General features: G+C 49.8%; 1 protein-coding gene across 4 annotated transcripts; it reads right to left on the reverse strand.

The window, feature by feature from the left end:
- Positions 1-462: 462 nt before the first annotated feature.
- ECE1 (endothelin converting enzyme 1) lies at positions 463-93,798 on the reverse strand. 4 transcript variants are annotated; one of them, XM_090268737.1, is made up of 19 exons: positions 93,689-93,798; positions 48,221-48,307; positions 40,132-40,273; positions 34,655-34,867; positions 25,484-25,605; positions 24,167-24,313; positions 23,103-23,168; positions 21,821-22,012; positions 15,509-15,651; positions 14,203-14,317; positions 11,813-11,923; positions 10,458-10,556; positions 9,933-10,010; positions 8,315-8,418; positions 5,562-5,672; positions 4,826-4,893; positions 3,928-4,118; positions 1,756-1,851; positions 463-1,044 (listed from the first exon to the last, which is right to left on the reverse strand). In XM_090268737.1, exons 1-19 carry the CDS (start codon positions 93,689-93,691, stop codon positions 868-870), a joined length of 2,265 nt encoding a protein of 754 aa, XP_090124863.1. In that variant the 5' UTR covers positions 93,692-93,798; the 3' UTR covers positions 463-867. The 4 variants fall into 4 exon arrangements, with proteins under 4 accessions (XP_090124863.1, XP_090124864.1, XP_090124862.1 ...); XM_090268738.1 differs by lacking the exon at positions 93,689-93,798 and adding an exon at positions 73,165-73,257; XM_090268736.1 differs by lacking the exon at positions 93,689-93,798 and having other exon boundaries at positions 48,221-48,349.
- Between the last annotated feature and the right edge of the window lie 36,828 nt (positions 93,799-130,626).

Below are 130,626 nucleotides of genomic sequence, written 5' to 3' on the forward strand. Positions count from 1 at the left end.
CCCTGACTTGGCTTCATGCTGCTACAGCCATCAGTCCCCTTCTGTGACATTGGGGATCAGACCTTCCTTGCTGGGGCTCCCACTGCTGGACTCTGGGGACAGAGGCAGGGATGCTAAGAGGGGTGGTGCCAAAGAGCTGCGTCTCCCCGAGCGGGCCCTTCCTCTGCCTGGCCTCCGCGCCTTTCCCCTCTGCACCAGGTGAAGGAGGCCAACATGGTACATTCCAAGGGCTGAGGCAGGTCTCTATTTGGGGACCCGGTCAATGGCCCGGGGATCCTGCCTCAGCTCAACCTTACAGCGAGTAAGGAAGAGAGGGGGTGAATCAGTGGGGCTTCCCTTGTCCACAGGTTATTTAGAAAAACAGAATATAATAAATATACCAATCCTTTCCTTAAAAGAAAAAGTGTTTTAAATGCATTAGTTCCCTGAAGATTTCCAGTGTATTTCACAATGTTTAAAAAATAGTTTCCCCAAAAATATATTTGTAAAGCATTTGACACAGTGGTATTTGTGGTATATCTGGCGCTGGATGTGGGCGTGGGGCTGTGTCCACGACCCTTGTCGGCGTGGGGCTCAGGCCTGGTGAGCAACCAGCCTGACTCCCAAATGCCCTTTAGAGTTGACACACGTGAGCCTGGGGTGACAGGGCCTTCACAGGGGACCGAATCTCGGGTTATGCTGAGAACCCGCATCACAGGCTCAGTTCGGGCTGAAAACCCTCCAGTGCGGGGTAGGGGACCTGGGCGGCCAAGGGGGCTAGGTGATGCCCTGGGCACTGGATGGAGGGGGCAGCCTGGTTGGCTCCACCCTGAGGGCTCATCCTCAGGCCCACCCCCTCCTCCGATTTGGCTCTTGGTGTCTCGCCCCTCACCAGACTTCGCACTTGTGATGTGGGTTCATGGGTGAGCCAGGCGGGCAGTGGAAGTGTTCCGAGAACTCCTTCGAGTTGGAGACGGAGCCGATGACCCGGAAGCGGGAGGGGCTGTGGGGATCGGTGATGAGACCTTCGTGGGTGCTCTCGGGAGTGCGGACAGAGCACCAGACCTTTGTGAGGGCAACAAAGGAGAGGCCAGGTCACCACGGGGTCCTGAGGTGGCCAGACTGGCCCCATGCACAACAGCAGAGGAATGAGCCCCCCACATGGTTCTAAGACCCCTGGGGATCAGGGTCAGGAGGGCCTGCCATGTGAGTCAGAAAGAAACAGTGGGTTGGTGTGTCCCCCTTCCCAGCATCCTCTACTGCGGTTGTCTTCAACTGTGTTCCTGCAGCCAGAGCAGTGTCTGTCTGTCCTGCGCATTTGTGTTAGATTTCATCTGAGCCAAGGAGTCTGCCCTCAAACCACTTTGAAAACCTCAGATTGAGTCCACGTCACTCAGTTCCTGGGCAGAACAACTGTCTAATGGCCTGGCAGCTCTGAGCACCAACAGAAGGCTATTTGCTGAATGCCAACTGAAGGAACAACCCGGAGCATACTGAGTTTAAGAAATTTCTAGAATCCCAGGACCACAAGGATCCTTAGTGCTCACCTTGTTCTCTCCTCTACTCAATGCAGGATCCTTTTAACAATATGCTTGGCCCCTCCACAAATCTCTCCAATGATTGGAAGCTCGCCCTCCTACAGGGTAGCTGCCCCTGGACAGTCCAATGAGCTAGGAGGTTCTCAACTGAAAGGAACTTGCCTTTGGCCTTTCAGAGCTCCTGAAACAGCAAGATGGCAGAATATGCCCAAGTTTGGCTTCTTCCTAATGAACTCACCTGTGCAAACCCCAGGAAGAAGAGCTGGTTATTGGTGAGACCCAGGGTAGGCAACGTCTCCTCAGCCCCGTTCTTCTTCACCCAGTTCTGGTAGGCCTGGGGGAGGGAAAACAGAGCTCAGGGTTCCCGTGACATGAGAGCAAGCAGGGTGGCAATGGAGGAGTTAGCGTGGGAGATCTCGGGATGTTCTACCCTGTGGAGGTGGTTTCTGGGACCTGGGCATCAGGTCAGATGGCCCAGCTCAGCCTAGAGGAGCCGTCTTCTTTACTGGCACTCATTCCAAAGGCAAGCGCATTCAACCTTACAGCTTTATGCTGACGGCTCTCGAATGCGTACTTTGTATATTCCAGTGCCCAGCTGGACCTCCAAGATGCATCTCCAACTTAACATGACATAGACAGGTTTTACACATACATACACACCCCTCCAAGATGCATCTCCAACTTAACACAGCACAGATAGGTTTTGTACATGCACGCACATACACACACACACACACACACACACACACACACACCTTCCCCATCACAGCAAATGGCACCTAGGTACAGAGGCCCAAACCCCAGAACTCCTCTGATTCTTCTCGTTCAATCAAAGCAAACACGCCAAATCTGACCAATTCTCACACTTCCCATTGCTCCATCCCATTTCCTGCCCGGACAACCTCACCACAGCTTTCTAACTAGTCTCCTTGACTCCTACGGGTCCAATTCCAATCCCCTCCTGAAACAGCACCTTAGGTCATTCTTACAAAGCAGGGGTTGGCAGACTTTTTCTGTGAAGGGCCAGAGAGTAAGTATTTTCAGCTTTGGAGGCTAAGTGGTCTCTGTTGCCACCACTCCATCCTGCCACTGTAGTGTGACAGGAGTGACAGACAACATAAAATCAGATGGGCCTGGCTGCATCCCCCCAATGTTTATTTACGAAAACCGGTTAACGGTTGGCTTTGGCTGTCAGGCTGTAGGTTTGCTGACCCATCTTAAAGGATAAATTGGACCATGTCGTTCCTGTACTTAAAAACCCTGCAACCAGAATAACCCTTGCTCCAGGCCTAGCCACTCCTCCAACATCACCTCCCCAACTGGGCCCTGTTCTCCCTCCACTCTGCCCATCCTTCTTCCTGTCCTTGAACTTGCCAGGTTGTGTGTCCATCTCGTGGCCCCTGCACTTAACTCTTCTTTCCCAGCTTTCACTCCCTCTTCCTCATCATTTAGCTCTCAATTCAAATGTCAGTCCCTGCAGAGGGCTTCCCCCGACCACCCTCCCCAACTATCCTTGATGATGGTGCCCTACCTGCAATGATCTCATTTGTTTCGGTATATGTGGCCTTTCTGTCCCCTCCCAGCCCCAGTAAAATTGTGGCTTTAGGAGAGCGGAACCCATCTGTCCTGCCACAGAAACTCCAGTGTCCAAAACAGAGCATGGTAGGCGGGTTTGCAATACGCGTTCACTGACTAGTGAATGTCACACAAGTTACGCATGTTTCAGGGCTCAGTGTCCTTGCCTGCAAATGCAGGTTGTGAGACCCAACTGAGAAAAGGCCAGGGACTGGGCACAGAGCCCGGCACACGGTAAGGCCTGAACAAATGGCGCTTAGTATTTCTGCTCTTACCATCACGGTGAGGAGGAAGCTCTGTGTCATCCTCTGATAAGACACCTAATCCTTTTCTCTCATGGCCTCTTATCTCTCTCACCCCACACCGCTACCACTGCTGAGTGCCACTCTGGATCAGGCCCTGGGCCGCTGCTGTCACATGTCATACCCAGTCATGCAGGGAGTAGGAACTCAGCCAAGCACGTTGAGGCTCAAGGAGGGCCGGGGGACTTACTCCAGAGCCAGGATTCCCCCCGGAACTGGCTCCACGACTGTGTCCCTGCCCTCCCCTTCCGGGCCCTTCACACCGGCACAGGGAAGAACCGGCCAGACTTCCGGCGGGTCCAGCCCCAGTCCTGTCCTGTGTCCCTCTGGCAGGCTGCGCTCAAGAGTAGAAAGCCCTCTGTGTGACACGCTCTGTGCTAGGTGCCTTCAGAGGCACCCTCTCAATTAGTCCTCCCTACACCCATTTCACAGATGAGCAAACTGCAGCTCTCAGAGTGGCTGCAGCTTGCCCCAGCTTGTCTGGCATGGCCCAGACCCGGGTTCGGACTGTGCGTGGGGAGCGGGACTCTCACCCGATAGGCGGCCTTGAGGCCCCCGTTATCGGCGATGTTCTCCCCGAGGGTGTGCCGACCATTGACTGGCTCCCCGTTCACGCTGTAGTTGCCGTACTGCTCCACCATGCACTCGGTCTGCCGCTTGAAAGCCTCCACAGATGAGTTCTTCCACCAGGGCCGGAGGTTCCCATCCTTGTCATACTCCCGTCCTGCAGGGACAGAGGGAAGCGGGAGGTCAAGGGGAAGAGGAGGCAGCCTGGGTCCTGTCGCTGCTGACTGCACCTCTCCTCCCAGGGAGCAATGGATGCGTCCGTCTGCACCCATCCGCCCCCCAGCACTCAGAGCGCTCAAGAGCTGGATGAATTATCCCATTTGGGGGGCAGTGGGGGGATGGAGAAGCGTGATTCAGGCAACGGACAGGCATGTCCAAAGTTCCCATGGATTCATTGTCAAGGCTGCTAAGGGCCTCTGACCTTGAGCCCAAGAGGGGTTAATGGAGCCGGCAGCGCTAGGGTCACGGCCTCTGAAGTCTTGCCTCCTCCTCCTTGGCCTAGGGATCCCCAGGCAAGAGACAAGGGGGAGGGTTGTGAGTGTTAGCTGGTGAGGAGAGGCATGACCTCAACTCCTTGACTGTTCAGACCAGAGACGTCTCCGGGGTGCACCCGACACAGTCCCCACCATCACCATACGAGGCTGGGATCATCATGCCCCTGTCATAGACAAGGAAACAAGAGGCTTGGAGAAATGGTGGGCCTTGCTAAAGTCCACAGAGTTGGAAGGAGGCAGAGCTAGGATTTGAACCCAGATCCTCCTTTCTCAAGGCTAAGACTCTTAGAAGTGAAAGAAGCAAAAGCAGAATCAGTGGGGCCAGGAAGCTGATGGGCCCCCTCTGAAGAGAACCCCAAGGAACCCCTACCTTGGTCATCAAAAGCATGAGTCAGCTCATGCCCCACGACGACACCAATGCCACCAAAGTTTAAGGCCCTGGAGGGGAGAACAGGAAGGTGAGAGCGAGGCCACGAGGGGAAGGATCACTGCTTCCCAGGCCTGCACACACAGCAGAGTGCTCTGCGGGGACATGGCCGCAGCATGAGCCTGGAGCCGGTCAGAAGCTGGGCGCGTGGGCTGGGTCAGCCTGCGCCCACTGGATGCCAAGCGCTGCGCTAGATGCAGGACTGACTGTCCCCTTTGGTCACCTCAGAAGTTCAGCATGAGTACCCAACCCTACAAATGGCTCAAACCAAGGCTTGGGATGGCGCATTCACTTTGCCCAAGGGCCACCGGTCAGTAAAGCGAGGCCCGTGTGGGCTTCCTTTCTGAGACAATGCCCTCACCCTTCCCAGCTCCCAGCTGTGACTGTTCAAAAACACCGTTAGAGGCACATTCCCCTGTATCGGGCTCCTCCATGACATTCCCCCACGTTCCCACTGTGCAGGGGCTTCCGGAAGCAGGAGGCCCTGGAGGGAAGCAGAGCGAGTGAGGATGTTCTCTCTCTGGAATGCCTCTGAATGTCCCCAGCTGCCTGGGTCAGGGGGACAAAGGGCGCTCAGCGAGATTGGCCTGGTCGTGTGGTCAGCCTTGGGCAACAGGGCTGGGAATGGGGGTCCGCTGAGGAGGGGGGAGATGGGGCAGGAGTACCAGGAGCATCATACTTGGGTGAAGAGCGGGTGTAGAATGGGGCCTGCAGGATTCCGGCCGGAAACACAATCTCGTTCTTCGTGGGCGAGTAGTAAGCGTTCACCATGGGGGGGGTCATGCTCCACCTGCAAGCAACACGCACGTGAAAGGACAGGACAGCCTGGGGGAGGGTGAGTGGGGACAGCCCGCCGGGAGAATATCAAGAGCCTTAAAAATGTGGATTTCCCTTGACCCAGCGCAAGCGCACGCACAAGTACAGGAACAGCCATAGCAACACCGTTTCTGAGAGCGGAAAACACCTAAATGTCTATAATTAAGGGCTCAGTTAAGTCTGACATCACACCGCACAACAGGACGCCGAGGCTCTGACAGAGAGCAGGAGGGACCGTTATAGAGCGAAAAGCCACCATCAATCTCAGCTCAAAGTGTGATCTGCGGATTTCTGGGAGGGACGGGGTTCAGTTCCCTTTCAGGGGTATGTGACGCCAGTCTGTTTTCAAAATGACAGTAAGATGTTGTCCTTTCCACTGTGTTGACATTTACGCGGATGGTATGAACGTGACAGTGGACAGAACTGCTGCATCATTAGCGAGTCACGGCGCCAACTGTTCTGGTGGCCACTCTGCTCTTCACTAGAGAAAAAAGTCATTTTCACTGAAGAACATCCCTGAGGATGTAGCATAATTATTAATTTCATTAAAGCTAGACTCTGCGGCCAGACGGGAAGTCCACATCAGCCTGTCTGGATTTTGTCCAGGAACACCGTTTGTACTTGAGGACGGCTGACAGATTGTGACACTTCAGACATGTGTATTTGGCAGACATTTTCTTGAAAGTGAATAAAATGAACTCATCCCCTCAAGGAAAAGAATTGACCCCATTTGTTGCCAATGATAAAAATTCAAGGTTTCAAAAAAAAAACCAAAACATTAGATATTTCAAGCAAAAACTAAAATTCTGAAAAACTTGCATCAGTCACCACAAACGTCAGCTTCCCAATATTTAAAGACTTTGCTCAGGAGGTCAGGTTATATTAAGAGATGTGGATTTGGGGGGATATTAGATAATGAAAGTGCCACTATTTGGACGATATATAAAGCTCAGCAAACCCCTGTTCTCCAAAGGGCCAATGGGATGTTAAAACTCACGCGAGAGCATAACAGTGTGAAAAGTTCACTGATACGTTTCTGACTCCACAGTGCAATTAGCCTTTAAGAAAGTACCACTTGTTGAATTTTGGTATTAATGTCAATTAAAAATGTGCACTGGTATCAGAAAAAAAATATTAAAATATCTCCCGTCTTCCGACTACATATCTGTGTGAGACTAGAATTTCTTTACATACTTCAAAACAACACACTGCAACAGACTGACCGTAACACAGAATGACACTGTGTGAACAGACTGCATGTAATAAAGACGCAGCTAGGAGAATCCAGCTGTCTCCAATTAAGCCAGACGCTAAAGAAATTTGCAATAAGTAAAACAATACCTCTTTTTTCCTCACTAAACTTATAAAATAGTTCTTTTTCGTAAGATGTGCATATAAGTTGATACAGCCTTCATAAAAAAGCCCTCTGGGCCCAATAATTTTTAAAGAGCGTAGAAGGGACCTGGGTGTTACATAGTATTGAAACATTTGGCCCCCCGATGAGTGTTTTCGTGTGGAGGGGGAAGGACCCGCGAGGAGTGGCGCAACATAGGAAGGACATTCTCTCTAGGAGCCTAGACAGTCACTCTGTCTCCTGCAGGTGAGCCCCGCAGAGATGAATGAAGGGGTGCCTAATCCCAGGAAAGGATATTGAGAACTTGAAAACATATTCTTATTAAAATAATCACAAATACATTAATGGGTAGAAAATAACACTTAAATTTTAAAAAATTAACCTAATTAAAAAATCAGATAAATTTAGAACCTTGTGGCAATACTTGTGCCATATTCTGGAAATAAAAGATTGCTTTCTTGTGCAATTTAGGGGTACCCTGGTTATAGAAAGGAAACGTAGAGGAAAGAGATGTTCAAACCCCTGTTGTCCACGAGGGGGCACCAGACGCAAGGAGAAGTTGCTTTCTCCTTCTGGTTAAGATTTATTCTGCAAGATATTTTAGGCACCGAGGGAGCTTAGTCTGAGAACTAGTACTAGGCTGACTACATCTGAGTTTTCTGAGAAGACAATTAAAACAACAACAACAGATACCAAGTCTCACTCCAGATTATTTTGATTTAAGAAGATCTGGGGACAAGTCAGAAAGCTGACTTTTTAAACAAATTCCCCAGAGACTCCTGCTGTGCAGTGAGGTTTGGGACCCCCAGCTGTCATGGGCAGAATATTCCTCGGGCCTCTGTGGGGGGAGCTGCCCTGAGAACCCACTGCTCCTGCCAGTGAGGAATTAGAGGGAGCCAGCCTTAGCCGGGGGCCTGCTCTGTGCAACATGCCCCAGAGGCCTTCACACTTGACTGTCACGGCAGCTCCGAGCGCTGGAGCTGGGGCGTGATGCTAGGGCTGCTCCGCTCCAGAGGCCAGCTCCTCTGCCCACAGCCTGGCGCTGGGGCGCACAGACTTGGGCAATCCCAGCTCCTGCCTGGGCAACGCTTCCTTGATCCTGGGCTTCTTCCTCTGAAAAGTGGGATGACCACAGCACCCACACTTCAGAGGGTTCTCAGGACAGTTATATGCGATACAGGGTACATGCGCCACAGAGGGGAGTTCAGCCTAGAGCACCCCTGGTGCCAGAGCCAGCACCTTCCCAGGGGGCCCAGACTCACTGGTCTCTGTTGGGAGCTTTCCTGAGCTGGTCGGCGGTGACCCTCCATGAGAAGTTGAAAAAGCGCATGGCGTTCTCGAAGTAGAGGTCCGGGACTGCCGTGTACTGGACAAGAGAGTGAAGTCACAGGATCAGAGCTCGCCTGGGCAGGGAGGCACCTCAGATCTTTGAATGGAAACCCCTTCTTCTGAAGCCGAGGAAAGTGAGGGCCCACGAGGTTACAGGACTGGTCTGCAGGGCAGAGGCTGGAATGGGGGGACTCGGGGCTGCATGCTCGGGCTCTTCCCTCAGCCCTCTTCCTGCAGGGACTGACACCTTCTCCCCTCTCCCCATCAAGGACACAGAGAGCTTCCCCCAGGGCTTCCGACACCCAGCAGCGTCCCAGGCCCTGCAGCAGCAGCGCCTGGGCCTCTGGCAGGAAGGCTCTCCAGCACTGCCAGCAGAACTTGCTGCGGTGATGGACACATTCTGCGTTTGTGTTGTTCGGAATGGCAGATGCTGGCCCCGTGGGCTACTGAGCATTTCAAATGTGGCTAGTATGCTTGTGAACTTAATTTAGTTTTAATTAATCAGTCATTTATGGCCAGAAGCTACCACACTGGACAGCACAGATGCCGTCAATCAGGCCAGTCTCTCTGAAACACCAGGGGATGGGCATTATTACGCATCTCCCTCCCCCCTCGGCCCAGCCTTCCAGCTCTTTCCAGGTGCGAGGTTCTCCCTCAGGTCCCCTCCTGAGCTTCCTGACTTTACTACATGGGCTCCAGTAAAACGCTGGGCCCTTGCAGATAGGGCTCTGGTCCTGCGGGCTGTTTCCAGGAACCCCTGGTCTTCTGCCATGACACCCTGGAGCACCTTAAATTATTCTCAAGGAAAAAGGCTTCAGAATGAAGTCAAAGGGATTTTAATATTCTTAGGTCTCAAATACAACTGAGATAAGAGGTTATTCTAATTGCAACACTGCCTGAATTTATGAATTTCAATCACAAAAAAGATACAGAAATTTACCTTCAGGACAGAAGCACAATCCATTTAAAGGAGGGTCTTGTCAAATGTTCTAACTACCAGGGATACGTCAACTACTCCTGTTGCCTAAATGAAGTTTCAACGTGCATCTGAGATTTATGTTTTGTTTTTCCTGTTAGCACTTCAAGGGCCAAATCTGGGGTGCAGGCTTCTCTGGGAAGGTGGGGAGGCGGTAACTCTGGGGCTGGGAAGGAACAGGCGGTATGAGGGGCTCCATGCTCTCCTTTGCCCACTGATGTTTTAGGGGCGCCAATGCTCTCTGCACTTTCTCAGGTCTGTTCCCCCTGCCACTGTTTCCCACTCATTAAATGCAGCTGACCATTTCCAGCGGGGCATGCGGCGTTGTTCTGGGACTGACTGCTGGTGGCTGCAGGGAGGCGGGGGCCTCTGGCTGGCCCAGGAGACGAAGGAGAGGAGAGCAGTCTCCTTGTGCCTGATCCACCCCCAGGGCCCACACCACGCCCCCTCAAGATGTCCTAACAAGCACGGTGCCTCCAGTGTCCCATTGGGGCCCAGCCTGCCCCTGCCCTTCCCCCAGTGGGGAGCCCCAGGGCTACTTGGGAAAGCAAGGGGGCAGGGTGGGAACCACTCACGTCGTTGAAAACTTTGTCGAGCTCCTTGGGGTCCATGATAAAGTTGGGGTAGCCTATCATGTTGTAGATGGCGTCTGCCTGGACAGGGAAGACAGAGGACCGTGAGTGCCCAGCCATGCTCTGGGGGCGCCGGGTTCAGGGCCTGGGCCTAGCTCCTCGCACCCCAGGGCTTTCTTTTATCTTTCTGGAAAGATTCCCCTCCTGTCTAAGTTCTACTTATCCCTTGTGTATCCCTTAAATGTCACTTCCCAAGGGAAGCCTTCTCTGGTTACCACCCCACCAGACCATGCCAGGTCCTTCGCTCCATTAGACACGCCTCCCTTGCACACTCAGCCTGGTTCATTGTCATACACTCACTAATGCAACTCTGTGCTCAAGGCGGGCCCTCCACCCTGCCGGCTGCCCGCCCCTGAAGGCAGGACAGCATCTGGATCTGGTCTCTCCCGCTCCCACCCTCCTCTACCCGGGGCTGCTGCCCCACACAGAAGCCTCAGCCGTGCCCCGCAAGCACCCGGCGAGCCTCACCTTTTCCTTGGCTGACTTCCGTGTGTCTTCGTCCATCCACTTCAGGGTGCTCAGGCTCTCCTCAAACGCCTTCTTGATCTCCAGGATTATCTCGCTGGCCTGAGGAGACAGAAGCCGAACCTGAAGGTTGGGGCAGTGGATGGCTACCCTATGCAGGAGGAAGTCTCCAGGCCAAAGACTAAACTTAGGCCTTGCCTCAAAGCCTCAGGCTCCTAGGTGCTGGGCTAGGAAGGGGGGGGTGTGCAGCCATGCTCCCCAATCTTGCTCCTCAGAACACTAATGTCCCATAAGATAAGACTAGACTTCCAAAAACACGGTTTGGTGGCCAAACCCAGTTAGGGCAAGCTTTGAGAAGGCTGGTGAAGTCACTTTGCTGCAGGGCTTCCCAGAGCCTTTAAGGTGAACAATGCAGTACAATTCTTTCTGGAGAGGGCCAGAATACATAGCCTTTCCCAGATGTATTGGACCACAGATTCCTTTTTGATGGAATGGGCTTTAAAATCTAGAGAATGCGTGTTCTAAGGAGCAGTTTCAGAAATGCTCCGCTCAGGCTGGAGAGGAATGGCCATCCTCAAAGGCAATGTCACAGGCAGACCTGGCAGCTGAAGATTCTAGAAGGTGGAGTTTCACAGAAGAAAGAGCAGAGGGACTAATGGCAGACAGAGCTGGACGCGGCTTCTTCATCAGTCCCTCACAGGCAAGTAATGTAACTGGTTTGGGTCTCTGCTTACTAACCTTTGACTGCAGATGATACCTACGTATTCAATGTCAGTAACAAAAATTATAGCAACAATAATATGGCTACCTTTTATCGAACCCTTATTTTGTGCAGGTGTTCGTATGTGTAGTATCTTATTAACCTCCCCCATGTGGACACCCCCACCCCTGTGTTTCAGGTGAGGTGAGGATATTGTCCCCCGGCACCCAGCCAGGAACTGGTAAATCCAGGATCTGATCTGGTGCCTGGCTGTCTTCACATGCTTAGCCATGATGTTCCTCTACCTGTCCAGAACAAACTTGCCACCCATGTTGTAAGAAAAATGTCATACTCCAGGCCAGAACTGCTCTGGCAACATTATCTCACTGGGACCTTCATACCCCTGGAAGCGGAGATGGCTGGACTGACCTGAGGATTAAATGAGATAATACAGCTAAAAGGCCTGGCACTCAATAAGAGTAACAATCATGAGTAACCCACGTTACTCAAGGCTTTGGAAAACGAGACCTTGGAGTTAAGGCTGGAGCCCTGGGCTGGAGCAGGGAAGGTTCAGAGAGACCAGAGTGTGAACTCTCAAGTTCACAAGGAGCCATCACTGGTGGGATGTCACAGCCTGTGTGCAAGGGGAGGTACTTACTATGTTTTTGCTGTCCTCGGCGAAGGTCTCTTTGACAAACATGGGGCCCAGGGCGAAGCCCAAGTTGTTTTCTGTGTCACTCACGCAAAACTTCCAGCGAGGAAGACAGGTCTGAAAACATAAGTGGGGGCGTTACTGAATCCCCAGCCTCCTTCCTTACCCCTGTTTGTCTGGGAGGTAGCACCAGATGGGGCCCCTGCTTCCTGCCAGAACTTCAGGGAGACCTTTTCTGACCCAATGGAAGTTATTTTAGACCCTGGACTAAGAGGCTACAGAACACCCCTCATCAGGACCAACTACTATTTGCTGAATGTGGCCCCGTGCACAGCACTTCACGGATGGTTTCCTGTCAAGCCATCAAAACAGCCTGGGGGCCCTTGACAGACGAGGAACAGAAACTCAGCACAGAGAAGTCTCTAGTCTCGATCCCACGCCCCGTGCTCCCACCTGTACCTCGTCCTCCCTCCTGGAGGAGGCTGAGAATCCTGGTGACAAAGAACCTTGGGAAGTTACCTTGTCAATCCCTGAGCAACATAAGAACCTTCCCAGGAGGCCAGGATCCCAGCCCCATTTAAAGCTTCCTAGAGAAAAACAGTCACAGTGACACTGCAAGACTTTGAAGTGTCCCTTCATCCTCAGTCTCACCAAGTGTCCCTTCATCCTCAGTCTCACCCTCAAGCTCACTAGCCTGCAGGACACCTCTGTGCTAGCTGAGACATGCACCCCTGGGGCCGCAGCCTAACAGAGCTAGGCTTGGCCCTGAAGAACAGCGGGGCTAGTTTCAGCCCCACCAGCTCCCCCTGCCCAGCGCCCTCTGTGGGCAGTCTGTGCAACTGCAAGTGGGGGCCCTGCTCCCATAATCCCTTGTGCTGCAGAGGAAACTGAGTCCTCTGATCCCTGAACAGGTGGTAAAAGCCACCCAGGCTCAGCGCAGCCTGCTTAATAGCCCTCAGCTGAAAACAACCCAAAATCCCATCAACAGGCAGATGGATAAACAAAATGTGGTATTTTTATACAACAGCACACTACTTGGCAACAAAAAGGAATGAACTGATATATACAATGTGGATGCGTTTCACAGACAGGCTGAGCAGAAGAGGGTAGACACAAAAGGGCAACTAGCGTACGACTCTGTCTACACGCATCTACACCAACCTGGGAGCGTGGGGGAGGGGGCTATTGGGGAAGGGGCACAGAGAACTTTCTGCTCAGAGGATGCTGAATAAATAGGGTTACACAGGTGATTTCATTTGTCAAAATTCACTGGACTGTGTACTTAATGTATACATTTTATTGTATGTAAATTATACCTTAGTTAAAAAAAATTCCTTCCTCCCTGGCTGGTGTGGCTCAGTGGACTGAGCCCCAGCCTGTGAACTGAAAGGTCACCAGTTCAATTGCCAGTCAGGGCACATGTCTGCGTTGCAGGCCAGGTTCCCCAGTTCGGGGCGTGTAAGAGGCAACCGATCACACATAGGTACTTCTTTCGCTCTCTTTCTCCCTCCCTTCCCCTCTCTCTGAAAATAATTAAACTCTTTAAAAAAGGAGATTAAAAAAATTTATTCCAGGAAAGAAGAAAGAAAAGCACGCTATCCTTCTCTGAGTTTAGTCACTGAAGCTCTCTTACACTTTCCCACCCAGGTATCCACCTGGACACCCTCCCTCTTCTCCGACCCCACACAGCTTCTCCAGGGCTGAAGCCTCCAGGTGGACACAGGCTGCACCTGGATCTGGCTGAGGATGACCACACAGGAGGTCAGGACTGGGGGGCTTCGTGCGGGGAGGGGAAAGGAGGGCCCCGGAGCCCTGGGACCTCTGAAAGAATGTGGGGGCATTTAAAGGTGGATGGAGAGCACATGGTCTGGGGCCTAGGAGGGTAGTAACATCAGTGAACACCTGTGTCATAGTTACCACGAGCCAGGTGCTCCTCCAAGAGTTTTGTGTTTATGGGGAAGAAGCAGTATTGGGGTCCCCTGTGTAAAAGGGGGATGATGATGGTGTCCACCTCCCAGGGGATGTGAAGGCCACATGAGTTATATAAGGAAAGTGTTTATCATCATCACCATTGAGAACGAGTTGCATGGGACAGAACTACCTTTTGTTGTAAATTAGCTAAATTGCTGAGATTCTTCTTTATTCTTTAAGAGCTGGTGTAACCACCTCCTCCTGGAAGCTTCTGTTTACCCCAGCTGGCTCAGGTCCCCTCCTGTGTGCTCAGGGACACTTGGGCAGACCCCTTCAGTGGCCCTCTTTATTCTCTGCCCATTGTCTACCTCCCTCACGAGTTCCATGGCCCTGGAAGGCACTATGGTCATGCCGGCCCCCAGCCCAAGGTCTCATACACAGTAGGTACTCAGTATACGTATGGGAGTCCACAGTAACAGGCTCACCTTCTTGGTCCCATACATGACTTCCATAAACTTCTCATCAGCATCCTGAAAGCGCTGATCAAGGAAGGTACTTGTCTTCCGCACCAGGTTCCAGATCATGTAGTTGTTCAACAGGCTGGGGCAAGGGGAGACAAGACATGCTCAGAAGTGCCCTGGGCTGGAAGCATCACAGCACTTCCCCCGCTGACCTCTAGGAGGCGCTCAGACCCAGCGCTCTGATCCCAGGTGCTCTTGCCACACCTGTCTCAGTTTGTCTGGTACTGTTCTCTAAGCACATGGACTGTCAGTCACCTCTTAAAGGGCAGAGCCTGGGTCTTCTGTTGAAAAGCCCTCAGTGCCTAATGCAATGATGTGTACACCACAAGTGCTCAGTAAATGCTTGTTGCTAGCATCAAACTGGAATCAACAGAAGGGACGAGTAATAATCATACATGTCCTCAATGGAATACTATGTAGCCATGAAAATGAGGTTTGCAGAGGGTTTGGGATGGCCTACGAAAAATGCTTATAATAAAGGGTCGCTGGTTCAATTCCTGGACAGGGCACATGCCGGGACTGTTGGAGGCATGTGAGGAACAACTGATCGGTTTCTCTCGTACATCAACATTTCTCTCCCTCTCTTTCTCCCTCCCTTTCCCCATTTCTAAAAAAATAATAAATAAAATCTTTTTTTAAAAAGTCAAGAGAAAGGCAGACTATACATCTAGTCACTATGATGGCAGGGGTGGAGACCATTATTAGAAATCCATCTCTCTCTCTCTCACACACACAGACGCTTTCTCCACGTACGAAAGAGAAAACACACACACATCCCATAAGATCAACAGTAGTGTTTTGGGTCATTATAATTCTTTCTGTAGTTTTAAAAATTTTCTACAAAAAATCTTTAAAACTTAAAAAACCCTCATAAACATTAACTATAAATATTAGCCAACATTTACTGAGTCCCATTCCATGTCAAGGCGCCACAGTAAAACACTTCACAGGGATTATTTCACTGAAGTCTCACAACAACCCTATACAGTAGGTGCTATCTGTATCCCTATTATACGGATGCAGAAAAGGAACCTGAGAAGGGGTAAGAAACGCGCTCAGAGGCTACAAAGCTGGTCGGTGGAGGAGCTGGGAATTGAATCCACGCTCATAACCAGGGTGCCCTGCTGCCTCTCATAAAAGGCAGCCGAGCACCCGTTTTCCTGAGTCAGTCTGTCACCGCTCATCCATCCCGCCTGAGAAGCAAGCAGCAGTGTGTGACCCCCCCAGGCTGCCTGCGAGAGGCCCGTCCCGGGCCGCTGGGTGCCCTTACCATTTGTCAGTGTTGTTGATGAGGGTGGAGACCTGGCTGAGGTACTCCTTGTCGTAGACAACGATAGGCTCAGATTCATTGATCTCCACGGGGTAGAAGATGGCGTTGAGGAAGGGCAGCCAGTTGATGGCTGGGGCCAAGGTCTGGAAGAGGAGAGAACAGCGTGACTCAGAGCCCAGGTCTCCAGGCAGTCTTCTGGAGAAGTTCCCATTGTGCCTTCCATCCCCGGACAAAGCGAAGGGCTGGGAGCTGTCCGACAACGCGCTGCGCAGAGGTCAAACACAGGCTGGCTGACTTTCATCAGAGGTGCTGTCCACGGAATTCTTTTTCAAAAAATATAGTCACGTGACATTTTATTTACTGACCTCTCTGAAACATGTCAAAATTCATATGGCTAATGTAACTTTCCATAGTAAAAAGTCGCCCAACATGACAAATTCCTAACCAAAAAAATATTTTAATGTAGGAAATCAATATGTGAACATTACATTAGGTGGTAAAATTCAGGTTACAAATAGAAGATAAATATCAAATAATATCATATTCCTGGTTTAATGAAAAACATACCAGTGAGAGAGTCATGCTTAACATCTTGGTTAAGTATACAGAGAGAAGAGCAGGGGTATCAAAGAGGTATGTACATAGGACTCTAAAGAGCCCAAACTTGAACTTGAAATGCAACTATGAGGGGACAGAGGTGACACAACAGCAGCAGTGAATAGCTACGTTGATCAAGCCCCTCTCATGCCAGGTGCCACTGCTAACAGCTCACACATCTTGTTACAGAAACAGGGGTGTTCCAAAACACCCCAGTTTGAGGCTGGGGGATGGGGAGAAGGAAGCAGCTTTTAGAATGTCTCCACATGCCTGAGGCTGGTGGCTAGTGCCTTTTTTTATGCAAAATGGCTTTAATGCATCCAAAGCCTCAGGTAGATGGGAGGGGTCTTGGACCAGGGGATGGTAAGGAAAAGGCACAGAGAGCCTATGTGGGGTTCTGTGAATGGTCAGAACTGTTTGCAACACCCACTGCGTCAGAGGACGTAGTCAGGGATTTAAAAATAAGCGGCAGACATTTTAGCCAGGCTCACTGTGTGGATTTGACTAAGGCTGGGGCTGACTGTGCGGATTACAAAAGGACTAACTATGCAGTTTAGAAGAAGGCTGAGAATCCACGAGGTTCTGGATTAAAAGCTGGTGGACCCCATAACACAGACGAGGTCCCCCCAATCAGGATTGAATGATTGGCAGCTACTGGTAAAGCTGAACTGTGTTTGGAAAGTAGGGAAAGGGTTTCTCTGACTTTTCTAAAACTAGCCTGGTTTGGTAGTGGGGGAGGCAAGGATATGTGTTTATGGGTGTTTTAAAGAACATAAGACTTAACAACAGAAATCCGCAAATAACTAAATCTATATAACTGTTAAATAAATAATTCTTTTTCTTTTCACCAAACTCTGGTATTGAGAGTTATAATTTTGGCGGCGGGCAATCAGGCCCCTAACTAAAGAGCCCGTGGGTTTGTTTTCAATTGGAGCAGCCCAGGGGTTCTGTAACAATCTCTCAACTGGTCCTCATGACAATCCCCAGAGGTAGGTAAATTACTCACAGTTTATTGATGAAGAAACTGAGCCTCAGACAGGCCTTAATGGATAAGTGTGTAGAACCTGGAGCCAAACTGCCTGGGTTCATACTCTAGCTCTCTTACACACAAGCTGTGTAACCCTGAGAAAGATGATGAACCCCTCTGTGCCTTGAGATCTGGAAAGTGGGGTTCACCATCATAACAGAACACACCTCCTAGGGTTAGTGTGAGGACTAAATGAGGTAATACTGTCTGTTCGACTCAGCGGGCACTTCTGTAACACTGCTTAGTTTCTATCTGATGGGCCGTCGCCACAACTGCGAATTCAAGAAATGTGTCAAGTGTTTTGGTCCGTAAGTGATTTTTCTCAGGCATGGCATCTGGAACAGCAAATGTAGAACGATAACCCTCAGCAAGAAAGGAAAAGCTCTTAGCTCAGCTGATGCCTCCCCAGGAAGCCCGTCAGCTCCGTTTTAAGATAATTTAAAATGGGCACCTGCCCAGGGGCTCCGTCTCCGCAGAGGCACAGCCAGCTTTGCGTCCAGCGCAGAGCTTTTGGCAGGCTGCACTTGCTCTTGGCCGGCCCTGCGGGCAGCCCCACGGCTCAGGGCTCCGATGCGTCTGCAGGGTCTCTGTCCACAGCCAGCATTTCCACTTCCCAGCAGGCAGCCTCCAGCCACGCTGTGCGATCTCTCAAGGTTCCAATGATGGTTTTGTGAGTGTTTTGATTACAAAGTTTCACAACTTTTTTTAATTGTGGTAAAAACGCACATCTTAACTTCACCATCTTAACCCTTTTTATGTATACAGTTCAGTGGCATTAAGTACATTCAGATCCTTACGCAACAATCACCCCATCCATTCACAGATTTCATCTTGCAAAACTGAAACTCTGTGCCTATTAAACAATAACTTCTCCCGCTCCTCCCCCAGCCCCTGGAAACCAGCGCTCTAGGTTCTGTCTCTGAATCTGACCACTCCCACGACCTCACGGAAGTGGAACCCTACAGCATTGTCCTTCTGTGACTGGCTTACTTCACCTAGTGTAATGCCCTCGAGCAAACTTGCACAACTTTTAAATGGTCTGCTCTATACCTATTTTTCCCGTTTGTCTTGTTATTTTTAGTTATTTTTTGTCCTTGTTAACTTGTTATTTTACAGACTGCGAAGTTTTTTGGGACCACACGTGTCGTTTTACAGCAAAAGTGCCTGTCCGTGTGAGTCACCTAGGATGGCAGCTGGCACTCAGCAAGCACTCAGTCAGTAACAGCTACTGTAATCACTGCTCCAGGTCTGCCCACAGTGGGCCTGGGCTTGTCCAATTCCAAGTCCTGCTCTCTGTTCCCTTGAAAAAGGGCACAGGGCAATATGAAGGAAGGCGAGAGACACCCTCTAAACGGCCTGCAACATCAGTCTGCAACATCAGTTGACTCCAACCTGTTGGTAAACACCTATGATATCTCAGTGACAGAGGCAGCCATAAAAAGCCTCCACTTAACAAACACTAAATTTGCAGATGAGCTAAAGTGACTTTCCTGAGGTCACACGGTTAACCAGCGACCGTGCAGCTCTGAAACCCAGGTGTACTGCCATGTCTGGTTTTAACAGCTGCTGTGGAACAAGGACCTCAGAGGACAGAGGAGGGCAGCTCCCACAGGTGAGGGCAGACAACCGGGGGGGTTGGTCTGCATTCCCATCGGGACCTACGGCAGATTTCCAAGCGTGGGGAGGAGCTGCACCCAGCGGGTTCCTGCAGTTGCCAGCCTGCCCCACAGTGAGAGGAGCTGGGAAGAGGCCTGCACTGGACTGAGAAGACCCAGTCTTTCTCTAAAATGGGGCCAACGATCCCCACCTCCCACTCCAGCGCTGGCAGCTCCGGGCCTCTCAGCACAGCTTGCTCAACAAACCCGAGCTTCCTCTCTTCCTGGCGGGAGGCCCCTGGAGCGGGCAACCGCTGGGGCTTCCCCTTAACATTTCTGTGGCTGCAAAACTTGGATGTGTTTAAGTGAGATGGTCCAATAGGGCTCAACACTCAGAGCCACCTGTCTACCTGACCTGCTGGCAAAGACCCCTGGAAAACTGGCCAGCTTTATAAAATGTCCCTGTTTAAATCGTTAACAAGAGCTGCATAAGCTATAGGTGACTGGAACTCTGATCAGGACACAGATATCAGGAGGAGATAAATCTCTATATACTTAACAGAAGCCTGTTCCTTAGGGACAGCAGGTGTTCTGTGCAAGTGAATTCCCACAATTCTGAGGCAGGGTGTGCTGAATACCAGGATTTTCACATTTTCAATCTCTATTCCTTTAGCGATTGCCAAACTTAAACATGTGTGCCTAAGTCCGTCTCCAACCGGATGGCTGTTTTAACCAACTAGGACATTCCACTGTGACTCAAGTCCTTTGGGGCTCATGGATGAGCTCTGTTTTCCATACCCACAGCCAAAGAGGCCTGTGGGTCACCAACCAACCAGCTCAAGTAGGCTTGCAAAGTGGGACAGAAAAGAAGGACACTACCAGCCTTGATCTCAGCTGGAGAACTGAAAAGGGATGGGGCTCATTCCCAAACACCTTTTGGTGTGGAAGGTCCTAGAAAGGAATGGCAGGGTCCTCGGACCACCAGAGAAACGAGAGAAGGGTGTCTGGTTCAGTGCTCTGAATTCAGACTTTGCTGGGGGCTAGTCTGGAACCACCGCACTCTGGCGGGGCCAGCCTAGAACCCCACTCTGAAGGTTGGAGTCCCACCAGGAAAATGGGGAGAAATCCAATTTCCAGGTACCAGGGAACAAGACATTCTCTGCCAAAGGGTGGAACAAAATCAAATTAGCTTAGTGCTGGAGACGTGGGCTGGGCTCACCAGCAATACAGGAATAATTCTAACAATAATTACTAAACTCTATTTGGATGGCTCAGAGCGTTTTACAAAAGGAAATCTCCTCCTTTGCTTCCTCACATCCTCTCGCAACCCTGTGGGCAGGCCAGGCAGGGAGTCGTACCCAGGAGACAGGCTTTTGGGGTCCCAAATGTCTTTAAATGTTAGACATCATTATCATATGCATACATATGCCCATTTCTTCTGAGAGACACTCAACAGTTTTCAACCTGCTCTCCAAGGACTCTGTGACTCAGTGTTGTGAGGGCAGGGGCTGTCCCTCATTTGTCTCTGTGTCCTGGTACACAGCAGGGGCGAATGAAGGAGCAGAGCCCCATTCTACAAGGAAGGACACCGAGGCTCGAAGGAGCTGTGTGTGACTTGCTGGGCCAGAGCAGTCTCTTGACTCCTCCCAGGGCTCAGACCACCCCCAGGCTGTGGCCTCTGCTGAAGTCCTCCCCACCCTGGGAGCGAGGCAGCTGGGAGGGAGGAAAGGGTTTTCCTTCTCTGCTTGGAAGAACGAAACAAAAGCAAGGGTGACAGGCTGGGGCTGCTGCGCCCAGACAACTCCTCCTTCTCCGCCCCTCCCAGGGCAGACTGCTGGCCTTAAGGCCACTGTGGGGGACTGAGGAACTGCCGGGCCTCTCTGGAGCTGAGAACAGGGCAGCTGCAGCAAACCAAATTATGCTGCACAAACAGCATCTCCCTCGGCCTGGCCCCAGCACGGAAAAACAGTGCCAGATGGTGCCCAGCACAGGCTGCTGACCTTCCTGACAACCCCACTCAGTGCTGCTCACCCTGATGCCAGCGTCTCGGGACCGAAAGGGCAGTAGGCACCCAGAAGGAGGCCAGGCTCTGCGTGGGCTATACCTCCACCTGGGACACCCAGTCTGGCTGGCTACTCCTCTCCCACCCACCAGACTCACCTTCCCTGACTTCCAGAAAGCAGAAGAAATGAGCCAAACTCTAATGCATGGGCAGGACTTGGCTGTTCAGAGGGCAGGGAGGAGACATTTTAGTGGCATCCCAACACAAGTGGCCTTGACATCCTCCCTAGGGGGAGAAAAGCCCAGCCAAGTGTTCCTGGCCGACGGTAGGGAACAGGAAGATTGGCTGAGGCCACTCTGCTGGCTTCTCTGTGACCCAGGGGGCTGGAATACGGCTGGGCACCAACACCCCATGAAATGGAAAGAAGGAACTTGGCAGGCCAACTCATGTCCTGCAATCCCAAGCAGCCACCAGGGGGCAGCCTTTTGCAGAGGCTGAGTTATGGAGGGGACTCTGCTTCTCAGATGGGGTTACACAGGAAAAAAAGCCTCACAGCTCTGATCCCATCCTGGTTCCACCTCTAGGAGGTCACCAGGGTCATGGTCAGGAGCAGAGCTTCAGTAAGCCAAGCCTGAGTCCAATGCCCAGCTCCCTGGCCACTTGGGAGCCCATGGCCTTGAACATGTCCCTTAACCTTCTGGCTTAAAAAAGCGTGAAGTGAGGACAGAACCAACCCCTCCCATTGTTTGCTGTGTACCCCAGGCTTGATGAACTTGGTGCTGGCGAGCCTGGCAGTGCCCAGTCAATGTGAGTGATCATCATGACCACAGAGGCTCCCCAGGCAGGTGCCATTACAGAAAAGCAGCCTGGAGCAGACAAGAGACTAGCTTTGGGGTCACCAGCTGTGTGGCCTTCAGCAGGCAACCCACCTCTCTGAGCCTCAGTCAATAGTTACTTCTGTGAACTGGCTTCAACAACCAGCCCTGCTTTATAGGGTTGTTCCGAGGATCTGATGAAGTGGGTGTAAAACCCCAATCCCAGCGCTCCCCGTGCTGAAGCCCTGTCGCTGTCCCAGCCGGAGCTCAAGTTACCTGTAGCTCTGCTGCTGTCACTTTGTGGTAGATGAGCTCCTCGTCCCGGCGCTTCTCCTGGGGGATAGTGATGTTGGCTAGTGCCGTCTCGAAGTCCAGGATCTGCTGCATCTGGGGCCGAACGGCGGCCTCGTCCCCTCCGCCCAGCAGCTTCCCCAGCTGCACCATGTAGTTCAGGTATCCCGTCAGCACCTGCGGGACCCAGCACCCCCCACCTGTCAGTGGCTGCTCCCCATTGCCCATGGGACAAGGGAGGCAGGGCGGGGCAGGGCCAGCTGCAGCCCAGCGCAGGGAGGGAGAGGCTGGGTGCTTTACCCAGGAACCCACTGGACACCAGCTTCTAGAATGACGTAGGCAGTGCACCAATTCACTGTCTCCCCTTGGCCCTCAGGGCAAAGGCCACAGGCCCCCAAGAGGGTTGGTCCCTGTTATCCCAGTCCATAAGCCTTCCTGCATGCTCATCCCATGAGAGCCACAAAGGGGCCATCTTTCAGTTCCTAGAACTCACTTTTACTGAACTGTCCTCCTCCGGGCCCCCAGATCTGAATCAGGTCCCCAGGTTATTTTCTCATTTCGTCTTTCACTTACCACAATTTGTCACCATGCCTCTAATTGGTGGTTAGTTTATTAACCTCTGTCTCCCCTACTAGGCCCTAAGCCCCATGGGGCAGGGACCAGGCTGCCTTGTTCACCGTTATCTCCCCAGCATCAGGCACTTAGCAGGCACCTGCTGATTACAAGTGGGTGACGATGAATGGACAGATGACGAACCTCAGGTGAGGTCTCCCGGGAACATCAGGGGATGCAGTGAGGAGATGGAAAGGCGTGGGTTTTAGAGTTAGCAGATCTGGACATGAATCTCAGTCTCGCCATTTACCTGCTAAGTGACCTTGAACAAGTCACTTATCACCTCTGAGCCTTATTCCCTCCTCTGTAATAGGCAAGGTAAAAATAATACCCATGCAACAGATGAGGCGAGTGAAGTTCACAGGAGACGTTTAGTATTTGCAGGGTGACTAGAGGTGACATGTACAAAAGGCCCAGCACCCACAAATGGCAACGGCTGTCTCACTGCATCTCTCTAGAATGGGGACAAATGACATCTGGGCCCTGCCAGGGACTGTGTGTCACTTATCAGGTAAGTGACACCTCAGTGTTCCTCTAGCTTCAAAGACCTACGCAGGTGAGGACACTCAGGGGACACGAGAAGGGGGCAAAAACCAACCATGGAGAGCAGTGGACCGGAGGGGGGTGGCCACTCTCTTTGAAGAAGCCCACTCACCTTCTCGTTTTCGGTTTTGTTCAGGTAATAATCCCTGGAGGGCAAACCCAGGCCAGACTGGTCCACCTGGCGAGAAAGGCAGGAGTGAGAGGGAATCTCCCATTGCACACGCATGCTGCACGGCCTCCACCACCCTGGGATCCCAGCAGGGGCACGAGCTGGTAGCTGAGGCCCCCCTGCGACGTTCTCATACATGTGGGGCTGTATTCCTGCCCACACGTGCGGTCAACCGCAGGGCCCCTGGGCCCCTCTGAAGGGCTAGACAGGGCCACCATCCTCTCTCAAGACCCCCGAGGCCCAGCAGAGAACCTCTATTCATAAGACACTTTCCAGAAAGGTGCAGTGGTTAAGAGCCTCTCACAAGCTGTGTAACCTTGGCTCAGTTACTGAACCTGACCAATCCTCAGGTTCTTCCCCTGGAAAATAGGGAGAAAATACCTGACCCTTGGTGCTGGAAAAGGGATTCAAGGAGAGAGTGCTTGATGAACACGGGGCAGGTAAGGGGGATCAGTTCCCGATAGGTCCTATCAGGGCCTTACGGCCAAATTCTGCCACACTTAGAGTAGGTATTATTATAGTTCATTTGATTGATAAGAAAATTGCAGCTCAGAGAGGTTGAGGCACTTGCCCAAGGTCACACAGTGAGTGTGAGTGGCAGAGAGGGGTGGAAACTCAGCCTTCACATCCCCAGCCTGGGAAAGGCTCTGGCAGGTAGAGATAGTCTCAAAGCCATTCCAAGCACAGCTACAAAGACTGGAGGTTGGGGTGGGGGGACCAAAACTTGGCTCCAGCTGTGCATAGGAGTTGACCTCTCTCCTGGAGCCCACAGTGACCAATCAGAACCCTAAAGACTTACTGATGCTGCAGCAACCCCACCTATCCCAGCAGGCAGTTTGCCCTTTCAAATCTTCTTGCCTGTTAAGATCTCCCCAGGCTCAGAGAGCAACAGCCTGTCTGCTGGCCAGGGCAAGTCCCCTCCTCACCTGCCCCAAATCAGCGCTTGCTAAAGGCAGAACAGGTCATGAGGTCCTGACCCTTCTTCCTGGGATTCCAGGTCGGCTCACCTGGATCACATTGCTGTTGGAGTTCTTGGAATCAGCGCTGACATAAACAGAGAAGAAGGGGGAGGTGCGGTAGTGGGAGGTGACCGCCTGAAGGATGTCCTGGAAATTGTCCTTGTCCCAGGGCCCTGTGATGTTCCAGCCTCCGAGCTGTGTGGAGGGAGAGAAGACAAGGAGGTCATGAGGTGGCAGGGAGACAGGGAGCATAAGCTGCTTCTGTGGCTGACATGCCTGCGACCCTGGAGGGGCCATCTGACCTCACTGAGCCTCTAGAGCAAATGAAAGGGATAGTCTTCCTTAAGAGTTTCTGACCCGCGAGCCAGAGATGCTGGACGGAGCAAAGATGTATCCTAGGCAACTGAGCCATGAATCCATATGGCAGCTGCTCCCTGAGAGGCTGGGGACGGGAATGGGAAAAAGACTTTTCTGGTTCACTATATTTTTGTATACTAAGTCACGTGGATGTTATTGCTATTGAAGCACAAATTCAATTGTGCCTAAAGCTCTATATTTTTTAAAAGGCAGATAATCTATGGTCTACTTTAGTTTTTCTGAGAGCTGGGTTTTTAAGAATCTCCTTGGTGTTCCCTGGTTGGGCACAAGCTGGCACATGGGGGCCTGTGCCAGAGGGAAGGGACTGTACAGTTCCCGGTGCCCACAGCTCCCCACCCTGCCGAAATCCCCCTGCCAGCCAAACTAGGGGGTGGGGCCTGGAGGGAGCACAGGGCAGCTAGAAAACATCCACAGCCACCCTATGTGTATGCCAGGCAGCCTGGCCAGCCCTGGGCGGCCCCCTGGGAGTCCATCCAAGGCGCCCAGGAAGAAAGACTCTTTCTCCTGCTCAGGAGGACAGGGAGGCCCCGGGTCCGTGGGAGGGCTCTGCTTCTGGTCCAAGCCTTTCTGTTGGCCTTCTGGAACACACCCCTTCTCACACACAAACACTCCCTGAGGACAAGGAAGCAGCAAGATAAACATCTTCTCTGTAGATACAGCCCCTGTCGCGCACACAGATGCACAGAGACCCACATGTGTGTAACAGGCGTCCACCCATAACAGATGCTGACACACGGCCCCATAAATACAGGACATCCCACCCACAGAGAGATGAGCACGCGTGCGCACACACGCTCACACACGTGCGCGCACACACGCACACACACACACACACACACACACACTCACACTCACACTGCCCGGGCCCACGTCAGCAGACAGGCTTTACTACCATCCAGCTGGGCGACGTGGCCGGCCCCGGCGGGAGCTCAGAGCTGGGACGGAAGCCAGAGGGGCAGGCCGGTGGCGCGGGCCGGAGGAGCTCACCGTCTCGATCAGCTCCATCAGCGGCTTGGCCTTGAGCGCCTCGATCCTGGTCTCGTTCATACACGCACGGTAGTATACCTGGGCCTTCTTTTCGGCTTCACTCACACTGGCAGTGGAGTTTTCTGGAATGACAAGGGATGGCAGTTTGCGACATGCCCCCATGTGCCCACGGGAGGCCCAGGGTGGTCCTTTCAGGGCCTCGGTTGTCAGGCGTTGACAGAGCCTTTGCCTGTCAGGACAGCGGCGGGGAACTCAGAGCAGGTACGTGACCGCCCCTGGGCAAAGCCTGGTAAACTGCAGGTGCGCCCTGCTCTGAGCTGAGGGCAATGACAGGAGTATATACCGTGTTTCTCCCTCTCTGGTGGTTGGGTTTGCAGGGCTTGCAGGTGTGTCCCTGGGTTGGCAGCATGGGCCGCCCAGCAAGAGGACAGTCTGCTTTCCCTGCCGGCCAACACAGGGCCCAAACACCCCTCCTGGTGCCAGGACAAAGGCCTGTCTTGATTTTCAGATTCCAGATGGCCTTTCTTGTGATAGAGAGTAGAGCTGCGTGGAAGCCTTAAAGGCCTCATTCATTATAAATTTACTTTCAGCTTCTTCCTCAGAGGAGTCGGGCATTTTCATCAGACTTACGGCTGACTCAGGGGCCTCCTGCCATTTCCTTTCCCAAGCCTGCCAGCAGCATCTCAGTCCCTTACATGGGGACACCTGGGAGACTGTCCCTTTCTCCCTGTCCGTAGGGCCCTGGTCCAGATGCCACCTGTAAAGGTCATGTTCCTGTATGTGGGAAAGCACAGGGCAGGCAGGGTCCTACCTGCTGCACTCAGTGAAGGCGAGACCACTCCCTGCTGCTCAGGTCACGAAGGACCTACTATGTGCCTGGGCTCCCGTGCCTGAGTTTTGTCTTAGAGCTCCACTCCACACCCACTAGGGTTCCTGGTCCTCTCAGTTCCCTCTGTCCAGCCTGCTCCTTCCCTGGGGAACTCCTCACTGCTCTGGTCACTTTTCCTCATTTCGTGTTTGTGCTTCCTGGGCCCTGAAACTCCTCCCTTTGCTTCCTTAAAGACCACCCCCCACAAACCCTACCTCCTCCAGGAAGACTCTTCTGGCAGAACGTTACCCATTCATCTACTGAACAGACACTAGATGCTTACTCTGTGCAAGCTTTGGGGGTGCAAAGGACAACATCTCTGTCCTCACAGGGTTTCCTTTTCAGCATGAAGACACAGTAAACACATCAAAAAAAAAAAAAAAAGCCACTCTGGTTCTTCTGCACAGGACACTGTCCAACCTTTACCTTCAAGGCCTCTCTTAGGGACCATCTTTCCTAAGAGGTTCATTCATCAACGCTCTCAACACTGTGCGCCTCCTGGGTGCCGGGCATGGGCTTGGTGCCAGGCTTTACAGAATGAATAAAACCCACTCCCTACCCCCAAGGGGCTCAAGGCTGAACAGCGAACACCTACGTGCCAAGAAATGACTATAAGACACCAAAGTGCCTTGATTAATGCAAATCATTTTGGAACCCAGGAAAAAGCCACACCCTTGGGTGGGGTGGGGCTGGGGGACCCCCCAGAGAATATCCTGTTTCACCAGGTAGAAATGAGGGGAAAAAGGCACTGGGTTTGGGGAAAGTTAGAGAGTGTGAGGAAAAGCAAGGAAGCATAAAAGAACACTGGGTTTGGAGGAGAAAATCCATTTGGCGTGGACCGTTGATACAGAAGGTATAGGCCACTTCCTGTCTAGTCTAATCAGCGTTTCCAGCCCTTGTCCTGAGAGCTTCCTGCCCCTGGTTCTTACCCTAAAGGGCATGGCTGTTTTCACTGTTGGACAGCATCAGCCCTGCCTTGCTCAAGTTGGGGTGACAGTTCTGAAGGGGGTGGGGTACTCTGAAGGGCAACGTGGTGACAGAGGTTCAGGGACTGCAGTTTTGAGGAGCTGGAGACCACAGGCTGCCCCTGCCGAGCCCTGGCAACACCTGCATGTCCCCCGTGCCCCACTGGAGCAGAAGAGCCTCCTGGAGGGGAGGGCAGGGACCTCCCTGCTCCTCAGACTCAGAAAGCAGCCCATCAGGAAAAGCAATGGCGTGTTCCCCTCCCCCTCCCAGGGGCTGCGTTTCTATGACAACACCTCCCAGCAGCTAGGCTCCTAGAAGGGAAAGCTCCAATCCTCACTGTTTGCCAGAGCCCCGAAGCAGTGAAGCGTCTGACTGGCTGGCCACATCTGGCTCTGGTCGTGACCCTGAAATGCCAGGGCCTGCGGTGGGGGAGGTACACTGTGGGCGCCCTGGCCCATGAGAGGCTCTGGCACCTCCCTCCCCCAGGGCCTCAAGGCCACCAAGATAAGAGGCCCAAAGAAAGGCTCCGGGAACAGGCGGTCTGTGCTCATTACAGCAAGTTCCAGGTGGACCCCCTTCCCCAACACCTGTCCACAACCCCGAATGATGCCTGAATGATCACTGGCAGGAACGGGAAAGCATCCAGCCTCACCCTCTCCTTCTCTGAGAGGCTGCTCCAGACGAGCTCAATCTCCCTCCCTCCGAGCTCCACACCCTGGGTGCCACGTCCACACATCTCCCCACAAATGTTATCAAGTCCTGTGGTCTGGTGGCTCTGGGATGAGTGTGGCGGTGCCGTGAGCAACATGGACACCAGTCTGCCTGCATAAGAGCCACCCCACGAGGGTCTCCAAGGCCTCGGATTACACAGCGGGGCCAATGCGATGAGAACGCATCAGAGGCCTCCAGGGAGGCTGCTGGGGAGGCCGGGATCCCTGCCTGAGCGCTCAGGGTGAGCTCAGGGTGGAGCGGACGTGGAGGCTGTGCCTGGGCGGCCTCACCCACTAGTCCGGGTGCTGGGTGGGCCCACGGCAGCCCTCAGCAGTGTTGGCTGACAGCAGGGCCCAGTGTGCCTCCTAAGGAAGGACACCGCATCTGGGGGCCGCGCGGGTGACGAGGCTGGTGCCAGCTGCACACCTGCACGGGGAGGCAATGAGGCGGGTGGGGGCAGGAAGGGACAGGAGCGAGGTCCCACCAGGAGTTAGTGTTCCTACCACTTGCATTCGCAGGCTGACGCTGGCCAGGGCAGGAGCCCCAGAGAAGGGAAGGCCCCTCCACTGCTCCCTACACCTCCCTCCGGCTCATGGAGCCCACCAACGGCAGCCCTTTCTCCCACCTCCTCACAGGGCATCTACCACCTGGCAGGCCCCGCGGGACAAGAGCTGAAGCGAGGTGGCCAGCTGGGAGGCTTCTGTAACAGACCGTGTGAGCGGTGAGGGGGCCTGGGACGCGTGGCAGCAGAGAAGGGGCGAGAAACCGTAGGCGCAGGAGAGAAAGGAGTCGAGTTTCCTTGTCCTGAGAGAGGCTGCTGCTGAGCTGTGACGGCTGCGAGTGGGGGCAGGGCTGGCAGTGGAATAAGCTGTTCGGGTTTAGACAGTTTAAGTCGGAGGAATCTACCAGGCAGCCAAGGGGACCCCTGGGTGGGAGTTTATAGAGCTGTGTCTTGAGCTACTTGGGATCTGAATAGACACTGTTGTATACAAATTCCTTAAAATTGCCTACGAGGCCCCAGATCACTCATTCTCAACAGGAGCAATGTTGCCCCCAAGGGGGAGAGAATTTGTTGTTGGGGGACAGAAGCAACTTACTCTTTCTGTGTGTACATACAGTACACAGTAGCTATACAGTATATTTTGATATTAAAATTTTAGGAGGGGGCAATAGTAATAAAAAAAAGGTTGAGAAACTCTGTCCAGACGACCTGGTCCCGGCCACCTGCCCCCTGCCCCCTGCCCCTCCCCCTTTCACTCCCACACTCCCACCTCTGGGCCACTGTGCTCCGTGTTCCTTCTGCCTGCTACACTCGTCCCCTCACACCCACGCGGTCTGTTCTCTCACTAAATTCAAGTTTCTGCTCAAACGTCCCCTCCTCAGAAAGCCCATCCCTTCTTGGCCTCCTCCTCCTCCTCTCTCAGGCCCTGCCTGCATCCTCCTTGATTTTTTTCAAAGCCCAAACGCTTCACAACCAAATTATTTATTTATTCATTTATTTGTTTATTGTCTGTCTGCCTTGCTGGAATGTAATTTCACAGGAAAAAACTCTTGTTCCTTATGCAATGCCCAGCCTGGGACATAGCTAATGTAAAATATATGACAGCTGAATGAATGAATGAATGAATGAATGGAGTGTTCTGGGAGCACCCCAGAGAAAGGTTATCAATCATTTCAGCCTGAGGAAGGAGGCTTGGATTCAAAGTGAAATCAGCCACAGGCAGTTTTCGCTTCAGGAAAAGCTTAGTTTCCTTTAAGACACCCTTGCCTGGGTTTGCTTCCCAGAAGAAGGAATCAACGGGGCACCTCCCAGGACTGAGTCGGGGCCATGTTCTAGACATGGTGGCATTGCCAGGGCCCCAGTGGTATAGAAAGAATGGGGCAGCCCAGGGCCAGGCAATTGGGCTCACAACTGCCTGGGTACTTCCTTCTAGGGACCCCTGAGTTCCAGGAACTTCCTCAGTCACTTCCCTAAAGGACCAGAGAGGAAAGACAGCACACCATTTAATTGGCCCGCTTCTTCCTCCGTGAGTTTATATTGGAACAGCCCCTCCCAACAAATGCCTAGGAAGCCAGGTGGCTGCAGAAACAGGGGTTCCTGGGAATTCTGGCCAGGAGGATGGGGGCTCCAACTCCACACCAGGGCAGGACCAGTGTTTGTCTTAGATAAAACCACAGACTCAGTTCAGACAGTCCCAGCCCTCAGGAGCCCCATCCTGTGAGGGGATGTGGGGGAGCTGATAACGGAGGCTCCTTTTGCTGCAGCAGAATCAAAAGAATAATAATACCATCACCATTTCCTGGTGCCTACTTGAGGCCAGGCCCGTGCTGAGCTCTTTATCAACACACCGACACGCTGAGGTTCATATTATCACTTCATTTCAAGAAACTTGCCCAGGGAAGCAGAGCTTAGGTGCAGCACGTGGGAATTTGAACCTGAGCGTTCTGCAGCCCCTCTGAGAAACCGAAGGGCTTCCTCTGTGTGTGGGCGTGGCTGTGTGCATGCATCTCGTAACAATTTCCACCAGTGAGTGTTAGTATCATGCCCAATTTACAGGCATGAGATTGGGTAACTTGTCTAAGGTCACACAACTGAGTGGCTGAGGCTGCTGGGAACAGCCCAAGCTCCCCCTGCTTTCCCTTCCTTGCCTGCAGAAGAAGCCCTGAAGCAACCCAGCCGCTTCTGAGGAGCCCTGGACACCCATTCCCATCCTCGGATCAGCTCATTAATCAGTCTGATTAACCATTCCCCAAAGATGAGAGAGGAGCCCCCCGCTGCAGACACAATCCTGAAGAGAAAGCATTGCCTTGCACAGGAAGATGAAATATTAAGACAGGAAATATTGGAAAAACAAGTCAAAATCAAAATGCAAGACATGTCACAAATTGCCAAGTCACAGACATGGACAAATTTAATGCCACTGGAATGACTCTGTATGTTTCTCAGGGAGATTGGTGTCAAGGGTAGAAGAAAGGGAGGCCACTTCTCCTTTTTCTTTATGGAATCTCTATTGCTCAAATTGTTACAACAAGCAGGCATTAATTTTTTGGCGTGTATTAATCTTACAATACAAGATAAAGTAAATATGACAGGTACACAAAATGTAATTGTAACTCAAGCCTGGAGAGGCCCCTTGGTAGCATAAAGGAGCAAACAAATTAGAGAAAAATCTTGCAGAGACTGAAAAAGGGTGGGGTGACTACTCTGGACCGCAGAACAGTCTGTGCTCAAACCACAAGCTGGAAAGCCTAGGGCTAGGCCCAGCCTAAGAGGTGATCCTTCCCCTGATAAAGTCAGGCCATACTCCTGTCTCCTATGAGGACAGCTCAAGCTGGCAGCTTGGGTAGGTGGCAGTGTCTCTTGGATGAGGCATCTGTATCTCATGCAGATAAGGTCACTGCCCTCCAGCCAGTAGGCTACAAGGACCTGCCACAGTGGCTCTTGGCCTGGTTCAGCCCACCTGCTACAGATTTGCCTGGATTTCCCCTGAGTGGGTTAGGGTGAGTTCACTGTTCAGAGAAAGGAGAGGTCTGCCCAAGGTCATAGGCAAGCTGATCATAAGAGCTGCTTTGCATAGCCAGCTGACACAGTCCTTCCAGTACACTGAATAATGTCCCCTCTCCTCCTTCCACCTAGGGAGGCTCACCCCATGCCAGCTTGCACAGCCTGGGCACCCCCCACCTGTTCTAATCCCTATCCGCTTCAGTTCCCGGCTGGCTGACCCCTTTGTCTTCGGGCCGAAAGCATCTTGGCCTTAAGCCCAAGAATGCACTGGCCCACGGTCCAGAAGTTTTCTATCACCTGCTCACCTGCCTCCTGCCTTTTCAGGGGTTTCCAGCTATCAAGGCCCACAGGTGAGAGGCCATTTCCAGACTAGTTCCCAGGAACGAACCTGGAGGAAGGCAAAACCAGGATATATCTTCTGGGGAAGGACTTGGTCGGTAGGCCATGGGGGTGGCCCCAACTACTGTGTGTATCAGGCCTGGGCCAGGTCTTACCCAGCCTGGAGAGTCTGGTCCATTTGTCTGAGGCCACACAGGTGATGTGCTAGCGTGCCAGGGCTGCCTCACTTCAAAACCCTGCAGTGCGGCCTCCTGATGCCACCAGACCCTGGCCTTGGCCCTGGGACAGGGGCTTGGACACATGGTTCTAGCTATTCTGTGCCCAGCTCAGGGTTGCTCCCCACCCACATCTTAACTTTCAGGGACAGAGTGGATGTAAGGCCAAGGCCTGAGACTGGAGGCCATGCCGCATAGGCCCTGCCGCTTAGGGGGTGGACTCGGCCATGGCACAGACCCAAGATCCTCCTGACAGGAACCAGGCCAGAACCATCAGGATCAGGATCAGAACCCATAGGCACCACACACAAGGGCCAGTTCTGGGCCTTAACTGGGAAGTTAAAGGGCCTGCTATCAACCTTTCTTTCGCCTCTCTGGGCTAACTGCTCCTCAGGGCTGGAACCCCTCTCCGTTCTGACTGGCAGTGTATCCTTGGCAAAGATACCTAACTTCTATGAGACTCAATTTCTTCATCTATAAGATGGGAACCACAGTGCCTAAGCCCCAGGATCGCTGTGAGGACAAAGGAGGTGCTGGGTATAAAGAGCCTCGGACCATGCCCAGCACATAACAGACACCGAACAAATGTCAGTCTCTTTCTCTCTGTCCTTGGACCCTCACTGCTCCAAGCTTCCTGCAGGCTTTCTCCAAGTAGCCGTCCCTTGTACTTGGAGAAGGTGGTGTGGACAGGGGAAAGGACACATGACCAGAATTCAGGCAAGTCCTAGCTCTGCCACCTGCTAACCTACCTCGAGGACCTGTTTCCTCCTCTATCAAGCACTTCCTAGCTTCTACCCTACAGGATCAAATGGGATGATATCTACCAAAAACGAAAAACAAAAAACAAAGCCTCTGTGAACTATACAGTCCTGTGTAAAAGTCAAGGGTGCATAACAGTAACACCAACATAAATAGAGCCACCACACTATGCTAGGCCAATTTAAACAAAGCAATTTACATGTATTTTCCCGTTTAATTTTCATGACCTAAAGGAGGCATAGTTCCCATTGTACTGATGACAGAAGAAGCCCAGAGAGGTTATGCAATTGACCCAAGATCACACAGTAAGTGGAAGAACCAGAATTTGAACCCAGAGGCACTAGCCCATCTTTTTATCTTACCTGGACTATTCCCTCTTTGGTTGGTAATGCCTGCCCAGCTCCCGGCTGCATCTTTAGGTGCTGGGGAAGGGTCATCCCTGAGTTCTAGTCTGGCTACCACAGTCAAATTTGCCTTTTAAGCCTCTAGTTCTGATGTGAAAGTCTATGTCACCTTTCAAAGGAACTTGGGAAGCATAAAGCAGGTGGAGGCTTTGCTGTCCCTGACATACAGAGGGGCAAACACCTCCATCCACTACCCTGTTCTCATCCTCAGGAAGACAAGCAGGAGGCTGTGCTAGCAGGGGGCTGTCAGTGGGTCCTGCCCAGGAGTTGCTGGGAGCCAAGAAGAAATGGTGGGTGGGTTTCACCCAGCAGAAGCGTTGCTTCCTGGGGAAAGGAAAAGACTCCTTTCATCTAAAAGACATAGTTGCCTGAAGTTCGTAACTATCAAATTAGAATCTTTTCCTTTCTTTTAGAAAACTGTCCTACAGGAAGGTTCCTGTCCCTTTGCAAGAATTTGTCCCCTAAAAGGCATTTTCTTTTATTTTACCTACTTTTGAGTATCTTGAGGGTTTAAAAAAAATTTATTTTTTAATTTAGTAAGTATTTGTCATATCTAAGTTCTCTCACTGATAGATTAATTGACTGGCTTTTCATGATCTAACCTCTCCCACCATTGAGGGTCCCAGGATGGGGCCAGCAAGAGAGAGAGGTGGCAAAGATCTCGGCTGCTTAGGGGTCAAGTCAGGACTTCTCCACATGACAGCATGGACTGTCGTGATTTCACGTGGACGAGGACCCCAATGGGCAGATATTAATTCAATAAACATTATCTAGGGATACAGCTGCAAACAAGACAGACATGGGATGCTAATCTAAGCATAAAACCACGAACACCAAGGTAACTAAAGGTGCCGAAGGCCTCCCAAGGGTAAAAGAGAAGAACTTTGGTTAGAAGCTTATCATGCAAGCCCAGTAATCAGGAGGTCAAGGAAGATTGCTGCCTATGGCTAGCAACTCTCAGATAAGCAGTCCTTACAACTTTTATCTGCTCACAATGGTAAAATCTGATCTTGTGTGCTCAGCCTCGATTCCTTGGCTCACAACTTGCAAAAATCACAGTCCACACTAGTCAACAGCTAAGTCGCAGCTTGAAGCCACAAAAGCAAGGACCACAACTGACAGTGTTTGTGCATCTATTATGCACTCCCTAGCTCTCCGAATACTCCAGTTTGGGTATTAGTAGCCCTGTTTTACAGATGAAGAAACTGAGGCTCAGAGAGAAGTAACTTACTCAGGATCACACAAGTGACGGGACAGGCATTCTAACCCGGTGTCGCCGACTCCAAAGCCTGTGGTCTTCCCATTTGGCCAAGCTCCTCCTTTGACTGGCCTGGCCGGGGAGGCCCTGTCGACCGCTCTCCTCTGCAACCCATTCATTGGGCCCCCTTGCCTGGTGCTACTTACCAAGGAGGTGTTTGATGATGGCTTGGTTGTGTTCCCAGAGATTGCTGAACGTCCCCCAGCGCGAGTGGCCATCAGGGACGGGGTTGGCTTTGATCCAGCCCCCACAGGCGTAGGTGAAGAAGTCCTGGCAGGGGTCCACCGTAGGGTCCATGGAACTCAGGATGGAGCTGGTCACTGAGACACAGGCCTGGCTGAGGCACACCGAGGGGGTTCCTGGCAGGGGAAAAGGACAAGAGTCTAGTGAAGGGCAGGGCAGGGCAGGGAGGAAGCTGCAGGACTCCAGCACGGGTGGCCTGGGGACCTGGGGTACCATGCCCCACCCTGGCGATGACCGAACAGATCTGAAGCTGGATGGCCACAAGACGCCTCCAGAGAAATGACCTCAGTCGATTTACTGTCTTATAAATCTTCTGTTTAGATGCCTAAAATCTTTCTATGGCTTAAAAGTACCTGGAAACAAGGTGTTTCTCTTAATTAGTCCTTCCCTCTACACCTATTCATTGACTTTTTACTATTCCCTGGTGCTCAACAGATTCATTCACTCATTCATGCATTTATTTGTTCACCAGGTTCTTTACTGAGCGCAGTGTGTGTGTGGCGAGAGGTATAAAAGGTGAACCCTTTCTTTCAAGAGCTAATCATTCAGTTGGGTTATACGCACCTTATAAAGTAAAAGTCAAAAGACAACAGCAGGAGAAACTTCTATCCCTCATTCTACAAACAAACTGAATATGTTTAGCATGTGCCAAATGGCTGCACATGTTACAGCTTAGGAAGAAGAGAGACTTTTAGGAATGGAAGGAAAGTATGAAAAAACATCCCCACTGAACACAAGGCAGGAGAGCGAGCTCATCGAATCCTCAAAAAACCCGAAAATGACATAACCCTAAGAGATCATTTTGCTTACGGCCATTTTTATACAGAGGAAGCTGAAGCAACAGAGAAGCGAAGCCCCCTGCTCAGCGGCCAACGGGATCGGAACCCCACCGTCTGTCAGCTCTGTCTGCTCTGGGCCTGGAAGGGAGCTCTCCTGGTGAGGACTGCCCCACACCCCCCAACACACACACACACACACACACACACACTGCCAGGAGGCAGGGCAGCCCCTCCTGTCGGGTGTGCACTAAGGAGGGACAGTACTTGGTGCAGGTGGGCAGTGGGCAGGGCTGCAAATCCTACAAGTGCCCCCAAAGCACAATGAGCAGAGAAATTAGCTTCCTCTGAGCTGATTCTCACAAATGTGGGCAGAGCTGTGAGGGCTGCCTGAAGGCAAGAGGTAAGAGGAGTGGATGGACCCCCGCCTCAAGGCTGTTGGGTGGGCTCTAGCAAAGGAACCAAACTGTGGGCAGCCTCAGCCGTGGCCCAGCTCCGGGTAGCAAGATGAACCTGACTCTGCAGGAGATCCAGGCCCGGGACTGAGACCAGGCCCAGCGGAATCGTCTGTTGACACAGCTGAGCCAACGACAAGAGGGACAGTTTACGGAACACAGCGCTGCACCAGGTACTGCACACACATTCCATTTGTGATCTCGCTGAGGCCTCAGTACAAGCCTCACGGCTAGGCATGTGCCCCATCTGAAGATAAGGAAACTGAGGCTCTGAGAGAGGGAGGGCGCAAGGTCAGCAGCTACATGGCAGAGCCGATTCTGGACCCAGCTCCATCCTGCTGCATCGGCTCCACAACCAGCGGGGGTTTTCCGCTTTCCCTCACTGCCTCTGCCCATTCCACGAGGGGCTGCTGAGTTCACCACCGCCCCGCTGCCCGGTACAGGCAGGAGTGAGGCAGGGCAGGCATTGTGAGCTTTCAGACGTGGGTTCAAATCCCAGCTTTCTCCTTCTGGCTCTGGGCCTCGCACAAGTGACCTCCTATCTCTGAACCTCGGTTTCACCATCTAGAAATAAGGAACAGCAGGACCAGTTTCATGGCAATGATGAAATGACCAGGCGCAGGGACTCAAGTCCCTCAGGTCTTAGGGTCCACGGCTGCCAGGCCAATCTTTAGAGAGCAGAAGGGAACGTACCGGCTGACTGTGCCAGTGCTCACCTCACTCAGAAATGGAATACCGCCGGGGCGGGGTGGCCTGCAGGCTATTAACATCTGATGACAAATGCCAAGTCCAGCAGGTTGAGCAAGGGCTCGGAGGAGCTGCGCCACAGCACAAAAATCAGGGTGACTTTATCTTGAGGTAATTACTTGTTTTGAGACGGCTCTACAACAATGAAAAATCACTGAACTATTAGGCATGAAAACAGAGGCAGGACATCAGATCATCTGAGCAGAGCTGCAGGCCCCACTCCCCACAAGGGGAAATGCCAGGACCTTTATGGGAGGTGGGGATGGGGAAGGAGAACTTCTGTGTAGTTTGAAAAGCCTATTCACTATTATGCTATAACTCCTTATTCGGAAAAGGAAAAGAATACCTATTGTTTTTGTACAACAAACTACAGGAAGTAAAACCCAACAAAAGCTTGGCTGCCGGAAATGCCCACAAGACAGAGCATAAGAGTGTGATCCTCAGAGAGGGAAAGTTATCAGAATGTGTGTGTGTGTGTGAGAGCATGAGAGAGTGTGAGATCAAGAATTAGTCTGAGTTCTTCACTAAGCACCTACTCTGCTAGGCACAGGGCAAGGTCCCTAGCTGGTACTTAAGCAATAATCTTTGATTATTTAACTATTTGATGGATTGTACTTCCTTTATCTACTATTCTTGGCCCAGCGGATGCTTAATGCATATTTGATTAATTGATTGTTTGCAGGCCCCCCTCATTTAATGTCAAGGTCAATACTCAGGCTCCATCTCCTTGGAGAAACCTTCCCTCACCCTCATCCCTCTCTGGGCTCCTTGGCCGCCTGGCACTAAGATTGAGTACAGACTAAGCTGTGTCTTGGCTGTCTCCCTGTCTACGACCCCCACTAGAGTGTAAGCTTGAGGGTAGGGCCAGCACTTGACTTGCTTTTATATTTCCTTTGCCCAGCATTGTAACTTGGTGCCTAATAGCTAACATGCGTCTGTTGAATGAACAAAAGAATGAATGAATGAGTGAATGAAAGAGCTTTGTCTAGCACTTGGTCACCACTTGTGGAGAAAGAAAATATTTCTTCCCTTTAGAACATGCATGGTCACTCAAGAAAGCAGGAGCAAGTCCCAGATCTAGGTCACAGACACTTGTCTGGACAGTACCTGGGCTTGACACTCACTAAGACATTTCAGGATATTTTCTGGAAAAGTTATTGCTTGTTTTGCTGCTGCTGTTTGTAAAGCACCTGCAAGTTTCTAGAAAGGAGGGTACAGCAGGAAGGTGAATAAATATGTGTTTAAGTGCCCAGACATAACTTAGAGGTGAGTCTTTCAGAATCCACAGAGAATTTGGTTTGTCTGGCCTTATGTTTGCTTAGATGTGGCCAGTGCCAGCACCTGCTGCTGGGTAATGCGGTTCCTGTCAATATCCGGGGTGGTCTCTGCTTTCCCAGGCCCAGGCAGCTGATGAAAACACAAGGGTTGGCTCAGGGGTCACCTTATCCTGGCCCCACTCCACCCAGAGTTCCTCTCACCCAGGTGCAGGCTGGGAAAACCTATGTCCCTGAGAAGCCTGGGACAGAGGCAGAAGCAGGATTCTTTCCTTTGGGCCCCTTCGTGGCCCAACCACTACTAGGAGCCTCCCCTTGGGGGGTCCCTTCTGGTTTCTGGTGGAGAAACATCTTGGGAACTCCTGGGGCAATCTCAGGGCGACACTGGCTGCTGGAGTCTCACCTTCTCCCCAGGCACAGGGCTGGGAGCTGGGAGGATGAGGCTGGACAGGGTCCACACTGCCCAGCAGGGTGTTCTTAACAGAAGCTGATTTAGGCAAGACCTTGCCTCGTAGGCAAGACGGTGACTACAGGACAAGAGTGACTGGTAGAGAAAGGCCGTTCCCAGCTTTGTCCTCCTCCTTGTCCCTTTGTCCATTCGATCACTTATTTATTCAATTTGCAAACTATCTGCACACCTATGGCATTCAGGCATTATGCTAATAAGTACCTATGGTTAAGAGCCTGGAAATCATTAATCAAATATGCACTAAGCACCTGCTGAGCCAGATTCGTTGGTAAAGGATCTACAAACCATGGAGGTACCTGACACAGGGTAAGCACTCATTAAATGTCTGTGAAATGAATGAATGAGTGAATGAATGAACAAACGAACAGATGCTTGATACAGGAAGAATGTAAGGATGACTCAGGTGAAGTCCTGCCCCATCTCCAGGTCTGCAAACTTTTCCCCATCCCAGCCTCGCATGGCTACCCAGGTGGGCCAGCAACTTCACAGTGGAGGTGGCTCAGTGAAGCCTGGGGTTGATGTTCCCAGATCCTGCACAGGTTCACATTCTCTTGGACAGAATGAGTAACCAGGTACTAGGTAACAGAGTCCGTGGGGTTGGACCCTCAGAGGCTGTTTAACCAGGTGGACAACCTGCCATCGGAAAGCTAGATGCTGGGCACAGGGGATGAGAGACCCTGAAATCGCTGGACTCCCCACTCTCTTTATTCCCTTGGATCCACCCTTTCCGGTTCCATAATGCCTACAGAACATTAGGTCTGCGTGAGGCACTCGGCTAGATACTCTCGGCCGACACAGAGAGCCAGCCTCGGGCCCCCAACAGCAGGATCGGAGAGGCCCGAGCACATCACTACACAAGGTAGGACAGAGAGATGCGATTACAGAGATACACAAAAGTGAGCTGCATCACAGAGGACAGCTCTTCTGAAAGACCTAGCACACACTGGGGTGCACCCTGGTTACAAAGCGGGGTGTAGCTGGGCTCCGGGGCCCAAAGGCCTGTGGCTGAATTCCAGCTTCCCAACCCCTCCCCAGTAACCTCGAGCAAGTCACTCAGTCTCACTGTCTCAGTTTCCTCATATGTAAAATGGGGCCAAAAGTAACCTCAGCTCATAGGGTTGCTGTAGGAGGAAATGAGATTACATTCGTAAAGGGGGGCGGTATTTGGTCCACGGAAAGCGTTAAATAAACGGAAGCCATTACGGCTGTTTTGTTGGAACCAAGGATGCCAGCCTGTATGTGTCACCAGCCCACACAACCCAACAACAATAGCACTCACAGCTAAGGTTAGAGGAGTCCTGTTGGCACCAGGTAAGTGCCATACATTATCTGTAATCCTTAGAGCCAACCCCAAACTGGGCATCATTTCTGCATCGAAAGTAGAGAGGACCGAGGCTCTGGAAGATTAGGCAACTTGTCCAAGCTCATACAGGTGATAAGCTGCTGGGCCAGGACTTCGGCTCATGTCCTTCTGACTCTACAACCTTCACAGCACCCATACCACCCACCTGCCAGGTCTCAGGCTACCTCAGCAACCCACGTCTGCCAGGCTAAGCTCTCTCTGTGGCCTTGGAGGCCCGTCCAACTTGAGCAGGGAAGCCCTCTCACACAAGTGGACAGAGCTGAGTCAAGCCCACAATGAAACTCAGAGGCACCTACTTGTCCGGTACTGGACGCCCAGCACTGCCACACAGGCCACCAGTCCTGCTGCCAGAAGTGCCACCAGCACCACCAGCCGCTTCTCCACCTGGGTCAGCGTGGCCCAGCACCTCTGCCCACTCCGGGGGCCATGGAAGTTCACCTGCAGGGAAGGAGGAAGGAGGGGTGGGGAGGATGTGAGCCCAGGGCCCCCCTTCCCCAGGAGGAGAGGGCTCTGCGGCAGGCCCAAGCCGCGGGGAGACATCAGGGCGGCCCCCCTGCCTCAGGGGTGGTCTGGTTCCCACAGACTGGATCCTAATCCAGGAAAGGAACCGCCACCCTGCTCAGCAGCTCAGATTTGCTCCTAAACTTCAGAGTCAAGTAGCTCAACCCAGCTGGGCTTGTATTTTTTTGCGTCACCCGATATGGGTAGAGGGAGAAAAAAAAACAGCTTTTCCCTGTTTTTCCAGTAAGGAGTTCAAAAAAAAAGAACAGGATGTTTGGACTGCAGGCATCCAGTGAGTGTCCAGCGGGGCTCTCCTCAAAGCCCTGCAGCAATAGGCTGGGAGGACGCACCACAAGGGCGCCACCACCGCAGCTCACACTTCCCAGAAGCGTGGATGTCAGTTCACTGAACGCCTACAACCCCACGAGGGCTATTAGCTCTCTTTTCACAAATGAGGACAAGATAGCTCAGAGAGGGAAGACCCTGCCTCTCGTCATGTAGCTGAATGGGCCGAGCTGGGAACTGATCCCCAAGTCTGTTGATTCCGGGGCTGCCAGTGGGTCTGAGATTTGAGTCTTGAGGAGATATCAGGGGAGATGCAACGGAGAAACAGCTCCACACAGGCAGGTCCTCAAAGGGAGGAAAAATGGCCCCAGCCCCCCAGTCTGGACAAACAGGAAGGGAGGCACAATGAGAGGAAGGGGGGGGGCGTGGCAGGTCCCTGGGGGCTGAGGAGGGATGTGCCAGCCAATAGCACTGGAAGCCCTCAGCCTGGGTCAGCTCGGCCCCCCTCTGTTCCAAGAGGTACTTCTTACGAAAACTGGGACCACAGGACAGGAGGGGCCTCCTGAAGGCGGGGCTATGTTCAGCAACATTATGGCTGTGCTGAGCACCAACTCAGGCCCATGTTGGACACACTTGAGTGGAAGACAGACTCCCTTGTTTTCAGGGGCTCACAGCCCAGCAGAGAGGTACATAAAGACACAGACTGAGGTGGGCAGGGGTTCAGTCAGGGAAGGCTTCCTGATGGAAGGGGACACCTGGGCTGGTGTCTTGAAAAATAAGTAGGTGCTGGCCAGGTGAATGGGGAAGGGAAGGGGTGGGGGAGGAAAAGGAGCTACCAGGGGCGATGAGGAGACCCAGACTCTGACCTGCAAGTGCCCCATCAACAGCTGAGGGGGTGGCTGTCCCTGGGAGCCAGATCACCAAAGAACCTCACACTGGCCCTTGGGGATCTAAGGCCGGTCACCTTGGGAAAGGAAGGGCACTAAGTGGCCTTGTGGTCATCATTGGGTATTTTCTGGCCAGGAAATAACAAGGAATTATTGAGCCAGAGAAAGGGGAACACAAGAAATTCTTGTGGAAAGAAAACTGGGTTCTAAAACCAAGAAAGGGAACTTAGGGCCTAGTCATATTTTCTGAGGAAATCCAAGAGGCTCAGAAACTGAAGCAGCTGTGTCAGGCGGGGGAGGGGTGCCACTTTCTAAAATCCCTTAAGGACATTTTTTTTTTTAATCGTGAGAAACAAAGATTCTGCCTGTGCTACTGTCATTAAGTTAACACTCTGGGCTGGGAGGGCCTGGTACAGAGACAGAGAGGCTGGGATGATGCTAACACATTCACAGCACTGAAAGGTTTTATAAAGTGCCTCTTCCAAGGTCTCAGTTTTCCTTGTATTCAGAGGGGTCCCAAAGGATATGAAGCAGGTGCTGACACTTATTCTGTCTTCCTGCTGTCCTGGCCCTGGACTTGTGTTATGTTCTGCCTCTCTAGGCCTCTCCATGTCTCCTGATCATGGCTTAGCTCTGGGGAAGGCGGTGAGCGACAGAGGCAGGGAGCCCTCTGCCTAGTGCTGGCTTTCAGAAGCCCGGGAGCACAGCCTTCGGCTGGGGGTAGCCGGAAACCTCCATTTATGTGGACAGAGCAATACTGTGCTCTAGGTCGGGGATTAGAGGAGGTGCAAGAAGAGAAGAAATCAAAGGAAGGGAGACGATGAAAGGAACAGAGGGAAGGAGGAAAGAAAAAAAAGAGTAACAATGGCAGCTAATATCTGAGTGCTTTCTGCGCGCCTGGGTGGTGCTATTGTATCTTTACAACATCCCTAAGAGTCCAGTAATGGCATTAGGTGCAGAAGAAACACAGGAAGTGGCGGGGGCGGAGGAGAGAGGACAGTGAGCAAGGCCATCTCCCTCCAGAACCCGAAGCCTCAGCCCAACGACTGTGCTGTCCCCGAGGAGCGAAGTCCAGCAGAGCCTCACTGTTGGATGGCGAGCAAACAGATGGTGTTCTCTGTAAAATGTAATTAGAATTAAGTTGGAATTAAATTAGAAATTCATAGTTCCAGGCGGAAATGGCAAAGAGAATTTGAAAACAGGGTTTTTAATCTTTGTAACGGTCTCCGCCTGACTCTACTGCCCGGCTGAGAGTCTCTTGGTTTCTAGACAAGGCCCAAGTCCATCTCTGAGGGTAGAAGGATTCCAGAGGCCGCCCCCCTGTGCAGGGGAAGTCACCTGGTGGCCCTGTGCTGATCAAGAGACAGACTCTCCAGAGGAGGATGTCCAGTTGCCTGCTGTACTGGGCAGGGCTGGGGCTGTAATTCCGAGCTGCTGACGAGTCCCTTCTCCTCACGGAGCCCCCCACCGTCCTGCCCGGCCTCCTTCAGAGGATCCAGAAAGATAGGTCACAGCCAGGGAAGGATGCAAAGGGTTTCTTGCGTTCCTTTTGGAAACGAGGGCACGTTGATCACCAGGATTAATGGCAGGCAGCCCACTCCACCTGGGGTATGGGACCATCCGCCAAGGAGCAGCGCCCACGCTTCAAAGATGGGGCTGAGAATTACTGTAAACGTGCAGCTCACTGGTGGGCTTAATGTCCCATTTATTGTTGGGTGAGGTAAAGAATGAGACAGAAAGAAAAGGATGCCCTTGAAAGAGAGGTGGAGAGGGAGACAGAAGGAGACAGGGCCAGAGAAACAGAATGAGAGCCAGACACCGTGCAGCTGTGCAGCCGCAGCGTTCCCAGGGTTCCCACGGTGAGGGAACAAAGCCCCGATGAGGGATAAATATTCGGTTACAGAAGTGAGTGCTTGGCTCACCTAGGCTTACGGCAAGAACGAGTTCTGCAGGCAGGAAGGGCCACTGCTGCGTGGGGCCCAGGAGACACGCCAGCAGCAGAGGGACTGGGGAGGGGGCAAAGCCTGGTTTTCAGACAAAGCAGGGGGATGGGGGGTGGAAGGCAGTGGCTCAATGACCCTGAGGTTCTCCAGCGACCTGGGCTTCATGGGGCGGTAAACAGGCATTAGTCTGGCCAAGGGTTTGGCAGGGAGCCCACCCCCTGCAGCTCAAGAGCCTGGCCACCCCACAAGGGATAGAAGGGCAGCCAGGCTGCGTGCCTCAGAGCCAGCCCTTCAGAGCAGACAGACCATGACAGCTTGGTCCTGGGTGGCACTCTGCTTCTGGGAGAGTGTTAGGTTGGGGAAGTTCCCATATGGTGGTCTCTAGCTGAGGCGCCTGGGGCCAGTGCAGAGCAAAACTGTAAGTCCTCTGGTCCTCCTCATCTCTCTTTTCTGAGCCTATCTGCCCCCATGTTCGCATGCCTGACTCCGATCTCTGCTTAAAGGAGTTCCTTTAGGTACTTGCATCTTAACAGGAATCAAAGTCTAGTATTTGGAAGAAGCACTTTCCAGTTCTCGTTCCGAATGGCACCAGAGAAAGGGCACAAATCTGGGAAGTCAATGGTCACCCGCGACTTTATCAAGACCCCATGTGTGTCACTGGGCAGCCTCTGAGACTTAATCTATCTTTAAAATGAGGAAGCTGGATGAGATCCCAGGCCTGATGATCTCCGATACTAAGCACAACTCTAAGGCCAAGAGAGGCTCTAACAGGTGGATGGAGCTGAAAGGACCCCCTGGTAAGCAGAGAAATCTTCTCAAAGTATTGAGTGGGACTGTCCCTGAAATCACCCTGAAAGCCCTGTGCATAGTAGGAAAAGAGAGAGAGAGAGAGCACCCAACACTAAGAATTAAATATAAAATATAACTATAAAAAAAGCTTTTATTTTTCTTGACAAAATAGATTTGTAGAGGTAACTGGTTGAGTTTCTAGGGTTTTGGTAAACAGTCATGGCTGTCTGCTCCCCAGTTTAGGCTGCGGGGGTAACTTGAGCTTTTTCCTTTCAAGCCACTGAAATGGTGTGTGCTGGGGTGTAGGGCAGTCAGGCAACCAGTCTGAGCGGAGCAGGAGAGAAGTTATTATATTTAGGGCATCACTGAGCTATCACGCCTGGTGAATTTCGATGATGATCCTGATAACAATCAAATCCATTTTCTGTGCACTCGACAAAAGGCTTTCACTTACGTGGTTTCATTTCAATCTTGCAACAGCTCTGAGAGGTGGGTTAATAGTATTAGCACCATTTTGCACTAAAAAAAAAAGCTGAGTGAGTTGATTTCAGGTCTCAGGGCCCATGAGAGGCAAAGCTAGGGTTCTGAGTTAGAGTTCTCTGGCTTTAAATTCTGCACTCAGTCCACAGTGACTAATTTTGGTGGATTGCAATGAACTTGTGCCTAAAATACAAAGAAAAACCCTTTCAGGTGAGGTATAGGTAGAACTTGGCTCCAGCTAAATTCAATGCTTGGTTAGCATATTCAGTAATAAACATGGCAAGTCTGGTTCAAAGACAAGCGTTTTCATTTGCTAGCATCGGTATCAATAACTCTGGAGTTCCTAGAACCAATGGGCTTCAAAATCTTGAAAAATCAAGTAGCTCATTTTATAGCTACCCATCCAGAGGGGGAGATTTGGGAAGCCTGGGGCCATTTTTAAAAGCCTAAAATTGAGGGAGCTGTGTTTCTAGCAACCAACTCATAGGAAATTATCCAAAAGGCTAAAAGATAAGTCAACCATAGTGTTCCAGTTATTGGGTCTATTGTCCAAAATAGCTTATTTACTAAATATATTTTTATATATTGGTTCCTGGAGGTATGGTTTCTAACAGCAGCATGTTTTGGAGGTTTTTAACAACAGAGAAAAATGCGTATGTATGCATTAAGTGAGAAAATCAGAGTGCAACATCATGTCCTTAGAGGCAGCTCCACTATGTTTAAAAATACATACATGCAAATGTGAAAAAGTAGAAGTGGTTATCTGCGAGCAGTGGGATTATTGTTTCTTAAAAAAATTTTTTTATAGTGGACTCTTTTCTTCCCCTTACAAATGAGCATGTAAAGTATGTACATTGGGAAAAAAAAAAACCCGATTGCTTAAAACATAAAATTAACAGAAAACTCTGTTTCACATATAGAAGTGGATGGGTTCTCAACTCTTAGAACAAGCATTGGAATAGTTCACAGTTGCTTTGGGGAAGCTGTGGAGCAGCGGTTCTCAACCTGTGGGTCGTGACCCCTTTGGGGGTCAAACGACCCTTTCACAGGGGTCGCCTAAGACCATTGGAAAACACATATATAATTACATATTGTTTTTGTGATTAATCACTATGCTTTAATTATGTTCAATTTGTAACAATAAAAATACATCCTGCATATCAGATATTTACATTACGATTCATAATAGCAGCAAAATTACAGTTATGAAGTAGCAACAAAAATAATTTTATGGTTGGGGGTCACCACAACATGAGGAACTGTATGTATTAAAGGGTCGCGGAATTAGGAAGGTTGAGCCACTGCTGTGGAGGCTTTTAAGGCAAGCCAGACTGGGTACCCACAGAAATGCCCCAAATCCTGAAGCAACCTTTTTGGCTTTTCCTGTATAAAAAGTAGGCAATATATACAGTTTGGTGTAAGGGTATCAACACTGCGCTCCAACTGACATGACAGCTCTGTGTCTACAGGCATCTTCCTGATCTTTCTGAGATTCAGCATTACCATCTGTAACATGGCTACGGGGTCCTTACCTCATCAGTCATAAAAACAATCATAGCAGACCCTGTACAATGCTTTACATCCACTTTCTCTAACTCCCATTTTACAAACGAGGGAATTGTAGCCCTGGCCGGCATGGCTCAGTTGGTTGGTTGTTGTCTTATGAACCAAAAGGTTGCCAGTTCAATTCCCAGTCAGGACACATACCTAGGTTGCAGGGTTGGGGTGCTTATGAGAGGCACGGATGTTTCTCTCTCTACCTTCCCCTCTGTCTAAAATCAATAAGCATGTCCTCAGATGAGGATAAAAAAAGCTTTAAAATTTTTTTTTTTATGAGGGAATTGTGGTTTAATGGGATTAAGCAGCTTGCCCAAGATCTTGAGTGGAATCAGAATTCAAAACTGGGGCCACGGCTTCAGTGACTGAGCTGCCTTCACTTGGTCAGGCAGCCTCAGACAGATGAATGTACTCTGTGACCTGAAAAAGGCTATATACCCATGTGGGCTGCCGGTATGATGGTAACAACATGGAACATTATTTTGTTGTGAATTCCAAATGCTTTTGTGCTGATATATTTAGAAACTGCTGTGGAAGATGAGACTAAAAAGATTGCTGATTAGACTCTGTTTTGATTTGTGAAGGGAGAGGTGCCTGCCACAGAAATCTCATTTCCTGCTGGATTTAGCCTTTTATGAAGTGTCTGCAGGGAGGAGGCTCTAGACAGATTGGGTTTGGTTTCTCACTCCTGGGTTTTGAGCTCTGTGCCCCGAGGTAAGCTGTCTTCCCTTTCAGAGTCTCATTTCCTCACCTGTAACGGGAACAGTAACCCCTACGGCTCATGGGGTAGTCCTGAAGATGAAATAGGATAATGTAGGTAAGGGTGCCACATCCCACTTGGGATCATGAGTTTGGATCTCTCTGGACCTACTGAAGTAGCTCAGAGGGAGGACTCAATCCATGCTATTTTCCTTTATTAGTTAGTGTTCTTACTCCAGCTTCAAAGAGCTGTTCCTGAGTAGGGTTGGATCTGGCTGCCTGAGTGTCCATATACTCTAAGCTTGCCCTCCAGATGGGCTGTGGTTTGGTGCCAATTCCCTGGGAGGCCCCAAGATATCCCTCAATGTCTCCCTTGGTCAGCCGGGCAGAAGTCCTCCTGGGCTGAGGCTCCTCTCTCTACACTGGTTTCTCAGGACCCTGATCACAGTGCCCTCCTGGGTGCTCTTGATGTTTCCAGCTCGCTGCCAGCTACCTGCCTGGGTAAAAACTCCATTAGGGTCGAGGTCCTGGTCAGGACTGCCCGATTCAGCCCCACGAGGAGAGAAGGGTGAAAAGCGGTCTCGCTCACTGATGTGCCACGAGGCGGGAGGCGGTGGGTGTACTGGAGTCTCCCAGGGGCAGACCCTGGGAAGGGGGGGATTGGCCTGAAAAGTGGCAGGGAAAAGGGGCAGAGGATGGCTCCCCCGCCCCCTGCCCCGGGAAACTCAGGATTTGGGTGGAAAGAGGACGAATAGGGTAATGCCCACAGACGGGGTGACCAACTGCACAGTGTGCGGGGTGGGGGTGGGGGGGCGCAGGGCTTTTAGCTAAGACAGTTTAGACTCTGCCAGTAATGGGCGGTGTGACCCAGGGCAAGTCCCGCAGCGCTCGGTAGCGCCTCTTCTGTGCAAAGGGAGCTGGGCCAGTTCAGCTCTGCAGGGGCAGGGAAGGTGAGTGCTTCAGCTCTGCCCCCTGGGGGCTGTAGCCCTATGACTAGGTGGGCGGGAGCACTTGGGGACAGGCAGAGCTGGTGAGGGGAGGCTGGTGGGGAAGCTCAGCGCCCCAGAGGCACTTTTGTCCCAGAAAGGTTTCTCCCCAATGAGCCCAGTGCTACCCATAGCTTCGGGCTGCACAGCCCCCTCAGTGGCTGGAAGGATGGGGGTGGAGGTGGGGGGCAGCACCAGCGCGCATGCCCAGCCTCTCCCCACCCCCATGGGGCTCTCGCAGAGGGCCAGGGCTCTTACCTGCAGGCCGTTTGGGTACCCATCGCCCTCGGAGAGCGAGTCCACCAGGTCCTCTTCATCCAGCGTGGCTCTCTTGTAGGTCGACATCTGCAAGGCCAAGTGCAGCACAGACTCCCTCAGCGCTTCCATGGCTCTCACACCCAAATGAGGAGAATGGGGAAGCAGCGGGTGCCGCTGCTAACACCACCACCACCACCAACCAACCACCACAGCCACCCCGCCACAGCCTGCGCGCCCCGCCCCAGCTGGACACCGAGACCTGCCCACCGACCAGCCCAACATGGGGGAGGGGGTCCCCCCCAACCCCCGCACTTGGGCAGTGCTGCCCTCAGCCCCAGTGCCGACAGTGCTGCGGCCACTGGGTGCAGTGGCCACACGCCCGGCATGCGCCGCCTTAAGCCAGGGTCCCCACCGTCGCTACCGCGCTGCGCCTGGCTGGTCTGGGAGGACCGGCTGCGAGCCGGGGCGGCATTGCGCCACCTTCGCAGGCGGGGCCTAATCAGCGCACCGCTCCGGTTCCCGCCCAGGCCCGACCAGGAGACCCCCAAGGCCCCAGCGTCCGGTCCCGGGGGAAAGTGCCTTTCCCAGAGGTCAGGGCCCTGCCAGTCCCCAGCAGGCAGGAAGGAGCCCCGCAGGAACCTCTCCTTCTAAAAACCTTAAGACCCCTTCATAATCCCCAGTGGCAGATACCAAGAGTCAAGTGTAGGGAAGGTGCCGGGTTTGGTCCACAACAGTTGAGAGGGTCCTCCCGCCACTTGCCCTTAGGGGCAGCAGGGGTGGCCTCCCCCAACTAAGCTGCAAAGATTAGAGGGAAAGAAGGTAGAATAAAAAAGGCAGGTATTTCTTCTCTCACTTCCCCCTTCCTCTGTTTTAGAAAATTCCAGAGAACTCCCCTGACCCAGAATGAAAACTCCGCGTGTGTACGTTTGGGTGGCTGGAGGGGAATCCAGTGCTTGCCTCCAAGCTCAAAGGTGGGGCCCTCCGCCCAAACAGTGAGAGTCCTGGCTTCGGCTTCAGCTTCAGCTTCAGGCCCAGTCAAAGACCAGGAAGGTTACCCTTCCCTCTCAGGAGTCCAGAGCCTCAGGCAGGTGTTTCCTGCCCAGGCCCTGGTGCCTCTCAGGGGCCCTGTGATCTAGGCTGGAAAAGGGGGCTCTCTCAGAGGTGGGGTGCTCAGGTAAAGACTCTGGATACCCAGCATTCTCCCTTGCACCCGAGACCCTAACTCAACAGTTTCCCAAAGGACCCTCCACTTCTAGTGAGACCTGGAATCCCCTACGGTTTATACATTTTTTTTTCCAGCTTTCTAGAAGTACTTCCATTCATTTCGTATTTGATTCTCACAACACACATATGTGTGAAGTAACAGGCTCAGGTGAGGTGACTTTCCAGGGTCACAGTCACAGGGACAGCTCTGGGCTTCAAGACCTCTCAGCAGCCAGAGTGAGTCTTTAAAAAGGAAATTCTAATCCTGTCACTTCCTTGCTTACAACTCTGCAGGGACAGTCCCTTTCCCAGTTCCCCATGGCCCCTGCCCACCCAGATCCTCCCCTTGTGCTGCCCCCCACCACCTCACTCTCCTGGACCCTAACTGCATGGCGCTCACTCTGTTCCACGCAGATTCTCCGAGTTTCTCTCCCCCTCCACCCAGACCCTTAGTGCACGATTCCCTCTACCTGGAACATTCTTCCCTCATCTTCTCCCCTGGTCAGCTCCTGCTTCAGGTCACAACTTTAACGTCACTTCCTCAAATGTCCCGACTGCCTTAGGTAGCCCCTCAAATTCTGCATTACAGCACCCCATTATTTCCCTTTATAGTATTTATGGCAGTCTGCTACTATTATTATTTTTGGTGTTCACATTTATCACCCTCCCCCGCCCCAGAATTGTGAGCTTTAGGAGGGCTGGGGCCTGTCTGGCCCAGAGTTCCCATCACCTGGCATGCCATGGGTGTTCGACAGACAGTTAAAGGGAGCGGTGGAACAAGTGGAAGGGAAGGGACAGGTTCTCGGGGGCCGTGCCTTTAAATCCTTGTGCATCTAACTTTGCAGTGCCCGAGGACAAAGGAAATTCGTCTAAGGGGCACAGGCCCTGGGGGAAGCAGAGTACCGTGGCAAGAATTCTAATTCTGAAGTCTTCTGCCTCACTCCCACTGGAGGAAGGAGTCCCCATGACCCGCCTGAGAGAGATGGGGCTCCCAGGCTTCTCCACTTTATGCTAGGTTACAGCTGAGCTTTTTCTGACACTAGGACACTTGGTTGCACTAAGCGACAGGTGTCAATGACCCATGGAAAAGACCCATGAGAAAGAAGTCCAGTTCACCAAGCATCTCCCCGCCCTGGCCCAGCAGGTATGATTTCCTGGACACCTAGGGCCATGAGGCATCTGTCAGTCCTTTCCTACCCACCTTCTCAGTTAAGCCCCTCACCCTTCCCTCTGAAGCAGGTATTACGGGCCCCTTTCCCGGAGCCGAAAACTGAGGCTCAGGGCAGTAACTTGCCCAGGCACAGTGAAGCAAGGGCTCCTCTCCCACTTCATCTCATTTCAAAGGTCACTCCTCTGGGGAGCTCTCCTGACCACCCTCCACTGACCCCGGGCAGCAGCGTATGGTCCCCCTGCTCTGTGTTCCTCTACATGGCCCCCACCCCATGCTTCCTTCAGGGACGCACACAGTACTTTAGACAGGAGAACCCTAAAGGCAGGGATTGAATCTGGCCAGGCTGAAGCCTGTCCAGGGGGCTGAGGCCAGGCCGCCCCTGCCCTCCATCCCCCTGCAGCCTGTCTGCAGATGGGTGAGGAAGAGAGCTCACATACCTGTCTGCAGACGAGGAGGGAAGCTCACATACCTCCCAAGCAGAAATCCGCAGAGATGGAGAGCTGTTTATTTTTCCACACACAAAGGATGAGGGGCCCTTCCTGAAACACCTGCCTGGGGCCCTGAAGTGAAACCGAACCCCCCTGAGGCGTGGGAATGGCTTAGCTGGCTCCGTTCAGTGGGAGACCTGTAGGCCCAGCTAGGTGAGTGACATTCCAACAACAATGGCAGCCCTATCTTTGTACCCACGCAGAGCCAGGGCGGGGCCTTCCATTCAATGTCTTGGATCCCCACACCCACCTAGAGCCTCAGCCTCAGCAGGTATCGCTTCCAGTTTACGAAGAAGTGGAGGGGGTGTAGTGGGGGACCCAACATCTACTCTGTGCTGCTTGACAAAATCTCTCCTGACCCCACGACACCTTGTAAAGTGGGAATCAGCACCTCCACTTCACAGATGGGAAGACTGAGGATTAGGGAGAAGGCACGACTTGTCCCCTTCACCACCCCCCACCTGAGTCACCTGGCTAGACAGCATACACCTGTGCCGTCAGAGAACCCAAGCCACACAGAGTAAATGGCAGAGCTGGGCCTAGTACCTGGGTCCCGACTTCTGGTCCCGTGAAGGGGGAGCAGCTTCTTCAGGTGGGGACCTCGTGGAGTCTGGGGGCACTAAGCTGGCAGGGCGCCCAGCGCCTGATCTCCCTAATTGGCTCATTAGTGGCTGTGGGTGCCACGCCTGGCTGCAGGCTTCAGGGAAAAGGGAAGAGACTCTTGCTTTGTGGAGAGCCTCTGCCTGGATCTGCTCATTCCTGTCCCACCCCACCCCACAGAGCCAAGGAGGACAGTCTGGGCCTGGTGTTCATGAGAAGGGCTTGGTGGGGACCAAGTAAGAGGAACCACAGCTCACGCCCCAGCTGCACAGAGGAGGTGACAAAAGTCATGTGAGGGGGTGACGGTGCCAGTTTTGGGGACCCCACCCTGTGGAAATCAAAGGCCTGGGGTGAACACAATTGAGAAATATAAGTGCTCACGTAGCTCTGACGACAAAGGCTTGATGGCTCTTGTGGTTGGCTTGCCCCAGGCAGAGGATCTTCAAAAAATGTTGGAGCAAGGCAGAGGCAGGAAAGAGCAGCTCCTGAGTGAAACTCACAGGCCTGGGACTCCTTGGCCACACCCTCCAATCTGTTTTCACCGTGTATTTCTAAGCCTCAGCTGCTTAGGGATATAGCCTTTTGTGGCCAAGGGCCCTGTCAATTCCTGCCTCTCTAGTGCCAGTAATTAGCTGAGATTTGTTAAATCCTTATATGACATCTAATACACACTCATGTCATATGTTAGTTAAATACTTGGATTTAACAAACACAATAATATAGTACGTAAAAGCTCTAGATCCGAACCGCAGTTCAGATCCCCACTCTGCCACCTCCCAGCTGTGTGACTTTGGGCAAACGGCTCAGCCTCTGCCTCAGTTGTCTGATCTGTAAAACAGGGATGATAATAACAGTACCTCTGTCATAGGACTGTTGTGATACTTAAATGAGTTAATATAGATAAAGTGCTTAGAACGGTACTGGGCACACAGCAAGAGACCACTAAATGTTAGCAGCTTTCATTTGTATAATTGTTTCTTATAAAACACAGGCTCAAAAACTTTCAGTTGATCCTCACCCGCTAAAAGACAATATCCAAACTCCTTAGCTTGGTATTCAAGGACTTCCCCATCTGGCTCAAACCTACCTCTCTAGGCTGACCCTCCACATACCCCTCAGGTGTGGGGCCATCATGCTGACCCCAGACCTATCTCTGTAGGTGTTGAGTGTTCAACAGGAGTTCATGAAGCCCATGATGCTTGTCAAGCCATGTGCTGCCAGCTGCAGGGGTTGCCCTGCATAGGACCCATCCTCACCCTCAAGGGACCTGCACCTGATATCTCTTTTCCCAAGACTGTGAGCCTTCTACCCCATCTCCAGCATACCTCCTCCTCCATGAAGCCCTCCTCTCCTCCCCAGTCTGAAGGAATTATGCCCTGCCTGCTGGCGGGACCATGGCATAGCACCTGCATTATTCAGGCTTTCATCTAGGCATCTTTATTCCTGGGATGGAGAGGACCCCAGAGAATGGGCAACAATGATCTTATCCTCCATCCCTGGTGCCCAGCATAGAACCTGGTACATAGGTTAACTTGTTACTTTGTATCCCAGGTTTTCACTGGGGTACAGACATCTGTGACTTCCACAAAGAAGCAGAATTTAGTTGCTTCATGGCAATCAAGTAAGATTCAAATAGGACAACTGTCGCCAAGGGGCAAGATAGTAAAAATATGGCTGTCACTCCTGAAGATGATACCACATGACATCTATTACTACCATTACATTATCCATTACATTGCTCAGTGTCTTTTATGTATGTAATACTCATGTGATTAATTTCTTTTTAAATTTACCACAAAGTTCCTGAAAAAGTGAACTGCTTCTTTGCTTTCTGATAATAGGAGTCATAGGAATCAGCCTGTATCCCTTTTGTCCTTGGCTGCCAGGAAGCTCATAGCCAAATCAGAAACTCACCTGTGGTTATTTTACTGGTCTTTATGTTTAGCTTTGTCTTTGTTCACATTTTCCACTGTATTTTCTCTGATCCTATTTTTCATTTCTCCTGCATATCATTTTATTGAATGTGTTTTAGTCACCACTCATCATGAATAAAGTGAATTAGAAACAACCTGTTTCAGGAAAAGCCCTTTCCTGCATGTGTGGGCAGCTTCAAGGTATTTATTCAACACTGGGAGACTGAGGCAGTAAAGACAGAGCCAGGCTCAACCCTAGGTTCCCTGGCTCATGTGACCATGCCATTTCCCTTTTCAGGCCTCAGTTTCCTCATCTGTAGAAAGGGCTTGTTGTGAAGACTAAACGAGCTGAAACATGAACTTCCTCGAATATAATATCCCATCCCCAAGTGAACTGGTACCTGATGGACATGCTGCAGCACCCACCTCACCCCTGCTTTTCTTTATTTTCCTTTATTGCTTTTCCATTTGCTTCTGCCCTTGTCCATATTTTCTGATCTTGGCCTTAGTTCAGCTACTTTGGCATTAATCTAGCCCTGTTGCTGTACTCAGGGCAAAAATAACAGCCTTCCCAGGTAATCAGAGTGAACATCAACAGCGATACGTCCAATATGATTTGCCAATAGCATGAACGCACTCATGATATGACATGATGCAAATGGTACTTTACCTCTCTGGCCCTCCTCCTAGAAACACATTATCCCAGTCTAACCACGAGAAAAACATCAGACAAATCCCAACTGAGAAACAGTCTACAAAATACCTGCCTAGTCCTCCTCAAAACCGCGAAGGTCATCAAAAACAGGGCCAGTCTGAGACACTGTCGTGCCAAGAGGAGCTTAAGGAGACATGGTGACTAAACATAATGGGGCGCCCTGAACGGGATCCTAGAACATAATGAGGAAATTAGGTAAAAACTAAATAAATCTGAATAAAGTATAGACATCAGTTCATGATAATGTATCAATATCAATTCATTAATTGTGAGAAATGTACCATATCATACAGGGTGGGGCAAAATTAAGTTTACAGTGATGTATATGTGACACACAGTTTATCCTTGTATTATTATTTATTACTTCCATACAAATAACTGTAAACTTACTTTTGCGCTCAGAGAAGGAAAACTCTGACTCCAAAAAACCTCCGCTGCCTTGCGGCATACCTCTTCAGGGGAAAGGCTAAGGGAGTAAACCCCGACAGAAAATCCGGAGCCGGAGTCCCTAAGGCGGTTTGACGTTGTAGTCAACACCGGCAACTCCTGCGGCGCACCTGAAGCCAAGCTGTATTGACTCCGTCTTTCCCTTGGACCCTTCAGCTGCGAAGAGAGGGGGGGTCTGCTGCATGGGCAACAGCAGACCCTCCATATCACCCTGCCCAGGCTCTGTAGCTTCAGCTTCACTGGAGAGGACACTCCAGCGTCATCGCAAGATGTCGATTCAACACGGGAGGAGACAGATACCGTGTCACTCCCGAGTCGGACTGCACAGCCATTCTCGGCGGTGCAGATAGACTCTTAAGAAGCTACACCATCGTCTCTCGAGACGGACGGCTGCCGACGACGACTTTTGCGCTACACTGTATAAGATGTTAGTAACAGGGCACGTGGGGTGGGGGGTGTAAGGGAACTCTCTACTATCTTTCCAATAACGCTATAAACCTAACACTGTTCTAAAATAAAATATTCATTAAACAAAAACCTGACCCTGGCTGGTGTGGCTCAGTGGATTGAACACCGGCCTGCAAACGAAAGGGTCGCCAGTTCGATTCCCAGTGCAGGGCACGTGCCTGGGTTGCGCACCAGGTCCCTGGCTGGGGGCATGTGAGAGGGAACCACATATTGATGTTTCTCTCCCTCTCTTTCTCCCTCCCTTCCCCTGTCTCTAAAAATAAATAAATAAAATCTTAAAAAACAAAACAAAACAAAAAAACCTGGCTGCCCCCTGAGACAGAAAGAGGCGTTGACCCCAACAGAAGCCCAGCACTGCCCATTTTTCAAGGCTCTTTTATACCATTTTACCTTACTTGTGTTTCACGATCACCCTGTGGAATAAGCTCCAGGGTCCCCATTTTACAGATGCGGAGACCGAGGTCAGAGAAAGGAGGACGCATGCCAGTTAGCGGCAGAGTGGGGCTCCACCCAGCTCTTCCTGCCCCTCTCAGGGCCCTTCCTCTTTCCCTAGTGCCAGCTTGAAGCCTGGCTCTCTAGACCAACCTCCTCTGGAGACAACAGGCTGCCCCATTAGAAATGTGGGAAACTGGGAGGGCTATGACTCGGGGTTGGGGAGGGAGACTGCTCTGTGCCACCAAGGGGTCAGCTGGAGCTGGAGGCCTGAGCATGAAAAGGGGGGTGGGGTGGGCAGGAGTTATGGGGAAAGCAGGTCTAAAGGTGAGATCCAGGCAGATACTGGAAGGCCAAGGGCACAGCATACGTGGGAGGTCAAGGCAGCAGCCTGGCCAGCAAAGGAGTCAATTACTCTGGTCTGGACCAGAACTCCAGGCTGGGCTCCCCTTAGTGTGCGGGCAGTGGGAGGCTTGCCCACACACGCAGGCCGCTGGAAAACACTCACCCACTTGGCCAGGTATTGACTCACCTGCCAGGGGGCCCTGGAAGGCGAAAAGCCTTACTTAATGCTGCCAACTGACAGCCGCAGGGCCTTCTGAGGCCATCCCACACCAAGCCCCCAACCTGGCCAGCAACTCTTCCTTACTCCCTGACACAGGCTACTCACCAGCCTGATGACCGTGCAGCCTCAGGCACGGCTCCCACTATGCCTCTCTCTACCCCACCCGCTTCACAGCCTCCATTGGACACCTCTGCCCCTCTGTCCAGGCCCACTTGACTTTGCCCCCTTCCCCTGGAAACCTTCCCTGATTAGCCCCATGACTGCCCCCCACCTTGATCTCCACATATCATTGCCCCAGTCTCTCATCTCTGGGCTGGCTACGAGCAGACCCTTCTAAACTAATTGATATGATCCAGTCACTCTCCTTCACACGCTCCCTGGAACTGGCAGAAGAAAGCGTAAGCCTTGGCTTGGCTCCCATCCCCCTCCTTCCACACACCAGGATCTGACCCCTGGCTCCTCTCCAGCCTCTCTCTCACCACTTCTCCCTCACATGTTTGAACCTCAGTAAGATATGAGTGTGCTTCCTGCAACCAGGCCTCTGCATATCTACCGCCCTCTGCCTGTGAGGCCTCTCTCTTCTTGTCCTTCCCCTGGTTAATTCTTCAGCTCAGATGCATCTTCCTCCAGGCAGCCTTCTCAGACTTCACTGGGGCCCTTCCTCCTTGCTCCCCCGCAGCACTCTGCATGGCCCTCTAGCATCTCATCCCAACAGACCACGGTCAAGGGCAGCTGTGTGACCTGGACAAAGTCATTCCACTTCCATTCCGTGTTTTGATTCTCTCGTCTAACAACTGAAGATGATAATGGTACCTACTCCTTAGGGTCTTTATGCAGATTAAACAAGACACGTAAAATCCTCAGCCTGGCGCCTCACAGAGAAGCAACACTAAGTAAATGTTCGCAACTTGGTGGCGGATTCAGAAAGGGTCGGCTCTGCAAGTCCTACTGAGAACGGTGGAAGACGAAAGGGAAGGAGAAACTAGGAAGACCTGTGCCATGCCGGGCGCTGGGCCTGGCACTTGTTGGGACTTATCATTGCCTTGGCTCTTCCCCGTTGCACACTGGAAAACAATTGTAACTCAGGGAGGGTTAGTAACTTGTTCAATGTCACCTATCGGGTAAATAACAAAGTCTGATGGGAACCCAGGTGTATCTGTCCCCAAAGCTTGTGGTTTTGCCATTACCACAAATAAGATGGCAGCCCCAACCTGCTCCATCCTGACGATTTCAGGCATTGCCTCCCAACTGGGTTAAAGGGACTGAGCGGCCCACTCTGATCTCTGAGCACCGAGTTCAAGACACACCAGGAACCTGCAGCTGGCCCTAAGCTGCGCATGACAACAAGGCTGGGTGAGTTCCAGGCTGAAGACACTAAGTGTGCCAAACAATTTGCTGATCTAATCACATAAAACTCAGGACAAAGTTAATCTGTCTCACTTAATGATATTTATGATGATGATGATGATGACAGAGCTGCCCAGTAATTAGGCTCAACCAGGAAGCAGCTCATAGAAATGGTAGTAATTAGTATTTGTGTTAGGGGCAGGTGAAGGCTGGAAGGAGGGAGGAGGAAGCAGGTAGGGGAGTTAGGGGACTCCCTGGATCCAGAAACTGAGGGTGGCCAGGGCCCTCAGTTTTTGTCAGGCCCTGTGCCAATCAACTCATGTGTACCATTCCGCTTAACCTTCATAACTGTGATGTGGGCCCTACGGTCCCTTTTCTAAAGTGAAGAAGCAGGCTCAGAGAGGTCCATTCACTTGTCCAAGGTCACACAGCCTGTGCAGAACAAAGCCAAGGTTCACATAGGCTTGCCCATCTTCCCCTCCAGCCCAGGTGATGTTCTGGACAGGAGGAGGTAATCAGGGCTTGTGCTGGAAGGCAGGAGACCTACACTCTGGTCCCAGTTCTGACACTGCGTCACCGTAGGCCTCAGCAAGTGGCTTTGTGGCTGTCAGACTGGGAGTGGCTAGAGTGCAGACTTGGGAGCCAGGCTCCCTGTATTCTAATCTTGGGGCAAACTGCTTCACCATCTGAACCTTAGTGTCCTCATCTGTAAAATGGCGACGATAAGTGCTGCCCTCATAGGGCTATGAGGGTTAAATAAGGTAAAAAAAACTTAAAACAATGCCTGAATAGCATTATCATTTATGGGGAAAATATGGACTTTAGAGTCGGTTTTCCCATCTGTAAAATGGGAAGTTGCTGGATTTGACAGTGGTTCGTAAACATAAACATTTTTAATCCCACAGAGCCCTTTATTTGAAAAAAGGTAACATGGCAAACCAAAAACAAGAGAGCAGTGAGACTGCCACTTCCGTGTTCAGTGACCCCCGGATCCTGAACCTGGCTTCCTCAGGGGTCCCATGGGGCGGAGTTTGAAAATCACTCATGTCCAGTCCTCTCAGAACTGATTACTGGCTCTAAGGCTCTGAGACCGAAGGTGCGGTGGACGCAGGAACTGGGTGCCTGAACTGGCTGGCTCTGCTAACCCAGCGGAGGCAGGCACGTGGAGGCAGGGGACAGACTGGGCCGTGCCCATGCTGGGGTTCACGGGGCCTGCTGGGGGCCACCATTCAAGCCATATAATGATCTCCCCAAGAGGCAGCTGACAAAGCAGAAGGAAGACCAATGGACTTGGAGTCAGGCAAGGACCCACATTCCATCCGTGGGTGGCTCATGTCACCTCTCTGTCACCTCTCCCGGCCCCATTGCCTTAGCTGTAAGAGGGAAATGAGAACACCTTTCTCATCTGGAGACCTCAGGACAAAACTGAGACACACGCATGTACAGGCTTTGCAACTGTGAAAGACTGCCCCACATTAATATCCTCACTTACTTCCAGTAGATTATTTTCCCTCTCTAAGAGCTCAGAGTTTAGGGCCAGACTTTGGAGGTTCAAGTCTTCATTCCACCACGTATAAGTGCCCAGGGTTCAGCTATCAACCCTGTTTCCTCCTGTGTAGAGGGACGCCATAAAGGGGTCGGCAGAGTGTCTGGGACAGAGTAAGTACTCACAAGTGTTTGCTGCTTTGGGATTTGGGGGAGCAATAACTAAAGGCAAGCTTGCTCCCTAGTGCCTTTGTCCAGTACAGACATAGCTGAAGAGGGGTGAGTGTTCCCCTATGACCCTCTAAAGCATGCAGGTTCCAACGTAGGATCTGGGACCTTTTGGATTCTGTGCTGAAGTGTGGCTCAAGCTTTCCTGGGTTAGACTGGGGATGTGTGCATCTGTCCTCTGTCCTTAAAAGCCCAGTTCAACTCAATAGCTGTTCCTGGAGGTTCTGCGATTCCTGCCTACTTCACCGTAACCCTGCATGTAGGTAGCACTGTCCCCAGTTGCCAGATGAGGAAACTGAGCTTCAGAGAGCTGATGTGATGACCCCAAGGCCAGGGTGTCCCTTCACAATGCACAGGGTCTGGAGCCAGGCCTGGAGGGCTTCTCTGGTGTGGAGGCTGACGGAAGGTCTGTGAAGGCCTTGGAGTACCAGGTTGGTGTTCTAAAGTGGTAGGTCTTGCTCAGGAAACTGGCATGAGGTCTTACTCAGGAAACAACCTTGAACCAGGGGAACCAGCAGCCTGCGTGGCTGAGTCCCCCAAAGCCTAGCCCCATGCTACCTCCTACGGGAGATCCCCCTTGACCTGCCCTGTCACCTCATCCCTTCCCTGGCCCACGGTCCACAGCCCTCTGCTGTGCACCAGAACACTGCATACACCATTTATTTAATCCTGCTGGCAACTTGCCGGTGGTGATCTCACCCTCTCTGAGCCGGGGCTTCGGTAACATGGGTGATGATAAGGGTAATAATAAGGGTACATATCACAAAAGTGGGTCTGCAGATCAAGTTGGAAGAAAAACTACAATGGCAAACGTTTATTTAGCTCTCCCTTCCTACCAGACCCTGGCTAGGAGACACAGGTAAGATCAGGGCCTAAGGGGAGGGTCCGGCCTCTCTCCCTGCCAGGCTCTGGGACACTTCCCTGCCAGTGACCCAGACCCTTTTCCCCACGACTCCTGGTCCTGGGAAATGTAGCCAAATGGCGCAGAATGAGCACTGCAGTGGGAGCCCGGAGTCCAGGTTTGGGTCCTGGCTGTGCCCTCTCTGGGACTGTTTCCTTTCGTGCCCCTACCCCCACAGCGGGAGGGGAGGATGGAAATGCCGTTTTGTTTTGCCAGGTGATCCTTATCTTCTCCTTCCCAAGCTTTCCCAAGTGATAGGCTTGTCTGAACCAAACACCATGGGGTGGGGTGGGGATGCCCCAGCCATCGGCTCCCCTGGCAGTGGCCTCCTGGCCCGGCCCTGCGCCCTGCTGGCTGATTCTTCCCCTCTCCCCTGCCACCCTCCTGGGCCTAGGCCCCCCTCCCTGGCAGGTTCCTGCTTCTTCTGCCCCCACTTGCCCAGGGCTCCCTGACACCTTCATCAAGCATCAGCCAGGCTTCCACCCTCTCAACCCCACCCCTGGCTGCGCCCCAACAGCCAAGGTGCCCGGACATGAAAATTCCCGTGCCAGGGCAGTCCCAGCAGGTAGGGTTCTCGTTGCCTGCGCGGGTTGGTAGCACCCTTGGTAGCTGGCAAATCTGCACCCCAATAGCCTAACCGTCCCTGGCAGCCTCACTCCCTCTCCTCATGGGGAGTATGGGTAGTGGTTAGGGGCACGGACTCTGGAACCCGACAGTCAGGGGCCAAATCCCAGCCAAGTACTCCCTCTATAACCTTGGGCAAGCCACTTAATCCCTCCCTATGGCTCGGTTTACTCATCTGTAAAATGGATTATTAGTAAGTTGTTAGGAGGATTAGATGACTTAATAACACTGTGCACTTAGACTAGGACCTGGAACAAAGGGACTACCAACAAACATCAGCCTCTATGGACATTCCGATTAGCCCAAGGCGGAGTTCAGGGCAGCTCAAGCCTGGCTCACAGATGTGACGGATCTGGCTGGCGATGCTGTCAAAGGTGTTGAAATGCCAACACTTAGAAGATTTTACATGAAAATCCGTATTTTCAGCTTTTCTTAAAAAAAAAAAAAAAAAAAAAAAAAGACTTGGCAATGTTGGGCCCACATTCTCAAGTGGCAACAGCCAGCTGGAGCTGAGGAGTGTATGTCCCCAGGGTACCACAGCCCCGCCCCCCACTCCAACTCCTTCTTGTGTCCTCCTCACTGTGGCCCAGGGTCAGCTGCCAGTTTTCATCACACGGGTGCGCCCTTGTCTCAGTGGGAAAATGATTTATGTGAGGCTTAAACACAGGCAACACTAATGTGTGGTGACAGCCTTCAGAACAGCAATTGCCTCAGAGGACGGGACTTCCTGGAAAGGGGCCTGAGGGAACTTTCTGGGGGAATGGAAATGTTCTGGAAATGTCCTCTAACTTTTGTTCTTTTTTTTAAGATTTTATTTATTTTTAGAGAGAGGGCAAGAGAGGGAGAGAGAGAGGGCAAGAGAGGGAGAAAAAGAGGGAGAGAAACACCAATGGGTGGTTGCCTCTCTCACCTCCACCTGGGGATCTGGCCCGCAACCCAGGCATGTGCCCTGACTGGGAATCAAACTGGCAACCCTTCAGTTTACAGGCCAGCACTCAATCCATTGAGTCACACCAGCCAGAGCCGGAAATGCCCTGTACACGGGTGTCTATGTTTGTCCAAACTCATCGAGCTGTTTGCTCCTGGCCTGTGCATCTTATTCTATGTAAGATACACCTCAATGAGAAAAAAAAAAAGTGAAAAATAGGTCAGGAGGGTCTCATGTTTCAAGGTAAAAAGTGGCTGACTCTTTTTGTGGGTGGGAAGAAAACGTCCTTGAGTTTCATATACTGACAACTGTGAACAAAGACACAACCTCAGGGGCCGCTGGGAGATCACCCTGTTCCCCTGCTCACGTTTGAGAGTGAGACCTACAGCCTAAGGTCACGAATGGCTGATCTTCGAAGAACTATACAGATCCATGAAGCCCAACACAGTGGCCACGAGCCACATGTGGCTATTCAAATAAAAATTAATTAAAATAAAATAAAAACCAAAGTCCTCGTTTCAGGTGCTCCATCGCCATTCCTGGTTAATGGAACACAGAGAACACGTGCATTATCACAGAACGTTCTGCTGGCCAGACTGCTGCACGTGCTGGCTACGAAGCCGGGCTAACTTCTAGGTCTGCTGCCCAGCAGGACCCGTGGTCACTGCTGTGCAGCGCCTGACACAGAGCACTCACCATGAGCCGAATAAATGAATGGAGGGTAGAAGCAGCAAACAGGAAAGCCTGGGCCTGAATCCCAACTCCGGCCCCCGCCAACCTGGGGCGTCCAGCCAGTCTCCCCTGAGCTTAGTTTCTCCCTCCCTTTCAGGACGGGCACATAAGCTGATGTCCTCAGGAGTGCTCAGGGTCCCAGGGGCCAAGGAAAGGCCAGCAGGAGGACCGATGTGCCAGGAGTCCTACCTGAACTCTAGAACACGGGGGAGGTGGGAGGAGCAGTTGGGGGACATTCTATTTGTGAGAGTAGTCTTTGAAAATAGGGGGCCGGGTTGGGCGGCAGTTAAGATAAAGCAGGCTGGGCTCAATGCTGCGGGTCCAGGAGGGAGGGCTGCTGAGCACAGGGAAAAACCTACGTTAGCCCCCATGCCTGGCTGCTGGAATTTGAGCTGGGCTACAGCATCAGACACCCACAGACACTGCTGTGGTCAGAGTGGCTGGGACAGGAAGCTACCTCAATCCCCAAAGAGACCCTCCCCCATCCTTCAGGGCAGCCCAGAATGGGACCCACCATGGGGCTGCTGGGAGCCCAGAGGGCTGGCTGGGTCCTGAGAAAGGGGCTGGTCCAGGTTTCTCGTCCAGCATCCATCCTCCGTACCCAGCCATAGGGTGCCTCTTAGAAGCCAGGAATGGCATTGCTCATCTGTCTGTTCATTCATTCAAAAAAACTTATGAGGCACCTACTGTGTGCTAGGAAATGAGTTCCATGCCTGATATACATCGCTGAACAAGAGAAAGTACTTGCTCTCAGGAGCTTGAATTTTAACAGAGGAGACAGACAGTAAAGGATGCTGCTAAGAGTTATAATAATAACAGTTTACATTTATTGAGTGCGTACTGTGTGCTGAGCACTGTACTAAGTGCTTTTTAATGCATTTCTCATTTAAGTCTTACAAAAATAATAACATGTATTATTACTGACCCTATTTTATAGGTGAGGAAACTGAGGCACAGAGAGGTTATGGCCAAGATCATTCAGCTCTGTGTGGTAGAGTTTGGGATGTGAACTCGGCCAAGTTCACTCTGGAGTCCCTAACGCTAACTGGGTACCCAGACTGCCTCACTGCAGGGGGATTTGCGTTATAGGAAAGTACAGCAGGGCGGGGTGATGGAGATCATCTGGGGAGGAGCCCAGGAAGGTCTCTGTGAGCAGGTGACACGTAAACTGAAACCAGAATGACTAGGTGTCCGCAGGACAAGGGCACTACAGGCAGAGGGAACGGCAAGAGCAAAGCCCCGGTGGGGGGTCTATACTTAGTGTTCAAGGAGAAGGAAGAAGCACAGCATAGCTGGAGGGGAGTGGGACAAGGGGACCCCCACCTCATTCCATTCTAAGGATGAATGGACACCCAGAGACAGGAAGTCCCAGCCAGGACAGAAGTCGGGCCTCTGGACTGTCCGCCCAGGGCTCCTTCCAAAGCTTGGCAAGCTTGTGCCAAATGCTAAGGGCTCGGCGGTGAGGACTGTCAGTTCGGGCTTAGGATGACTGAGGCAGCTGGTGGTGCCTCGTCTCCCTGCACCCAGATCCCCCTCCTCGGTCCAGCGTGTCAGCTCCCCGACTGTGCGCTGCTCAGAACTCCCGTCTCTGTTTCCCCAGCCAGGGCCGAGCCGCATATTGGCCGCCCTGATCACTCCCAATGCAGCTCCCTCCCCTGAATTCATTTCGTTGGTAAATCGGAGGGGTCAGAGTGAGGACTCCCTTGTCATGGATGGGAAGATAGATTTTTGGAGAGACACAGGTGCCTCAGCTGCTTAGTAATCATGAATGAGTCATGTCACCTTCTTGAGCCTCAGTTTCCCCCTCTGTATAATGAGGACAGTGGTGGCTTCCTGGACGGTTGTTAGTTGTGTCAAATGAAGACACTATGGGAAGGGGCAAGCTCAGGGGCTGGCACAAAGTGTTTCATAAAAGGCAGCTCTCAAACACCCTCATTGTAGTCACAGATGTGAGGGTATCAGGGGCATGTGGGCACCGGGAGACCTTTCCTTGCACCGCAGGGCCGTTCTGATCACTGTCCTGCCAGGTCTGGGGCTCTTTGTCCACTGAGGAGAACAGCCAAGGGCTGGGAATAGGAGCTCTGCCTCGCCCTTCAGAGGCCACACCTGCTGCCATGGCTGTGCCCACACAGGGGGCTAAGACTCCTGGGCACTGGGCCCCACACAGGAACGGGAAGGGACAGATAAGCTTGTGGAAAGCAGCCGGGCAGGCCCAGGGAAGAGGCCCCGGCCCGCACGGAACCCGAGTTCCCTCTTGAGCATCCTTAAGGGGGAGATCTGGGGCAGGACAGAAGAGAAGAAGAGACTGCTTCAGTGTTCTCCTAGCGACCCAATGGGTCACATCCCTTCTGGATCCCCCCAGAGGGTGCAGATGGGTCACCTCTAGAAACATGCCTGCCCCACTGCTGCAAAACCCAGCCCCTCCCACCCTCGTGGGAACTGTCGCCTGGAGCACGCTTCCACCTGCCCACCTCCGGGCCTTTGCTTAGGCTGTTTCCTCCACATGGAGAACCTTGCCACCCGCTCTGTTCTTCAAGGGCCAATCTGTTGAGGCTCAGCCTAAGCAGTGTTTCTCTTGCCCCCAACTGAAGTACAGCAGTCCCTCCCTATATCGCGGTTCACTTACCACGGCCTCACTGTATTGCAGGATTTTAAAAAATATTATATTTAATTAGTTATCGCGGATTTTTCGCTATAAGGTTAATAAGGGACTGGGAACGGTTTATAAGTGTGTGGGAAGGGTTGATAAAGCCTTAAAATATATATAAATACTAAAATAAATGTAAGGTTCCTACTTTGCGGATTTTCACCTATCGTGTGGGGGTCTAGAACGTAATACCCGCGATAAGTGAGGGAATACTGTAGCTCCTTCTTCAGAGTTTTAGTTTCACAAGCATTTTTTAAAGTTCATCACACCGACTGGCTTCCTCTCTCCCACACCCATCCAGGGCTTGGACTCAATCAAAAGCTTCAGTCCCCAGCAGAGGCCACTTGTGTAGGACACCTGGGGGCTACTGGGTTCTTCCCCTGGAGGAACGAAGAAGTACTCTCTTGCTGGGGGAAAAATCCCTTCTGTTGAACTGGGGGTAAGAAGAGGAAAGATGTCTTGTGGGAAGGGCCACGAGACCTGAGGGAGCCCTGGAGTGTGTTCCAGAAATCCCTCAAATCAGGGATGAGGTCAAAGAGGCAGGGGTGAGGCTGTCCAGAGTCTGGGACTTACACCTAGGAAACCTGGCTGTGTGACCTTGTAGGCAAGTAACTTACTCTTGCTGATCCTCATACTCCTCACCTGTAAACCAGGGCTGATAGTCCCTGTGTCTGCAAATAGAAGAGAAGGGCCCTTGGCACCCGGGAGGTGCTTGAGCCTGGAGCAAGCGGGAGCCACAGACTGATGCTCACACCCGCAGCTCAGAACACCTCTCTGCCTCTGGCCTCCCTTTGCCAGGAGCGGTTTAAAACTCCCCTGCACCTGGCTAGAAGCCAGAGCTTCTTAAAGTTACTTACCTCCCACTGAGGGCTGGGCTGGACCAAGCCAGAGCCCATCATTCACTGTTCCTGGAGATTATCACAGCTCGCAGGAACAGCAGGGCACCTGGCAAGAAGCTGGCCTTAGCTCCCTCCTAGCCTAGCTCAGCCTGGAACCAGGCCAGGAGAGCACCCCACTTCCTCAGAGAGAATCCATAGCACTCTCCCTCCCCACCCTGCGCCATCACCCAGGCCACACTGCGGTTCTGGGGCCACATCCTAGGCACGGGCACTGCAGACTCATCCCCAGTGGGCCACGCGACATGGAGTTCTGTGGAAAGAACTCTGGGCTGGAGTCAGGAGACAGTTACCCCCACCCTGTGGTCAAGAAAATAGACCACTAACGTAAATGTAACACTGGGAAATAAATCTCTAGAACCAGACTTCTTAGGTTCAAATCCTGGCTCTGTCATTTATTGGCTATGTGACCCTGAGCAAGTTACTTAACCTCTCTTTGCCTTTATTTTCTCACCTGTAATGTGGTGCCTACCTCACTGAGCTGGATGGAATTAGTCCTTTGTAAAGTGTCCACAACAGTGCCCGGTGCACAGTGAGTGCTGGATTGGTTGGATAAATGGATGGATGGATGGATGGATGGATGGATGGATCAATATACACCTAAGCTCTGCTCTGGGGCACATAAGACCCTTCAAGAGCTTTCTGACACCCCCACCTGCCATCACTCTGATTGGCCAGGCCTGGTTCATGTGCCCCGTGAAAAGGCGGAGCAAGAGCCTGTGATTGGCACCCAACTAAATACCACAAGGAGTGGGGGAGGGGTTGTGCCCAAAGGATGGGACTGCCGTCAGCAGGAAGGGAAAGGCAATTTGGCAAACGGGACCTGTGTCCATGCCAACACCCTGACACCCAGCGCTGCAAGTTTCCTTCCTCTGCGCTCCCATGGCACTCCGCACACCCCTCCACCAGAGCCCACTAGGCACGTGGCTGTCCTGACCACTCGTCCAAAAAGTCCTAAAGATTCAAGGCCCTGGTCGGCTTGGCCCTCAGCACTCAGCTCTGTGCCCTGTTTGTAAACTGCTTTCAATAAATGAGGAAAATGAGGCTCAGGAAGTAGAAGGATGTCACTCGAGGGGCCAACCAGGATGAGAATCTTAGTCTAGGCTCTTCTGAGCCCACCCTGCAGCCTCCTCCCCCTCCCCACAATCACCAAAATCATCCTGTCAAGTCTTTGTCACGGAGACTGTAACCCATCCCTCAGGAAGCCGGAGATGGGCCGCCAGACCAGTGCCCCGTGGGGAGGGAGCTCTGGCTTTGCACTCAATTGGACACATGTTCAAAACCAGCTTCTTCCGAAGACACGTGTGATGATCTTGGGCAACCAGGATGACTGTGACGATTAAAGGAGAAAACATGGGCAAAGCGTGTGTGGGGCACCAGTGGGGCTTGAGGAATGGCAACTACTGTCTTCAGAGCTGGGTTCCCTGGCACACTCAGGGCAACAACAGGCTCTGGCTGGCTGCCCACACTGCAGGGACTGGAGGGCCACAACCCTATCGCCTCCCTTCGCCCAGCGTGCAGGAATGTTCACAACATCCACTCACCCACTATAAGCCCAGCAGGCCCCATCCCACATGCAGCATTGCCAGCTGACATGGCACCTTCTCAGCACCAGCATCCCTGACAGGTAGGAGCGTGATGGACCTGGGACCAGCAACCTGGGTTCAAATCCCGGCTCCACCCTCTACTCCCTGTCTGACTTGGCAAGTGACATGACCAGCCCTGTGCCTCGATTTCTCAGCAAGACAGACATAATAATAGTGCCATTCTCACGGGTGGCTATAAGAATTCACTGAGATAAAATATGTAAAGCATTTCCAACACTGGCACTGCTGTTTATTTGACTTGCTTGTGCATGTAAAACGAGTACCATCACTGTCTCCCACTTTGAGGAGCGGGGCAGTGACTTACTCAGGTTCCAGTGCCTGGGAACGACAGAGCCAGGACTGGATGCCAGGCCTGTCTGACTCTGAACTCTCTGCTGTTTCACTCTGCCTCTCTGCCCCCATTATTCCCTCCGGGACTCAGAAATCCTTTCTCATCCCCACCTGCCACATCTCCTAGATCTCATGGGAGGGCAACTCCCCATATCCAGCCCAGCCAATCAGGGTGACCCTTGGCCAAACCAGATGCCACAGAGCTGCGTTGCCTCAGTGACCAGGAATGTTCCCCTAACAAAGCCCAACCCAGGCTCAGCTTCCCATCTGGTCCCCATTACCCCTCCTCACCACACATGTCAGGCTTGTCTGGGGACCTGGGGGCAGCCTGGGGAAGAAATGCCTCCCCCGGGGAAGAAATGCCTGGCAGGGAGAGGGAAGAAGAGACCGAGGCCTGCGGCAGTGGGGAGCGATGGCTATACTGGCTCAAGAGGGAACAAGCTGTCGATCTACAGTCTTGGCCCAGAGAGGTCCCCAGGCGCAGAGCAGAGACAAAGGGGGTTGGAAAACCAGGGACAGGGGAACATGACAAAAAAGGGAGTGGAGGGGTGACTAAAGGGAGGAAGAGTGCCAGGCTCAGATTTCCTGGGAACAAGCCACTCCCATCTTTGGGAAGAGCAAGGGTTTTGGAGCAGAGACCTGGGCTTGAATCCCTATAATCCACTGCTGTGTGACGCTGGGCAAGTTGCCTCACCTCTCTGAACGTGCTTCCTTGTCTATCAAATGGGGACATGCAAACCTACTTCATATGGCTGTGGTGAGAATTAAGGAGGTAGTCCAAGGAAAGGCACACAGCAATTCAACTTCCTCCTCCTCTAAGAGAGTACAGGCTGTGACACTGGATGCTGAAGTGATGGCACTGGAATGTCCTGGCTCATGGAGAGACAACATGAACAGCTGAAACAACCCTGGGGTTCAACCTGAGCAACAGCATGGCCTGGGTCATGGAGGTGGTGGCACTGATGGCATTGATTGTGCACTAGAGACAAAAACTATCACTTGAGCAATGGCTTCATTCCAGGCCCTGTGCTTAACCGCTTTCTAATTTAACCACCACAGCAACCCCATGTGAGAGATGTGGAAGCAGAGGCACAGAGAAGTTAAGTAACCAAGCCAAGGTCACACAGCTGGTGAGGATACAATTCAAACCCAGGTCAGCCCAACTCTAAGGCAGTTTTGGGCATGGATGCCTGACTAGGCCAGGCAGGTGTTCTTGCCTGGGACACTCACGCGGCATTCTCAACCCCCTTCCTGGGCCCCTGAACTCCTGGCTCTGTAGCCTCCAGCCTGAGCTCCTCCTCCCCATCTCTGGGGTTTGGCTCCTACTCGGCCCAGCTCAGGAGCCAACTTGCAATTGCACAATTAACAATTAGGAACAACTTCTCTTCCAAGGGCAAGAAGAGCACAAGACTTGGTGACAAGGACACAGCAGGACTTGTGCCAGAATTCATGAGGTCTGTCCCCAGTCCCCTGCCAGGGTGGAGGGAGGATCTTTCCTGACACAGCCCAACCCAGCCAGCAAATCAAGGAGCAGGCAGCCCCTCTGCCTCTGGTCTTCCTTTCTCATTTAAATCCTACCCACCCCCTCACCTTCCCACCAGGAAGACTTCCTGGCTGCCCCAGCCCACAGCTTTCACATGTTCCTTTGACCCCCAACAACCACTGAGTCTTGATTCTTTGTCTATTTAGTCAGCGCCATCTTCACAAGATCATATTTCTTTCAAACTGTAAGCAACTTGCATTTACTTAAAAATCTTTCCTTTTTTTGCAAGCAACACTATGATATCCCTCTCAACACAAAGCCAAGTACAGGACACATAGAAGTTGCTTGATCCACACTCTACTTCTTGGCTTGGAGAACTCCCATTCACCCTTCAGAACCCAGATCAGATGTCATCTCCATGAAGTCCTCCATGTCCCATGCTGCCCCACCTGTATGAATCTCTACTAGAATTTCCTTCCCCCTGCTCTGTAATTAATAACTACTAGCCAGGCACTGTGCTGAGATTGGTACTGAGATTGTTACACTCAATTTTAAATCTATCAGTAATTCTGCAAGAGAGAGTCGATATCCCCGTTTAACAGATGGGGATTGTAAGGCTCAGAGAGGTTCAGATACTTACCTAAAGTTACACCTAATAAGTGGCAAGCCTGGGATTTGAACCCAGGTCTGTTCATACCCCAAGCAAATGATTCTTCAATTGGGTCAGGCTGTCTCCCCCATAATGGGTCACTCCCACTGACTGCATCTGAATCCTGAGCCTAGCATGGTCCCAAGCCTTGTGGTTCCCTTACAGATCAGCCCCAGAAGTGTGGTGTCAATCATCCCCAATCCCACGGTGGCATTCCAGGCCAAAGGTAACCAACTAGCTGGCCCAACCTGTCTACCAGCGTCCAGGACAACTTCAAAAGCCCTAAGCACTCTTTTCAAGGCAACTCCCCTTTTCCCCATATTCCAGGCCTCTGTGAATCTGCTTTCTCTGTCAACACAGGCAACTTCAGAGAGGCCTGGGCTCAGGAAGGAGCACAGGCTCTGGAGTCAGATGACTTGGGTTCTGACTGTTGGGACTTGGGAACATGACTTAGGCTCTCTGAAGCTTTAGTTGGCTTAGATGTGAAATGGCAAGAACCCTCCTCACAAAGGACTGATTAAGATCTTGAATGTCAAGTGTCTTCCACAGTGCCCAACACATATCTACTCGTTCAGCCTGCAGATATTTGCTATGCACCTGCTATGTGCCCAACATGTTTTTGCTGCTGTTCATAGTAGCAAAGCAAATAGAATAACATTTCTGTCCTTAAGAGGTTTTTTAACTCTGAGCAGGAACCTCTAAAATTGTTGATCAATCCCTTCCTTCAGCAGTCTTATGAGACAGTAGGCTTATCTGATTCCACTCCTTAACATAAATAACACATATATACCTTGGAAACTCCCCTGTAATCACCAGGAGACATAGACAAGGGAGCCCACAGCACTGTTTAAATAATGAACGAGAAACAACCTAAATGGCTCTCCCTAGCAGTGTGGATAAACCACAGTTAGATCCATGGGGTGGAATACTACACGGCACTGAAAATGAACTGGCTTCAACTCAAGACAGGAAATGAAGAGAGAAAAGCAAGCTGCAGAGCCTCCTACCAATCACTTAAAGTTTTAAAACTCCTAAGCAATACTGTGTACCATTTGGGAAGGCAGAAATACCTAATAAAAGTAGCAAGGCAGGCACTTAAGAAAGTAGATTTTTCTGGAAGAGGGGGAAGTCGGGAATGGGATCAGGAAGGGACATGTGTGGGAAATTCATCTGCATTTGGAATGTGTTATTTTTTGAGCTGGGTGGTTGGTTCACCAGTGTTTGTTTTTACTGAACTCTATGCTTTTTATATGTCTGAAATATTCTGCCACACACCAAAAAAGGTGTGGGCTTTGGAGGCAGACAGATTTGGATTTAAAACCAGACTCGTGCTTTGCCGCTGTGTGAGCTCCGTTTTCTCCTCCGTGAAGTGGAGGCCATAATACTCACCACTAGCTCCCAGGACTCTTCTGAGAATCAAAACAAAGGGCCTGGAGCACAGGGAAGGGGGACTGGCACACACGGGGATGCACACAGTGGGGATGCACACATTGGGGGGTTTGGCGCACAGCAGCCACTATAGTTCTTGTTGCTGTTGGGGGAATCTCCCAAAAAGAACAGCTGGAGGAGAAAGGCCAGTCCAGAGGCCTCAGGTTAAGAGTTTTCCTCATTCCAAGGCCAGGCTGGCCTTCAGTGAAACTAGTGACGCATCTGGGGCTCTGGGGGTTGGCAAATCTTGGTCCCTTGACCAGGACACACAAAGTCATGGGCCTGGGCTGGCCAGACTCCCTCCACTGCCCCCACCCTTCTCAGACTTCCTATTCCTGGCCTTCTGGGGACCTTACCCTGCCATGAGCTGGTGGAAAAGTGGGGCTCCCGCCCTGTCCAATTCTCCTCGCCTCTCCTGAGACCCTGCTCCTCATTCTAAAGGTGGAGTCTTAGCCACCTTGTACCCAAATAAATCTGCTGGAGTGGCTTTAACAGGTCCAAGGCTTCAGCAGGTATGGCTGAGGGCGTGGATCCCAGGCATCTGGCTTCTGGTTCAAATCCAGGCTCAGGGTATGACCCCAACAGTCTCGTCTGTGAAGTGGGGATTACAGAGGCTGCCGCCACCTCCCTCTCAAAGGGGTGGTGAAGAAAACCTGTAGACAACAGGATCTACACCTCAGCAAGGCAGGCACCCATTCCAGGTGCCCTGGCACTGACTGCTGTTAAAACGATTTCTCCCAGCTTTGGCACAACCCAAGTGGCAGTTCTGTTGGACTCCAAGATGACCCAGGGTGAGAAGAAATGTGTGGGGACAAAGCAGGGTAAGACCTGTGGCCGAAGGTGGCAGGAAGTGGGAGCAAGGGGGCCCTGCATGGGCTCTGAGCCACCCAAACCCAATGAGATCTCCCTGTTGGCATAGGCACGGAAATTTATCAGCGTTCCTGCGGGCCCAAGGGCACTGCTGGGGCCCAGCTTGGAGAGGGCAGCAGCCAGGAGTCGGGCTGGCTGTGACATCTGATTTCACATCATGACGCATCTGGGGAACATCCCTGTACTTTCCTAACCCTGCCCAACCCCCATTACAAAGATCAGCCTGGACGAGGGTTATCTCTGGAGACCAAGGCCCCAGTTCTGCCTCGGCCACCCACACTGTGAGTCCTTTGGGCAGACGACTCCCCTCTCTGGGCTTCAGTTTCTCCACCTGTAAAATGGGTGGGACGGCATCTAAGGTTTTATCAATCTGTGAGATCCACTGCACCAGCTGCACAACTGGAGCCGGCCAGTCTCCCTTCCCAGCAGGAGAAAGAGGCCAACGCCCTAAGCAGGGTCAAACTGGCCCTCCTCACCCAGCCCGGCCAGTCCCCCAAAGTGCTATGCTAAAAAGTAAAACAGGGAGGGCCCTGGCCAAGTAGCTCAGTTGGTTAAGAGTGTCATCTGATACACCAAGGCTGAGTTCAACCCCTGGTCAGGGCACATACAAGAATCAACCAATGAACACATAAATAAGTGGAACAGCAAATCAATGTTACTCCCCCCACCCCCCGCCTTCTCCATTCCTCCTTCCCTTCTTCTCTCTCTCTCTAAAAAAAAAAAAAAAAAAAAGAAAGAAAAAAGGTAAGCCAGGGAAGCAGCTTACAGCAATTAGGAGGCAACTTACAGTGAATCAGGGTCCAAGCAGAGCCTGCATGGGACATGCGGCATCAGCAGGGGCTGATGGAAAGGAATGTCATCTGAGTTACCCTTTCACAAGCTCATCCTCTCAGCAAATCAGATTCTGTGCGCTTTTGCCGGGGTTGGCTCTGTATAACTATTCCCAGGGCTCAGTTTCCTCATCAGCTACGTAAAAATAATAAAATAGACCAAACAGGTCTTTTGTTGTTTGATGTGATAAGATGTTGTGTATACACTACTTGGCACATACTAGATGCTCAGTAAACGCTGGCTCCATGGCACCTCCCTGTCTGTCTATCAGGGAACCTCCAGCACCAAGCTGGCAACCAGGAGGTCAGCCCCCCACCCCGCCGACAGGCCGCCGGATGTTTACACTGGCCGTCAGGCCCCTGCCTGCCTGGTACAGCCTGAATAAACACACGCAGTCCCTCAGATCCTCAGATGCTGTCTCTTGCCTCCCAGGCTGGTCCTCCACAGGTACCCCTGCCCACCCCAGATCCTCTGCTTACAGATTCTCCTCACAGATTAGATTGGGTTTGCTGTGTCCAGCTGATACCTGGCAAAACACTCAAGCCCACGATGGCCTCCCGAACAGGGGCAAAGTGAGAGAGGGCCAGGCCCTGGCAGTCAACAGCCATGTGCACTTGGACAGCTTCCGGGAGGCTCAGTTTCCTCATCTATAAAATGGGGATGATAACAACAGGGTCCATTCCACAGCGGACAGTGACAATTAAACGGGGTAATGTGATGAAAGCACTAAGTGCCTGGCTCATAAAAGGCACTGGAGAAATAAGCTCTTAAAAAATTTTATTACTGTTTTATGGGTAATTGAGGAGTTTGGCCAAGCAATCAGTGGGCCCTGAGAGCATATCTTAAAAATAATAAAAAATTCTTGGCCAGATGGTGCCAGGCACTTCTCACGTATTATCACCTCACTTCTGAAAAGCAACCCCAGGAGATGTGATGCATCATTACCCCTAATTTCGCAGGTGGGGAACTGAGGTTCAGAGAGGTTGAGTCACTTACATGGGGGTCACACAGCCCTTGTTAGGTGGAGGAAGCATGTGCCTGATCCAGAGCCTGTATTCAAATCTCCACACTCATGCATGTGCCTGTAGGAGCCTTATCCGTGTGTCTTCCCTCCCAACCTCCCTTCATTCTGGAGATGCCTCCTCAGGTCTCGGCCTCCCCTAGGCCACGAGGGTACTAGGAGCTGCCAGTAGTCCAAGGCTCAGCTTTGCGGCCCCTCCTGCCCATTGCCTATGTGGTGGCAGGGTGGGAGCAGGGGGGACGTGATCATCTAAGATGTTTCTCCCTTGCCCTGGGTGTAAGCCTGTAGGATCCTGCTTCTCCGGGGTCTCCTGATCTAGAAAAGGGAGAAGGAACTACTGTCTATACACCACCTACCCCGGGGCCTGGCACCGTGGGACATTTTCTTGTGTAATCTTCATGACCGCCCGTGCTAGAGGAATTATTATCCCCATTTTATAGAAGGAGACACCAAGGTTCCAAGAGGTGAAGGCACTTGCCCAAGGGTCGCACAGCCAGTGAGTGGCAGAGCTGGGAACTCAAACCCGGGTCACTGACTCGAAGCCACAATCCTGGCATTTACCAGGCTGCCTCTGTCATCCTGGGGGAGATAAGACACGACACAAACAACCTAACACAAACCAGAAATCAACAGCGCCTTCAGGAAGGCCAGATAACAGGCTGGGACATTTACAGAGCAGGGCTCGGCCTTCCTGCGTAAGGCTGGGAGTGAATAACACAGAAGGAACGCCCTGTGGGGTGGGGGTGGGGGGAGTACGTCCTGGGGGTGCCCGGCAGCCATGCCAAGGAAAAGGCTTTGTTGGGGACACAGGCCCAGGCACACAGGGCTGACCACGGGCAATACCCTTCCCTGTGCGGCTATGGCCAGTCAGGGCCTTCACAGGGAATCAACACTTAATGAATTATTTTTATTTTTGAGAAGGAAAAAACGAGGCTCAGAAAGGGAAGGATGTTTCCTTAAGACCACAGTGCTAGGAAGGGGCAGAGATGCCTAATTCCCAAGTCCTAATGAAACTGTGTTTGTGCCCCTGGACACTTCTCATTGGTCTAGTCCCGCCACCTCGCTCCCCTCTCTGGCACTCCCTGGATGGCTTCCCGGCGCTCCCTGACCACAGCTCCCACGTGGCTCACACAGGCAACTGGGGCAACTTCGGAGGTCAGCATTACATCCCCATTTTACAGATGAGGAAACCGAGGCTCAGAAAGATGTCACAGGATAGCTTCCCAGTGAGGTGGACTGGGGACAGAGGTGTGTGTAGATGAAACCAGAAGACTCAGTTCCTAACCTGAGCCCAGAATGCTGCTCTCCTCTCTAAAGATTGGGGACAGGTCAATGCAGCCCACCCCAGTCCTCTTAAATGCTTCCCTTCCTATGACTGTGGGCACCCGTGGGCAATTTGGTGGCCCTTTGCCTTCCCAAAGCCAAGGGATCTGGCTGCCATGGCTGCCATGGAAACTAGAGGATGCTCTGAGGGCAAAAGACGAATCCATCCTTCTCACCTGGCTAGTGCAAAGAGCAGGCCAAAGGCACGAGCTGGGGCTGTGACAAGGCCCCTTCTCCCATGGGTCCCACCCCAAGGCCCCGGGCCTTACAACAAAAATGGCAGTGACAACTGTCGGCATAGGAAACAGCAAGGTAGTGTCATTTTGGCCCCAGGAGTCAGAAGCTGGTCCAAATGCCTACTCAGGAGGAGACAGAGAAACCCAGACGTCGAGGGGAGAGGGGAGGAAGAAGGACTGACAGTAGGACAGTCACAGTCAGAGAATGGAGCTGGGAAGGACAAGGGGGTTCAGATTTAGGAAACATTTCCTGAGCCTGGAAAACATGCCTGGCACCAAGCTGGCACTTGCCCCAATTAGTTTTGTCACCTGGTCCTCTAAACTGTTGTACCCCACAAAAGATAAACAAGAATTCCTAATACTGATGAGAGAAATTGAGGCTGGGGTTGGGGGTGAGCCCGGCCCAAGGACACAGGTTAGGGTGATGGAGGGAGAGAAGAGAGGCACAGGGTAGCGCATGCTGGCGAACACAACACAGGTGTCTGGGTGGAGGGGACAGTGGTGGGCCCGGGCTTCAAAGCTCCTAGGACCCTGGGCCCCAGGCTGAGGGGGCAGAAACCATCCCTCAACCACAGGCCAGTGGTTCCTCTTGCCAGGTGTCGGCCAAGGACAGGAGGTTTATCTCTGTCTTTTCTAAGCATCACGTGGAACAGATAAAACACTGTTGTAAGTTCATATCCCATCCCTGAAGGTCACTTCCTCTGTGACCTTGGACAAATCATCTGTTTTTTCTGGGCCTTCTCTTTCGTTACTTACTTATTTAACGGTTTATTCTATTACAGTTGTCCCCATTTCTTTTCCCCCCCATTTGGCCTCCTTTCAGCCAGCCCTCCCTTCTGGACCTTCTCTTTAAAATGAAAACCTGAGTTCAAATCCTTCCTCTACCATTGCCTAGCTGTGTGATCTTGGGCATATCACTTAACCTCTCTGACCCTCTATTTCCTCATCTGTAAAATGGGTCAGTTAATGGTACCGATATCAGATGAGAATAAATAAAAGTATATAGGTTAAGCACTTAGTACATATCGGGCCCTTGGTATTATTAGCTGGTATTAACATAACATCCTTTTTATTGGATTATCAGGGGCATTCTTATACCTCTAAGGAGTTTTTGTATATAGGTGGGAGCATTTCTAGTTGCCAAATGACTGGGGAGTACTAGCATTTAATCTGGGGACCACAGTTAACTTCCTGCAATGTGTGGGACAGTCCTACAAAAATTTTTAACTACCTCTCTCACAAAGCCAATAGTGCCTGCATTAAGAAGCACTGGCTGCTAATCGTCCCCACCCCCACCAACCCCCCCAGTGTCCTTGATCTTTCCAAGTCCAACAGGAGGCAGCACAGGCCGGTGCATCTCCCAGGTTGGGTCAACCTGCTTTCAATCCACCTCTGCTGCCAGCAAGCTCTGAGAATTTGGGAATATCATGTCACCTCCTTGGGTCTCTGTGTCCTCATTTGTAAAAAGGGGACACCAATTTGTGCTTTGCAATACTGCCCGGGGCTTAAACAGGGCAATGGTTACAGAGCACCCATAGCGAGGTACTTGGGAAACAGCGGCCATTGCTACCGCAGAGCAGGACAGACAGTGCCCCCGGGGCAAGTGGGCAGGTGGGTGGGGCGAGCAGATTGCTGAGTTCTCAGAACAGCCCCTGCACACCAGCACCCACTACCCCAGTGTAAGCTGAGCTGAGTGGCCTGCTTTCCTGCTTTCCTGCAGCTCACTGGTCCCCACAGGACTCAGGGAAAGGCAGGCCATTGGGATCCCAGCATCTTGCTGGTTAGAGCAAGCGGTGGGTATGGCTTGGAAGGGACAAACGGGCATTGCCTTCTTTCCAAGGCAGAGGCCAGTGGGGGCCTGCAGGGACAGCCCTGGGCTTGGGAGATGGGAGGGAAGAGGGGAAGGCCTGGGAGCAAAGAGGCCGTCTCAACAAGGGCTTGTTAATGACATTTCACAGCTTGCTGCTGGGTGGGAGTGGGGGGGACAGAAGGAGGGAGGAAACCAGACATTGACCAAGCACCCAACTATGCACCATAATGCTCTACATATATTTCATTTTATTCACACAACAACCCTGCGAAGTAGGTGGTTCTGCCCTCGTTTTACAGACCCCAAGACTATAAAGCTCAGGCAGACTAAATGATTTGTCCAAGGTCACATAGCTTGGACATAATTAGGATTCTTTCTCTCTCCCAGTCTTCTTCCTCTGCTTACTCCCTCCCTCCCTCCCCACCCCACCCCACCCCACCCCATGCTGAAATCTCATTCAGAGACCTCAGGCTCTGACCCTGCCCCCCGTTGAGCCTCATTTCACAATATGCCCCTGTGACTCCGCTTTCCTTTTAGTCCTCCATATTTCCTTAAACCACAGGGCCTTTGCACACACGGTTCCCTGTGCCTAGAATGCTCTTTCCTTTCCACCTAACTCATATCACCTCCCCTTCGGATGACAGTTAAGAGTGTCATGTCTGCAGAGAAGCCCCCTCTATCCTCCAACTAGGTCACAACCCCTTACTACAGGCATGGGCAGCACCAGGACCCTTATCTGTGTGGCATTTGTCACTGCTGCAATTTCATGCTTGTCTGAGATTATCGGATAAAGCTATCTTGCCCCTGCTCTCTTCTCACATAGGTTAACAGATATTTATCAACCACCCACTATGTGCCAGGCACTGTCCAAGGTACTGCAGGGACAGTGAGGAACAAGCCAAGTAAGGTCTCGGCACACATGGAACACATCCTAATGGCAGGAAACAGACAGACAGAGGGCACAGCGCAGGCAGAGGGGTGGAGGTGGAGCGAAAAGTACGCTGCACTGGGGCAACTGTAGCTGTCTGGCTGAAGCAGAGAGCACAGGGCAGGGCAAGGCCAGAGATGAGGCTGGAGAAACAGACAAGGACTAGACTGTGTTAAGTGCTAAGGAGAAAAACCGGGGGGGGGGGGGGGGGGAGGCAGAAGATGGGAGGCAGGCAGTTTTCAGTAGGGTGGCCAGGAAAAGCCTCTGAGGAGGTGACATCTGAGTGAAGACTCAAAGGAAATGAGGCTGCAAAGCAGCCTCATTTCCTGGTTTATTTTTCACAGCTATGGGTCACCTAGAAAACAACAGGGAAACTGGGGGAGAGTATAAGACTGAACCCAGGCTATCAGTTCCTCTCTAGGGAAGATGATTAGGAGCAACTCTGTGCCTCCCACCCCCATCCCCAGGCCCTAGCAGGCATCACTCATAGGTCGAATCCATCACACGTCTCTCTTCCTTGCTGAAGCCAGAGTTCCAAGTCCTCAGAACAGCCAATCAATAGGGCTGTTGCAAGTATCCTGCAGCTGGTTGTAAAGATCACAGAGGACTTAAGAGAAGAGGACTTGGGGAGGGGTGGGGCACATCTTCCAGGTTATAAGGAGCACTTTGCTACACACACACCCCCCCCAATACCTGCTTAAGCTGATCAGGTTTAAAAGATGTCAAGCCCTGGCTGGTGTGGCTCAGTTGTTTGGAGGGTCATCCCATAAACCAAAAGGTCATAAGTTCAGTTCCCAATCAGGGCACATGCCTAGCTTGCAGGTTCGATCCCAGGTTGGGATGCAAGCATGTTCTTGGGTGAAGATTAAAAAAAGAGAGAGAAATGTCAAGCAGCAGGATAGACCTCCATGCCCCACTGAAGGCACTGGGTGGGCAGAAGAAGAGGGAAGGTTGGTCAAGGGGACGGACCCTCCCCTGACCAGCCCAGCACAGTTCTGTACGACCCTAACGGTTGTCAGAGCCGCTTTACCTGGGTCTGGCTGCCCCATCTGACAGTCGCCCTGGAGTCCCTCCCTCCATGGCCAGAGTGCTCTTCCTGGCTGAGACACAAATTCGGAGGAGCCAAGAGGCACTTTCCTCACCTCCACTCCCTTCCCCCTTCTTTCCACATAAAGAGAAACATTCATGGTTGAAGAAATGACTCATTTTCCCTCGAGAGGGCCCGGCCGGGCTCAGATGGCTCTGGGCCCCAGGACGGCAGGGGACAAATGGAAGCAAGGAGGCACTGTCTCTCCTTACCCAACCTCGGGCATGTCACGCGGTGTAACCCAGGGCTGCTAAAATGGAACCTGATGGAGAAGAAAAATTCCTCTGGCCTTTCCTGAACCATCTTTATGGCTGACTCTCTGCCACCTGGGGACAGCAAGAAAACTCACAAATCACCGGTGGAAAAAAATGGGCCTATGAAGAAATTTCTTCAGTGGCGGAATCAGGGAGCACCAGCAGAAATGCTCGCTTGCATTTTGTTCTCGGTCTTGTTCTTTAAAGAAACACACTGCAAAACGGATAGGGGTCAGAACTGGCTGCAATGCGCCGTTTTCTATATTACATTTTATTTCTCCAACAGCTAGCATTAACGCTTAGATATGTGTCCTGGGGGGCGATATGAACAATAAACTGACTCTAGGACTCTCCTCCTGGCACGGGAAAGCTGGTTCTCCATCCTGATTTTAGCCCTGAGACGCTGTACCCTCCCTGACTCATCTGCTGGGCATCTGCTGAGGGCATATCTGCCAAAGAAAACCAGGGTCTGCCCTTGAGGACTTCCTCTCCAGGACAGAGAATTAACAGTCACAATTAAGGGGCGTGAGTGCCTACAGGACAGAACAGAGCCAGCTCCTCATCAGAACTTGCTTCCAACTGTCTGATCCCTCCCAAAAGGGTACACCTGCTCCCCTCCAGAGAGCCCCCCAGATGAGGTTCCAGAGCAACCTTCTCACCCTCCTTTGCTGGCCTCCGTTCTCTTTGCTGCAGAAAGACAGCCTTTCTGGGCCACAAGTGCACCCACCCTCAACCCTGAAGCTGCCACTCCACGGGATCAGAGCTGTGTGGCCTCAGCAAGCCTCGCCTTCCTCATCCGTTAAATGGGGACACAACTGGGCCCGTCTCTTTAGAGTTGGCTCTAAGGAAATGAGTTAATGTGCAGGTTGCTCCCTACATTGTGGTTCTGACCTCCTGCCCCACGGAGCGGACAGGTAAGAGAACACAAGGACAGGTAAGAGAACATGAGGACGGGTGTTACACAGAGCTACACAAGTACACGGGGTCCTGGCACTGTCCTGTCGTCAGCCCGAGGCTTGAGAAGATCCTGGATGTCCACTTCCCCCCAGTGCAATGGTTTCCATAACCGAGTGCCCTCCTCTGACTTGTCCCAAACTTGCCCTACCCTGACCCAACAGAACAGCAGCACCAGGGGACTGAGCCAGAAGCATTGAGTGTTTTTCCTGCCACTTCTCGGCCCTCATCTTTCTCCCACTCAATGTTCTCAGCCAATGATAGCTGCTTCGCAGGCTCCTTTGCCACACAGCACGTGGCTCTCTGAGCAAAAATACCCATGCTGGGCACAGCGGGAAGCTCAGGAGTGGCCACGGAGTGGGAGGCTGAGAGGGGAGTGGGTGGAGGGAGAGGACACATTTCCTGAGTGCCTAGTATGCGTCAGGGTGAGAAGGGCTCAGTCCCTGGGGGTATACAGAACCTCAGGAGGCCGCAGTGTGTGTGTGTGTGGCGGGGGGGGTTCTCTAGGGGAGCAGGGGACTCAGTCCCCAACAGAAGTCAGGCCAGGGTCCAAGGTCCAGGGGCAATTCCCAGAGAGAAGAGTCCTAAGGGGACAGCATGTTCTGGAACCTGGTGAGAAAAAGGGGGGCCTGAACCCCAAAGAGGAAAATGTGGGTTCAGACACAGAGAAGAGGTTTATGACAAGGAGATATGGGCTATCGTGGATCCCAGGAGGGAATGGCTTAGTCCAGGGTGAGGGCGGGGGAGAGGCCTGCCCAGTTACAAGTTCATTTAATAGAACATCTCAGAGGTCTTATTTGCCAGACAGGGTTCACTGGGGGAAGAAAAAGGAAATCTTAAACGTCAGCCAGCAGTGAGGTTTGGAGGAGGGGCATCTCCCTACTTCTGGGGAGACCCCATTGGCAGAGGCCCAGGCTTTGGCCCTGTGTCTCCTTTCTCCCCAGGGCAGGACACCTCCTCAGGTCCTTGGATGGCTCCCCACCCCTGCCCAGTGGCTCCAGCCCCCACCCCCAGCCCCACTTGTATGGATTTCTTCAAAGCCTGGGGAGGTGCTTGGAGGCCCAGGGGTCAGAGGGAAAGAATCTGGAGGTCAGAGCACAGCCCCTCCCTGGTTAGATGCTTCAGAGACAGAATCTGTGTCTGTAAAGCCTGCCTCCTCCTGAAACTACCAGACTGGGGGAGGGGGCGAGGGGGGAGAGTTGGGAGGCATGAGGAGGGGATGCAGCCAGTTACCAGGAATCTGGGCCCTGAGTCAGAGCTTTGCTGGAAGGCCCCGAGATGGGAGTCCCTGCCACTGAGCTGTGTGACCCTGACCCACATCAGCTCACACACCTTTCTGGGCTCTGTTCTTACCTGTCATAGCAATGGGCTGGATCCCCTGTACCATCCCAATCAACCACTAAGCCTTGTCAATCAATTCTACCTCTCACTATCTCCCTCTGCTCTGCTTCTGCCTTGCCGCTATCTGCGACTTGCATTCTTGCCCCCTCCCCTAGTCCATCTCTACTCAGCAGCCAGAATGAGTTCATTAAAAGGCAAGTGCGATCTTGTCATCTCCCCTGCTGGTACCCCTTCCATGGCCCAGTGAACCTTCCACCCTGTCAGTTATAAATATTTGCCTTTCCTTCCTTTGTGGGCTTAAATGAGATCTTCTGGTACAAAAGAAAATAAAAACTGGAGTTTGTTGATTTGAAAACACACACACATGGCTTTCCACTGCTCTGGGATGAAGTCCAAATCTCTCACCTGGTCTACACGGACACGTGGTACCTAGTCCCTGGGGACCTCTCAGCATCACTTTGCTTTTCACTCCAGCTACATTGAACATGCTATATAGGTCATCCACCTCAGGCCCTTTGTACATGCCATTCCCTTAGCCTAGAATCTTTTCCTCTCTCTTTTTTTACCTGGTTAACACTTACCCATTGTCAGTGCTAATCCCAAGAGACCCCAAATCCTTTCCAATTCCATCCTTGCCAGGCACTGGGAATACAGAAAAGAAAAGGCAGGAGCTCTGCTCCAGCACAAGTCACCTAGTAGTAGAATCTAGTACTAGGCAGTTACTATATGGTAGGCATGGATCCCAGCACTTTACAAGATTTATATTGCTTGTTTAAAGCACTCAATAAGTTTAGGGCTGTTATTGTTCCCCTTTTACTTATGCAGAAACAGAGAATTAAGAAATTTGTTTGAGGTTGCTCAAGTAAAGGGCAGAGCTGGAACTCAAACCTAGGCAGGCTGACCCCAGAGCTCAAGCTCTTGATCTACGTCGGTGCACAGAGACGAGACAGAGCAGGAAAGGAAGCTTCTGAGAACAGCAATGGAAAGAGGAATAGGCCTATGGGTTTGGGACATTGTCAATGTTGTTCTTAGTGACACCACCTCTTTGAGTGGAGAACTGAATACGCACCGCACATGCTCACAGCGGATCTTTCTCATTTAATGCTTGCGACCACCCTGGGCAGGGGTTGTTATTCCCACTTCACAGATGGGCAACCCACACCTCAGAGAGGAAATTGTACCTGCTAAAAGGGTCTTTACAACAAATAAGTGGTGGATCCAGGGTTCAAGTTCAAGTTGATCCCATAGTCCCTGCTCTGAACCCCTTGGCCACAACTGCACAAACAGAAATTAGTGAGTGTGTGCTAAGGATCTGGTGTAGAAGGTAAGAGCCACCCAGCTTTCTATCCTGGGCCTGCATTTAGTGCCTATCTGCCCCATTCAACCCACCTAAGCCTTGCCTGCACATGCACACATGCACACATGTACACGCATGCGTAAGCAGCGTTAGGTGGGCCAACGAAGAGAATTTCCTCCCCTCCCTGCCTAACTGCATTCACCAGAACTAGAAAACCACTTAAGTGAAGGCTAGCATGAAGGCATCCTTTCCAGCTCTTCACGAGGCTCAGAAGGACAGAATCGCAATAGTAGTAATAACATTAACAAGAACTCCCATTTACTCAGGGGCCCAGAAAGAAGAAGTACCACATTCTCATGGCAGCTTCCTGCCCCAGATCAGCCCGGGACACCCAGAAACCACAAAGCCGCGGGGATTCCCTGAAGCCAGGTGTTTGGAGCAGCAGCCCAGAGGGCGGAGGGGCTGAGGATCCCCTTGTGGCCATCACTTCCTCTGCCCTCCCTTCTCAGCAGGGTGTGAGGAAGTGGGGGAGGCAGGCTTTGACTCTGTGCCCTTCCGGCCCCATTTCTCTGGGTCACAGGGCCTGGTGGTGGGAATGTGGTCACTCAGGGAGACTCCTGAACTCACCCTGAAAGTCTGACTGAATTCAAGGAGAAGTTTCAAGACGAATCTGACCAGCTCCGAAGACAATCTGTGCCAACTGTGCTCTGCTGCCAGAATGTTCAGCAGCCCTTATAATGCCCTGTCCCCCCTCTCTTCCATCCTCTGAAGTAGCTGCTAACACCCCAGATCCTGGAGTAACAGAGCCTCCTTGCTCTCAGGGCAGGTGAATGTACTGAGCCCACTCTCACCTGACACCCACCTCCCTGCCTCACTCCTGCCCCCTACAGTCCACCCTGCACACAGCAGCCAGGGCCTTTCTAAAACAAACTGAATGGAACCATATCCCTACTTAGAGCCCTGCAGTGCCTTCCCATCACTTTTTTTTTTTTTTTTTTTTTTTACACCAACAAACATTTATTTTCATACTTGTGCATTTGCAAGTTGGCTGTGGCTTGGCTGATCCAGGCTGGGCTTGGCTGGGCCAGGCTGGGCTTCAGGCTTCCGGATGGGCTCAGGTTTTCTCGACATAACTTCACTCTCAAGTTCCCCGTGACATGCATCCATTTCATGCGGTAAAATCGATCTTATTTTCCCAACAATTATGGCTCCAAGTGGTCACTCAATTAGGTCTTCAGACATCTTTCTCCTTTTGCTTCTCAGGGTTCCTCAGGTTCCATGATCCCACGGTTTCCTTGGGTCAGAAGTCTGTATGTAGCTTAGCTGCATCCTCTACCCACATCTCCCAAGGCTACAGTCAAGGTGCCAGGTTGGAGGTGTGACTGGGGAAGAATTTGCTTCCAAACCTAATCAAGTAGTTGGAAGAACTTGTTTTCTTGTTGCTGTATAAGTTACGGCAGCTTCCTTTTTTTCCCCATCACTCTTAGAATGATGCCAACATGCCCCCAGCCCGACAAGGTCCTGTATGACCTGGCCCCTCCATGGCCACCTCTTCCCACTCCTCTCCCCCTTGCTCCCTCTGTCCAGCCACATCGGCCTCCTTGCCACGCATTACATGCCAAATCCCTCATCCCTGTCTCAGGGCGTTTGCACTTGCTGCTCCTCTGCTTAGAATTCTCTTCTCCCACATCTTAGCCCGACTGACGCCCCCTCAGCCTTCAGGTCTCAGCTCAGATGTGATCTCCTTCCTTGCCCACCCATCTAGGGTAGCCCCTCCCACCTCACAGCTACTCTCCACCACAGCACTCTTTTATTTTCTTTCCTTTCTCTGAAGTGATCTTTCAGTTGATGGGTTTGCCCGTATAGTCTGTGGCTTCCTTTCCTAGAATAGATCTCCTCAAGAGCAGGAATTTTGTTGCCACATCCACTTTGGTCCCCACAGTGAGGCTGGATCTCATTTCATCCTTCCAACCCTGCAGATGAGGATGCTGGAGCTCAAGAGAGGTGGAGTGACTTGCCCAAGGTCACAGAGCCAGGAATTGGCAGAATTCATACCCCAGTGGCAAGGCCTCCTCCTTAGAAAGGGTTCTCACAGCCAGGGGCCCATGCTGGGGAGCTCTCACCAGGGGGGACTGATTCACAATGAGGCTCTTAGGGAGGGTTCCAAGAATGAAGAGCTGGCTCACTTTCTCAAATGGTCCTTCCTCGGAGATACGGAGCAGCTGGGGCTCACCAGTGGGACAGGTGCCACCCTGGAGGTGAGGAAGCAGAGAGCAAACGGCTCCCAAATGAGGGGAGAGCACCAGAAGCTAGGGAAACCGATCAACCTACCCAATATTTTGCAGAAGGGGAAACTGAGGACTAGGGAGGGGGAAGATGTGCCAAAGATCACACAACCTCAGTGGTCACACGCAGCCTCATGGCCTTGGATCTTCAAGGCCAGCAGGGCCTCCCCCCAGCCTTGACAAATGCCAGGCGAGACCCAAAGCCCAGGATCTAGGCAGAGCATCTGCCCAGAGCTGCCAGGCCCTGAGGGCAGGGGCAGGGCCCCACAGAGCAGGATCGGAAGCATTAAGACAAAGAAAGGAATCAAATTCTTTCCTTCTTTCAAGAACATTCATCTAGAGCTTCCTCTAGCATTGGGTGGGTGGGTAGAGAGGTAAACAATACACTCTGAACACAGAGCCCCCTCCAAACCATGTGGCAGTTTCTATGAAAGTTAAGCACACAGGACCTCTGACCCAGCAGCTCCACTCCTAGGTACGTGCTCAAGAGACACAAAGAGACACCCAAGAGTGTCACAGCAGCCCATGGACATTGACACAGTGGGATACAGGGCAGCCTGAGAAAGGAGCAGATATTGGTCCAGGCAGCAACATGAGTGAACTAAAACATATTCAGTGTTGACTGAAGCCAAAGAAAGCCAGACCAAGAATACATGAATTCATACAGATCAAGTTCAAAACTAAGCAAAACTAGAGTGACAGAAAGCAGGCAGTGGCCGCCGAGAAGGGGGAGTCATGGAAACTCTGGGGAGGTGAAAATGTCCTATTTTTTTATCGAGGTGGTAGTTACACAGGTGTGCACATTTGTAAAAATCAAGCTGTACAGGAAATGTACATCTCACATAAGTAAATCACACCACAGTTTTTAAAAATGCTCCGTCTTGCTCTCAAGAAGCACAAAGAGTAGCAGAACCAGGACTGGCATGTGGTTCTTGCTGTCATGCTAATGAGAGGCTGAGAGCCACTGAGCCCCCTCTGTGTGCCCGGCTGGAGCTGGGTTCTTCTGAAACAGCATCTGGTTGAACTCTTCCTACTATGTACAAAAAGAGGCCCCAATAGCTCCAAGTTAGAGATGAGAAAAATAAAGCTCAGAGAGGTGATAATATACTTGTCCAAAGTGACATGGCAAAGCATGATGGAGCTGGGTCTGAACCCTGGTCTCCAAGGCCCACTTCTGCTGCATGGGTAGCCCCACCTCTCTGCCCTCCCCAACCCACCCCTCCAAGTTACCAGTCCTCACCCCACACCCCCTCCTCTGCCAGCTAGAAGAAACAGCTCATGTACTGGACTTGGTGCTTCTGTGAAAGCTGCTTAGGAAATGCATCCTTCCTCTCCTTTCCACCTCCTCCACCCTCCCTCACCCCTCTCACTGCCTGCCATACATCTCTGAGGTCATTTCTGCCCTGGACCTCCGCCCAGGAAAAAGGAATCCAGAGGCTGGGCAGCTGTGTGTGCGCGCAGGGAGGGTGAGTGAGACCACGGGACTTTCTCAAACCCCGGGCTCTCCTGGCTCAGCCAGTAGCCCCTGAGTACCAGGAGGACTTGAGGTTACAGTCCCCACCCTTGGCTCCAGTGCCCAAGTGACGCAACCCAGTGTCCGGATTCAGGGAATCACAAAATGTTTATCTGGAATAACCACGACTGCCGTTATTTATTCAGTTCTTATCCTGTGCCAAGAACTCTGTCAAGAGTCATCTCGTTAATCCACAACAATGACCTTCCAGAATAGGTACCATTAGGATCTCAGTTTATAGCTCAGAGTGGGTCAGTGACTTGCCCACAGTCCCACAGTGAGGAAGTGGTAGAGCTGGGATTCAAACCCAGGTCTGGCCAATTTCCAGTCCAAGCTCTGAGCCAGAGAATTATGCTGGCCCTCCTACACATCATTGCTGAAAAGGCTTCGTACGTCAGTCTGTTCCAGCCATGTCATTTTACAGAGGAGAAAACTGAGGCCCTGGAAGGGAGACTGTCTTGCTCAGAGCCACACGAAATGTTAATGGCAGGGCTGGGACTGGACACGAGATCTCCTCGCTTGGCCTTGCCTTTGATGACCAGATCAGAACACCGGAGCAGGCCACGTGCACCTGAATGGGCAGCTGTGGGAGGCAGGCAGGGAGCAGGAGGCTCTGGTTCCAGGCAGAGGTAAATATTGACACGTCGGTGTTTACACTGTAACCCTACTCCTCCTGGCTGTCACCCCACGCCTGTCCTCCAGCCTTCCTCTCCAAGGAGGCAAGGAGCGCATGGGGAGGAGAATGGGGGAGAGAAGGCTTCTGGGCCAGGGGCTACTCCCCGTGCTCACAGGCGCATGTGTTCAGGAAGTCTGGGACATCGCCAGTCCAGGGGCCCCTGGAGACTTGAGCTGGAGCCTCCAGACAGTGCCAGGAGCTGGGGAGCTGGGGGTCTGGGCTGGGAGTCACAGGCTTGGGCTGAAGTCCTAGTTCTGCTGCTGACTGGCAGCGGGACCCAAGAAGAGCAGGTGAATGGGGAGAAAAGGGCTTTACTGTCAAGCGCTATGTTAAGGTGAAAGACAATGATCAACATTTCAGCCTGGCCGAGGGCAGTTAGGCACCAAGGCCTTGGGCCTCTGCCTAATCAATTCATCCCTGTCCCTAGGGGCTTTTCCCAACCTGTCCCCAGGGTTTCTGCTAAATTGAGTGGCAACTTGGGACTGAAGCCAGAATCCTAAGGCATCAGGAGGCCATTGCCTAGGTCTATTCCCCAATTCCCCAAGTGATCTCTGAGACTCCGCTTTTACAACTCTCTAATGGGGATAAACCCACTTTCCTGGGGTTGGTGTAGAGACCGAAGAGGTTACATTTAAGTGCCAGGCAAATGCTGGATGCTCTCATCGCCCCTCCATCTTCCCACCTATAAAATGGAGGATTTGAACTAGAGAGTTTTGAATCCCCATTTAATGTGAGTACTCTATGACTTTAAGAAGATCAAGCCGCCAGGCCCACCTCCCTCTCTCCAGGTCCTAAAGTTAGATACTCCTTCAGATAATTTCCTGAAAATTCTCCAGAAACCCCAGGAGCCCTCAGTGTGTCAAGACAGGTGTGCAGATATCCCAAACACCCCTGCCCTGAAGGCCCCAGGAAAGAACAGAACCCCCAGGACCTAGACAGTAGGGTTCAATAAGCATTGCTTGTTCATTAAACTTTGTCCCTCAGACTATAACTCTTTAGAGGACAGGAGAATGTCTCCTTAATTTGATCTCGCCAAAGTTTGGCTCCTAGGAAACATTCCATTCCACTAACAAGCTCAAATGGCATCTCTTCTGGGAAGCCTTCCCTGATACACATCCATGGCCAGGGTGACTCTCATTTTCTACCTTGTTCAGAGGCATTAGGGAACTTGGCTTTTCTCCTTTTAAAAGACGGAAGTTCCTTGAGGCCAGGAACCCTGCTGGTTATTTGTACAAAAGGATGTAGGGAAGGTCAGTGTCCACAGGGAAAGGGGCTTTGTGGGACCTCTGGGGACTGAGCCTCCTTCTCTCTTTACTGCCCATTTTGGGCAACATGATGGGGGCGTGGTGTGGGGTGGAGAGGGCAGTGACTGAAGAGGGCAGGCCACAGTCATCTCTGCCAGGGCCACTCCAGCAGTCTCCTAACAGGTTTCCCAGCCTCTCGCATTGACAATCAGCCTGGGTGACCATCTCAAAATGCAAATCTGCCATGCACCTCCCTTCACTCTGAGCTTGAGTGGCTCTCCAAAGCCCTTAGGATGAAGCCCCAACTCTTTTTTTAAAGAATTTATTTATTTATTCTTAGAGGGGAAGGGAGGGAGAAAGAGAGGGATAAAAACATCGATGTGAGAGAGAAACATCAATCGGTCGCCTCTCTTACACTCCCCACGGGGGGACTGAATCCACAATCCAGGCACGTGCCCTGACCAAGAATTGAACTAATGACCTTTTGCTTTGTCAACCAACTGAGCCACACCAGTCAGGGCTGGAGCCCAAATCTTTAAGAAGACCCTCCCTGTATGCACCTGCCCCTGGCCACCTCCCAAGCATTGTCTTCAGAGTCTCCAGATGAATTAATTCTCAAACACACCATATTTTGTCTCATTTTGCACATAACTGCTTCTTCTGCCTGGAATGTTCTACTGGGTCCCATTCATTCTTAGGCCACAGCTTTAATGGCACAACCTCAGGGAGCCTCTTCTGATCCCCAGGCCAGGTTTCCCTATCTACACCATAGCACCTTTCGTGTTTCCTTGGTAACAGCGACTGCACCTCCTTGGTAACAGCGACTGCACTTGTAATTTCCTGCTCCATATCTGCCTGTCCACCAGCCAGTGGAAGACGGACCTATCAGCCTCACTCACACTGACTACAGCCCCAAAGCCTTGTATTGTGCCAGGCAGATCTGCTTGGTGAATGAATGAGTGAATGAATGAATGAATGAAGCACTTTGAGGATAGGAGGGTGCTGCCTAGTTAACTGAAAAGAAAAAATTGAGAGGAAATACAGAACATCAATAAACGATTACTAATGGTTCTTCCCTTAAAGTGTGGACTTCAGCCAAGCTCGTTATCTTGGCTAATGCCTGAAACTTTCTGCCAAACCCACCCTGTAGCCTTCTTGTCCCTCAAATCATGTTTCTCCCCTGACATGGCCTGGTCTCTCTAATTCTTTCTGAGAAACAACGCATTCACCTTTATCAAAAGTTGAAAGTATACCTGTTTACTAAAAATTGTAGCAATGCAAGGTAACTCAAGTAAGTAACCCAGTTACCAGCAGAGACATGTCTGCCCAGGGGAAGGTACTCCTATGCTCTGGGAACCCCATACAGACTTCCCGAGAAGAGAGCAACTCTGCCCCACCTGGTAGGAAAGGAAGTAGGTGACACATCAAACCTTGGGACTGGACCCTGTCCTCAATTCAGCCTCTCACAGTAAAGATGATTCCCACCCCTCAGCTGCAGCTTTAAGCTCAGTCCTTCACTTGGAATGTGAAGGAACATTCTCAAGGTGCCACAACAGTGACTGGAAACATTGGGTTGGGCCTCTTTCCCCCCAACCTGTCTCCTGGTAACCCTCCAAACATCCAGGAGGTTTGTGGTTGCTCTGGCTCTATCTTGCTGTGTGGCCCTGGGCAATCTCCTTCACCTCTCTGTGCCTGCTGCAGAGTGGCATGAGGATAACTGGAGACAGAAGATATAAAAAGTCTGCTCAGAACTCTCATCCCAAGCCTGCACTGGGCGGGCAAGGGGTGGGGGTTCCACGTGAGGCCTTTAAGAACAGTGCTGACTACCTGCCAACGGGTTAGAGACCTGGGTGGGGAGCTGGGGACCGGCAGGGAGATTCAGCCAGGACAACAGGAAAGAGCACACACACACACTCTCCAAACGAATCCTGTTAGAAACGTGGGGGCCGGGGGAAACTTGGCCATGCTGGAGGGAGGGAATGCTGGATTTGTTTAAAACCCATGGAACAGGAGATCCAAGGAATAAACATCTTAGCAGCCCTGAATCACTCCCACCTTAGGAATAAGCACAGGGACTAGTGTTTAAGGGAAACCAAAACGACAGGGGTGGGGGCAGGGGGTGCAGCCTGACGTCAGCCCCCACCCCACCCACATGCGGGTCAACAATCCATAGTGCAGCTCCAGCTCCTCAGCCAACCGAAGCCTTGGACTGTTTGGCCCCAGCAATTTCCCTTGCCCACTTACTCCTCTTCCTGGCTTTCATGCCCGGGTGCCAGGGAAGCCCCACTCTGCCTTTCCAGGAGCATTTCCTGTGCTCTCCTGCCTCTGGTTCTCTGCTCACACAGGTTTTCCTACCTCATGTTCTTTCCGATTCAGATGCCACCTGCACAGTGAAGCTTCCTCTCATCTCTCCAGCCAGGAGGGATGCCGGGCCGGCACAATGTCTTTACTCCCCCCAAGATACATCCCCTCGCCTGAGGATGCAGATGTGGACTGGTAGGAGCTTCCTTAACATGGTGTTTATGACATATTTTTTCCTCCCTAGCACAGGGCTTGGCATATCATGTACCATTAAAGTATTCCATAAACCTTTGCTGAACAATGGTCAATGAATAATTCTGTTAGTATCACTGCGTGCTTCTTCTCCCTACAACATGATCAACTTTAATCCTTTTTCCAGATTAGCAGATAGGCTAGATATCAGGCAGAACTTCTCAACTTGAGCTTTATGGCTGGACAAGAAAGGAAACTAAGCTGTATTTGAGCAGAGCACTCCCTGGGGGTTATCTCACCGAATCCACATACCACCCTGGGAGATAAGGCTTACTTCACTTTACAGATAAGGAAACTGATAGTCAGAGGTGAGGAGGCAACTTGTGGGGAAGTAGAGGAGCTGGAATTTCAACCTGAATCTGTTTGATGCCAAAGCTTGGGGTCTCCGTGACAGGCTGGGGCGGGGGTGGGGGGAGTCTGAGGTTGCAAGGCTCTGAAAAATGTCACCAAGGCAAGGTGACCTCTCTTTGGGGGTTTTTTAAGGAGGAAAAACTTTTCTTTCTAACAGGTCAGGTTGGGCTTGGAGGCAGAGTAGATAATAGGATCTTAAAGCCTCACTCCCTTTTATGGCCCATATTCTGAGACAGTAAGCCAAGCGCTGGTCCACAGGGAGTGAGCTCTCTGCCACCGAAAATGTCCAAGCAGAGCATTCCAGGAGAGAGGTTCCTGACCAAAGAGGTTGGCTGGATCCAAGATGAGCTCTACGCACCTCTGGGTGTGGAGTCAAACCATGATTTCATTATTACTGATTCTGGAGAAGTCAAGGTGGAGGGGGAGGAGGCAGATACTAGGGAGGTGAGGAGGAAAGGAATGTTGAAAGGGGACCCCAGCTCTGGGCAGAGCAGGAGTTGGTCCTGAGGAGTCACTAGGGGGAGCTTTATGTCTACAGGGGGTCCTATCATGCCCCCGCCTAGGCCCCCTCAGGTTTGGCAGCACTGTCACAGAGAAATGGTGGCTGTATCCCTAGGACTGGCAGCCGCCATCACTGGCACATGCCCACTTCTGGCCCTGCATAGTGACTTGTACGCACTTCACAGGGCACAGAACAGGGCTAGGAGAGAATCAGAGGAGCCTGTCCATGGGGAAAGAAACCAAAGACAAGTAGGTGGTCTTGACCCCCATGACGGAGAGTCAATCATCAGGCCCTAGAGAGGTGACTGGAAGGTCTTGGCTGTCCTTCCAGAGACAGGCCCCTCCCTAAACACAGCTCTAAAAAATTTAGCCCAGCCTGGACCAAATGGGTTTCTCCCGTGGGGCTTCAGAACCTCCCCCTGCCCAAGTGTCCCTCCTCAGCTCCCTTCTCCTTGATGCCATTGCCTATCTGCTCCTCTGAGGACCCATTACTGGAAGGTGCTGGGGAGACCAGATTGCTGGGCGCACAGTTCCCAAGTGTCCCCTGGCCTCTGCCAGCAACCCACCTGGCTGCCCAGTCTCCGCTCTCCGCCTCCTTAGGCCAGAGGGGGATCGTTGTCCGAGAGTGTCCCGACCTAGCCCTCTCAACGCACTTGGCGCGGCCACCCACGATGCTGCAAGCTGAGCCTCAGCCCCAGGCCGACCGGGCGTCCCAGGACACTCAGGTCCAACTGGATAGAGCCGCTTCGGAACTGTCCCCGACACCCGCTCAGGACCCAGCTTGGATAACCGGGGTCTCCAAGCCCAGCCAGGTCCAGGGGAATTCGAAGGCCCTAGACCAGAACCACAACCGAACCGATTCGGCCACCCCAAGCCCTCCACTTCCGGCAGGGTCCAGCTTCCCAAAACCAGGCTCGGCGCGGCCGCCTCCGAGGGAACCGAGCGCGGCGCCGCCCGGAGAGCCGAGCCCTGCCCGCGCGCCCCCGGACTCCACGCCTTCTCAGAGCTGCAGCCGGCGCCCAGTCCCCCGGGAACCCGGCGGGCCTCGCGTCCCACCTCGGCGTCGCTGCCTGGTACCGTCGAAGCTGGGCCGTCGTGGCACTCACCATAGCGCGCGCTCCGCTCCGTATGGCTCGCGGTTCCCGGCTCCCGGCCGCGCTCCTGTGCCTGTGCTGCTGGCTGGCCCCGGAGGCGCGCTCAACTCTCTGCGGGCGAGCGCGGCTCGGGCTCGGAGTCTTGGGGGCGGAGGGGCGGGCCCGGAGAGGGGCCAATAGCGGGGCTCGGGGCGCGGGGCCCTGGCTGCAAAGCCAATCACAGCCAGAGCCCGGCCTCCCCCACCACCTCCTTCCCGCCGCCGGCTCTTTAACCCTTGGCGCGCTGGGGCCCTAGCCTGAGCGGCTTGCAGACCCCCGAGGGCCAGAGTCGGCTGGGTCTCAGACTTCCGGGTGCCGGGTCCACACCTCGCTGAGACCCGCTTTGGGGAAAGGCGGAGCCTGGGAGCGGCTCTGCTGTGCTGGGTGCAAGGCACCGGGAGCCTCGGCGACCTTTGTCTCCTGCCTGGCGCCTGCATGGGACTGTGACCTAGGGCGCTGCAGCTGTGTGTGTGTGTGTGTGTGTGTGTGTGTGTGTGTAAGAGGAGAGGAGAAGCAGCAAAAGCAGGGGAGGGATGGGTCCCGCGTGCCTGAGTGTTTATGTGCCGGAAAGACAGAGACTGACTATATTTGGGATTTGTTACTGCGTGCTTCCGTGTGTGAGTGTGTGTGTGTATGTGTGTGTGTGTGTGTGTGTGTGTGTCGGAGTGAGAGAGGGGTTGAGAGAAGGGGGTGGGGAGGGAAGCAGAGAGGCGGACCGAGATGGCCCTCTGTGCCTTTGTGTTTGCATGTCCAGAGGAGAAACTACATGTATGTCGTGTTAGTGTGTTGAGCGACAGAGAAAGGCACAGAAAAAAATGTGTGTTGCTGTATTTGTATGATGTGTGACCTGTACATTGGGGGCCTGTTGTACATGCCTGTTGGTGTGGTAGAAAAAGGCTCTGTGACTATTGTAAACAGGTAGAGACTAAGTCCTAGTGGCTGCCGCGTGTGCATGTGCAGCTGTGCGCACCCGAGGGGCCAGGCGGGGACTCGGTACTTTGTATGCAGCCCAGTTTGCAAGGAAAAGAAATGAAAACATTGTGTGTGGTGAAAGTGTGTGTGTTTTATTTGTGTGACTTTGTGGTCATCTGTATTTGTGTTGTGTTGAGAAAGAAAAAGTAACGTGTAGGGGGGTGTAGTAAATGATCGTTCAGGAGAGACAGAGACATCTTGGAAGAGGTGGGGTTTGGGCCCTGAAGGATGTATAAGAGTCCATGGGCCAGAAGGAGAGACTTGGGGTGGGGGAGTAGGAGGGAGTTGAACTGGCTGGGGACAGAAATGGATTCTAGGACAGAGGCCATCTACTGCCGGGAGAGGGAGCAGGAGCAGCTGACAATAAGCTCTGCTCAGGAGCTGGCTCAGAGTGACTCTGGGTGTGCAGACTAGAGATCTAGGCACCCCATGCTACCCTCCAGAAGGAACCATCTGCTCCTAGGCAACCTGGAGAGTAGGGAGGGAGTTCTGCAGAAGTAACTCTTTGCCCTTCCATTGAACAGCACTCCAAATTCTTCCCTGTGGAGAAGACACAGGGAGGAGGGTCACCTGTCAAAATTCACAAGGTGTGTTGAGTGCAAAACAGGGAAGCATGGTGGAGAAGGGAGGGTTGGCCATGCCCTGAAGGTGCCCAGATCTTCTGTGGCCAAGATACTCCATCCTGGAGGATGGGCAACTTCAACCAGCTGCCCAGGCCTGGGCTGGTTTCAGATTCCTGGCCACTCTTCAGATATCTTCCTGAGAATCTCAGCTTGATGCCTGAGATCCAGAGACACGAAAAAGGAACCCAGTTATCCTGCTCCCTATTTGCCAGCAATGTGATTGTGGAGGATTCCGCTCTCCTCTCTGAGCCTCAGTTTTCTCCTCTGTAAAATGGGATTTGTAATGCCTGCCCACCTTCCCGCACAGAGGTTTGTGTTAATAACACCTCTGGTGGTAAGCTTCAAAGCACTGGAAAACGTTAAGCACCCATCCATTTATATAAAGTTCAAAAATAAGCAAAACTAGTTTATGCTATCAGAAGTCAGACTAGTGTTACCTTTTTGGAGGGAATGACTCCTCAGGGAGACTTCTGGGTACTAGTAACGTCGTTTCAGGAGGGAAGGGCTGGGTAGAGGGGTGTGCTTAGTTTGTGAAGTCTCCTTAGAACCTGTCTGTGTTTTTCTCTACATATTATATAGTCCAAGATGTTCCAAGAAGAAAAAAAGAAGGGTCACATCTCTTAACCACATTTTATTGACTCATACAAGGGTAATCCTGGAATGTTCTATCAGCAATGCAGGAACCGGGCTGAGTCCTGGGAATACAGCAGTGAAATGAGATGTGATCCCTGCTCTACGAAGAAAACAAGAGGGGGCGTGGCTTTCTCCCTTCTGAAAGGGGCGTGTTGCCAGTGGGGAGGAGCTTGCCCAAAGCTACTCTCTGGAATTGGCAACAGCTTTAGAACTAGAACCCAGGCCTCCCGACATTATGGCTAAGTCTTCTCCATCCCACCAGGCTCCTCCAACAGAGGCAGTCCCTGGCCTTACACTATCCAGAGGAAAACAAGTGAGAAGGTTTGCTGCCAACTCAGACCCTAACTCCCAACTCCTTAGGGATCCTCATAGCTCACCTCCTCCAAACAGCCTTCTGGGAACAATTCTATGAAGTAGATATGATTCTCACCCCACCCCCCACTGCAAGTGAGAGTTAATGTTCAGAGGAGGCGGTGACTTCCCTAAGGAGGCGCAGCTCATCTGGGGGAATCACTCCTATGCTGGCATCGTGTTGCTTCAGCTGGCATTTGCGGACTCACATGCTCTCTGACTAGCACAGTGGCTATGTGGCAAGAGAAAACATTTCCCTTGTCACATTCCTAAAGATTGGGAGGTGAGGGGTGCTCCCTCCAAATATTCAGATCCCTTTTAGGGGGAGGGGGACGCACAGCATTGCTCAGTTGGAGCACCAGGACTCAAAATGACAGAAAATGCTATTTAAACTGGAAATACAGGGGTGGAGCTAGCTTTAGGCATGGCTCCATTGAGGAGCTCAGATGATGTCATCAGGATTCTATGTCACTCTCTTTGATTCTCAAGACTGTTTCCCTCTCTGCTGGCCTCATTCTCTGGCAGGATCTCTCCTCATGATCTCAAGAAGGCTGCCAGCATCCTAGTCTCTCAACAGCACTGCCAGAAATAGAGACTCTTTTTCTGAACAGTTGCAACAACATTCATTTCCCGAATTGAGTCTCATTGGTTCTTATTGAGACGTGTGGCTGTTCCTCAGTCAATCACTGTCACCAAAGGTTCTGATTGGCCAGGCTACAGAGAGTACAGGTCTCAGAGGCCCCTGACATTTGAGTCTAGGTCTGGTTTCTAGCCAATCCAGCTTCAGGATTCACCAGGGTCCAAGAAGAATCCCCCAGAATTTGTGGAGAGGCTTTCATTTGACAGGACTTTCGTAATAGCAAGAGCTATTACTGGTATTCTTCATCCATTTTGCCTGTGTCATCATCTTGTACAGAATAGATGTTCGGTAGTGTCTGGTATACAGTAGGTGCCCCAAGAATCCTTGGTGGTTGACAGATGCATTTTTTTGGACTGGTGCCATGTACCAAGTCAGATAAGAGACTGGACAAATTGAGCAGCCCACAGACATGCAGACAGACTGAGACACATTTGAAGAGCTATTTAACTTTAAAATTTTTGTTTTATCTTCCAAAACTAAACTGAAACTACAGTCTAGGGCTCCCAGGGGGTCTCCAAACCCTCTAGGAACAGACTACACACACACGCACACACACACCAGCCTGTCTAAGAGGATGTGGTCAGGAAGATGTCAGAAGAGTCCATTAGGAGGCTAGTAGAGAAGAGGGTAGGCAGAGCTTGTCAGACCCAATTAGACTATTTGACTCGTCCAACCCTGCAGAGAAGTGACCTGGGGTGGGGCTGGGGACCAGCATGTATCAGTCAGAGCTCCTTCCCCCTGGGTTACCAGCTACTCTGATTCCGTCAGGCATTTTGAGTTTCTCAGGGAATAGAAGTTCCTTAAGCCCTGAACAATAATAATTGTGGTTTATCAAGTGTGGGCTGGACCCCAAACCTCTCACTTTACATGATTTAAATACAGGACCAATGGAATATATTTTGGATACTCATGTTATCTCTGCTTTTGCTTTACTTTTCCTACTATTTTCTCCCTTTGCCCTGATTTCCATATTTAATTTCAAAAGTAAAATAAAATTGTTGATTTTCTGGTTTCAAATGTAATTAATACACGCTCGCTGTAAAATGATACAATACAGATATGAATATGATAGAAAAAGTCCCACTGATCAGATATTAACCACAGCTAACTCCTTGATGCAATTCTGCACTTGGCTGTATTAACAGATGTGTGTCTGTTTCGTGAGAGGTAAAGCATTATTAGCCTGTTTATAGCCTCCCTGCCTTCTTTGAGGAAGGAAACTTTGCAGATCAGGCAGCTTCAGCTGGGCTTTGTCCTGTGGGTCAGGATAATGGGTGGAGGGAAGGGAAAAAACAATGGAGGAGAGAAAGGGCAGAGGTCACTGGGTGGAAAAAGATAGGAGAGGCTGGGGAAGAGGGCCAAGGAGGTAAGAGCCAGTGCAGGCTGAGCTTTGAGAGAGCACTTCAGGGACTCGGGTCTCAGAACCCAGACTTGGGGGCTGTGGTGCTGAAGGGGGCGGGGGCAGAAGGGAGAAAAAGAAACAGAAGAAAAGGAATGCTAGGAAGTTTTATTGAGATTATGAAAGAAATCTGCTTTAACATTTTCAAAAGAATTGTCTGAACATTTAAATTTTTTTTTCTTTTTTTTTTTTTGAGGGGAGGAGGAACTGGTGTTTCTAATGCAGCAGGGATCTGAGACTGGCTTCAAGGTGGCTCAGATTTATCCAAATTATTTTTTTGACAAATAAAAATGAGATTACATGATAATAACAACTCCTAAAATGTATTGTGCTAAGTATTCTTTCATATAAATTTATTTACTTCTACATTAGCCCAATGGTGGTAAGTACTACTATTAGCCCAGCTTACAAGTGAGAAAGCTGAGGCTCAGAGAAGGGAATCAACTTGCCCAAGATCACATAGCCAGCAAGGGGGAGCTGGGATGAGATCACACCTACTACTTTAGTCTTCTGGTAAACGTAGTTTTATTTGATTTTTGTAAGCAGTTTCAAATCTGTTTCTGCTTGTGATCAGGTAGGGATATACCCAAATAAAAGTTCAACATGCGCTGTCATTGAACCCATCCCACGTTCCTTGTCACCGTTTTCTACATTAAGAACCTGAAGCTGAGTGGCACATGGTCACTAACCCAGGATAATGCCTGGATTTTAAGTTGTGTCCTAGGACTTAAACGCAACTGTGTTTTCTCTGAAGGACCATGCAGGAGCTGGAGTTGTGGTGGGGGCCCCGGTTGCATCTCAGTTACCCAGACACCAATTCACAGATTCTATAGGCTGGACCCAAACCAGATGGGAAAAGTTATCTATTCTAGTCCCTCTTGGGGTTTAAGAATCTCCTCTGCAGTTTTCCCCACTAGGGTCACCCAGCCCAAGTCTGAATGCCTCTGCTGATGGGAGACCTACTGCTTTTGCAGAGTCCAGAGCCAGGTAAAGACAGCTGAGGAAGGAGGCCAGGCTGGAGCAGTGAAGCAGCAAAAATACCCGAGAATTAACTGGGATGCACACAGGGACACCGTCAGAGGGCACAGGAGTACAGAGAGAGTGGAAAACCATTTCCTTAAAGGTCTTCCCTGCCAATAGGAGCTGTTTTATACACAGCTCTTCTCAACGAAGAGAATAAGGATGTGTTGTTTTTTTTTTTCCAAGGGACCAACTCACTCTAGAAATTACTCTATCTCAGTACATTTCCCCTCTTGCTGTGGCTGCCAGGAAGTTCGATATGTATATTTCAACCTCAGTAACTAATATAGTCTAGATGCCCAATAACTTTCTTCCTATTTGTTTTAATGGCTTTTGATCGCTCTTTTAAAATTGACATCTTATATCGTTTGCTTTAATGCTGAGCACCTACCTCACTGCATTTTTGTAAATGGAGATGTTGATTAAAACAAAAACATTTTGTAATGTGAATCTGCTAGTTGGCAGCTGGAGTCAGGTAGCAGAGCAATGGGATAAGGTATAGGAACAGGCCAAGGTGGGGAAGGAGGGTCAGGCAGGAGGGAGAGGATGTCAAGAGCAACTTGGCAACTGTGATTCATCACATGGGAAGAGGTGCCTGGTGCTGGAGATATTCTACATGGTAGGGAGGCCAGGGGTGCGAACGAGGGAGTAGCTGAGTGTGAAAGATGGAGTTGCACAGGTCAAGAGAGATGGGAAGAGGGCCCTAGGCAGCAGGAACAGCCTGTGCAAGGACCCAGACGTGGGAAGAGAGCAGGACAGACAGAAGGTTCCAGTGGCTACAGTGCCTAGGGCAGTGGGGACAGTGGGTGAGCTGCGCGGGGGGTGGGGGCGGAGGGGCCAGGCACGGCCTTGCCACTGAGGGAAGTGGCTTTTCTCCTGAGGCCTGAATATTTATGTTCTTAGCTTTCCTGGGGTTCTGGCCTCAGTGGCATGGCTGGGCCAGGGCCTGTTCCCCATTCCCGGGCATCTTGGACAGATGCAGCTACACTCTTTGGGCTGAGAAGGGCATCTGAGGCAGATGCAGAACCAGGCTGCTCAGCTCCACTGACTCAAGTGGAAATTCGCCCGGGGTAAGGGGCTGCCCAGCCACTCAGAGCCAAGGATAAAATCTCAGGCTTCCACCAGGCCAGTGGGTGGGCCGAGACCCCCCAAAGATCCCATCTGACTAGGGCTAGAGGCCAAGGATGAGCGCCCACTCTGCAGTCATATTCCTTGAGTCAATTTTGGCCTCAGCTGAGTGAGCCTGAGCAAGGCTCTGCTTCTCTGGACTTTGTCTCTAAAATGGAAGTGAGGGACCCCCCCCCCCCCGAGTAGGGTGTTTTAAAGATCAGGTGAGTTAACAAATGCAAAAGATATAACTTAAAACAGTTCTTCAATAACTGTTCATTCGCCAAACCCAGGTTCTAGGAAAGAGGCCCTTTATGCAGTCACCCCCCTCCCCCGTTCCCCACACCCCTGCCTCCTCACCGGTCTGATTAGGGCTCCCCCATCTGTGTTCCCACCACCACAGCCCCAGACCCTTATGTTACCACTACGTAGTACCTCCCACTCTGTCTAGCCCAGCTCTGACCGCTGCCCCGTAGCAGCAGAAACGGGGGCCAGTTGGTGCTCAATGAATGTCTATCAAACTGCACTGAAGGTCACTTTTAGGAGATGCGACCTGTCAAATGAGCACCTTCTCTCTGCATACACTGTTAGGTCAGAAAGATAAAGTGACTTGCCTCGGGCCACACAGCCCATAAGTGACAACCCAGGATTGAACCCACCTCTATCTGATTTCAAATCTCCTCCTGTTAACTGTTGCTTCCTGTATCCTCATTAGAGCTCTTTCGCTCAGGAGGGAGAATTTACAGATCACAGCTGCAGCTGCAAGTTGTTGAGGGGACCTTGGGGATGGGAGCAGTCACTCGGAATCTCTGGGCATCAGTGTCCTCATTTTTGAGATGAAGGAGTTGAATCGGTGATTCTCTACCCTGGCAGCCTATTTGAATCATCTGGGGAGCTTTTAAAATGAACCAGTGCCTGGGCTCCACCTCAGGTCAATTAAACCCAAATCTCTGAGGGTGGGTCCCAAAGTTTATTAAGCTCCCAGCTGATTTGGATGCACAACCAGGACTGAGAACACTGAACTAGCCCTTCGGGAGGCGCGTTGCAAGAAGCCACTCACCCTGGCACGGTGGAAAGACTAGGGCTTCAGAGCTAAGTGGATGTGGGTTCTAATCCCAGATCTGCTCTTTCCCATATACCCGCATCCTCATCCCGCAGATGAGAAGAAGGCTGAGTGGAGTCCAAGGTACCACAGCTAGGAAGTGGCATCGTGGGGGTTTGAATCCAGCTCTACCCTCAGGTCCCGAACATAAGAGAGGAGGAGGCGTGGTCAGGCAGGTCCACTTGGAGCCTGTGACCGCCCTGGCAGCCCGCACTGCTGAGCCTGGGTGGGGCAGATGTTGCACCAACACCTCAGCTGCTTTCTCACCTAGCACGTGCCCAGGCGTCTCCACTACCCGCTGTGACCCAAGACCTGGGCAGAGGCAGGCCAGTGCAGACATGCCAGGCAGCTGGTGTGTGACTGGTATTGGCATCGGTTTCGAGAAGGACCTTTACTGACTGATGCCTTACTGGTATGCCCTTGGCTCTCTTGGGAGGTGACGGAGGAATTAACCGCACACGTAGGGGAGCGTCTTTGCATTGTCTGTAAAAGGCTGCTAACGAGATCATCCAAAATGCAGGCTCACGTAGCAGCACCCTTGTGACAAAGGCTTCTTGTATTTTATTTTTTAAAACACTTAAATGGTTATTGCAGTTAATCCCATTGACTTTATAGTTTGCATTTCATTAAGATCAGTTTCTTGAGATTGCCCCACTTTCTTTTTTAACTTCTGTGCAGAGGACCTGTATAAACTCTTTCTGGTTGACAGCAGAGTTACGTTAAAGATAGAGCAGGTATTCCAAGCAAGATGTTCCTGTATTTTAACAGCCTCTGACATATGGATTCTACTCCTTAATCTGTCTTTAAAGCATTATTTGTTCTTAGAACAATACAGTGGTCATAAATAATAATAACTCTAATTTGGTACTTACTTTGCCAGGTACTTTGCTAAGCATTTTTTCATTGAATTTATGCAGGTGACATTGCTTAATAAAATTACGTAGGTTTCAGGTGTTTAGTTCTACAGGCTTCTTGTACTTTAGTATCAGTGTAAAGGGCCTTTCTCAGCTGAAATGGCCTTTATTCCTTAATCGTAAGTCAGATGCAGTACATCCTATTTCCCTTTTTGCTTTGGCTGAGAGGATGCTCAGAACTGCATTTGGTTGAATGTGAACCAGAGAGCAGGGACTGTGGTCTGAGGCCTCTGCTTCCCAGGGTCTAGCATAGCTCTTGTCCCAGAGAGCCTTTTCAGCAAATGTCAGATGAGTGGAATGAAATGGAAATGCAGTAACCTCATGGACTCAGAATATTTTTGTACAATATTCTCCTGTGCTCCATATATATTTTAAGCAGTCTGTACATGTGATTACGGTGGATGCTGTAAATGTTCCTGGGTGATGTGTAAATTATGACAGAATAACAACAAAGAAAATAGAGTTCCTGGCGTTAAAACACTTGCACTGGAGGAGAAGATAAATCACATACAAGCACAGCTGTAGAGGAAATGAGAAAGTGACAAATGCCGTACAAGAGTCATTATGGGCTGTAGGTGTCCAAAGCCCACAGCTTGGCTGAGGGAGAAAGGGCAGGAGAGGTCAGGGAATACGGACGGGTAAGATTCTAGAGACAAATGTTCGCAAAGAGGTGGATGGGCCAGATTTGGGGAAATCTCCGCTCTTGTAGGAGGTAGAAGCAGGTGGACAGAGCAGTTCATTCAAGAATTCCCTGGGAAGCTAGTCTTGAAAACACACATCTCTTTCAAAAATCCAGAAATTCTACCTTTAGAAATTTCTCCTACAGAAATAATTAAAGATATGCACAAAATATAGCTACAAAGATATCCCCTCACAGAGTAGATTTTAATAGAAACAAATTATGCCTATTATAATTATATTGAGAAATTTTTGGTAGAGTCTCCATAACCGTTAAGACTATATTGATGTAGGATATTTATTGAACTAGAAAATGCTCATGACTTGTGGTTGAATTGAGCAAAGGGACGGTTATGCTATTGCACGTGCCCTACCACTCAGCTGTTCTATCTTAGGTATTTATCCCAGAGAAACTCGTGTTCCCATATGCAAGAAGACTTGTGCCAGAATGTTCTGCAGCATGGTTTGCAAAAGCAATCACCGATGGAATAGGTAAAGTAACTGTGGCCTCTTCGTTCCACAGAATCTTGAATGACAATGTGGGTGGAGAAAGTCAGGTGACAAGGATCAACATGAATACGCCTCCAAAAATAATGTCAAACCCGTAAGCAAGCTGCAGAAGGATGTATGCAGAGCTCCGCAGTTCCTGTGAAGTTTAACAGTAGCAAAGCCTGAGTACGAATGTTAGCCCCAAATTTGTGAGAGATTGAGTCTGGGAGTGGGGGAGGAATGAAGGGGGAAGAGGATTGTAAAGGAGACTCGGGGGCTTCAACCGTATTGGTTAGGCTTGATTATTTATTTATTTATTCTTAGAAAGCTGAAGTAAACATGCTAAAATGTTAAGATTCGTCAAAACTAAGTTGTGAGTATGAATGTATGGTATAGTAGTAATTATCTGTATTTTTGTTTGCTTAAAATACTTCATTGGAAAACAACATTCATTACATTTTTGTTAATATAAACATGCACATGGGGAAAACTGAAATTTAAGGAGTGGATATATATGTCAAATATTAGTTAATTATGATTATTTTTGCGTGACAAGATTACTATTTTTATTTTCTTGTATCTGTATTTTCTGATTTTTTTCCCTTTAGCAAACATGTATTACCTGTGCAATGTTTTAAAACCTTTAAAAAACAGCTCTGGTTGGTGTGGCTCAGTGGATTGAGCACCAGCCTGTGAACCATGGGGTCACTGGTTTCATTCCCAGTCGGGGTTGTGCCTGGGTTGCGGCCCGGTTGGGGGCGTGTGGGAAGTGGCCACACATTGATGTTTTGCTCCCTCTTTTTCTGCCTTCCTTCCCCTCTAACTAATTAAAAAAAAATTAAAACAATAAATAAAACCTTTAAAAACAATAAAAGAATCTAAAAAACTGTAGGGAGAGCATTCCAGGCAGAGCCAACAGGAGGGTCAGAGGCTGGCTGTGGAGAAGAAGGTCTGAGCACATCAGCGTCCTGGGGGGCAGTGATGGCAGGAAAGACCCCTGCAATGTGCGGGACTTGAATACCAGGCCAGGGAGCTGCAGCTTGACCTTGAAGGCTGTGGGGCTTCAAACGGGGGTGTTCCCAGTAATCTGGCTTCACAAGGATTTTCATAATGTGAGAGTTTTGTTTCCGTGACAGCCTGGAACAAGTATGAGCACAGTCTGACTCCTGTGAATGACCCAGGCCGCATAACCTAGAACCGCCAGCCCTGTCACAGTGCCCACGTCGGTCTGCGCTGGGGGTCCGGTTGGCGCCGGTGCCCCACTTTAACTGTCTCAGTTGATGGAGAATGAGAGAAGCGGGCCTCGACTTGGCTGGTTTATTTTTCCGGTGCCATGAGCTCAGCCCTTGGGCCTGGGAGAGCTCCAAGGGCCTGGGAGATGTTTCAGACCTGAAAATAAAGAATTTTTGTGACTCTAAAGAAGTAACAACCACCACCAAAACAACACACACACCACCCTATTCATTGAAATAGTTTCAGTTGTGGAGTTAAAAAAATAAATTCCTTTTTATTGCAAAAAATTTATATTCGATGTGGAGTGTGGGTACATTTTAAATATGCTTGAGAAAGGGTGATGGGGAGCCTCCCAAGGTGCAAATGCTGGGGTCCATGAAGATCCTTAAAGCAGAGGGATGAACATGTCCAAACAAGGGAGGCCAAGTAACAAGCCTGTGTCCTCACCCATCAGAGGTTTCCCCTGACCCAAGTGGGAAAAGAGGTGGGCAAACTGAGTCAGCCCGCTTAGCTCCAAGTAACAACAAAACGCAGACAAAAACCACACACTGGCACAGCCTGTGAAACCCTTGGACGCACAAGGCGTGATTTTGATTCTGGAAAATGACATCATCCGGCACCTTAAATGAATGGCATTCATCTGAATGTTATTGAATTGGTAGTTGTGTTTGTATCTCATCTGGAACTTGGTTTTATGGTTGTATAGGAGCCCAAGGAATTGGCACTTGGCTTTAGGTTTTAAGGAAGAGTGTAATAAAAACAATTTCAATCAACAATGTCTTGCCAGGAGGATCTTCATTTTGGGGAGCCTGTTTATATATCTCTTGAGGTGGGGGACCACTGCTAGGGACACAGGGTCTCTGAAAGGCTCTGAGGAGGGGGAGCTGGAGGGAGCACGGTTTCAGGGGGACGCACTGGTCAGTGGTGCTGGGTGACCAGCAGTAGTTAGAGCAGAAGCCTGAGGCTTGAGTTCCGAGGGCAGGGGTGAGGGCCTTCTTCTGAGGCCCCATAGTGCTGAGGGTAGGACCTAGGATGTCACAGGAGCTTGCTACCACCCTGTGATTTCCTGTCAGGGGAGAGTCCTGGGAAGAAGATGAATCTGTCCTGGTCCCAGTGGGTCCACTGGGTCAAATCAGTGCCTTGAGACCTCGCTGCATGTTTGCTGAATAGGAAGGGCCAGAAGGAAGAAGAAGCCTCTCTTTTCTTCCTTTCTCATGTATAGTCCACCAGTGAGTCGGTCTGCTCTGGCACCAAAGCATACCCTACCCAACCACGCCACTCCTAGCCTCCTTCATCCTTCACCTGGACTGTGCCAGTGGGGTCCTCATCAGTCCCCCAGGATTCAGAGTGTAAATATTCTGCCCTCAGAACGGTAGCGGCTTCCCGCCAAGCCCAAGATTAAACCCAGACCCCCCTGGTAGCCTTTGAAGGCTTGAGTGATCAACTTCTACCCACCTCTGCCACCACGTCTCATCTCCCCACTTGGCTCCCTCAGTCCCAGCTACACTCCCTGTATTTGGGATGCTTGTCCTCCAGGGCTGAGCAAGTGGCTCCTCCTTATCGTTAAGTCTCATCACAAATGTCATCTTCCCAGAAGGACCTTTTCCGACTCCCTAGATGATGCAGAACTGCTACTGCACCACCACTGTCCCTGTCCCACCCCATCCACACGTCAAGTCTTAGAGCACTTACGACTTCCTGAACTTGACCTGTTAATGTATGCATTACAGCTTTCCTGTCTCTGTCCTGTTCACTGTTAAATCTCCAGCACCTAGAGCAGGGCCTGGCACACAGTAGGTACGTAGTAAGGTTATTGAGTGAACAATGAGGTACCATTTACACCCACTAGAATGGCTATAATGAAAAAGGTGAGGATGTGGAGAAATGAGAACTTCTGTGTGTGACTGATGGGAGTGTTAAATGGTGCAGGCACTCTGTGTCTGCTGGTTCCTCAGAAAGATGAAACCCAGAGCTGCCATGTGACACAGCAACTTTACTCCTAGATACATATGCAAGAGCAGTGAAAACACAGGCCCACTCAAAAACTTGTTCATGAACGCTCCTTGCAGCATAATTGGCCCAAAGTGAAAACAACCCAAATGTCTACCAGCTGACAAACGTATAAATATTGTTACAATGTAATATTATTCATCAACAAAAAGGAATGAAGTAATGACACATGCTATCACATGGAGAAACCTCAAAAACATGTACTAAGTGGAAGAAGCTAGACGCAAAAGGCCACATGTCATATGGTTTTATTTATATAAAATGTCCAGAATAGACAAATACGGAGACAGAATGGAGATTAGTGGTTTCCCGGGGGCTGGAGGGAGGGGCAGTAGGGGTGAGGAAATGTTCTGGAATTAGGTAATGACGATAGTTGCACAACTCTGTGAGTATACTAAGAACCACAGAGTAGTATTTTTTAAGAGGGTGAATTTTATATGTAAATTACATCAGTTAAAAAACTTGTATACACATGTTCATAGCAGCATAATTTAGAGCAGGCAAAAAGGAGGAAAAAAACACAAATGTCCATCAACTGATTAATGAACAGGCAAAGCGTGGTCTATCTATACAATGGAACGTTTTTCAGCATCCATGCTACAACATGGATGAACCCTAAAAGGGGCCAGTCACAAGAGACTGCATAGTTTCTGATTCCATTTATGTGAAGCTTCCAGAAGAGGTAAATCTATAGTGACAGGAAGTATGGGGTTGGCCAAAAAGTCCGTTTAGTTTTTTTTCGGTGAAATAAACAACACGTTTTTCATTTTCACCAATAACTTTATTGATTTGGGTATTTTGAGTATGTTGGCTATTGCCCGCATGATATAACGTTGATTGTTCTCAGTTAATGTCTCCGTTTGATCAGAGTGAGAAATCTTCAGCACGAAACATCCCAAATCACTTTTGACACATTGGATCCGTGTAGGAGGGTGAAGTGAGTAAGGAGACAATAAAGTGGGAGGAAGACAATGGAGAAAAAACCATTGAGAAACTCTTCCCTTGTCTAAACAAAGCTGGAGAGCCAGGGGCACTTTCTTTCTGCTTCTCTCCCCTCCTGTCTCAGGTTCTGGTGGGAGCTGAGGCCCAGGCTGGGCTGGTAGAAACATGAGATGGAGAACGACTGCCCTCTAGTGGTGATGTGAAGTGAGCGCTTGCGAATGGGGTGGCGGCTGACAGCCTTGGGACAGGGGCCAGCATTAGCCAGCTAGTGAGAGGGCTTGGGGAAGGGTTTGGAGGGGCAGAAGAAACTTCCAGATGCCTGGAGCCAGGGGGATGCCAGGGACGACGCCTAAACACTTTGCCAAGTTTCTGAGTCTGATATCAGAATTCATAGTCATAACTGGGCTTTTCTTTCTTTGATGTTGGCGCCCGGAGGGCAGAGATCTGTCTTCTGGTTTATCCTGCCTCCCCAGCTCCCAGCACAACACAGAGCGTGGCACTTAGTAGGTACTTAATAAAAATGAGTGGACTGTCGTTTTTTGTAGAAGGAAGAACAGATGGAGAAGCCAGGGCGTGAACGCAGGGTTCTCTTTGTGAATTAACCCTGTGCCTTTGGGTAAGTCAGGGACCTCTATGGGCCATCTGTGACATGGGGAGATAAGCCCTTTATGCTCAGAGACATGGTGAGTTTAAATGATGGGCAGCTCGGGATGCTGAGGGAGCACTGTCCCCGAGCTCCCCTGGCTTGCTGGGTGACATCAAGGCCCTGTACATTTCAGGCTTATGCTGGCTCCCCTTTAAAACAGGGGGAAGATCACCTTTACCTCTGCTCCTTTGGCCCCTTTTAATGAATATGTACTGAGAACCTCCTGTTGTGTGTCAGGTGCCCAGCGAGTGCTGGGTTCACGGGGAACAGCCACATCTGTCTCTGCTCTCAGGGAGCTCCAGCCCGTTTTCCACACAAACAAATAGTGACAAAAGGTGGCTGAGGTTTATGAAGAAGCACAGGCAACTGTGAGAGGGGATGGGCAGGGACTCTACCCTACATCAGGTCAAGAAAACCCCCTCTGCAAAAGGGCATCCAACTTGAGAGCCAAGAGATGGTGAGGCTTGATGAGAAGACTGTTCCAGAGATGTGTGAAGCATTTGGATTGGAAGCTCTTCTCCTAGAGTCACATGGAGGCCTGGGCTGTTGGAGCCCAGAGGGGTGAGGTGGCAGAGACGGCGGGCTGGGTGGACCCCGTGGGGGGTTGGCGGGTTCCCTTTAAGATCTGGATTTCATCCAGAGTATGACAGGAAGTTATCAGTGTCCTGAGTGGAGTGGCGTCTCGGTTTAACTTAGGTTTTTAAAGACCACTCTGGCCACTGCAGGGAGAATGGCTTGTTTGGGGGTGAGTGTTGGATGCAGCTCAAACTAGGGTGATGGTGGCGGGGATGGAGAAAGGGGGACCGATCTGAACTGGAATGTATAACAGAATCTGTGGGACTTGGGGAGAATGGATGTGGGGGTGAGGGAGAGGGTGCTGAGGTCCCTGCCTCAGTCCCAAGCAGCTGGTCGGGGAAGCAGCTTTGAGAGGGGAGGATGAGAGTTTGGCCCCATGAATTTTCATGTGTGTTAATTTTGAGATGTCTGCTCAACCACCGAGGAGGGAATATCAAGTAAGCAGCTGGAGAGCAGGGTCTGAAGCTCAGAAAATGAGATCTGGGCTGAAAGCCCAGTTGACATTCCCAAAAAATCCTATTAGCTTTTCTTTTTTTAATTGCCAAAGTAATGCATGCCAGTCTTCCCCAAATCAAAGCATTGAAAAGTATATAGAGAAATAAAACTCAGGCTCCTCCACTGCCCAGTGCCTTCCCGCTCCCAGATCAAGTCAATATTGATGTAACTCAGGAGAAGAGCTCTGTTGGGGACAAGGGGGTGAAAACTCAGAGTGGTTGGGCATCCTGGCCCAGCTGGCCTTACCAGTGCGCAATGCCCCCTGGGAATCAGCTTTCCGAAATAGAGGATGTTTGTTAGAGCACCCATGAGGATGTGCATCACTGTACAACCAGAAGCAACTGTTCCCTTTGTGGCCAAAAATAGAGGATTTGCTTTTCATGGGTGGTTTCTAATCCTGGCAGGCCCACCAGAATCTCCAGGGGAAGTTAAATAAGAAACAATCCTTATTTAACTGGGATCCACACAAGTCTTCCCACATCAGAAGCTCTGGGTGTGGAGCCTGAAAGCTATATTTTATTACTTATTTACTTATTCATTTATTTACTTATTTATAATCTTCACCTGAAGATATGTTTATTGATTTTAGAGAGAGAGGAAAGGAGGGAGAATGAGAGAAAGAAACATCGATGTGAGAGAGAAACATAAATCAATTGCCTCCCACCGGGGATCAAAACTCGTAACCTAGGTATGTGCCCTAACCAGGGACCAAACTCACAACCTTTTGATGCCCATGACAATGCTCCAACTAACTGAGCCACTCAGCTGGTGCTTGAAAACTGTACTTTAAAGAGCTGCCAAGGTATCTAAGGCAGCAGATCTATTGAGAAAGAATCTGTGCTTTTTGCAGAGAAGGGGATGTTACACAGGAAAAACAATATTACAGAAATGTTGCTACTTGCTCACATCTAGACCTATTGTTCATGTTTTATTGTTCAGGGTAAAAAGGAGTTTGAAGAATAGTATATGCAGTAGAATGGTACTTTCCTCCTCTTGCTTGTGCTTTCTGATTTTTCCACAGCAAGCACGATCGCTTTTGTAATAAGGACAGAATGAAGGCAATGCCTTTTGTGGGAAAAGAAAAGGTGATGACTCGGGCGCTTCTTCTTTAGGTGGTTTGTTGAGTGGCCAGGTGGAAAGATATGATTTTACTCACTCGGTTCTTCAAAGGTTGTATTGGGCCCCTGCAGGTGTCCGGCCTGCACTAGGGGCCGGTGAGTGAGCACAGATGTGGTTCTGACCTGGTGGGCACTTAGTCAAGTAGAGATACAGATATTAAACAAGTCATTGCATGGGTGAGTAAGGAAATTACAAGTCAGACTAAGTTTCCTGCAAGATAGAGACCCTCACTTTGAGAGGGTTTATCACAGAATTTGTCCTGGCCTCTGGGGTCACGTAGGGTCTCCTGAGGAGGTGACATTTGAGATGAGATCTCGAGGATGAATAGAAGTTAACTGGGTGAAGGGAGCAGAGACAGGAAGGAGAGGGAACAGCATATGCAAAGGCTCTGGGGCGGGAGGAAACCAGATGTATTTGAAGAAACGGCCCGAGTAGGGTGTTGGGAAGATGCCGAGGAGAGAAAACGGGCAGCGCCTGGTGATGGACTGGATGTGGAGGTGAGGGAGAGCAAGGTTTCCAGGGTGACGCCCAAGCTGTGGCTCTTGCAATGGGGTGCCACTGAGGTCGGGAGGACTGTTGGAGGATCAGGGTGGAGAAATCATGAGTTCGATTTGGACAGGCTGAGTTTGAGGGGTGTTTGAAGACCCAAGCGGAGACGTGGTACAAGCAGTTGGGTGTGCCAACCTGGGGTTCAGAGGAGAAGCTGGTCTAGAATAAGGTCTTAGACTTGGCTTTACTGACATTTGAGGCTGGGTCATTCTGTACTGTGTCCTGTGCATCGTAGGATATTTAGCAGCATCCGTGGCTTGTACCACTAGATGTCAGTAGCACCCCTCTCTGGCTGTGACAACCACAAATGTCTCCAGGCATTGCTCAAAGTCCCTTGGAGGGCCACACTGCCCCTGGTTGTGATATCCTGGGCTAGAAGTATACATCTGGGAGTCATCAGCATCTCTGTGGGTGTGGACGAGATTACGCAGGGAGAGAGAATGAGGTGCAGGGAGAAGAGGATCTGGGACCAAGTGTTGAGCACCAGCATTTAATGGCCAAATTACAGCGAGCCATCAACGAGACAGGGGAGGCCGGAGAGCTGGGAGGAGAGCCAGAGCCAGAAATACAGCCGAGGGAGTGTTTCCAGAAGGAGGACGTGGTCAACGGCTTCAAGCGCTGCTGAGAGAGAAATCAAGTGTCCAGAGACTGAATCAAGTCCACTGGGGTTTGCCTGGAAAGCCATTAGCGTTTTATAACAGACTGACCAGCAGGTGGCAGCATGCCCTCGCGGGCAAGGAATTGATGCCGGCCTTCAGGTTTGGTACCCGGGAGAGCAAGAGGGTGGGCTGGAGGCCCCCCACCCCGGCCAGCACGGAGCTCCAGTTGGGTGAAGGACAGGGTTAGGAGTGGGCGGGGTACCCCAGCTCAGGTGGGGTGGGGAGCAATCTGGTGAGGACTCATGGAGTGTCTCTGGGTAGAGTCAGGACAGCTTTGTGGGCAGAGGGCAGAGCAGCCTGGATGAATGAACAGGGAAATAGACCAATACTAGCTATTTCTCTGGGCCCAAGGCTGAACTTCCCTGGTTACCAGAGAGTTCTGGGGAGAAGGAGTTGAAGAGCGCAGCTGGAGAGTGAGCCTTGCTTAGGTGAATATGGGGAAGGGAGAGGGAATTGGGCTGAAACTGAAAGAGCAGGGTTCAGGCTGGGATTTGGGGTTGGGAGCTGAGGAGTGGAGGGGTTGGTAGGGCTTCACAGGCTGGAGGTTAGAAAGCTGAGTCAGCAGCTGGGAGCTGGGGCGCATGGGGGTCAGGGAGAATGGGAGGTAAGGGGTGGAGAGGCAAAGGAGGGGGAATGGGGAGAGTCTGCCAGGCCTCTGGGAGACCATAACCCAGCAGCCAAAGCCAGGCTGAGCTGGCCTCACCTGACCTTAAGCCCTCCTCTGTCCAGATGAGGCCTCTGAAGGGCCAAGGAGGCCCTTGGGTAGGGCCAGTGCCCACCAGGCTTGACCCTCTTGCCAGTAGGTGGTAAAGCAGCCTCTTCTTCTGTCTTCTCCCAGGTGCCTCACTTCCCTGGCTGTTGTTGCACTGGACATACCATGAGCCTCTTCTCTCAGACATGGAGATCCACGAGCACATATGGCCAAGACTGGGATTACAACCAAGGCCATGGCTGCCAGTGTGGACAGCGCTCTGACCAGCATTGCCCTTCTTCACCAGTGTCTACCTGTGTCCTGAAGCTTGGCCTGGAACCCCAGGAGGGTGTCTGAGGATGACAAAGGCCTCAATTGTCGGGAATAGCACAATTCTCAGGGTTGCCTGACCCTCTGCCCCTATTTTATGGAGGAGGAACCCAATGTATAAGGTCGGAGAGGCAAAGTCTTGTGCCAAAGCAAAGACTTGAACCTGAGACCCCAGGTTTTCTTTTCTCTGGTTGGCAGCGTTAAGTGCAAATAACCATGCAGTATCTGGAGCACTTCTGCCTGACAAAGGAGTCCAGCTGGGGGCCACCTCCAAGAGGGATCTTTTTCATGACAGAATATGTCACTCTCTGTGTCATCATTGTTAAATTCATCTCTCTGTCTGGGTACCAAAGTCTCAACTCTAAAAAATAAAAATAAATAAATAAAAAACAAAACCCAGGGGGTCAGGGGAGGAATTGTTTAAAACATTTTATGAGCTGGTATCATCTTACTTTCAAAACTGGAATAATTATAGGTTCATTTCGCCTATGAACAATGAAGATGAAAACTCTAAATAAAATATTGGCTAACTGAATCTTATGTTTGTTTGTTTGTTTTTAATCATGGCCAAATGGAGTTTGTCACAGATAAGAAAGAATTAACCCTCAGAATATTCATTCATTAAGTTTTTTACGTTAATTAAAAACTGAAAGAGAAACAATCATATGATTATTTTACTGTAGGGACACACACACAAATGGCTTTTGATAAGTTCAGCAATAATTTATGACTTAAAAAGTCTTTAAAAATTCTTAACTAACCAGGAATAGAAAAATAACTTACAAAATTTGATAAGAATTATATGCCAAAAATTTAGAGCAAATATATTCTTAACAGACAAATGGTGCCTCTAAGATAAGAAACAACTCAGAGATGCTGATATCACAGCTACTAACTTGAGCTTGGGGTTCTAGGTGACATTGCAAAGAAAAACAAAAGAACTATAAGGACTAGAAGAGAGAAAATTGTCTTTACTTGAAGACTACACAGTTACCTACACAGAAAAGCAATGCAATAATTACCAGATAGAAGACCTACCTATAAAAATAGTAGCATTTTCCCATATTGGCAGTAACAACTGGAAAATATAAAAACCATTAAAAACACATAAAAATAAAATGCTAAAGTATATAAGAAATTAGCTTTCTCTTCCTTTTTATTCTTTTCCCTTACCAAAAAAATAAGTAAATAAATATATATATATATGTGTGTGTGTGTGTATACATATATATATATTCTTAAAGCCATTAGATGAGGTACAACCAGGTGACATCTGTGTAGAGGGACAGCCTGTGTAGACTGTTGAGGCTTGAGTTGGGTAAAGAGAGTGACATATGGTCTCTAGCTCTATCCACTGAGAGGGCCTAGGGGGCAGCAATACTCCAGTAGCAATGAGCACACCCAGTACTCAGATCCTAGTTTCTAACTACCATTCCCCACTAAAAAGAACCAGGTCTTCTTGAATGAAAGGCTGATTCTACGATTGGGGCAGAAAAAGTAGAAAATGAGCCTAGATCATGTTATTGTAAGAGCAAACAAGAAATGCTTAAAGAATAATGGGTACATGTCAAAAGGTCATGTCCAACTTGGAAAGGCTCCCTCTAGTCAAAAATAAATAATAGTAATAACAGATTAAATGAAATAAAAAACCATGAGTCCATATTACTATAAATAAATGCATGAATAAATGGAAAATTTGATGAAAATAGAATACTTACATAACTTTAAAGAACCACTGTACAGAGTAATGTTACAATGGCAAAATCTGGCAGATGCCACCTTAATCAAGGAGTCAAAGTACATTCCATCAGCAATGGGACAGACTGAACTTGTATTCCATCTGACAGGGCGCTGTGAGAAGAATGCAGCACCACTTCTGTAATGTTCCAGCCGAAGTTGCACAACCTGAATCTAACCATGAGGAAGTATCAAGGTCATGTAAGTCAAAGAAAGACTGAGGAACTGTTCCAAAGCAGAAGGGGTTAAAGAGACATAAAAACCAAATGCAAGATGTGGTCTGAACACAAGATGTGATTCCCTTTGCTTCATTTTTTAAGGATTCTATTTATTTATTTTTAAAAAGAGAGGAAATGAAGGAGAAAGAGAGGGAGAGAAACATCAATGTGTGGTTGCCTCTTACACGCCCCCAACTGAGGACCTGGCTCGCAACCCCAGGCCTGTGCCCTGACTGGGAATCGAAATGGTGCTCAATCCACACCAGCCAGGGCTCCTTTTGCTTTAACGAATGTTATTGGAACATGCTGAACCTTGAATGAAGTCTGAGATGAGGTGGTAGTAATGTATCGATGTTAATTTCCCAACTTTGATGGTTCTATTGTGGCTACATGTGAGACTCTCCTTGTTTGTATATACCCAGTGAGGTACACGGGAGTCCTGGGGGCATCAGGTAGGCAACCTCCACTCAAATGGTTCAGGGAAAAAACCTCCGTATTGTTCTTGCAACTCTCCTGTATGTCTAGATTGTTTCAAAATTTGTTAAAAACCTAAAGTTTACATTAAAGTACCTAGAAATTAATTTAAGGAATGCAAAAGATCCCTGAGGTGAAATTTTAAAAATGCTATTAGAAGACACGAAAGAAGCTACAAATAGACATAAATAGGTACCTATTCTATATTCGTGGTGAGGGAGATTTACCATCATAAAGTTCCTGGTTCTTCTCAAATCGAGCTACAGATTTAGTATCATTTCAAGCAAAATTTGAGATGGATTTTGTTTGAGAAAAACTCAACAAGCTTGTTCTAAATTATATGTGGAAGAATGAAGTCCACACAGAACTATGTTGATGTGTAAAAGAAGAACTAAATGCATTTGTGTTTGTCCTCTTTTCCTTCTGCCATCACTGTAAGACCACCTGGGGATCCCATTGCCCTTCAGCCAGGGCCAAGAGCCTGCCAGAGAATTGCGTGCATACAGAAAGAAGAGGAGAAAAAACACGAAGAGCCATTCCTGCAGCACCATTTGAACACCTAGAGCCAACTGTTCCTAAAGCCAGAGTTCCCCTTAGATTTTTCAGTTATGCAAACAAATAACCTTTTTTTTTTTTTTTTTTTTTTTTTTGCTTAATCCAGTTGGATTTGGGCTTCTGTCACTTACAACAGAATCCTAATTCATCTCCCTTACAGTATTTAACTGCAACCCAACTGAATTACTCAGCATCCCTTAAACCTTCAGTGTCTCTCTGCCCTTGCTTAAGTTCAATTTAACTAATACTTTTATGAGCATATATCATATAAAAGGTAGATAGTTCTAAGAATAAGTCCCAATACCTGGCCTATGGTAGATATGACTTACTCAATTTTATTAATCCTTTCAAAGAACCAACTTTGAGCATTGATTTGGAATTCTGTTCTTTGTTATTTTATTCTTCCTTTTTTCCCCTTGAGTTTGATTTGCTGCTCTTTGTCGGCTTCTTCACATAGACACTTTAGTCCTTAATTTTGAAGCCTTTATCCTTTTCTAATATATGCATTTGAAGGCTACAGATTTTCCTCTAAGAACTGCATTAGCTGCATGCCACATGTTTTGCTATATCACATCTTTATTATCATTCAGTTCAAATGTTTTCTTATTTCCATTTTGATTTCTTCTTTGACCACTATAATATTTAATTTACAGGCAGCTGGAGATTCTCTGGTTTTCTTTTTTGTTTTTGATTTTTAGTTTAGTTCCTTTGTGGTTAGAAAACATAGTCTAAACAATTTAAATCTTTTGAAATGTGTTGAATCTTTTTCATGCAATACTATATGGTCAATTTTGATAAATGTTGCATGTTCACTTGAAAATATATGAATTTTGAGTTTTCAGGTCAAATTTATTAAGAAGACATCTGCAATTGATCACAACCCTTCTTACATTATATACCAGAGACAACCTCAGAGTCCTTCTCAACACAGGACTCCAAGCAGCCACTATCAATTGATAGGAGTAGGCACCCAATACCTAATTTCCTATTAGTGTAGGGATTGTGCGCTGGGTGTCAGATTGTCTGCATTCAGATCCTAGCTCTGCCACCTTCTAGCTGTATGCTCTTGGGCAAGTTGGTCTAACTTTTTTGATCCTCAGCTTCCTTTTCTGAAAAATGCTGTTAATAATAGCTTCCTTGCTACCTACAGTTTTGAGGATTAAACGAGAATAAAGTGTTTAGCTCAGTGACTGTCACTTAATAAGCACACTATAGTCAAACATGTAGGTCCCTGTCTTGGGTTGAACTCCCCCACCCTTCATCACGCCAAGGACTAGAGTGAAAAAATAAAGTGGAATCACAATAGTCAAGCTGCTAAATTACTAAAAGTAGGTTGAGGTATATGAAAACAATTCTATTCGTGTTTTAACTAGCCTGGGAACTTGAACTTGAACTTTCCAGTCCTGTGTCAATGCCTAGGTATACATCAAACCTCCAGACAACCCTCTGGCCCCTTGAAGGATTAAAGAAAGAATGGTCACATCTAGACCACCCAACATCCATTACCCAGACCACTGGTCATCTAGAGGATTACCATCTTGGACCAATCCTGAGGCTAAGAATGCAGGACTGGTTCCTCTTAAGAATGTACTTTTTACTATAAGGACTCTTAATTTTTCTTTCTTCTCCAGAAACACCCTGGGCATTGTCTAGTTGTGTTTCTGGTTTGCAAACCCTAAGACCCTTGAATGAACCTTTGCCATTTATTTCTAGCCAAAGCTTCCAGACTGTTTATGAATTCATTCACCAACATCTTCCAGCCCACATCTGATAATCTGTTAAGGCTCAGGTAGAATCAACACCTCCTCTGGCAAGCAACTGCTGTTGAGGCTTTGCCTGTTTTGCTGGGTTTGGCTGCCTAGCAACTGAACCCTTGTTCCTTTTCTGGGGAAATTCCTTCCTTGGGCGTCACGTAGAAGGCAGAACTTTCCCCCACCTTGAAAGCAAAAATCTCCAGCCTGGGCTGGGGAGATATGCTGGGTTAGAGTTGTCCCGATATAGCAGGGTTGTAGGGTTCGATCTCCAGTCAGGGGACATATAAGAAGTAAGCGACGGATGCATAAATAAGTGGAGCAACAAATTGATGCTGTTCTCTCTCTCTCTCCCCCACTTTCCCCTCTCTCTCTAAAACACAAACAAACAAACAAACCCATCCATCAATCAAAGCATAAACCTCCCGATGTTTGTTTTGTTTTCCTAGTTTCCCTTGCAGTCTGGGCATGGTCATGTGACTTCGGTTCAGCCAATGAAACGTTCCCACTCCAGACTTTGAATTTGAATCAGAAACAGAGATCAGCTGAACTGGAAGTGGCCTCCCTCATCCGGTGCCAGTGTGGCTCAGGACTGGCACTGCAGGCTGTGCGTAGTTTGGGTGGCTTCTTGGCCGTGAGGCCTATAAGCCTGGTTCTCCCTCCTCTCAATACCGTGGATTGAACCTAATACCCTTCTAACAAGTTCCTCTGCTACCTAAATCGGCCACAGTTGGTTTCTATTGTAACTAAGACCCTCTCCTGTAGGTCCTCCTTCTCTCTCACCTCTAAGGCTCCACAGCACCAAGGGTCTCCCCAACTTGCTACACCCGGCAAGCTCTGGATTTCACCATAGTCATCATATCTCCCCGACTACAAGCTCAACGTTCTTGATCTAAAACTCTTGACAAACTGAACTGAGGGCCAAATAGAGGCAGACTCCCAGATAAGAGAGCAGGATGACAGCTAAGGGTAGGGGAGGTTAGGGGGTGGAGGGATTGAGCCAAAGGAAAAAGGGCTCACGGACGTGGACCACAGTGTGGTGATTGCAGGGAGGAGGCGGGTATAAGGGGACTGAATGGTAATGGAAAAAAATACAATACAAAAAAAAATAACAAAATGAAAAAATAAAATAAAGAGAGCCAAGTCTAGGACAAAACAAACCAACCAAAAACTCTTCAGGCCAGAGGTGATTCTGAATTCAGAATTTGTCAGATTTTAGAAAGATGATTTGGTGCATATTCTGGGGCCCCACCCAGTAATCACTACATTCGTATGTTCACAAGCAGTGAGCATTCCCATTTAGACCATAAATAGCTTGGCATCATTTCAGATCAGGTTTTGCCATCAGATGAGTTTGGGCGGTAAACTTATAGAAACACATTGAGTTCTCAGAGCTTTATGACTTTCAGAATGCAGATCGGGAATTGTAGGTCTGCAGCAAAAGCCAATATTAGCAAGCATTTGAGCACTTACTATGTGCCAGGAACTGTGCTAAGTGTTAATCTTCACTTTCATGCCATGGGCTGGGTATGGTTTTTATGCCCATTTCACAGCTTAGCAAACTGAGCCTGAAGTATGAACATAAGGGCAGAGACTGTCTGACACTGGGAAGGAATATTATATTAATGCATGAGAAAATGGAGGCTCAGAGAGGTCACAAAGCAAGAAAGCAGCTGAGTGTGATTCTGAGCCCTCCTGCAGTCTCCCTTTGCCATCAGGCAGTCCAGTGCCCCAGAGGCCAGCCCAGCCCACCATCCCCTGACTTTGCCTCCTCACATGCTTTGCAGAGCCTCACCTCACCCTTGCCCTTTGCTGTCCCAAATCTGGATTATTAGGAGCAGGTAAGCATGGGAAGGACATGCCAGCCCTCAAGAAACAATTGCTAAGCAAACAAATGGCTTCTCAGGAACTCGCTCCCCCAGGTAAAGGTCTCCTGCTGCACTAACTGGGTATAAACAGGCAGATGCCCGGGGAGTTAGATTTACTGACTCCTGGCCTTGGGTCTCTCTGCCTATCATGCCCCCTTCGAGTGGCTTTTGAGTCCGCGGTTCCCAGGCTTGAGGTTTCACAAACCTGCGTGGTGTTGAAAGACACCGGGATTGACATAGAATTGCCACATAAGGCTATTAAAAAAACCACAACTCCCAGCAAACCAGCTCCATCTCTCCAGAAATTAAGAGCATTTTGACACCAACATAGGGGCATACTTAACTCTATTCAATAGTCACAACATTTGCTCTTTTTTTTCCTGTTGGCCAAATTTAGCCTTAAATTTTTGTTTTTTTAGCCTTTAATCACCAAAACAGCTATCTTGGTCTCCCAGCAGTAGGCTGGTCTCCGTTTTAGACTGGAAACTCCTCCAGGTAAGAAACCCCATACAGGTTTGACCTGCATCCTCAGCCAATCTGTCTCTCCCTCACCCTAGAACAATTCTAGCTTACTGCAATAAACACTCACTTTGGGTTAGGACCAAAGCTAAGTGCCTTTCATAACTCGAGGCAATCATGATTCCCAATCTCATTTTACAGCTGAGAGACCTACGGCTCTGAGGTTAAGTAATGTATCCAAGGTCATACATCTAATTAAGTGAAAGAGCAGGTGTTTAATCTTGAGTCTATCTAGCTCCAAAACCACAACCCCATGATGCCTTTCCAAGAAACATGGATGAACAGGGGTACAAAGAGCGTTGTATACTTTGCACAGACTTGACTGTAGGAAGAGGATCCTGGGAACACATATAGGGTGGGGCAAAAGTAGGTTTATAGTTGTTCACATGGAAAATAATACAATAATAATAAATAATAATACAAAATAAACAGTGTTCTACCTACCCCCAACTGTCACGGACGTTTACCCCACCCTGTTTTTGTTCACAAGCAGGACAGGCAGTTGGGACGAGGATCTGGAAGTTTCCAAAGAACATGGATTCACATGGCGCTTGGGCCCATGGAATGTACGTTGGAAATCTGCCATGTTACCACCCCTCTGTTGAAAGAATAATACAAAAGCATATACGCTTCACCGTGAGTTACCATTTGCTAACATTGTACCCCATTTACTTTCTCTCTGTGTATGTCAGCACTGGCCAGTAGAAGTTTCTGTAATGAAAGAAATGTTTATGCCAACCATCCAATATTGTAGCCACTGGCCACATGTGGTTACTGAGCACTTAAAATGTGGCTAGTGTAACTGAGGGTCCAAATTTTAAATTTTACAGTATTTATTTTTCATTAATTTACATTTAAGCATAAATAGCTACAGTGGCTAGTGGCTACGGTACTGGATAGCCCAGCTCCATGTAAATATATTCTTTTATTTTGCTGAACCACTTGAAAATAAGTTGCAGACATCGTGATTGGTACTTCACCCCTAAATACTTCAGTCTATATTTCTGCAGAAGAAGATGCTTTTCTACATAGCCAGAATGCATAACCCACCCAAGAATTTTTTATAACAAATTTATTGAGCTAAATTTCACATACCATATAGTTTACCTATTTAAAGTATATAATTCAATATTTTTGTTGTATTCACAGAGTTGTGAAAGCATCACAACTAAATTGATTGTAATCAATTTTAGAACATTTTTGTCACCCTAAAATGAGAACCATGCTCATTAGTTAAGTCACTCCCCATTTCCCCCACCCCCACCCAAGCCCTGCTTTCTATCAATGGATTTGCTTATTCTGCACATGCTGTATAAATGGAATCATGCAATATGTGGTCCTTTGTGGATGGTTTCTTTCACTTAGCATAATATTTGTAAGGTCCACCTATGCTATAGCATATATAAGCATTTGATTTCTTTTAAAAAATCATTAGGGTAAAGTTCCCATAAAAAAATTCACCATTTTAGTCACTTTAAGGTGCACAATTCAGTGCCTTCCAGTAACTTCACAATATGGAACAACCATCACCACTATCTAGTTCCAGGACATTTTCATCACCCCAGAAAGATTCCCCTGAACCGATTAAGCCATCACTTCCCTCCCCCCCACCCCCATTTCTCCCGCCCTTGGCAACCGTTAATTAGCTTTCTGTCTCTATAGATTTGCCGACCTGGGCATTTCATATAAATGGAAACATATAATATGTGGCTTTCAGTGTCTGACTCCTTTCACCTCGTATATAATATTTTGAAGTTTCATCCATGTTGTAGCATGTATCAGTACTTCATTCTTGTATGGTTGAATAATATTCCATTGCATGGGTAAACCACATTTGTTATCTATTCATGAGTTGATGGGCCTTTGGGTTGTTTTCACTTTTTTATGATTGTGAATAATGTTACTATGAACATCGTTGTACAAATTTTTGTTTGAATACTTATTTTCAATTCTCTTGGATATAAACCTACGAGTAGAATTGCTGGGTCATATGGTAATTCTATGTTTGATTTTTGGAGGAACTGCCAAACTCTTTTCTCCAGCAGCTGTACCATTTTATGTGTCCACAAGCCACGTGTGAGGGTTCCAGTTTCTTCACACCGTGACACTAGTTATTTTCTGTCTTTTTAACTGTAATTATCCCAGTGGCTGTGAAGTAGTATGTCCATGTGGTTTTGATTTGCATTTCCCTAATAATGAATGATGTCAAGCAACATTTCATATGCTCATTGGCCATTCATATATATATATCTTTTTGGAGAGATGTCTATTCAAGTCCTTTGCTCACTTTAAAATTGGGTTGTTTGTCATTCTATTGCTGCATTATAAGAGTTCTTTCTACATTCTGGATACGAGACTTTTATGAGTGATATAATTTGCAAATATTGTCTCCCATTCTGTGGGGTGTCTTTTTACTTCTTTGGTTGTCTTTTGGTGCACACAAATATTTAATGTTAATGAAGTCTAATTTACCTATTTTTTTATTTTGTTGCTTGTGATTTTGGTGTCATATCTAAGAATCCATCGCCAAATCCAGGGTTGTGAAGATTTATTTACTGCTATGTTTTCTTCAAGGAATTTTATAGTTTTAGGTCTCAGTTACGTGTTTAATTCATCTTCAGGTAAGGGTTCAGTTCATCCTTTTGCCTGTGGATGTAGTTACCCCAGCTCCATTTATTGAAAGACTACCTTTCCCCATTGAACGGTATTGACACTCATAGAAAATCAACTGACCATAGATTTATGGGTTTATTTCTGGACTCTCAACTCTGTTCCATTGATCTCTTTGTCTATCCTTATGCCACATTGTCTTGAATACTGTAGCTTTGTAGTAAGTTTTGAAATCAGGAATAGTGAGTCCTCCAAGTTTCTTTCTTTTTTTTTTTAAAGATTGTTTTGGCTATTTTAGATTATTTTAGTTTTTATACAAATTTTAGTATCAGCTTTTCCACTTCTACAAAAATGGCACTTGGAATTTTGATAGGAATACATTGACTCTGCAGTTCAATCTGGCAAATATTGTCATCTTATAAATATTAAGTCTTCCAATCCATGAACATGGACATAAATTGGAATATCTTTCTAATTATTTAGGGGATCTTTAATTTCTTTCAACAATGTGTTATAGCTTTTAGTGTACAATACTTCCTTGGCAAATTCAATTCCAAGTATTTTAGTCTATTTGATGTAAATTATCATCAAATTATTTTGAATTATTTTATTTATTTCAGTTCTGGATTGTTTATTGCTTAGTGAAGAGAAATACAATATGTTTTTATATATTGATTTTGTGTTCTTCAATCTTGCTGAATTTATTAGTTCTAATAGTTTTTCGGTGGATTCCTTAGGAATTTCCATATACCAGATTATGTCATTTGAGAATAGAGATAGTTTTACTTCTTCCTTTTCAATACAGGTGCCCTTTTTTTTTTTTCTTGCCAAATTGCTTGACTTAGACCCTTCAATAAAATGTTGAAGTGGTGAGAAAAGATACCCTTATCTTTTTCCTGATCTTAGGGGGGAAATATCAGCAGTATGATGTTAGCTATGGGGTTTTTGTAGATGTCTTTTGTCAGTTTGAGGAAAATTCCCTTATTTTCCTAGTTCATTGAGTGTTTTTATCATGAAAGGATATTGGATCTTTACAAAATTTTTTCTTCTTCAGTTGAGATGATCATTTGGTCTCGTTTCTTCATTGTGTTAACATGGTGTGTTACATAAGGTGGATTTTCATATATTAAACCAGTTTTGCATTCCTTGTATAAGTCCCACTTATACATGGTGTATTTGGTTTGTATTTGGTTTGCTAGTATTTGCTAGGATTTTTGCATGTGTGTTCATAGGGACTATTGGTCTGTATTTAAAAAAAAAAAATAATGTCTTTGTCTGGTTTTGGCCTCATAGAATGAATTGGGAACTGTTCCCTCTTCTGTTTTTTGAAAGAGTTTTGGAAGGATTGGTCTTAATTCTTCTTAAACAGCTGACATAATTCACCAGTAAAGCCATCTAGTACTAGGATATTTTTTGTTGGGAATATTTTGATTACCGATTCAATCTCTTTACTAGCTGTATGTCTATTCAATTTTTCTTTCTCTTTCTGATTCAGTTTTGGCATTTTCAGTCTTTCCAGGAATTAGTCCATTGTAGCCATGCTGTCTAGCTTGTTGGCGTACAGTTGTTCATACCGTTACCCTATAATCCTGTTTTATTTCTGTAAGGGTGGTAATAATGCCCCCATATCCATTTCTGATATTAGTAATTTGAGTCTTCTCTCACTTTTTCTTGGTCAGTCTAGCTAAAGTTATCAACATTTTGCTTTCATTCATTCTCTCATGTCCTTGTATTCTCTATTTCCTTTATCTCCACTCTAATCTTTAGTATTTCCTTCCTTGTACCCACCTTGGGGTTAGTTTGCTCCTCTGTTTCTAGCTCTTTAAGATGGTAGGTTAGATTACTGACTTCAGATCTTTCCGATTTTTTTAATGTAGGGATTTACAGCTATCAACTTCCCTCTGAGCACTCCATCTCTTCATTTCCTTTCCTTTTATTTTAATTTCAGGTTGTGATTTCACTTGTCTTTGAAAATTATTGCTGTCATTTCTACATTTTTTGAAAAACCACATTTTATTCATCCATTCATCAGTTAATAGACATTTGTGTTGTTTCCACTTTGGGACTATTCTGAATATATTGTTATGAACATTTATGCACAACTTTTTGTGTGACTATATGTTGTCAAGTCTCTTGGGTATATACCTAGGAATGAATTGCTCAGTCACATGCTAATTTTATGATTAACCTTTGTCACTCAAGAATTTAACAATGACTCCCTGACAAGATGGAGGCCTAGACAGACACGCTGCGTCTCCCTCCACAACTAAGAAGGACTACAACTACCTCAAAGCTAGAGACAATCAGAAGTTCCAGAATATAGAGCTGCATGGAAATCCAGCAAACAAAGATATAAAGAAGAAATACTTACCCAGACAGGTAGCAGGGACGGAGCCGGGGTGGAGAGGACTGGTGTGGTGGCAGTGGCAGTGGTGGCGGCAACGGCAGGCTGGCACAAAGCACAGTCACACATTTAAAAAAGTCAAGAGGGACACCTGGGGAGTGTTCCCAGCACCAGACCAGACTGCGTAGCTCATGGTGCCAGCGCCGGGGAAAATCAAGCCTCATTGCTTTTGACTGAGCAAACCAGTGGGGGTTGGGGTGGAGACAGAAAATGCCGGTCTCTCAGCAGAGTCTGCTTGTTTAAAGGGCCCCCATGGTCCTAGAACGTCCGCAGACGCACCCACTCTGGGAACAAAAGCCAAGACAACTGCTAGAGAGGAGCTGGTCCCATATGGAAGTGGGAGAGGTGCCTGGAAAAGGAGTGAGTGCTGACCAAGTGACATTGTTCCCTCTCAGACCCCTCCCCCACATACAGTGCCACAACGTGGTGAAACAGGTCGCCCTGTACTGATGAATATATAAGACTCTGCCCCTTAAATGTAATAGGAGCGACAGCTCTACCCAAAACACAGGGGCCAACAAACACAGAAGCCTGTCAAGATGAGGAGACAGAGAAGTATTGCCCAAAAGGGGGGATGGATCAAGGTTCCAGTGGGAGAACTAAGCAACAAGGAGATAGCCAACCTACCAGATGTAGAATTACAAGGAGATAGCCAACCTACCAAATGTAGAATTACAAGGAGATAGCCAACCTAACAGACGTAGAGTTCAAAACACTGGTGATAAAGATGTTCACAGGCTTCACTGGTATGCTTAAGTATGGCAAATGCATAAGGGAAGAAGTGAAGGCTATGCTAAATGAAACGAAGAAAAATCCACACAAAACCAATGGTAAAGGGAAGGAAACCGGGGTTCAAATCAATGACTTGGAACATAAGGAAGAAATAAACAGTCAAACAGTACAAAATGAGGAAACAAGAACTGAAAAAAATGAGGAGACATTTAGGAACCTCTGAGACAACTTTAAACACGCCAACATCTGAACCATAGGAGTGCCAGAAGGAGAAGAGGAAGAGCAAGAAATTGAAAATTTATGTGAAAAAATAACGAAGGAAAACTCCCCAAATTTGGCAAAGGAAATAGACATACAAGTCCAGGAAGCATAGAGTGTCCAAAACAAGCTAGATCCAAAAAAGACCACAGCAAGACACATCATTATTAAAATGGCAAAGGAGAAAGATAAAGAGAGAATCTTAAAAGCAGCAAGAGAAAAAGCAGAGAGTTACCTACAAAGCGGTGCCTATAAGACTTTCAGCTGATTTCTCCAAAGAAACTTTGCAGGCAAGAAGGGGCTGACAAGAAGTATTCAAAGTGATGAAAAGCAAGGACCTACAACCAAGATTACTCTATCCAGCAAAGCTATTATTTAGAATGGAAGGGCAGATGAAGTGCTTCCCAGACAAGGTAAAGCTAAAGAAGTTCATCATCACCAAGCCATTATTATATGAAATGTCAAAGGGACTTACTTAAGAATAAGAAGCTCAAAATTATGAACATTAAAATGACAACAAACTCACAAATCAACACCTGAATCTAAAAAATAAAACCAAAATCCATATAAGCAAACCAGAATAGGAACAGAATCATACGTATGGGGATCATTTGGAGGGTTATCAGCTGGGAGGTGTGAGGGGGAAAAATGGGGAAATGGTGCTAGGATTAAGAAGCATAATTGGTTTGTACAAAATAGACAGGGGGAAGTTAAGAATGACATAGGAAAGGGTGAAGCCAAAGAACTTATATGCACGACCCATGGACATGAACTAAGGGGTGTGGGATTGCTGGAGGGAAGACGGGTACTTGGCAGAGGGGAGCAAAGGGGGAAAAATTTGGATGACTGTAACAACATAATAAAAAATATATACTTTAAAAAAGAATTTAACATTGATATAATATTATCTGACATAGATATGTACATAGGTATATTCATATACATATTCTTTGACATGCAAGAATTTAACATTGATATAATAATATTATCTGACATAGATATATTCATATTACCCCATATGTACCAATAAAGGCCCTCATAGCTGTTATGAAATAGAGCTAAAATTTATATATGGTGAAATTCACAGATCTTAGGTGTACACGCCAATGAATTGCAAAAAAAATATACATCTGTGCTACCACCACCCTAAACAAGACATAGAACATATTCATTGCCCCTGAAAGTTTCTCTTTCCAGCCATTTACCCACCTCCTTCTATATCTATTATTATTTTGGTACTGAAAGCTCTGGAAATGGTCATAAAGGACTAATACTTATTTCAACTTGAGAATTTGCAAAACACATTCCCTTCACTTTTTTAACTTGGAGGCAGACTGGGTAAGAAGGGAGATCATTGGAGCTAAACAAACCCTGCTCTTACCCTACCTCTACCACTTACTAGCTGTGTACTTCAGGCAGGTTAGCCATATCTGAGTCTCAGTTTTCTCAAATGTAAAATGAGTCTTTGGTAAAATTTAGAACAATGCATCTGAAGCACATGGTACCATGTGGACGCCTACCAAACATGAATTCCCTCTCCATTTCCTCCTCACTCTTCCTTATTTGAGTCTCAAAACCACCTTAACTGAATCATTTATTCACCGACAAATGCTTATTGAGTATCAACTGTGTGTTATGTGCCCTGAGGAAACAATGTGAATTAAAATAGCCACTGTCCTTGCCTGCATGAAGGTCAGGGAGAGGGGTGTTAATCAAATAACCACACCAGGATAAGGTTAAGAGGACATACCCAGTGCTCTGAGAGGGTATAATGAAGGCCCTGATTCTTTCTGGGCTGCTGATCAGAGAGGACAACTGAGAGGAGGTGACCCTTTAGCTGAAAACTGAGTAAACAGAACAGACTGAGACAAGACTTCTAGGAAATAGAGGAACGCTTTCAAGGCAGAAGAGATAGGACATGCAAATGCCCTGTGGTAGAAGAGTGCATGCTGCGTTCAAGGAACCAAAGAAACGCCCAGGTAGCTACAGCAAGGGGCTGACGGTGGTGAGAGCTAGACCTCCCAAGGCCCACTCAGCCATGGTTAGAAATCAGGTCTTTAGCACAAGAATAAGGCAGAGCCATGGGTGGCTCTCCAGCAGGGCTGGGAGCAGCAGCATGATATGGCCAGATTTGCCTTAGAAGAGAGTGCAGTAAGTAGCACATCCTGAGACCACAGGCCCTCTAGTTAGGGATGTGAGAAAGGCAACCGATTGTTTCTCTCGCACATTGATGTTTCTCTCCCTTTCTCCCTTCCTTTCCCTCTAAAAATAAATTAATTAAATAAAAATAAAAATGACTATGGAAGTAAAAGATTCAATATGTAAATTAAGGAAAGCCCTCAGGAATCTTTCTTGCAGAGCTATCGTCGGCGGCGGCGGCAGCCGTCCGTCTCGAGAGACGATGGTGTAGCTTCTTAAGAGTCTATCTGCACCGCCGAGAATGGCTGTGCAGTCCAACTCGGGAGTGACATGGTATCTGTCTCCTCCCGTGTTGAATCGACATCTTGTGATGACGCTGGAGTGTCCTCTCCAGTGAAGCTGAAGCTACAGAGCCTGGCAGGGTGATATGGAGGGTCTGCTGTTGCCCATCAGGGAAGGTAATATTGTCGTTACCACACATTGATATTTCCCTCCCTCTCTGTTTCCCTCCCTTCCCCTCTCTTTATAAGTAAATAAATAAAATATTTTTTAAAAAAGAATAGTTGTCTCTTTATGCAACAAAACTGAAAGGGAAGATGAACTTTTTTGAGTACCTAGTATGTGCCAGGAACTGTGTAGGCCTTTATACCTATTGTGAGGATTTAATTACTAGATTGACTTGAAGAGTAAATGAATTCCCATTTGAGGTTCAGAGAGGGGAGTACTTTTGCTTAAGGGCACACAGCCAGCAAGTGGCAGGGGCCAGGTTCCAACTTGCCTGTCCAACCCTCAGCATCAGCCCTTCCCACTACAGGTCAGGCAGGAACTAGGTATCAGAACAAAGAGGTCAAAGTTGGTTCTGAAGCCCCCAGGTGTCAGGGATTTGAAAAAGTGAAATTGATGCTGATATAATTGCCAAAGCTGAATTTCAATTTCCAAAGCACCTCCCCCTCTTGGGGTGGGGGGATTAAAATTCTCAAGCTAGAAAAATAATTGCATCCCATATGAACACTTGGCAATTGGCTAGAAAAGGTAATTAGCACTGAATGTGGAAAACAGGGAGAAAGCAAACCCTGGCTGAGGTCCATGGGGGTGGGTCTGTCTCAGCCCTGGCAGGCTTCTGTGGTGCACAGGGTACCTGAAAAGAAGGAAGCATTTACTGAGCACTCAATACACATTAGACATTCTGCTAGGTGTTTTGTGCATAACAAAGGACATCTCCTCCCCAGGGAACTCACAGCCTCATAGAACCCAGAGTAGGAAACTATTTGGTGTGGTACCAGGTGTGGTCTTAACCTCCCATACATATCAAGAAGGATTTCCTTTTTCAATTTTATTTCAATCAATTTGGGCCAACATATCTTTGACACCTCCCGACCTCTTGGTAAAGCCTTTGGCAAGCAACAGAGTCAAGCTATATAATTCATTTCCAGTCATGGTTACCTTCTATTTATGGCAAATGAGATTGGTTTTCCATTTACCATAGTGATTTAATTCTAAAATAAATCTACTGGAGTCTTTTAAAAAAGAGAAAGTGCACCCACTTGAAGAAGCATATCCGCAAGTACAAGAACGAGTGGGGACGTGTGGACATGCCAACAACAATCTGGGGTTCAGAGAGAGGAAACATACTGCTCCCACCCAGCGCCACAGACGAGAGGCTGTCTGTGGAATCCCTGTCCCACCTATTTCCAAAATACCCCAGAGAGCAGAAGGTTTTCCTCTTGGCTCAGGATCAGCTGGCAAAGGATCTGCTTGTGATCAAAGAGCAATTAATAACTTTGATACTGTTTTCTTCTTCCCTCCCACCCCACCCCCTGGGAAAAAAATTAATATAAACAAAACCACTTGGACTCAGTTAACGCTGGACGAGCTGAGTGTTGTTTTGCAACTAAGGTCTTAAGATGTTTTCAGGGACAGGGATCACAAAAGAGCAAAGCCCTCCACCCAGAGAGAGAGCGAGCTGATGACTTGGGACCTGACTCCCAGCACCACAGCCCACTGTGGACCTGCGGATGCCTGAGCCCTGGGGTACCCCTTACCGACCTCTTCCCAGGTAATCTGAAATATAAACAGCGTCAAAGCACAGATACCCACCTGGCACATATGCCAAAGTTAAAACTAGTTTCTGCTTCTGAATTTTAAATTTTTTGATTGCAAAATTCTGGATATGATTGTCAAAGTGAACTTTTGTTCTTGGGTTTTGTTCGGATTTGAAGGGTTCTTCTACTTCCTGGGCATATTTTTTAAACTACTGGTTGCTAAGGGAGGGCTGGGGTATGCTGGAAGGATCACTGGGCCCAGCCCAGAGACTATCACTAAGCCTAGGTGCAGAATGTTCATGTGTCACTAAGCCCAGGTGCAGAATGTTCATGTGTCACTAAGCCCAGGTGCAAAATGTTCATGTGTCACTAAGCCCAGGTGCAGAATGTTGAAGTGCCACCTGTCAGTCTGACATAGGCCTTTTA

Source organism: Furipterus horrens, unplaced genomic scaffold (genome assembly GCF_987537825.1).
Source record: "Furipterus horrens unplaced genomic scaffold, mFurHor1.1.pri manual_scaffold_3, whole genome shotgun sequence".
Lineage (NCBI taxonomy): Eukaryota > Metazoa > Chordata > Mammalia > Chiroptera > Furipteridae > Furipterus > Furipterus horrens.

What these genes read in the sequence shown, in the direction of transcription:
- ECE1 (XM_090268736.1), bottom strand. Translation starts at nt 48,349, where the DNA reads ATGGAAGCGCTGAGGGAGTCTGTGCTGCACTTGGCCTTGCAGATGTCG. An exon ending in CCAACAGCAATGTGATCCAG is followed by an intron (nt 23,169 to 24,166) that starts GTGAGCCGACCT and finishes CTTTCTCGCCAG; the next exon opens with GTGGACCAGTCTGGCCTGGG. An exon ending in GGAAGTCAGCCAAGGAAAAG is followed by an intron (nt 10,011 to 10,457) that starts GTGAGGCTCGCC and finishes TTCCCTGTCCAG; the next exon opens with GCAGACGCCATCTACAACAT.